Below are 144,179 nucleotides of genomic sequence, written 5' to 3'. Positions count from 1 at the left end.
TAGCCCCCCCCCCTGCCAGACAGAAGACGCCATCCAAGCAGTCTTGATATATAGTTGTCAGGCATTTGTTTAGAAACATTAAATGAAGGAAATCTTTCAATGTTGATGTGAAACTCAAGATCCTTGACATCTGTTGAACATAAAAATGTAAGATTAAACATTTGTTTTAGAAGGCAATAGGGCAAGAAGGGCAAGAGGTGAGCTGGTAATTAAGATTCCATGTAAGATATATTATTACTTATATGTCATATATATAGCTCTTTGTCTCCCTTATAAGGGCAAGGAAATGGGTGTATCTTTTGTGGGTGTATCTTTTGTGATTGGTTCTACCAAACAGCCAATAGGAATTTCAACCAGGCTGATTGGACAGAGGCAGCCACAGGAGGAGCAAAGGGGGCTGGATTAAGGGAATATAAGTGCTGGCCAGAATGGCAGGAGGCCAGGCCAGAGCTTGGTAACCATGTACCACTGTGCCTCTTATTTATTTGTCTGACAAATAAATTACTATTTTAATTTCTCTATTGCTGCGTTGAATATTTCATTCCAGCTAAGCGTTAACCACAAGCAGGGTGCTACATTTTATGGTGCCCTGTGACTCGGATAAGTGGTCTGCTGGAACGCAGCCCCTTCGCCCTACTGGGCAGGGTACAAGAGAGAGGACAACTGCTTACCCAAAGCGCGCACTGGTAAATTTTTCCAGGGGAACGCAGAAGACTCGTCTGTCTGATACCCTGCTCACTGGCGGCGACGGACCGGGGGAAACAGGGAACCAACCAAGGGTAAGTGCAGAAAGGGATTTTTGGCCCTCCAATTAATTAGGAGGAAGAGAAGTCTTGATCAAACTTCTGCGTCTCAGTAAGGGGAAACTGAGTACGCTAGGTGGTTGGGTACATCAGATGGTGGTCTGGTGGAGGAAAAGGGAAGGATTGGGAGGTAGAGTGTGGTGAAGTATCCAGCGCATTGTATGTGTGAGAAAGTACAGAGCAATCTGTAGCTGACCTGAGTGTGGAGTGGGCAGTACTTCGGTTCCTAGTAAGGCGACTTCACTAGGCAAGGAAACCCACGAAGCGCGTCTGTGAGTGACTGAGTGGATACTTCACAGGGCCATACAATGGGAGTTGGGGGTTCAAAGGGGGAAAATACACCTCTTGAGTGTATGTTAAATAATTTTAAGAAAGCCTTCTCAGGGGCATATGGAGTCAAAATGACGCCAGAGCGCTTGAGAACGTTATGTGAACTAGAATGGCCAAAACAAAATACTGGATGGCCATCTCAGGGAACTTTTGATATAAATTTAGTGAGCAAACTTTGGACTGATATCGCCAAAGAAACTGGAGGGTGCCCAGAACAATTTCCATATATAGATTCCTGGCTGAGCACATTAAATAAAAATCCTCCATGGATAAGGGAATGCAAAGTCAAACGATGCAAATTATTGGCTGTAAAAGCCGAAGCTAGGAAAGGAATCTTGCCAAATAAACTCAAACCCATTTTTGAGGGGCCAGAGGAAGAGGTGCTTCCACCTCCACCCTATGCTCCACATCGAAGGGAGCTTAATCCAAACACTCCACCAGTTGTAACCCCAAGGCAAGAAACTGGAATGAATAATGGGAGTGGAGTCACAGAGTTTGATTCCTTGATAGATTATGATAAATATCTTCAGGAGGCATTGGAGTCCTATAATAAAGCCCAAGCAGAAGTGGTTATTCCACCTGTGACTCCTAATAGACCTCCATCTACAGTCTCCTTTAGTGGAACAACTGATTGCCCACCCCAAACCCCTGTACATCCAAGTCCCAGAGAAATATTACAGAAGTTACAGGGAGACCTTGCTCGGTCAGCAAGCAATACAGCCAGGCGTATAAAGCTGCTAAAAGAACGCCTTGCGACAGATACCATCCCCTATGATTTGAGGCCCCTAGAGCAAAGTGAAGAGAAAGGTCACGTAGTAGCCCCTCTTAGAAGAGTATTTGATGCACTTGAGGAGCCTGCGCTGGTTAATGGGCAACCCGGACCACGGCCACCTCGAACTTCGACCCTGCAATATATTCCATTCACAACTACAGATCTGATGAATTGGAAAACACACACCCCATCTTTTGCAGAAAAACCTCAGGCTATGATGGACTTGGTGACTTCAATAGTAAATACTCATAGTCCTACTTGGACAGATTGCCGCCAGCTCCTGAATACTCTGTTCACCACTGAGGAAAGGAGAGACATAATTGAAAAGGCACAGATATATTTGCGTGAGCAGGCCAGAGTGGGAAATATTTATAATATTGACCGTCATCTCCAAGATAACTTTCCCTTGGAAGATCCTAATTGGGATCCAAACAATGCAATTCACCTGGCCAGACTTACCACCTACCGCCAGACACTTGTGCAAGGTATCCGCAGGGCATGCCAGAAGCCCACTAATATGTCTAAAGTCTCAGAAGTAGAACAGAAACCAAATGAGAGTCCGGGAGACTTTTTAGAGAGGCTGCAAGAAGCCTATCGTATATGGACTACTTTTGACCCTGAAGCCCCTGAAAACAGTAGAATGATTACTGCTACATTTGTGGCCCAGTGCGCTTCTGACATTCGTAAGAAAATTCAGAAATCAGAAGGATGGGAAGGGATGCTGATGAGCCAAATTATGGCCATTGCACGCCGAGTTTATCGGAATAGGGATGAGGCTGAGAAGCAAGAGAAGAAGAAGTGGCAGAAGGAAAAGATGGTAATGCTAGCCACAGCAGTGAAGCAAGACCACCGCCCCTTAAATGGAGGGCGAGGGCGAGGAAGGAATCCACCACTGGGAAGGAATCAATGTGCAAATTGCAAGAAGGAGGGTCACTGGAAGCGGGAGTGTCCTGAACCCCTGAGGTTGGAAGAAGTACGCCCAGGCCCAGGCCCAGGCTCCGGCCCAAGAAACCAGGGACGGGGACGGGGAATGATCCGAGATGGAAGATATCAGAGACCAGGACAGGGACGGAGTAGAGACAATTTCATTGGACTGGCAGAAGAGGATTTTACTCAAGACTAGGAACGACCGGACTCCATAAAGTTAGGCTTCCAGGAGCCCACGGTCACGATTCAATTAGGGAGCCATTTAATAGACTTTATGATTGATACTGGGGCTGAATACTCAGTACTCCCAGAACTATTGCAGAAAAAGGCATCCAAAAGTGTAATCATTAAAAGTGCCACTGGACAGTCAGCTAAGAGGTCTTTCCTCCAACCTTTGGAATGCCAGATTGGGGGACATCGTTTAACCCATCAGTTTTTGTATATACCTGAGTGTCCAATACCTCTCTTAGGCAGAGATATGCTGTCCAAATTGCAGGCCCAAATCACTTTCACTCCTCGAGGTCCAGAAATGAAACTGCCATCAAAAGCAGCAGGAATAATTACCCTCTCAGTACCTAAGGAACAATCATGGCGCCTAATGTCAGCCTTGCAAGTCCAACCCACATTGGATACAGAATTAAACAAGCTCCTCCGAACTCTACAGGTGCCACCAGGAGTATGGGCCGAAAATAGCCCACCAGGAATGGCTAAGAATATAGCTCCAATTGTAGTAACCCTAAAACCTATGGCTACCCCTGTATCTGTAAAGCAATATCCCTTACCCCGGCGAGCAGCGGAGGGCATCCAGAAACATTTGGACCGCCTATTAAAATATGGTCTGCTTAAACCTTGCCAATCAGAATGGAACACACCCCTTTTGCCTGTTCGAAAACCTGGGACAGATGAATACAGGCCAGTGCAGGACTTGAGGCTCGTAAACCAGGCTATCGAGACCTTGCACCCAAATGTACCAAACCCATATACCTTGCTGAGTTTGATCCCACCAGAAGCAACATTTTTTACTGTATTGGACTTGAAAGATGCATTCTTCTGTTGCCGGCTGGCACCACAGAGCCAACCTATATTTGCCTTCCAGTGGGAAGACCCTTTGACAGGAACAAAAGGCCAGCTAACCTGGACAAGATTGCCCCAAGGATTCAAAAATTCCCCAACTTTATTTGGCACTGCCTTGGCGAGGGATCTAACAAGTTACCCCTCAATACTGGGAGAAAAGGTGGTTCTGCAATATGTGGATGATCTTATACTAGCTGCAAAGGATTTTGATACCTGTAAAGAAGGGACAGAGGAACTGCTCCACTTGCTCTGGGAAGCTGGCTACCGAGTTTCCCAGAAAAAGGCACAGTTATGTTTAGAAAAGGTCAAATATTTGGGCTTTGACATCTCACACCAACAACGAGCATTGAGACCAGAGAGGAAAGAAGCTATTTGCCTTATCAAGGAACCTACCACAAGAAAACAACTTAGGGGATTCCTGGGAACAGCAGGGTTTTGTAGACTATGGATACCTGATTTCAGTAGTCTGGCCAAGCCCTTACATGAAAGCACTCGAGGTGCAGAAAAGGACCCATTCGTATGGGGACCTGAGCAGAAACAAGCCTTTTTAGTTATCAAACAACGACTTATGGAGGCACCAGCCCTTGGATTGCCTAATTCGGAAAAACCCTTTCAGCTGTATGTACATGAACAGAATGGGATTGCAGCGGCAGTCCTGACCCAGAGATTAGGAAGTTGGAACCGTCCAGTAGCTTATTTGTCTAAACAATTGGACTCAGTAGCAAAAGGATGGCCTCCATGCCTAAGGGCAGTAGCAGCCACTGCGAGCCTTGTCAAAGAAGCTGATAAATTTACCTTCGGCCAGACGATGTATGTGAATGTACCTCATGCTGTTCTGACACTCATGGAATATAAGGGTAGTTATTGGCTAACGAACCCAAGGATGGCTAGATACCAAGGCCTATTGTGTGAAAATCCCAGGATTCATCTACGAGTAGTGAATATGCTCAATCCAGCGACTTTGCTGCCCCTACCAGAGGTAGATGATGAAGAATCACATGATTGTCTCCAAGTAATGGATGAAGTTTATTCCAGTAGACCTGATCTGAAAGATGAGCCATTGAAAAATCCAGATGTTGTATATTATACGGATGGTAGCAGTTACCTGCATGAAGGTGCCAGACGAGCAGGATATGCTGTGGTCACCAATGAGGAAGTTGTGGAAGCTGAGGCTTTGCCTGCTGGCACCTCAGCACAAAAGGCTGAACTTATAGGTTTAACTAGAGCTCTGCAATTGGCAGCCGGATGTAAGGCAAACATCTATACTGATTCAAAATATGCCTTCTTAACCCTGCATGCACATGGAGCTCTATGGAAAGAAAGAGGTCTAATCGGAGCCCACGGGAAGGCTTTGAAATATGGACCTGAAGTAGAAATCCTGTTAGAAGCAGTATGGGCTCCAGAACAGATTGCTGTAATGCACTGCAAAGGTCATGGACGAGGAAGGGATCCAATAACCAGAGGAAATCATGCTGCTGACAAAGCAGCCCGAGAGGCAGCCCAAAAGCCTGTGGGAGGATTTATAGCAGCCCTCATACCAGAGGTAGTTCCAGAAGATGTTAAACCTCACTATACCCCAGAAGAGAGGAAGTGGGCTGAACAGGAAGGAGCAGTTGTGAAGGACGGTTGGATGATCCTGCCGGACAATAGGATTTATGTACCTCATCATCTAGCAGGCACAATTGTAAGAAATTATCATGAATCTACTCACCTTGGCGGTACTGCAACTAGAGAGAGTCTCAGTCGGAAGTTGTATATTATTAATCTATCACAATTAGCAACTTGCATTTCACAGAAATGTGTTCTTTGTGCTAAAAACAATCCCAGGCAGGGACCGGTACAACCTCCTAGAATTCAGCATGTGGGATACGTCCCCATGGAAAGCCTAATTGTGGACTTCACAGAGCTGGTCCCTTCTAAGGGATTCAAGTATCTCCTTGTGTTTGTAGATACTCTTACCGGATGGGTTGAAGCTTTTCCCACCCGAACTGAAAAGGCACGAGAGGTAACTAAAAGACTCCTCACTGAATTGATCCCAAGGTTTGGATTACCTAGATGCATTGGAAGTGATAATGGGCCAGCGTTCATTGATCAAGTAGTACAAGAAGTATGTCGAGTCCTACAAGTAAAATGGAGACTGCATACAGCATATAGGCCTCAGAGTTCAGGGAAAACTGAAAGAATGAATCGGACTCTGAAAACCCAATTGGCAAAATTAACCCAGGAAACGGGATTGGGATGGGTAGATGTGTTACCCATAACACTGTTTCGTGTTCGGTGTGCACCCACAAAAAGACTTAAGTTGTCACCTTTTGAGCTCCTGTATGGGAGACCGCCCTCCTTTGTTCAGGATATTCCAGCTGACCTTAAACAAATAGGAGATCATGTGACACAGGGACAAGTGCAATCTCTCTCCCGTGTTTTTGTTTCTCTTAACAGGTGGGCCCTCGAGCGCACGCCGTGCAGCATTGCCGAGCCGATTCATCAGTTCCAGGCTGGCGATAGCGTATGGGTGAAAGAGTGGAAACGTGATCCACTTGCACCTAAGTGGCGTGGACCTTACACCGTCTTGCTCTCTACTCCAACAGCGGTGAAGGTAGCTGAGGTGACCCCCTGGATTCATCACTCTCGTTTGAAGAAGTCCGAAGGCAGTTGGACGTGCAAAGGTGACCCCTCTAATCCTTTAAAACTAACTCTCTCCAAAAACCCCTGTATCTAGCCCTACCGGGAACGGGCTAGGTCACGGGCAACATTTGACGACCGGCCTGCTGCAGCCACAACCTGGAAGCTGGCTGACCTGCGCACGCCTGAAGCTTGAGGAGCGTCTGAACCAGCGACTGTGAACGGAAAGATTCTCTAATACAATTGATTGACTGCCCCCCTTGTGGAACAATTATCAGAGATATTACTCATTGGGGATCCTCGGGATATATGTTTTGGTCTTGGTGGTTCCCCATTTCTGTCACTGGGGGAATTATATTGGGGCTAATAATTATTTGCTATCACAATAAGGTAATCTTTTGTGGAAGGAATGCATATACTAGACATCAACATGATTTTATTATTAATCCTGATCCCTTGGGAAGGGGAAGGGTCCTTGAATCTGACCAAATTGGCTAAATATGGATTCAGCCATGACCACAATATGTGGGTAGGTTTAGCTGAAATGGTAGCTAATGTTGCAAATAGGACCAATTGCCTTGTTTGCTCTCTTGGGCCAGATGATTCAGAGGGAGGTATGCCCTTATTACCGATACCATTAGATGCTATTGGTATGGTAAGCGAAATGCCACACCAAACTGAAATACAGAATTTCCCCGGATGGAACTCAACTAAACCATTACGAGTTATACCTGTACAAGGGGAATTCTGTGTACATAAATCATCAGATGCAGCTGATTCTCCCATGATAGGCTCTTCTCATTGTCACTATACTTGGGATTATAAGAAGAATAGTCATACCTGGGCACACGGTACTACCTATCGAACTCGGAATACCTTGCCCTGTGCACCTCCTTTTATTCACGCATGGAAAGTGGTGTGGAACATAACTGTGACAGAAAAGGGCAATCTAACATACTGCACTGTGAACTCTCTACCCCTTTTGGTATTTCGCCTTCTGTATTCCCCGTACCAAAAACCTCAGACCCGATGGTTGTGGTGGATATGTGGAGAATGGGCGTACAAGAAACTCCCTTCCAAATGGAGTGGGACTTGTTTCTTGGGTTGGGTATTACCACCAATGTGGATTATGCCCACTAGTTCGGCCAGGCGAACACGAAGGAATGCTGATATTTCTCATATAGCAGGAGGAAGTACCCAAAGTTGGAGCGGTACTGATGATTGGCCGCCAGAGCGCATTATAGCCTATTATGATCCTGCCTCCTGGAATCCTGGTGAGCTCATACAAGGGGCACGGGATCCTATTTATAATCTAAACAGAATAATTCGATTGCAAGCAGTAGTGGAACTTGTAACCAATGCAACGGCCCAGAGTTTGAGACTTATTGCACAACAGTTGGATGAAAGTAGAGCCGCCATTTTGCAGCTGAAAATGGGAATGGATTATGTACTTGCCAGGCAAGGAGGCCTATGTGGAGTCTTGAACTTGACAGGGAATGCCTGTTGCTTTAACATTTCTGATAATGGTGAGGCAATCCGTGTGTTGGCCACAAAGATGGAGAATATAGCACATGTCCCAGTACAAACATGGGAAGGATGGGATATGGGATGGCTCACCAATTGGTTACCTAATGTCACAGGACTCAAAGGGATACTATTGTCTTGCTTGTTTTTCTTGACAGTAGTAGTATTGGTTTTATGTATGATGCCATGTATCATTTCATGTTTTAGAAGTACAATTAGCAAGATGGTTTCAAATGAAACTCTACCTCATATCATGGCCCTATACAGAGCTTTACCTCAGGAATATGATGAAGGTCAAGCTATCAAGGACACTTGGGATGAAGGTCCTTGAGCTTGAAAGGGGGGAATGAGGCACCTAACCATAAGCCTGCATTTTTATCAAAGCTTCTATATATTTCAATCAAGGCTTGTATTTAAAAATGAGCTTAAAAAAAGGATTTTCAAATGTTTCATGCCAGGCAGAGAAAACCTTGGCCATTCTCCTAAGACAAGAGGGCCCCATTGATTTATAGTAGAAAAACAATTCTCAAAGTCATAAAAAGGGAGAATTACATATGCTGCCCCAAGGCTGAAAAAACACTGGGTAAGATAATACTAATGTGCCTCCCAGTAAAATGAGCCAGATCTTCTTTCTAAGGTTGAAAGGCCAGGAGCAAATGGAAAGAAAAACATTTAGCTAGAAGAAAGAGAGCATTTTTGGGGAAGTCTTTTTCTAAAGCCATTCTTTCTTAAACTGAAGAGGCTTCTTTTAAAAGCTGTTTTACTGAGTTTCTTCCTTTTTACTTTGAAAAGCTTTATTCTTTTAAGAGGCTACCTATGATAAATGTATGAAATATATTAGCTTAAATATATTGGCTTAAATGTAATTATGCAAAGGATTTAAGGAATGCTAGATTCTTATTTCATAGAGTCATATTGCAATAGGAGACCAGAGGGGCAAATGAGCCTAGCCCCCCCCCCCTGCCAGACAGAAGACGCCATCCAAGCAGTCTTGATATATAGTTGTCAGGCATTTGTTTAGAAACATTAAATGAAGGAAATCTTTCAATGTTGATGTGAAACTCAAGATCCTTGACATCTGTTGAACATAAAAATGTAAGATTAAACATTTGTTTTAGAAGGCAATAGGGCAAGAAGGGCAAGAGGTGAGCTGGTAATTAAGATTCCATGTAAGATATATTATTACTTATATGTCATATATATAGCTCTTTGTCTCCCTTATAAGGGCAAGGAAATGGGTGTATCTTTTGTGGGTGTATCTTTTGTGATTGGTTCTACCAAACAGCCAATAGGAATTTCAACCAGGCTGATTGGACAGAGGCAGCCACAGGAGGAGCAAAGGGGGCTGGATTAAGGGAATATAAGTGCTGGCCAGAATGGCAGGAGGCCAGGCCAGAGCTTGGTAACCATGTACCACTGTGCCTCTTATTTATTTGTCTGACAAATAAATTACTATTTTAATTTCTCTATTGCTGCGTTGAATATTTCATTCCAGCTAAGCGTTAACCACAAGCAGGGTGCTACAGTATGAGCCTCAAAGTGTTTCATGAGGGAAAGTTGGGGGAGGAGCAGGCAGGGATGGAGATGATGAGGAAATGGATGGCACACACAGAAACACCATGTTTACATTGCACACAGAGGCATAAATGGATTAGGAGCAGCACTCTTGTGATGGCCTGGGACTCGGGCTCGGACTCGGAACCAGAGCAGACTCAGTCTGCAGCTGATCCTTTGCCTCAGGCATCACCTAAACCAAGTCTGGGGCCTGATCCTGAAGAGTCCCAGTCTGCACAGGTTCCCCTGCAACAAACACCAGCTGGGCCGAGTCAGGGGCCTGAGCTTGCCCGGGCTCCAGATGCGGGGATTACCTTGTTGCCTCCAGCTGGGCCATCGCTTACAGCTGCTCCACTACCGGTTGGGTCAGGGGAGGCTGAGGAGGCCCCTGGGTCTGGTAACCCACCGACGTCTCCTGAGCTGCAGAGACTGAGGTCTGAGAGAAGGAGAGACCTGAGTACTCGCAGGAGGAGTGCTCACCTTTGGGCGAAACTGGGAGGTGAGTCGCCGGGGGATCAGGACCAGCCGCTACCCCAACAAAGATAAAAGGCTGTCGGACCCCACGCCAGGTTGCGGGAGCAACATTGCCGTAGGGTAGATCCTGCCTGAGATCCTGTACCAGTCCTTGCCTGGTTTCCTGCCTTGGTCCTGTCGGACTGACTCCCAGCGGAACCTGCAGATTCTGGACCAGTCCTGGACCGCGTTTCATGGGTTACCCCTGGGCCCAGCACAACTCTGTGCATTACTACTGCTTGGAAAAAGTAATAAAGGCTCTTTATTACTGAGAGCCAGTGTGGTGTAGTGGTTAAGAGCGGTAGTCTCGTAATCTGGGGAACCGGGTTCGCGTCTCCGCTCCTCCACCTGCAGCTGCTGGGTGACCTTGGGCCAGTCACACTGCTCTGAAGTCTCTCAGCCCCACTCACCTCACAGAGTGTTTGTTGTGGGGGAGGAAGGGAAAGGAGAATGTTAGCCGCTTTGAGACTCCTTAAAGGGAGTGAAAGGCGGGATATCAAATCCAAACTCTTCTTCTTCTTCTTTCCCACTGAGCCAATAAGGACACTCCAAGTGTCCTTATTTTCCAGGGACAGTTCACACAAATTCACCACTAAAGACAGCCATACAATACGTTAAATGTTTGTACTGTCCTTGCCTCGGCCCAGTATACCTGAAGGAGCGTCTCCACCCCCATCGTTCTGCCCGGACGCTGAGGTCCAGCGCCGAGGGTCTTCTGGCGGTTCCCTCATTACGAGAAGCAAAGCTACAGGGAACCAGGCAGAGGGCCTTCTCGGTAGTGGCACCCGCCCTGTGGAACGCCCTTCCAGCAGATGTCAAAGCGATAAATAACTACCTGACATTTAGAAGACATCTTAAGGCAGCCCTGTTCAGGGAAGTTTTTAATCTGTGGTATTTTAGTGTATTTCAGGTTTTTATGGAAGCCGCCCAGAGTGGCTGGGGAAACCCAGCCAGATGGGCGGGGTACAAATAATAAATTATTATTTATTATTATTATTAAAAGAATGTCTACTACTGGCTTATTGTTTTTATGGATTTATCATGGAGTCTGTCTGTCGCACGTCCATCTGTATATATATGGGCAAGTGTCTTGCATCTTTTCAGATTTCAAAATTAAGCAATTCACCATTTGTCAGGGAGCCAGCCGTATTACTCATTCGTGCAAGATGTCGGTACAGAAATATATCCCAAATTTTGGTTTATGTAAGTGAAGCAAATGTGAGGGTTTTATTTCTACATAACATTTCTAACCACATCTTCCATCTGCTGTTTTGAAGTCTGATCCCACCCTTCAACGCAAGGATGCAATTTGAAGGCAGAGTGTACAAAAATAATTGTACATCTTCTCCTTTGGGAGGGGGCGGCAAACAAATCCATATCAGATAATAACCTGCTCCCCTGCCACCCGCCAATAAAATAGTCATGTCCTATTTAAAAAGTGCTCGTTTGCACTCACTTGAAGGTGATATTTAATGCTGCACAGCTAGAGTGGTATCAATCTGCTTTCTGAACCAATTTATTCTGCCCTTGCTGTATATTCAGCTACCATAAACAGCTCCTTTGTAGTTGCAACAAAGTTAAAAACAAGCTATTCAAGGGCTGGAAAGCTGGTACAAGATTATTCTGAAGGGGAAAGAAAAGGATATTGTCCAGTGGTGCCAATTTAAAGGAGGGTCGCAAGATGAAAACTTAAAGTTAAGATTTCAAAGGATGTTCTAATAATGAGATCATCTGAAACATGTACTGTGCTATTGTGCTATTATAGAATTCAAGACATTGCCTTAAAATAATAATGCCCCTTTAAAAAAACAACCAGAATTTGCTTTTGGGATTAAACTCAGCAGGGTGACATAAAAGTAACGAAAAGCCTTGGAAAACTTAGAAAGACAATTAGTGTGAAATGTATCGTTTGGGTTTCAGTCCTATGAAAATGTAAACGGTAATGAATTCTATGTTACTTCTGAGCGAACATTTGGTAGATTATGTGGTTAAGATGCATGTTCAACACTTAATGCCTCCCAACGTCCAATTATTATTTGCACATGTAAAAGAGCCATCAGGGATCTTACAACAGTACAGGGATTTCTCTATCACCTTAAGCAGTTTTCAGTGATAAATGTGGTAAACCCATTTAGCTGTGAGTCTTCAAGTGGCGAGAGATCGTGACGTCTACACACAATGGCAGTAGCCCTACTTTTGATATTACTATTGTACATTTACGAACATGGGTTCTTTTCGTATCATTTGGCATGACACCCAGGATGGGCAATATTCCCTGTTCCAAACTGATTGTACTGTTAGGAAAGCTACACACTTTTATTGTCTATTTATATTTTCTTTTTTAAAAATTATTTTAAATTCATTTTTAAATTTAACAGTTAGCATCACAAATAAGTCATGTTCCTATGCATGTAGGATTCTCTGAATCCCTGGACTTCCCTCCGTGGTTTCCACAGTTATTCTTTTCCAACTGCATCAAATAATATTCTCCATATTTTCTTAAAACTCAATTCTCATCATAGTTTTCGTTACATTGCAAGTGTTTTTTTAAAACCCTGCTAGTGTTTTTAATTGTTTACAGTGTTCTTTTAAGTAACTCATAATCCCCCCCCCCATCTTTATTAAATTTAATGTCCTCGATCTCTGATCTTCCCAGTCATTTTTGCCATTTCGGCATAGTCCATCATCTTTATCAGCCATTCTTCTCTTGTAGGTATTTTATCTTCCTTCCATCTTTGGGCTAATAACATCCTCACGGCAGTCATAATGTACATAGACAGTCTTTTCTGCTCCTTTGGTATTTCTGGACCTGGAATTCCTAATAGAAAGAGCACTCGCACCTTACATTGTGGGTGCCCTTTGCGGGATGTCATATGGTGCTACAGTTCCCAGGGAGCTTACTGGCAAACGGGCTGGCCTGCCTCTCAGTGTTAATTTTTGGAGACTCACGGCCAGCCTCAGTAATCAAGTTTCTTGCTGGGAGGTGGGGCCAGCCCCATTTATAAATACAGTGGTACCTCGGGTTAAGTACTTAATTCGTTCCGGAGGTCCGTTCTTAACCTGAAACTGTTCTTAACCCGAAGCACCACTTTAGCTAATGGGGCCTCCTGCTGCCACCGCGCTGCCAGAGCACGATTTCTGTTCTCATCCTGAAGCAAAGTTCTTAACCCAAGGTACTATTTCTGGGTTAGCGGAGGCTGTAACCTGAAGCGTATGTAACCTGAAGCATATGTAACCCGAAGTACCACTGTAGAGGGTGGAGCCGACAATAGCCAGGCAGTTGGCTCTGGAGATTCACCCTCCCTACCCTCCCTTTGTTTAATGTTTCTTGTTTGTGTTTCTTGCTGGTAGGGAGATGGGGGCATTTGGCAGGCCCCCATCTGGCTCCAGCCACTGGCTGGCAGCTCTGTGATCTCCACTCCCCGGAAACAGCATCAATCAGCGACACGAGCCTCAGATACGTTTAGAAGCTGTGCACGCTCTTATCAGCAGAGTGGATAAATCCTCACAACGGAAGTGGCGGACAGAGACACGTGTAAGCATTATTTACAAGCATTTATTCAGCATTGTTGAGGAAGAAAGGAAAAACATGTCTGCTTCCCTTCGTGTCCAGCAAAACAGCAATAGCAAAAGCAATATACAAAACGGAAGTTCCCAGCAGACTTGTGCTGGAAGTAAACAGGCATGTGACACACAACAGTCATGCCTGTCCCTTTTAAGGTGGAACGGAACTATATCCTAACAGTTTGCAGGTTAACTTTTTCTTCCTGTTTAGCGGGCACTGCTACGGTCTTTGACTGGTTGCTGTTGAAGGACCAGGAAGAAATTTTCCTGCATTGGCAGGTTTTGTCTTCCCTGTAGCAATTCATCACAACTTTGGCGGTTATGGCCTTGGGTGGAATCCTTTAGTCTTTTCTTCCCTATGTGGTGTGTGGGTGTGTGGGTGTGTGGGTGTGTGTGTGTGTGAAGTGGTGACTCACCCCCCTGCGGCAGCAATTCCAGGCTCCCCCTCTTAAAGGGGTTATATATATATGGGTGACACTGGCCATACACTGAAAGGTCATCAGTGAACTACTCTACCTGCTACACTTACGTCTCGCAGAGCACCCCCATATTCCATTTACCCTGATGAGCCTCCATTTCCCCTGGCTGGGGGGCTGGGAGGGATACACGCCCAAGGCCTAAGCCGAGGTTTTCCTACATTCGGAAGTTTAATAAAGTTGTGGCCGAATTTTAATTCCATAGTACGTTGTCAGAGTCTTTATTCCTTCCTTATTCCTTCCTGGGAGCTGGGGCTGTCGCCACCTGGTCACGCAAAAGCTTCTGGTCTATTTATGTTTCCGCTCACCTGTCTTGAGTAGACAACCCTGGAGATGGTGAGCATTGTTACTACCCTTCCAGCGCATTCTCAGCTTGGAAGGAGGTCTGCAGAAAAAGCCAGGGCTATGGAAAGGGGCCATAGCTCTGGGTTAGATCACATGCTTTATGTGCAGAAGATCCCAGGTTCACACCTTGGCACCTGGACTTAAAAAAACTCCGGCAGGGGGTGATATGAAATACCTCTCGCTAAGAACCTGGAGAAGTCCAATTGCCAGTCAGAGTAGATGATATTGACCTTCAAGGACAAAGCGTGTTCTCCTTAATAGAGACCACGTGTCATGGGGGGGTCTAGCAGGCCACCCCACTATTGCTGGGCAGATCCGTTTGGATGGCCGCAGGCTGTGATTGGGCAGTTGAGTTTCTGGGGAGATTTTGATGTTGCCAATTTGTGGGTTGGGCCCAAGGTCTTAAATACTGGACACGCAGCTTCAAGCGGCCTCTTTGCTACGTCCACCGGATCACCCGCCCACCCTCCCTGAATTGGGGATTTGCGTTTGACCTTGCTATGCCTGTCATGGGGTTGTCGGCTTTTGGGGCAGGGGCCTGGTAGGAATTTTGTCCATTTGGCTGATTGGCTGGTGCCGTTTGGTTTTTGCCTACTGCGTAGCAAATCGTCACAACTTGTAAGGTTGTGGTTAGGCATTGGTTAAAAATTTGGTTGGTGGAGGGGTAAGTGCCTACCCCTCCAATGCTGCTGCTGCAAGGGAATTCTGTTAAAGGAATCCAGGGGCTTGCCATGCTTTTGTCCAAATCCCTGGCATGGGGCTTGGGCAAGCCCCAGGGAGCATGCGGGGAGAGGTGAGGGTCTGGTGCCCAGTTTCATTTCTCCCCGATATTGTTTTCCCTTACTGGCTTCCGCTGGAATCCGGAAGTCGGTTCTGTCCCTGAGCAAGGGCAGATCGTCGTAACCAATGCCTAAGCAACCACTCACATTTATGTATTTAAATAAAGTTGTGGCCAAAATTATGCCAAAAACCTTAAACAAAAAATTTCGGGTGAACTGTGAGTAATTTTGGGGTGGCTTGGGGACCTCGACATGCAAAGAGTTTAGCCTGGTTTAACTCAACTTCATAAGTCTCTGTCCCCTCTTAGCTACCTCATTCATTGACTCCTACTAACCTTGAGTTTCCATTATATTTCCAGGTTGTTCCAACCGTTGCCTGAGCAAACATGTTTCTCAAAGTTTGTTGCTCTTATTCCTTACTTCCATAAATACACTCTGCTGCTTCTTGCCTCTTCACTGCATCTATTCTGACCACTTCCTTCTTGTTATCCTGGTTTCCATCCCAGTCTTGCCCCCTGCATTGGGTCCAGATGCATTTCTTGGCTCTAACCTTGGCTCCTCTTCCATTGCATCTGTGAACAGCTTTTTGGCACGGTTTTTCTCAGCTTCCCACCTCTGCCATAGCCTCTGTTCAGGCTCCAGGGCAGCGAATCCTTTGGAAGGATTTTCTCTATCCAAACCTGGAATGGAGCAGCTGGAGTTGCCTGCCCTTGCAATGCATAATTAAGAAATCAAGATTTCTTTGATTAGCAATGTTAATGTTATTACTACTTCTGAACGAGCCACAGGGAAAATGAAGAAAGTCACAGCAAAAAAGGGTCCCAGAATTGTGTGTTAAAACACTCTCTCCATCTAATTTATCAGCACAATCCAATATTTAAAACAAAGAATATGAATTATGGAAGAGAACAAAGGACGCCTGTTAATTTTCCAGTGATGTACAGTAAAATGAAAGCTTTCTTCTAAGAATATGGTGTTCTCGAGGCTCTGTCTGGGGATCTACAGACAAATAGAAATGTCCTTACAGCTTTTCTTTTCCTCCTTCTTTATACCGTGCCCTAGCCAGCTTTTCAAAATTATATAATATATAATCTGCCTGTGGTTTGACTGAATCGAAGACTGTGATTTAAGGCACGGCTCTGCCTTAGGTTAGCAGAGCACACTCCCTTTTCAAGCAAAAATCATGCAAGGATACAGCTGCAATACATACGGTAAATTTAGTTTAATTCTTGTTGGCTTCATGTGTCAAGACCATGCAAGGAAGGGCCATGAGCCATTCTGCAGTAATGCAGAGGCTATGGGTCTCCAACCATTTGCATTTTGCTGTAAGTGGCATAGACAATGGACGTTTGTGGCACTTCTGCAAAGGGAGCAGGGTGGTAAGGAGCCAGGTCTGTGTTCCAGCTTAGGAATGGAGGAAGATGACTTATCCTGAGATAGATCTTTGGTCCACCTACCTCAGTACTGCACATCATTTACACAGTGGCATAACGTGGGTTGCCAGCGTTCAGGGCCACACGGAGGGGGTGGGTGGGAGGGAAACAGATGGAGCACATTCAACTGCCTAGTATCACCCGGGAGATCTTGCCTGTTTTTTCCGAGAACACAACCACCAAAGACACAGCTTGACATGTTTCTGGAGGAGCAGAAAGCCTCTCCAGGAGCGAAACAATGGAGGAACACAGGCCAGGAAAAATATAGAGGAGGAGGAGATGCAACATTTAGAAAGAGTCGCATATTCTTGGGTATGTCAACTACTTCTAATATAAAGTATGGATAGACCTGTTAACCTGTTCAGGTCATTGAATAGTTCCCACCTGGAAATTCTGATTATCATAAATGTATCCCCCCCCCTTTTTTTTTAAGGCTTCCAGACATGGGCTTACTGTAGTCTGAACAAGGTGAACTATACAAAAGAGAGAAAAGCTCAAAAGAAATGCTGGTGGAAATCTGTCATAAATCACCTGAGGCTGGAAGAAAATTAGGTTTGGTCACCTGAGCCTGCCTGAGGCTATTATCCTATTCACTTTGTATGCTGACAAGATATTTATTTGCCTTAACATGTTCCATATAAAGTAAGCATGCTGCATCATTTTAGGACATCACAAGAAAATAGGAAGCAAGTCCGGCATTCTTGGGCAGCTGCCAGGGTCCCACGGCCTCTGCCTGCCCCCAAAATTCAACAATGTTTGGGGTGTCCTGGTTTTTACTTTTTGAAATATGGCAACTCTAGTGGCATGGATGCGAAAGTGAGAGAGATAGAAGTGTATAGCACAGTTCACTATCTAAACAATCCTGCAAACTACCCATTTTTGGGTCCACCACTCTGCCCCCTGACAGATTACTCCTGAAATAATGTGTCCTTCAACTGAAACCTTTAACAAGAAAGACAACAACAATTTATTTATACCCCGCTCATCAGGCTGAGTTTCCCCAGCCACTCTGGGCGGCTTCCAACAAAAGATTAAAATACAATAATTCATCAAATATTAAAAACTTCCCTAAACAGCTGCTGCCTTCAGATGTCTTCTAAAAGTCAGATAGTTGTTTATTTCTTTGGCATCCCACTAAAGCACGGGTGTCAAACACAAGGCCCGCGGGCTGAATCCGGCCCGCCAGACCTCGTCATGTGGCCCGTGTAGCCACCGCCAGCCGCCAGCCTTCACCTTTTATTCTCGCTTTTTTTTTTTGACACAAGAAAGCCGCCTCTTCAGCGCATGCGCGGCAGCCTACAAGCCAGAGAATGTCTGCCCTCTAGCAGCGCCGGCCGTTCTACACAGGAAACCTCCACTTTACATGCATTCAGGAAACCTCCACTTGTTTTTATATTGAGCGCATGCCATCCTGTGATGTGACAGATCCAACGGCCTGAACAACCGGCCCTTTGAGGGTGACCAAACTGCTGATGCGGCCCCCCGATGAATTTGAGTTTGACACCCCTGCACTAAAGCATCAAATCTGAGAGCCTTAGAGCAACACACCCTCCAACAGGGAAATAGGGACGTCCCATTCCATAATGATAATTTTACTATTTATACTCCACACATCTGACTGGTTTGCCCCAGCCACTCTGGGCAGCTTCCAACATATAAAAAAACATTAAAAAATTAAGCATTAAAAACCCTTCTCTATACAGGATTGCCTTCAGACGGCTCAGGAGTCGGATAACTCCATATTCTCCAACATTTCTCTGATGAAAATAGGGACGTCTTGAGGAAAAGGGGGACAGTTACTTATCTCCTTGGCTCGGTGGCCGCATACCTCCATACTCTCCAAAATTCATCTGATGAAAATAGGGATGTCCTAAGAAAAAGGGATAAAATCAGAAACGGGGACGGCTTCTCTAAATTAGGGACGACCCTGAAAAATAGGGACACTTGGAGGGTCTGTAGCAACCATCACTGGGAAACACAAAGATAACAGCAGCGGCCATAAGGAAAGAGCTTCTCCCTTTCCTCCAACCATATCTTTGATGGGACTTTCAGGTAATATTTTATAAGCAGGTGTGCACTTGTGCATGCAATTTCCTTTGCCTTTGTTCACAGTAGGGGACACACACTGGGACTGACCATCATCGAGTGCTTCCATATGTTGGCAAGCCTAACACACAAGCTTTCATGTTCAAAGGGGTTGGGAAGTTTGAAGGTTGAGAGGCCGTCGCAGAATGTTGAGGGACTCGTCTTTGATCTTCCTACTCCTCAGTTCTTACAGGCAAAGCCAAGCTAATTGCTGTTTTTTTATAAAAAAAACCCCCCTATTTTAATTTAACACCCTTCCATATTCTGTTTGCTATCTCGCCATTGCTTTTTATCGCACCCAGTAGGGAAAATAGTAGCAAAGTGGATAAAAAATGGACCCACATAGCTGTTTAAAATGACCATTGAACTCAATGGAGCTTACTTTTGTCTCTACGTGTACAGTGGTACCTCGGGTTACAGACACTTCAGGTTACAGACTCCACTAACCCAAAAATAGTACCTCAGGTTAAGAACGCTGCTTCAGGATGAGAATAGAAATTGTGCAGTGGCGGCGCGGCGGCAGTGGGAGGCCCCATTAGCTAAAGTGGTACCTCAGGTTAAGAACAGTTTCAGGTTAAGAACAGGCCTCCAGAACAAATTAAGTTCTTAACCTGAGGTACCACTGTATTGGATTGTGCTGTTAGGCTGAGGCCACTGTGTGGGGGTTAAAAAACAAGAGACATCCCTTGAAGCTTGGGAACAGGTGGCTATAGCTTTTTAAATGGTTCTGTTGAGTGCAACTAATGTATATGCAACATGTTAAAGGGGAAATAATCTGCAGTTTGGATTACGTCTGCCAACTAATTATTTAGTGTAATCAGCAGACTTTTAATTGCTCAATTAAATTTAAATCAATGTGCATATTACCAAACCTCAGTAAATGGTGGGGTTGTTTTTTAAAAATATATATACTGAGGGAAAGGCACAGTTTTGTCCAGAGAAGTTGAAATTTAATAAAAAGCCACTCCAGATTGTTGCAGAAAGAAGCTCTCTGAAGTAGTTAGCGGGCTAAACTAGATGAGACGCTAAATGTGTCTTTGTATTTAATGTGCACTTCTTTTAAAAATGCATATAGTGTTGTAAATAAAGGCCTCAGGATAAAATGTCTGTGTCTTTAAGAATCCAGTGCAGCTAGCACAATTGCCATGACCCATGTATCTCACTTTACAGAGGGCGGTCCTCTATTTGAAGTTGGGTTGGCTCTGGGGGCAGGGGTAGACTTTAGTAATCTTTCGTAAAATGTCGCCCTGCACAGGCCCAAAATTTGGTCTTCTCTATTATGGATCTTCTCGGTTCAGAGCCCCGACGGTTCAGTGCCATGTATAGAGCAACAGTCTGCCACACCCTAAATCTTGCGCTGCTGGGAGACCTCCATTCCTCCCAGAGAGCTACCATTCACAGAATCACAGAATTTTAGAGTTGGAAGGGTCCATCAAGTCCAGTCACTTGCAATTCAGGAATATGTAGCTGATTGAATCTTTAACCTTGTTCTTATCCGCACCATGCTCTAGCCGACTGAACTATCCATTCTCAGAGTTCTTTGGGAAGTGGGATCGGTTGTTAAACTGCTCTGGGGACGGTAGATCTGTGAGGGGAATAGGGGTCCCCCAAAAACATTATAGAATCAGAAAAATCCATATGGTTGATCTTTTGCTTGCTACAGACCAATGCCAAAGCCTAGTGCTTAGGATATTATGCCAGTCATTCACATTGAGTGAGCAACGTCATCTGATTATTATTTTTTTAGCAGAGTCAAGTCATGTTACTTGGGTCTGATGTCTTCGTAAATGTGGTTAGGATTGACACATTCCTCTATGCTCTTTTTTTATGTGATGGCTTGACAGCGAAGTAAGTTAAGGCTGAAGTTCACGATAGAAGTTCATGTCAGTTCTAATTGCTACTGATGTTATTGTTATGTCCCCCCAGAGTTACATTTGGCTCGCTGAGTTCACTCTGGTGATGTAATGGGACCTTCATGTAAATGTCAATGAGCTACTTTAGTCTCTCCCTATGATCTGTAACATCAGAATAAACCTCCACTGCAACCTTTGGACTTGCGGTTCTTCCCCTCCTCAAGGGGGGAAATAATTTAAACTGAAGGGAGTAGTGCAGAAATTTCAGCTGACTATTTTTGGTGTCACTACAGTCGTACCTTGGTTTATGAACAGCTTAGTTCACAAATAACTTGGAACTCGTCGCAAACCTAGAAATAGGTGTTCCGGTTTGCAAACTTCGCCTCAGGAACCGAATGACCGGTGCGACTTCCGCAGCTTCCGATTGGGTGCAGTACACTCCTGCAGCCAATTGGAAGCCGCGCCTTGGTTTCCGAACGCTCCGGAAGTCGAATGGACTTCCGGAACGCATTTTGTTTGAAAACCAAGGTACGGCTGTATTTTTTTTTATTAAAAAAGTCACTGTGAATCAGTGATGAAATAAGGTTGTGCAAACCATATTTTGGAATTAGTTCTGAAGACAAGTAATATTGCTAAGGATGCAATCCAGCTGATTCTTACTAGTAACTTTTGTAAACCCTTTGCAGAGGATATTGACCATTATATTACTGAGTATGGATTTTATAAAGATTCCCATGAAAAAGAAATTACCAGAGTTTAGTTGTGCAAGAATTTGGTGACACACCTAGTGAGTCTGTATGCTTTTTGCTGTTTGATAAGGAAAACTAAGTGACGTGGGGTTTTTTTTATATTTACACTGGCAACCGGGGAATTAAGAGCTACATTTGTGGCTCAATTCTGAGTGTTCTTTCTGTTTGGTTACGGCTTATAGCTAAACAAATAAAAGCATTTGCTAGTCATCACTGAGTAAGTCCACCTGAACTCAATGCACTTACTCTCTTTTTTTTTTTTTTTTTTTTAAATAATTTTTATTGATTTTACAACATAAACAAAAAACAAATAAACATAACACGACTTCCCCAAACCTCCCCTTCCCTGCATCCAAATTTTAAAAATTTTTAGCAATTCTTCATCCCATTTTTATATTAAATTCTTCTTTAAAAAAAATTCTATTTTATAAATTTCAATTTATAGCTGTAATTCTTTGTATCCAATCCCTTGACATCTTAACATTCCGAAATTTTACAACAATTTTTAAGATAGATTTTAAATTTTTTCCAGTCCTCCTCCACTGTCTCTTTCTTCTGGTCACGAATTCTGCCGGTCATCTCTGCCAATCCCATAAATTCAGTCTCAATGCACTTACTCTCAAGGACACAAACAGCACCAGTCTTCAGGTGTTTCTTAGTCAGAAATATTTTACGAGGGGTTTTGTCCTAGTTTTTGTGGATTTGGTGTGCAGGAATAGATTGATAGAGATGGATTCAGGCAATTTTCACTCAGCAAAGGATCTTCCTTGCCATTAAAGGGAGGAAGTTTCTCTGTTTCCAACCCATAAAATCAACATTAGAACCTACATTTCTCTTGTTGGAGCAATTATGGGAAACGGAACCTTTTGACAAAATATGCTTTGTATTCTTGAAAACTTGTGATCCATGTGTTTGCATATGTGAAGAAAAATGGGACAGGCTGAATAAGGCAACAGATTTTGAAACTTGTTGAAAATCTGCCAAGATATGCTCATCACTTTCTGCTGTAGCAACACTGTTTTGCCCTTTTCCTACCATTGTGTATATGTAAGTGCCATGTGTTTGGGGTCATGTTCCAAGAAGGTTGCCATGTATGTTGTTCTGGGACATGGGGGGGGGGGCAAAGTTCTCCAAGTCCAAGAGAACAGGATGATTGTATGATGAAAAAGGATAAGTTGTCTAGAGAGTGGTGCTTCTTAAGCATCCCCGGTGATAGAGCACAGATTTAGTCATGGAGATTGAAATGAAACCCACAAATTCTTTCAACTTGTGTCCTAATACCTTTGTAAAGGTAAAGGGACCCCTGACCATTAGGTCCAGTCGTGCCTGACTCTGGGGTTGCGGCGCTCATCTCGCTTTATTGGCCAAGGGAACTGGCATACAGCTTCTGGGTCATGTGGCCAGCATGACTAAGTCGCTTCTGGTGAACCAGAGCAGCACACTGAAACACTGTTTACCTTCCCTCCGGAGCGGTACCTATTTATCTACTTGCTCTTTGAGTGCTTTCGAACTGCTAGGTTGGCAGGAGCAGGGACCGAGCAATGGGAGCTCACCCCGTTGCGGGGATTCGAACCGCCGACCTTCTGATCGGCAAGTCCTAGGCTCTGTGGTTTAACCCACAGCGCCACCCGCATCCCTTTGTATCTGTGCTAAATCCTCCCTGTCATTCTACGATGCCCTTTTTTGTGTGAGATTGCTTTGGAGCCATTATTATTTCCTTCAGATTTAACAATCCCGACCTGATTTGGTGTCTTCTGCAAATATGCATCCTGCCAAGAAATGGTTTCATCTCCAGTTCACAAATAATTTAAATATTCTCACGAAATGGATCGTTGGGGGTTTTGTACTCATTACGAAAACTGCAAATTTATTTCCACCTTCACAGGGTCTCTCCCCCCCACCCCACTTTTAACCAGTTACCCATTTGTAAGAAGACTAAGCTTTGCTTTCCAAGACTGATAGGTTTATTTAGGAGCCTTGGAGTTTGCTGAAAGCTTTTAGAAAATCTAAAGTATGCCATGTCTACACAGTAGACCTTCATGTGTGCCCATTCTGCCATTCTAGATTGGTTGGTGTCTCTTTGTTTTTCTCGTCATTCGTTCAGCTGTTGAGAACTGATGAATGGTGTCAAGAGATTTAGTGCTCAGTTGAAAATTTCAGAACTAAGCTGCTAGGTGAAGCAGTTGCATTTAAAATGCAAATCCACATGCTCTGACACAGTGAGGAGCTTGTCTCCATAAGACATTGGATAAGTACCAATCAGCCTTCCCCCACCCATTCTGAAGTTGATATACCCTCCCAGGTCCTTAAATTATTACTTGCAAACAGCTACGCTTTCAAGCATGGCTAGACCCTACTTGACAGATTCTCAAGCCGCAATCGGTTAACGTGAAGACAGTAGCAAGTCATCTTTGGTGTAGCGCAATGACCCATGTGTTGACAAAGGCTGAACTTGAGTAAGAAATTTCAGCATACCGTTTTATTTATTTATTGTTGAATTCATATTCCTCCCTATACCCCGGGGTCTCAGGGCAGAAGCAGGAGACCCTGAGCTTTCTGTAACATCCCATGCCACCCTAAGATCATAAGCAATAAAAATATACAAAAGTTCTATACCTTCCATATCAAGGTCTCCAAAGGGATTCAGCTCTGTTACATCAGGATCTACAAATGGATTTGATCTGGAATTGTTCCTCTTCATCCAAAAAATTAAGCTTGTTGATAAGCACTGTAATTTTTGCAGCCTTTTCTTCCTGGTTCACTCTGTTTTCTTCATCGTCTTCATTATCTTCTTCAAAATCATCTAAATTTCCAGTATCTGCTTGCTTCATACTCATCAGACTTGCCAGGCTTTGCATGTCTTCATCAGTTGCTTTCCCTTCTCTCAGGAAAATACATGATAACGAGAATTGAAAGGTAGCAGATATCACTTTTCTTAGACAGAGGCTTGAATTTTAATTTGACATCACCCTGTGTAGGCATTGGACTTGCATATTGTTTCATGTTAATATTGCTGGTAGCCAAAGCTTTCCGGCGTCCAGAAGGAGATTCATTTTCCATGACAAATGTCCACTCTTTGTCCTCAAATTCCTCAGCATGGAGATCCTTCCAAGCCCATGACAACAAAAGTGGGTCACTCTGAAATATTGTACAAATAAGCAACAGCACAGCTTTCAGTTTCTGAGGGTGGAATTATGGGTTATGAGGAACACAGAGCTGCATGAGATCTTTAGGCCAGTCAAGCCCATTGCTCATCTCTACACAGCAGCCAAATGTATTAGGAGAGTCCTGACTACATCTCCAAAGCTTAAAAGGGGAAGTTTGGTAGAGACCCACACTGGAGCAGAAGGAAAAGACAGAGAAACCTCGAGTAATATTTTCCAGCAAGTATAGAATGAGGAAAACAAAGCAAAATGGCAATAATACTGCACCCATATTATATTTTAAAAATTACTGACATTTAACAAATTTGCACTCAGAAGCAAGTTCCACTGTGGTCCTAGGAAAGTGTTCCCAGAATGTTAACCAAGAAAAAAAGCATTGTACTGTAATATTGTCTCAGCATTGGCCGCATACCTGAGACACAGGTAAGGAAGTCTATACAGTCGTACCTTGGTCTTTGAACAGCTTAGTTCTTGAACGTTTTGGCTTCTGAATGCTGCAAACCTGGAAGTGACTGTTCTGGTTTGCAAACTATTTTTGGAAGCTGAAAGTCCGGCTGGGTTTCTGTGGCTTCCAACCACACTTTGGTTTCTGAATGTTTTGGAAGTCGAACGGACTTCCAGAAAGGATTCTGTTCAACTTCCAAGGTATGACTGTACTGGCAGCTTAGAGTAAGTTAGAGAATGATCTCAGGTATCAGCTCCCTGCTACGCCCTTGATGGAAACACATATCTGTCCCCATAGTTGAAAGTCACTTCCAGCTCTCAAGACTATTGGGTACAAACCAGCTCCACTGATATCAGCAGGAATCAATGGTGCCCAAACTAACTTTGATAGGGCTATTATTATTTTAAAAATTAATCCTGTCTTTCCACACAAGGTGAGTCTGAGGCAGCTGGCAACACTAACAAAAATGCAGCAACACTAAATAAGATACAACCTAATAAAAACAAGTATAAAGAAACCTATAAAGATGATCAGATAAAAAACAAGAGGAAGTCAAAAGTGAAAGATAAAAGCAGCAGCAAAAACAGAAGCATATGTCAGTGGAAGGAAAAGCAACCAACCCAACAGGCCATAATCTTGCACAACTTTACAAAGTCTTTATCCCTGGAGAAGCCTGTCTAGAAAGATATTCCTAAAGAGGAATTCCCAGAGAGATTCCTCAAGCCTGGGTGCAGCCGCTGAGAAGGCCACTTCAAGCATCCATAGAGATGGGCCTCTCCCAAATATCTAAATACCAGGGCTGCTTTATATTGAAGAAGGATGTGGACTGCAGCCTTATTGTGTTTACTGTTTCATGGTAATTAACACCATAAAACAAACATGTCCAATGAAGAATGGTGACATGGTCAAAGCCATCTAGCTATTTTCATGGCTGATCATGGGTTTAATCTGGTTTTCCCCGCTCTATCCAGTAAAAAAAGGTAAAAGGTAAAGGACCCCTGGATGGTTAAGACCAGTCAAAGGCGACTATGGGGTTGTGGCACTCATCTCGCTTTCAGGCCGAGGGAGCCGGCGTTTGTGCACAGACAGCTTTCCAGGTCATGTGGCCAGCGTGACTAAACCACTTCTAATGCAACGGGACACCGTGACAGAAGCCAGAGCACACAGAAACGCCATTTACCTTCCCACCGCAGGGGTACCTATTTATCTACTTGCACTGGCGTGCTTTCAAACTGCTAGGTTGGCAGGAGCTGGGACAGAGTAACAGGAGCTCACCCCGTTGCGCCAATTCGAACTGCTGACCTTCTGATTAGCAAGCCCAAGATGCTCAGTGGTTTAAACCACAGTGCCACCCACACCCCTTCTGTCCAGTATGCCAGACTGGCTACCATGAAGCAATTGATTCAATAGAGCTGTGGTAGGACTCTTATGACTAATAGCTGCACTCCGATGAAAATTGCTACAGGATCATGAGTGCCTGGTGCCTTGGCCTAATAACTCACCTGAAAGGTTCTCTCTGTAAGATATCTTACAGTGATGAGGATAATATAATGTCCAGTTAGACGGACAGAAGCATGGGGCCTCAGCACCATGCTAAGGTGTTCCTTCAGTACTAACTCAGAGGAAATAATGTCACCCACACTGTCACCAACTTGACTTCCCAGAACACCTTCCTTTCCTTAGAAGTTTCTACTTAAAGGTTTAGCCTGACCAGGCCTGACCTTGCTCAGCCTGTGAGATATAACAAGTTCAGTGCCTGAGGTGAGGAATGACACAAGAATGGAGGTCACCATCTCAAAGCAAATCCCTTCATCATCTTCTTGTGGCTTAATACTTGAGTTTCCTTGGCTTCTGCATGTGATTAATCACAGGAACTGGCGCACCATGTTTGTGGAATACCATTATGAAAATCGGTCCCATTGACTATGAGAGCGCATCCACTTTACCTATTTGTGCATATAGAGAGCATCCATTATTTCCTCTCCTCGCCTCTCAGTAGCGTAACAATAACAGCTTTTTGGCTCAGTAGACTTTTAGAGCCTATAGATGGGCAGTCAGATCAACAGCAGCATTCTGAATAATGAGGACCAAGTACCAAACGGATAATGCAGAGCAAATGATACATGCATTTAAAGAATATGAACAGCAAAATGTTCACACTACATCTAGTATAAGGACAGGTCAGTTCATTTTAAGGTGGAGAAAATTCCATTTCACTTGCCATACAAAGCAATTGTTATACCCACTATCACAATTTATTTATATAGTGTTATAAATGGCTCCCCTCCCCAGAATAGCATAAGCAAAAAAGGCAAGCCACTGGCCCCCAAAGTTTACAATTTAGATGTTGATAGATGAGAGGTGGGGACTTAGGCTGCATTTTGTTCCTGATGAGGATGACTACGTGAACTGGCATAAAACCACAGCATCAGCCACAGATGTTATCGCTTTAGGATGTTATTGCCATAGAATTTACAGGAATTATAGCATGTAAAGAATCATAATACACGACACGTCCTACTCATATTTTTATGAAAGCCAGAAACGCATCGTGCTTTCTTCTGCCACAATACATAATCAGCTCTGGAAATGGACACCATGGTGCAGGAGGTACAAAGGGAAATAATGAGGCATCTAAATGCAAATATAATTTTCTCTTGAGTAATTTCTATTTTTAAAAAATCAATGCATATTTAAGGAGGGCCACTCCGCCGCATGTTAGATTCAGATCCTGCTTGACTTTGGGCCTTCCCAAATGACAAGTTCTTAAGAACATAAGCAGAGCCCTGACCGATCAGACCAAAGGCTCATCCTGTTCTGAGATTCATCAGGTGCTTTTGGGAAGCCTATAAACAAGACATGAGAACAACAGCAATCTCCCCACTTGTGTTTCCCAGCTGTGAATCCCCCATAGGTCTGTAAACTGCTGTCATGGGCTGGTTGAAGGCAGAGGAATGGTGGGAGAAAGCAGCTGGGGAACCACCAAGGGAAGAAGGATCAGAGCCCGGGGCCTGGTGGTGGGATGACGGTGAGTGGTAAGAACGAGACTGGAAAGAGGAGGTGTCGGAAGCTGACCTTAGTGAGTGGGGTGAGTCTGTGGAAGAAAGAAGTCCAGAAACAGAGGCAGGAGCTGACGCAGGAGAGTGGGAGGAGGGAGGCCAAGAGACAGAGATGGGTCAGGCAGGGGAAGAGTGATGGTGTAGAAAAGCCATTCTTTGCTCCCTCCATAATCCTATAGTGCACAAGTATGGGCAGAAGGTAGATCATCACCTACTGATGGACCTTTTGGTGATTTCAAGGATTTATGACTACCAATCGTTTCCCAATGGCAACAACAAAACAACTCTCCACCTTCTCTAAATTATAATGGAGAAAGCTGCATGGTTTGCATGCAAAAGGCAGCAGGTCTCATCTTGGGCATCTAAACAGACCCTGGTCTGAACTTTGGAGAGCAGCTGTCAATCAGTGTAGACATGGACAATGTAGAGCTGCAGTAACCAATGGTCTGACTTGCAGTTCCCTATATCTTGATACACTAGCTTGAGTCCTCTCCCTTTGCCCCTCTTCAAATATGGACTATTTGAATTGCTCAGGTAGCCTTGTTTGTAGTAGATTAAGTCATAGATTAAACCAGGCATAGGCAAACTCCAGCCCTCCAGATGTTTGGGACTACAATTCCCACCACCCCTGACCACTGGTTCTGTTAGCTAGGGATGATGGAAATTGTAGTCCCAAACATCTGGAGGGCCGGAGTTTGCCTATGCCTGAATTAAACCCCAGGAACTCACAATGCCAATGTTGCTTTGCTAACCCCAAGCAGCAATTTTACCCTGTACTGTTCTTCTTCTTTTTTTAATGTGACAAACTGGGATAGATTGTCTCATTTGAGTAGATGGATTTCATTTACAGCAGATGTGAACCAATATATTTTTAAGGCACCTGGGAGTAAGTTCCCAGAGGTGATTATTTAAAAAAGCATACAGCTATCATTCCACTTTGTCTAATCACTAGATCATCCACGAAGACATATGCAGAAAGCTAGCATTACTTTAATGGCTGACTAGAAACTTTGCAACTGCTACCAGATCCCTTCCAAGGCCTGTAACTTGGTGCTGTGATGTTCCTTTCACTATAAAAGAGACAACGATGTCATAAACCAGTTCTTGCAATAAACATAATGCGCATGGAAAAGCAGTGGTGGAGGAAGAGATGTTCAGTGTTAGCATCTTTGGAAGAACACAATCATTTCAAAGTCTATAGCATTTCTTGAGCTCTGTTCCCACACTGATGGGCCCTGTTCTATAGCAAGTTATTTAGATCAGTCATTATATTGTGGTGATTTCTCTCTCCCACCCTAAAAATGATAGATACAGAATTCAGGGTGGTGGTGTTTTTTTAAAATGCCTTTAAGGTACACCTTAAGGTACACCTTAGTCATGTTACTCCACTGCGGTCCCTAAGTTATGAGTAAACATAAAATGACTGCAGCAGTGCCAAAATCTGTTTAATGCATCATTTTTAATCTACTCTTACAGCAGTTGTGAAAACAGAAATTGTATCAGGAAGCCACAGGGGGGTATGATGAATGGTTCCCGTTTCCTTTTGGGTTTAGTTCGTGAAAAAATTCCTGTGATTAAAGTTAATTGCCACTGGGAAGACAGGTACAAACAAATCATTACTACTTAATAACCACAACCTCATTCATAATTTGACTTCACCCCCAAAGGCACACTCCTCCATTGTCTCCTGAGATGGACAGATGCCAACAACGACCACTGTTCAGCTGATTGGTCCAACCATTCAAGGTTACAGTCAGAGAAAGTGGTCTTCAAATAACTATGGTCAATGGTATACAGCTGGACCCATTAACTTGGTACCAGCATGATATATTGTGCTTCCTCCTAAAGCAGTGATGGTCAAACTTGGCCCTCCAGCTGTTTTGGGACTACAACTCCCATCATCTATAGCTAACAGGACCAGTGGTCAGGGATGATGGGAATTGTAGTCCCAAAGCAGTTGGAGGGCCAAGTTTGACCATCACTGTCCTAAAGGAATCGAGGGGGCTTCAACAATCGTTCCTGCAACAATCTTCCTGTTGTTTGTTTGGCAAGGTGTTTTTCTTTTCTTTTTTGAAAAGGAAAGATTATGATAGGATGGCTAGCTGCAAAGGAATTAATGCTCCAGCAGTAGAAAGAGTATTCCTTGGCTCTTCATGGCAACTCCAGCTGCCCAAACTTCCCTTTGTAGGTTGTAGTTAAAGGTCCTTAAAAATTAGAACACTGATCTACAGCCTATTGAGGATAATGAACTTTACAATTTTGTCTGTCTTCCATCATGTAAAAATAAATAAATCTGGAATTCATCCGACAGAAACCACCAGGGTAAATATGCACTGAACTTCTTCTAAGACAACAGCATCCCATCTTCATATCTAACTTTTCTTAAGAGAAGAAACGAGCACTAATTAGGAAGTATGTTTAGTTATTAAATGCACCACTGGGTCCTTTAAATATCACTCAGTGGATCATAAATTTTGATTAACCTAGATATTCAATCTGCAAGAGATGAATGCGGTAAAATGATGTGTCTTTACACAAACGCCACCCTTTAAATCTGGCTTTTTATTCACATAAAGCAAGAAGATGTTTCTTTGATCCTCAGTTTTAATTCCAGCCCTGTGTTGTATTAAACAAAAGGTAAGATTCTCCTGCCTATTTAGAGCTCCCTCCCATTGTTCATTTTGACTTGCATAGTTTTTGTTTTGACTCCTACGCAAGTAGTAGCCTGTCATCCAGACAGCAGCTCTTGGTTGGATGCTGTTGTATAATCCAGTTAAGATTCCTTCATTGCAGGGGGTTAGACTCTGGCGGTTCCCTCATTGCGAGAAGCAAAGCTACAGGGAACCAGGCAGAGGGCCTTCTCGGTAGTGGTGCCCGCCCTGTGGAACGCCCTCCCACCAGATGTCAAAGCGATAAACAACTACCTGACATTCAGAAGACATCTTAAGGCAGCCCTGTTCAGGGAAGTTTTTAATGTGTGACATTTTAGTGTATTTTTGGTCTCTGTGGAAGCCGCCCAGAGTGGCTGGGGAAACCCAGCCAGATGGGCGGGGTACAAATAATATATTATTATTATTATTATTATTATTATTATTATTATTATTATTATTGTTATTCTCTATGAATCTACGATAAGTGCTAGAAGGGGAAGTAACTTTCCCCTGGGAACTAGATGGGGGAGATTCCTGAGTGACACATTTTAACAAGAGTTTTTAACCACAGACTAGTCAATAACTATTAATTAGGGATCGCCAAGTCGTTCCATTCAATAATTAAAATCCAAACTTGTTTTAGAGCTTAATAAAGTTTTTAAAGAAGTTTGCAGTGCAGCTTGTTTAAAACCAAAGCTAATTAAAGCACATAACGAAAATCATGCATAAGCAAGGTAATTCATTCATTACCCAAACTGCAGTAATTGATTTGTTGCAAACAGGCCCTGCAGTGGAAAATATCCCAATGTTCCTCATTAATGGATTTTTTTTAAAAATCCATGGATGCATTGATAGCAAAATGGCTTGCTCTTTGCAGTCTTCAGACTTCTAAATAGCTATTTCTGTTTCGACCTTTTAGTCATCGTTTCAGCTAGTTAAGTATAGTATGCATATATGCATGTATTGATCTACCTTCATATCATCTTTCCTCCAAGGAATTCAAGGGAGCTTCTACTTCTTCCTGTAAATCCGGGACTGTCCCTGGAAAATAGGGACACTTGGATTACCAAAGGTTGTGCCTACATGGCCAATCTGTGGTTCCCAGGACCTCTTTGAATGCCACTGGTCCCTTTCAGAAACAGCCCACTCCATGGCTCTGCTTGTAGATCCTGGTGCAAGATGACTTTTTTCTAAGTGAAAACTCAGATCAATCACAGTAGGTATCTATGCCAGTTCAAGGTCGCCTTGGTCTACAAGCAAGCAGAGGCCACCTAGACTGAGAAGCTGGTCAGTAGATAAATGGAGGCAGTCAGCGCTAATACCATCCGCAGCAGAAGTCATCATGAACGCCCAATAAACAGAATATCTGAAGGGGTCCATATTGCATTACTGTCTAGAATTTGCGGCTTCCTATTTCTTAACTGCACATTTCTTAACTCTTTAAATTTCTTCTTCTTTGGCGATCACTTGTAGGCGAGTAAGATTGTCTTTCATAAACATGGTTTTAAAAGTGAGTCCGTAAGTGACTGTGGAGGCCAATTCTGGATCCACACTTCCTTCCACAGTGGGGACATAGGTTTCCTGGTGGAAGTTGATCATGGTGAGGGTTAGCCAAGCGTGCTTTCCTCTTAGCACATTTCTCCCTTTCTCCCTTTCGTCCTGAGTTTGAGCGTCTTCAAAGCCCATGACACCTTTGGTAAAGGCTGCTCTCCAACTGGAGCGCTTGCAGGCCAGTGATTCCCAGTTGTCAGCGTTTATACTACATTTTTAAGATTTGCCTTGGGAGAGTCTTTAAACCTCTTTTGTTGACCACCGGCGTTGCGTTTTCCATTTTTCAGCTTGGAATTGGTTGCTTTGGGAGACGATAATCAGGCATCTGCACACAAAATGACTAGTCCAATGAAGTTGATGTTGAAGAATCATTGCTGGTGATCTTTTTATTTATTTATACCCTGCCCATCTGGTTAGGTTGCCCCAGCCACTCCGGGCAGCTTCCAACACACATAAAAATAAAAATAAAACATCAAACTTTAATAGTAAAAAGCAGATCCTATATAAAAAGTCGCAATAACTTTAAAATAAACAACTCGTATCAAATAAATACGTATCAAATAAATATTCAGTAATCCATTAGAATCCAATAGTAAACCAATATCCAATAGTTTAGTATAAAAAAAATCCTCCACGAAATCACATGCTCTAGAGATTTTATGCATTTGTAACGTGACACAAGCAGACCTTTTTTTAAGGTGGGCAAGGGGTAAATGATCATGAATATAGCATTCTGGAAAACAGAAATACGGACCCTAGCTCAGATCTCATTTTCTTACAAGCCACAATTTTCTGAGCAGCTTGTTACTTGTGCCCGTCCAGCCTTGATGTGTGGTTTTAGGTTGCGAAACTCTCCTGTAATGCTTTGCCCAACAGTATTCATTTGAGACCATTATATTTATATGCAAGATTATATCCGTATAGGCAAGCAGGATCAAACAGGAAGTGTGTGTGTGTGTGTGGTTGGGAGCCAAATCTCACTCCCAAGCACTCCAGAAAGCCTGCAAAGAGGAGTCACGAGTGAATTACTTTTGCATTGTTCACATGAGTGGGGCAAGAACAACAATGAAGGGGTGTGGTGCACATTTTACAATGAGAGAACGAAAAAGTCTTCAAAGCTCAACTGAATGGATCAAAGCACTCACATTCCAGCTTTATATAGAAGTTTCATTGGTAGTTAATTCCCACAGAACACCCAATAAAAAGACAAACAATAATGCCCTGGAAGATCAAAAGAGGGATATTCACAATGTGGATTTTTCCGTTTAAAGACAATGCTTATCCATTAAGAAGCATTCTCTTTCATTGCTGATGTCCTCAATCTTAGAGCCAATCCACGGGATGAGAGATGCTGCGATTTATTTTTTTCATGTCTTGATTATAACTTGTGCCCTTGAGGATTGAACAGCCAGGTGCTGTTTTTAGATAATGTTCTGACACCCAGATACTCAGGTAACGTGCTACTTGAGCTTTGCAGCACCATGCCAAATTGTAAGGCGAGTTGGTGACTCAGATGACTCGGACCAGCCTATTCCTATTCCCATCAGCCCTGGCCAGCATGACCAATGGTCAGAGTTGAAGGGAGCTGTAATCCAATCACATCTGGAGGGTACCAGACTGGGCAAGGCTGGCTCAGACAAATCTTCCAAATTGTATCCATTTTCCAAAACACAGCAGCCAGGTTGGTGCTGGGCTGTAAGTGTGGGTTTGTGGTTGCTAGAGCCCTTGTTAAGCATTTGTTCTGCCCAGTGCTAAAATGTAAATATGTTCACAGCCTGTCAGTGGCGTAGCATGGGTTGTCAGCACCCGGGGCAAGGCAAGTAATTTACGCCCCCTAACCCGTGGATTTGTGTTCCCTAACCCGTGGATTTGCGCCCCCTAACCCTAACCCCCAGATGTTGCACCTGGTGCGGCCGCCCCCCCTGCACCCTCCACGCTACGCCACTGCAGCCTGTAGGTACAGTTCACATACTGTATTGATTGCTTACCACTAACACAGCGATGGAATCGTCTAACTCCCCTGTCAACATGAGAAGGAGCTGTGTCATGCCAGACAGATGTGTAGAAAACTGGTCACGGCTCAATTCGGGATGTTTATGTGGCTTGTGGCAACCAAGTGTCCAATTCTGGACACCACAATTAAAGAAGGATGTTGACAAGCTGGAACATGTGCAAAGGAAGGCAACCAAGATGATCTAGGGTCTGGAAACAAAGCCTTATGAGGAAAGGTTGAAGAAACTGGGTATGTTTAGCCTGGAAAAGAGGAGACTGAAAGGAGATATGATAGCCATCTTCAAATATCTTAATATTCTTATTATCAAATCAGTGGCTTCAAGTTACAAGAAAGGAGATTCCGACTAAACGTCAGGAAAAACTTCCCGACAGTAAGAGCTGTTTGACAGTGGAACAGACTCCCTCCAGAGGTTGTGGACTACCCAGTCCTGGGAGGTTTTTAAGCGGTTCCCTCACTGCAAGAAGTGAGGTTACAGGGAACCAGGCAGAGGGCCTTCTCGGTAGTGGCGCCCTCCCTGTGGAACACTCTCCCACCAGATGTCAAAGAAATAAACAACTAAGTGACATTTAGAAGACATCTGAAGGCAGCCCTGTTTAGGGAAGTTTTTAATGACTGATGTTTTAATGTATTTTAAATCTTTTGTTGGAAGCCGCCCAGAGTGGCTGGGGAAACGCAGCCAGATGGGCAGGGCAGAAACAATTAATAATAATAATAATAATAATAATAATAATAATAATAATGGCCATCTGTCATGGATGCCTTAGCTGAGATTCCTGCATTGCAGGGGGTCTCCTCCAATTCTACAATTCTATGATTCCAAGTGCATCAAATCTCCCCAAAAAGCCTTATGCAGTCTTCTCAGTTTCAGGTCTTGTGGAACTGTGATAATTCTATTCAGTGAAATCATTTTAATATGCAACAACAATATCGTCTTCTGACATGGGTTTAATATTGCATGCCTTCCATAAATATAGAGCCCCCAGCGATATAAAGCTAACAGTTGCCTTCCTTTTCTGAATACAGTGGTACCTCGGGTTAAGAACTTAATTCATTCCAGAGGTCTGTTCTTAACCTGAAACTGTTCTTAACCTGAGGTACCACTTTAGCTAATGGGGCCTCCCGCTGCTGCCATGCCACTGCTGCACGATTTCTGTTCTCATCCTGAAGCAAAGTTCTTAACCCGAGGTACTATTTCTGGGTTAGCAGAGTCTGTAACCTGAAGCGTCTGTAACCCGAGGTACCACTGTAGTCTTTGAATCTTCAAAAGTGGTCAGAGCACATTCATTTGATTAGCCTAGAGATCAGGCGTGACCATTGCAATGGACTGGACTCAGGAAGGACAATATTGGCGGCCTTCAAACTCTGGGAAAGTATGAGTTTCTGACAAGCCTCGATTCCATTTCTATAATGCCAACCAGCCTGAGATTCCAGGCGCTGGAGGCAAGTTCCATGGAATGGTTTTCATATTAACATTCAACCAGTCTGCATGACAAAAACCCCTTTTGTTCCCATGCGCCATATCAAAGGAGCTTCTGTGTTCAGAGACAGGGATTGCAAAACGTTGTGTGCCCTGAAGTCGCTCGGCTCCATTCACTCCTTGTGCCCTTTTGCGTTCTCTCTCTGCCAAAACATCGAGGCTTCCTATTCCCAAAATAGTTGTCAGTAGCGAGAAATGTTGCTGAGTTCTCAGCCTGAGATATAACAGAGCCCGCTATTGAGCTGAATCACCAAGAGTGGGATTGTGTGTGCCTGAGTGTTGCTGATGGTGATAAAAGCGAAGCAGATAGGAAGAGAATGAGAGAGAGAGAGAGAGAGAGAGAGAGAGAGAGAGAGAGAGAGAGAGAGAGGAGCAAGCATATTTAGAAGCATGAGAAAGACTGGTCTCCTGTGAGTCATCCGTGGCTATTCATACGCTTGCTATACACTGAGATTCGGTTATCAGCAGGAGCTTTTTGTCACATCTGTGGAACAGGGGATGGAGAGGAGGGAATAGAAGCATGGACCAGGGGAGGAGACATTGCTACACCCTTAAAAGATGCAGGGCATGGACTCATGACAAAAATATCAATATCTGAGCAAATTAAGAGGGTGAGCAATGGCACCGCAGCATGAAAGCCCTGGAAGCATGCAGACCCCGCAAGTGTGCCTATTTTCCAGGGACAGTCCTGGTTTCTGATTTGATCCTCTTTAGGTTCCTCTTCCCTAAAGGCCCATCTCTTCCTCTATCCACCAGTGTGAACTAACAATAGGATAATTTTCTGAGAAAACTGCAGGCCCGCTAAGGGTCTCTATTTTCCAGGGACAGTCCCAGATTACAGAAGCTGTCCCAGTTTCTGATTTGATCCTGAAATGGCCTGCTTTTCCTTAGGACGTCCCTATTTTCATCAGAGAAATATTGGAGGGTATGGTTATGCGACCCCAAGGAGATAAGTAAATGATACAACCTTTAGAAGACACCGGAAGGCAGCCCTGTCAAGGGAGGTTTTTAATGTTTAATGTTTTATTATGGTTTTATATGTGTTGGAAGCTGCCCAGAGTGGCTGGGGCAGCCCAGTCAGATGGGTGGGGCATAAATAATAAGAGTGTTGTTGTTGTCGTCATGGAATAAAGGTAAAGGTAAAGGTACCCCTGCCCGTACGGGCCAGTCGTGTCCGACTCTAGGGTTGTGCGCCCATCTCACTTAAGAGGCCGGGGGCCAGCGCTGTCCGGAGACACTTCCGGTTCACGTGGCCAGCGTGACGAAGCTGCTCTGGCGAGCCAGCACCAGCGCAGCACATGGAAATGCCGTTTACCTTCCCGCTATAAAGCGGTACCTATTTATCTATTTGCACTTAGGAGTGCTTTCGAACTGCTAGGTGGGCAGGAGCTGGGACCGAAAGACGGGAGCTCACCCTGCCGCGGGGATTCGAACCGGCGACCATGCGATCGGCAAGTCCTAGGCACTGAGGTTTTACCCACAGCGCCACCCGCGTCCCATGGAATAGGACGCCCCTATTTTGTTGGAAATGTTGGAGGCAGTTCAAAAGCACGAAGTGCAAGTAGATAAATAGGTACCACTCTGGAGGGAAGGTAAACGGCATTTCCGTGTGCTGCTCTGGTTCACCAGAAGCGGCTTAGTCATGCTGGCCACATGACCCGGAAGCTGTACCCCAGCTCCCTTGGCCAATAAAGCGAGATGAGTGCCGCAACCCCAGAGTCGTCCACGACTGGACCTAATGGTCAGGGGTCCCTTTACCTTTACTATTGTTCCATTTGGGTATTATTGGGGAGAGATGACAGTACAGTACAGGTATAGCAGACTGTAAATTTAGCCCTGTTCCTTGTGGGGATGTTGTGGGTAACAGGAGCGGATATATTGATTAATATCATCCTTCCTAACTCACACTAGCAAGTTTCTTCACTTAGCAGAGTGCATTCCCCTGTTACAAAGCAGGAAGCTAATTGCAGATTTGTTTGAATCTCTTAGGTTCTGTTAGTCCTGGTAAGACCCCTTTTATCCCTCCTAAAAGAATAAAGACACAACAGTCTTATTCATAAGTAACGAAAATATGTTTACTCACGATCAGGCAGAGCACAGTGTGATCCCTGAAGGCAGGCTTAAGACTTGGAGTTACAGTGGTGCCTCGCAAGACGAAATTAATTTGTTCCGCAAGTTTTTTCTTCTTGCGAGTTTTTCGTCTTGCGAAGCACGGTTTCCCATAGGAATGCATTGAAAATCAATCAATGCGTTCCTATGGAGACCGTCCGGGGACAGAGGGGAAGGCGCGCGCCTTCCCCTCTGTCCCCTCTTTTGAAGCAAGGGGCGGCAACGGGGAGAAGATCGCTTCTCCCCGTTGCCTCCCCTTGCTTCAAAAGAGGTCCGGGGACAGCGGGGAAGACGCGCTGCGCTTCCCCGCTATCCCCGGAGCTTGCGGGGCAAGCTTCGTTTTGCGAAGCAAGCCCATAGGGAGATGCGTCTTGCGAAGCGGCTAAGAAAACGAAAAACTCCTTCGTCTAGCGAGTTTTCCGTCTTCCGAGGTGTTCGTCTTGCGGGGCACCACTGTACAAATATGTACAAATAGGTTTACCCCATATGGGAGATAACCTAGGGACTGCTGGCTGACAGCTGAAGCTGGAAGCAGGAAGGAAGAAAAAAGAAGAAAGGTCTGGAAAGCTCACGCCTACCTACTGGTCACATGCAAAGGAAGGATGCTCCAACCAGGTGTAACAGGAAGTTTGACTGGCTGGACCAACATTCCCCATGCATGTCCACTCTGGCAAAACAGGTAATGTTGTACTTGACTGCTCCAGTGGATTACATCCCACATTCCTGAGCTCAAACAACTTTCCTCTTGTGATGAGAGTGAAATACCACAGCCTTCTGTATCTGCGGATGCTCCTCCTCAAGCAAATTAAAATTTTCAGTGGAATCATATGCTGTATCTTAATGACTCTATCTTCTGAATCAAGCTCATCAGTTTTCAAAAGAAGGCATTTAGAATCCAAGATCTGAAGAACTGTGATATGGCCATAATTTGGAGCATTTACGTGACTGTTTTTTAAGGCATCAAAATTCACTTGAAGAGGCTATTTGTGCTAGATACCTTTTCTTTTTTTTAGCAGATAACACTTTCACTTTACAATTTCCCTTGCAACCAGGAGGACTAGAAACCTGCTCCAAAAAGTAAAAACAGAGATTGTCCGCTATCTGATGATGCACTGGACACGTACAAAAATTAGAGCTCTTGCTTATATAGTCTGTTTATATGCAACTCAGGAATGTTTGGAAACCCTGAAAAGCAAGCAGAAACCCATTGGTTGGTCTCATGCTGAGAAGCAACAGCCGTTGCGTTGTAGTGAAGATGCACCAATAGTTTTATTGCAGGAGGACTTGTTTTGTAGCTGAATGCTGAAAAATGAGGAGTCTGCCAAGCTCATTGTAAAAAGCCTGTCGGTTTTCTGTCTGGCTCTGCTAGTGCCCCCAGGTTGATCTATCTAATATTAATGAGGCATTTATTCTCAACCAAGGAACTCTCCAAGAATGTGCATTTACTCCTAATGGATTGCACCTTTCAATGAATTAATACCATTTAATCTTTATAATTTGGGTGGATGGTGTATGACGCCCCCCTTTTCCCACCTCGCCCTTTCACGTGAATAATAATAATAATAATAATAATAATAATAATAATAATAATAATAATTTATACATACATACCCACCCATCTGGCTGGGTTTCCCCAGCCACTCTGGGTGGCTCCCAACAGAATTAAAAGCAGAATAGAACATCAAAACAGTGTCAGACCAATTGTTTGTGCTGCCCATGAGTCTGATAATTATTCAGGGCATGGTTTAAAAAAAGAAAAGAAAAGGAGCAGGAAACATAAAACTGCCCCTAGGTGAGCATGTGCCATGGGGCATGAGATGTAGCTGTGAGAATTCCATGAAATTAATGGCTGGCATCTTTGGTACTAATAAAAGGAGAGGCAGTTTTGCCCAGCCTACAGAATTCTCTCCCCTAGACCCATCATCATTCAGTCAAAGCGTTCTAGCTGAGGGGTTTTCATGACCATTAGTAATTCTGGAAGCTATTATGCTAATAAACGTTAGTCAAGAATCATATTTCCAGCTTTAATTGCCAACTTTTCCCACGGCAAGGTAACGGCTGCAAAATCACGTACCTGGAGAAGCAGAGCTGCTGACTCATGCTGAAAGGAAGAGGGGGGGTCTTGTTATTGGTGACAGTGCAGGCTCGTGGCAGATCCAAGGGGTGAACAGTGGATTTTACGCTGCATGGTGGGGTATCTGGTATTCCTTGGAAGTATATATTAGGAGTTCCTCAAAAAGATGATCAGCAGCAGCAGACAATCTTTGTTTGAAGATATATAGTGCGCCCACCAGTAGGTAAAAAAGGTAAAGGTAAAGGACCCCTGGATGGTTAAGTCCAGTCAAAGGCAACTATGGGGTGCGGCGCTCATCTTGCTTCAGGCCAAGAGAGCTGGCATTTCTCCAGCTTTCTGGGTCATGTGGCCAGCATGACTAAACTGCTACTGGCGCAACAGAACACCATGACGGAAGCCAGAGCACACGGAAACACTGTTTACCTTCCCGCCGTAGCAGTACCTACTTATCTACTTGCACTGGTATGCTTTTGAACTTCTAGGTTGGCAGAAGCTGGGACAAAGCAATGGGAGTTCACCATAGCAGCCACAGGGTAATGTGGAACACATTATGGCGGGGTTGGCAACCTTTTTTTCTGCCTCAGGCCAATGAGGATGCTGAGGCAGGGACACATCACTCTTGCCAGAGGTCTGAACTGATGGCTTGCGGAGGACTTTTGACATTCGGCCAAAGGGACACATCTGTTGAAGCCTAGCGTGTGCTGTCAGTTCACACAAAGCAATGGTGAGGTCCAACAGAACTGACCAGAGGTGACAGGAACAGCAGGTCATTGACGAGTCAGAGAGAGAGATGTGAGGTTAGTTTCAGTTAGTTTCTTTATTAAGGAAAGGAAGAAATACAATGAGTCTCATAAAAGCCCTCCAGATGTTTCTGAAGCCCCACTCTCATCATCTATGATGACTGGTGGTGCTAACTTGGACTGACAAGAGATGGAATCCTACAAAACCTGGAGGGTGACAGTTTCTCCATCCCTGGCTAAGTGTCATGTCAAATCCAGGCTTGTGGTTTGTCTCTCTCTGCACCAACCATGAGCTGTAACCAGCTCACCACTCATGGTTTGTTTTTTTTGGGGAAGGATATGAACAAACCAGAACCCTGAATTCAAATATAATGCTAAGCCAAACCATGAGTTGGCTCCAACAGCATGGCAGCAACAGTAGTGGGAGAGAAGGAAATATCTTCAATTTTTGCCCTGAACCTTCACCTTTAAAGCACAGTTAGGCGTAAAGAATTGTTAAGCCAACTATATGAGGTAGCACACAGATCTGCCATGTTTTGCATAGAACCATGTAGCAGGTCACACATTTCCTTCCTTTAATATCAAGATAGTTGGAAGTGCCATTGCAATTCCCAGTTGTTGTTGTTTAGTCATTTAGTTGTTTCTGACTCTTCGTGACCCCATGGACCAGAGCACGCCAGGCACTCCTGTCTTCCACTGCCTCCCGCAGTTTGGTCAAACTTATGCTGGTAGCTTCGAGAACACTGTCCAACCATCTCGTCCTCTGTTGTCTCCTTCTCCTTGTGCCCTCCATCTTTCCCAACATCAGCGTCTTTTCCAGGGAGTCTTCTCTTCTCTTGAGGTGGCCAAAGTATTGGAGTCTCAGCTTCAGGATCTGTCCTTCCAGTGAGCGCTCAGGGCTGATTTCCTTCAGAATGGATAGGTTTGATCTTCTTGCAGTCCACGGGACTCTCAAGAGTCTCCTCCAGCACCATAATTCAATTCTTCAGCGATCAGCCTTCTGTCTGTCCATGGAGTTTTCTTGGCAGGGATACTGGAGTGGCCTGCCGGTTCCAGCTCCAGGTGGATCACGTTTGGTCAAAACTCTCCACTATGACCTGTCCATCTTGGGTGGCACTGCATGGCATAGCTCATAGCTTCTTTGAGTTATTCAAGCCCCTTCACCACGGCAAGGCAGTGATCCATGAAGGGGGCAATTCCCAGTGTCCCCAGTTAAAAGGATCAGCTGGTGATGGGTGATGCCAGAGAAGATGGCTATTGGGCTGGGGGGACACATCCTCTGACCTGGTATAATAAGCCAGTTTCCTATGGGAACATTGGGTGCTGCCTAGATCATTGGTCCATCCAGCTCAGAAAAGTCTACACTGACGGGCCATGGCTCTCCAGGTCTCTCCTAGCCCTACCCAGAGAAGCTGGGGGTGAAACCTTCTGCAATAAAAAGTAGATGCTTTGCCACCAAGCTACAGCCTCTTCTCATATGACCATTGGGATTGTATGCAACCAAATAAACACGGCCTTCCATTTCTCACACCCCCAAATACACGGGCAAGGGACAAGCCCACGACTGAATCCCCTACACAGAAATGGCATTGCCATCTGTGTAAGCCACACTTAGCTCTCATAAATCCCTCTTTATAAGGTGAGCCCTGTAACCTGCTTTTTATGGCTCAGTAGGAGCCTGACTTTCAATCAGCGACAATCAGTAGCAGCAGTATACGGGAGAAGCTCCTTGCGCAGAATATTGGCCCCTCTGTAATTTTGGTGGCTGCTGCAGAGAGAATACTTCAGCAGAATGACAATAGGGCACTCCTGAGTGTGACTGTCAGACGAGGTACATTATACAGTGCCGGAAGGCAGGAAAAGCTGACTCATTTTTCCTCCTTTTTTTTTTTTTGGTGTTTTTTTTAAAAAAACCAAGTAATTTACTATGAAAATGGATGTTTAGAAAGCTAAAAAGTCTGCAGAGTCAAAAGACCAGAACAAGTGAAACACACACAGAGGATTCTACAATTCTGTGATTCTGTGATTTTATACAAGCTGTACCCAAAGAGCACTATTCTGCTCCTAGCTTGGGGGAGAAAAACACTGGGTCTACCAGTAGCCATAGCCAGCAGCTTTCTACTAGTAATTAAACAACAGCAGACAAGAAATTCATACCAATAACCCCCCCTCCTCTCCCACCCCTTATTCAAGCATGACAAGTGACAAGTAACGGGCATGTCAATATGAGTGATCATTATGAGCCATTGAACCACCTTCCTGAGAGGCTTGGAACCAAGCTACTGAGTGCTGCACTATCCAACTTGACCTCTGACCTCCCTGCCAGCCTGCCCCTTCCCCAATCTCTTGATGTCATTGGCTGATTTACTCTGATATTACACAAAGGTTAGGCAGCCTGGGGCAGGCAGCTGAGTGCTTGGGGGCAGGGATCATTGGCGATTCATGCATTTGCTGTGAATGATGTTTGCTTTCAAACTTTGCAGTTATATTCCGCACGCTGCTTTTGGAAAGGTATTTCCGCTTTGAAGTATATGAAAGAGAAACGAAATTAAAAAGAAATACATTTGCACTCTAAGTAAAACACAGTAATACGAAAACTGTTCGAAAGAATCGTACCTATAGATTTTGTGTTTTTTTAAAAATAATATTTATTAAAATTTTAAAGGTTACAAAAAAAAAGTAAAAACACCACATTGAACAAAAACAAAACAACACATCACAATAAGGTAGAAAAGGAAAAAAACACACAACAAAACAGCTAATCTTCCCATAACTTATCTTTCATTTGCTTGTTTCCTTGACCTCCTCACACCTCCCTTTTTTGTATTCTAGTTCGGTTAACTATTTCAGCAAATCCTTTCCATCTTTTCCAATTTTTGTTCTGTAATTTATCTTAATATAATGTAACTTTACTTTCCCTCCTTTCACCAATTAACAGTCTATTTTTTCCTAAACCCTTATAACATTTCCGTACCTATAGATTTTGGAATGGCCCATTGTTGGTGGAGATCAATCTCTTTTGACCATGAGGCTAGCAGATTCAGTTTTACAGAGCTAACTGCCTGGCGCTGGTTTGGATTCCCCCTGAAACGTGTAGGAAAAGCATCCCTTATTCCAACTGGACTTAACATGGACACTGGTACCAGAGCCTGCAATAAACCCAGATGCCAGCTTTGCTTCCACATGCACCCAGACAACACCATCACTGGACCCAACAACACCAAACATACCATCTCAGGCCTATTTAATTGCTCATCTTCTAACACTGCGTATGCCATCAAATGCCAGCTGTGCCCTTCAGCTCTCTATATTGGACAAACAGGCCAAACCCTACACCAGAGGATAAGTGGACATAAATCTGATATCAGGAATCACAAGACAGAGAAGCCAGGAGAAGAACACTTCCATCTCCCAGGACATTCAATACAGGATCTCAAAGCAGATGTCTTATTACCAAAGAATTTCAGAAATAGACTTGAAAGAGAAGTTGCTGAATTGCAACTTATTACTAAACCGAAAACTATGGAGAGACCTGGTCTGAATAGAAATACAGTGGTGCCCCGCAAGACGAATGCCTCGCAAGACGGAAAACCTGCTAGACGAAAGGGTTTTCCGTTTTGGAGGCGCTTCGCAAAACGAATTTCCCTATGGGCTTGCTTCGCAAGACGAAATGTCTTGCGAGTTCCTGCGGGTTTTCCCCCCCTTTCCCCCCCTTTTCCTAAGCCGCTAAGCCGCTTATCAGCTGTTCCGCTGATAAGCCGCTTAACAGCTGATCGCTAAAAGCCGCTAAACCGCTAATAGCGCTAATCCGCTAAGCTGTCAATGGGCTTGCTTCACAAGACGAAGAAACCGCTATACGAAGAGCCTCACGGGAACGGATTAATTTCGTCTTGCGAGGCACCACTGTATTGGATTCTTGTCTCATTACATATGCTAAAAGCTATTTTTGGTCATCTGCATACTATCCCTTGCTTTTTCCTGTAGGACTAATTACAGTTGTTAAGAGTTGTCAACAGGTTTACCATACCCATTGAGTCCATCACCCATCTCCCCCTACCCTTCTGAGAAAAACCCCACCCACCCACTATATATAAGGGTCTGGTGACTTCTGTTTCAATGTATCTGAAGAAGTGTGTATGCACACGAAAGCTTATACCCAGAACAAGCTTAGTTGGTCTCTAAGCTGCTAGGTCCAGTCGTGACCGACTCTGGGGTGCGGCGCTCATCTCGCTTTATTGGCTGAGGGAGCCGGTGTACAGCTTCCAGGTCATGTGGCCAGCATGACTAAGCCACTTCTGGCGAACCAGAGCAGCGCACAGAAACACCATTTACCTTCCCGCCGGAGCGGTACCTATTTATCTACTTGCACTTTGACGTGCTTTCGAACTGCTAGGTTGGCAGGAGCAGGGACTGAGCAACGGGAGCTCACCCCGTCGCGGGGATTCGAACCGCCAACCTTCTGATCGGCAAGCCCTAGACTCTGTGGTTTAACCCACAGTGCCACCCGCGTCCCTACCGCAGCCACCTACCTGAACCTTATTCCAAGTTCATGATGTGCGTCATCATCACCATTTTGCCACCTTTTTAAGCTCACTGTTGCGTTCCCCTCGGGAAATGCCTGCCAGCCGTTAATCTTCATTCTTCCAGAGGGCAATTGCCATTTGACACAACAGAGTTGCCAATTTCTGCTTCCAGCCCACCTCTTCAGTATACAGAGCCATTGCAGCTTTCTTATATACCATATATTTCCTATGTTCTTCCAGACAGAAGAAATAGTACACAGGGCATAAAACATACGCAGTCACCCTGAATATGACAAACAATTTCACAGGATTCTACACTTTTCAGAGCCAAGGTGGACTCTTTTATAGCATTCTTGACTCTGAGTTACAATGGAACTTTCAGGGCCATGAGAGTAACTTAAATTTTGCTTCCGCAGGTAATATTGACATGAGAAGAGAAAACCATATAGCCCCCTCAATTTCAGTGATACTTTCTCCCAAGTATGAGTACAGAGTTGTGCTGGACCGCCGATTTCTCAAAAGCCTCCTTTCCTTCTGTTATCCTTCCTCATCTACAGGGCATTTTGGAATTTCTTTATCATTTTGGTACCTGCAGAGCTGAGCTTACCTTACGGTTGGAAGATGGCCAAGGGTTGTGTAGGCATTTATATTTCCATCGAACTTTTAACCAGTCTCTGTAGCCTTTCTGGTTGTCCCCTCTTTCTGAACTGAAAAAAAAAGATCCATGGGAATAGTTATCGCTTGACATCTTCTCCCAGTCTGACCTGAACGCCCACTGGAGGTTGTGCAGTTGGCAGGGCCTTCTTGGTGGTAGCTCCCCATCTGTGGAATGCCTTCCTTTATGAACTGCACGTGTCTCTCTCATTATTAACTTTTAGGAAGAATTTTAAAAATAATTCCCATTTACCCAAGCTTTTGTTGGCTGCAAGAAATCTTCCTGGCAACCCAGAAATTATTACCTGTGAGAGTATGGGTTTTTAGAAGAAGAAGAGGAAGAGGAAGAGGAAGAGGAAGAGGAAGAGGAAGAGGAAGAGGAAGAGGAAGAAGAAGAAGAAGAAGAAGAAGAAGAAGAAGAAGAAGAAGAAGAAGTTTTATTTATACCCTGCCCTCTCCAGCCAAGACCTCAGGGCGGCTAACACCAGGTATAAAAACAATTAATTAAAATACAACTTAAAAACAAGATTAAAATACAACATTAAAATGCAGCCCCATTTCAGTAGAAACTCAAATCAAAAACTTTTTGGGGATGAAAACGTCAAATCTTCACCAAGGCCAACTGTCCAGACTGGTCCTACGTGGGCCAGAAAAAAGCCAGGGAAGTCCCCAAATAGGAGTTCCAACACAGAAGGAGAAAGGGAAAAGGAAAGAGGGGAAAGGGATCAAGTTTTTTGTTTAGTTTTATAGTTGTTTTTTACTGTTCTTAGAAGTTTGAATTGTATTATTCTTATTCATTAGGTCTACATACAATATAAAACACAAAAATATAAACCATGGTCACAAGCAATTATTGATGTGTTTGACAACCTGGGCTTCCTAAGGTGGAAAGGCTGAATATAAATTTAATAAATAAAAAGTAAGTTGGGCAGGCTGGCAACCAAGTGCCTGAGACTGAAGCACTCAACGATTTTCATTTTAGCTTAGCTTAAAAACAAAATCTTTCCATGCTGATTTCTTCAGAGGCAATATATTTTTTAAAAAACAGCAGCAAACAGCTGTTGGTCCCAAGGCAAGTAGCTTCACCATCTTTCTGGGCATTTGAATAAAGCCCAGACAAGGATGTCATGCTGTTGTCTGGAAATGCCATCCCTGTTTCTGATTTGATCCTGGAATGTCCCGCTTTTCCTTAGGACATCTCTATTTTCATCGGAGTAATGTTGGAAGGTATGGAGTTATGCAACCCCCAAGCCAGGAGTGCCAACTTGACCTGAGGCTGTGGGTGCCTTGCAGCATGCCCTGAGCCAAGGAAATAATAATAATAATAATAATAATAATAATAATAATAATTTATTATTTGTACCCTTCCCATCTGACTGGGTTTCTCCAGTCACTCTGGGCGGCTTCCAACAAAGATTAAAAATACATTAAAATGTCACACATTAAAAACTTCCCTGAACAGGGCTGCCTTAAGATATCTTCTGAATATCAGGTAGTTGTTTATCGCTTTGACATCTGATGGGAGGGCGTTCCACAGGGCGGGTGCCACTACTGAGAAGGCCCTCTGCCTGGTTCCCTGTAGCTTTGCTTCTTCCAGTGAGGGAACCACCAGAAGGCCCTCGACGCTGGACCTCAGCGTCCGGGCAGAATGATGGGGGTGGAGACATTCCTTCAGGTATACCAATAAGCAACTATACAACCTTTAGAAGACATCTGGGTCATCTCTGTATAGGGAAGTTTTTTTAAAATGTTTGTTTTATTATGTTTTTATATATGTTGCAAGCTGCCCAGAGTGGCTGGGGCAACCCATTTGGATGGGCGGGGTATTATTATTATTATTATTATTATTATTATTATTATTATTATTATCCGAGGCCACATTGTTCTTTCTTTTATCAGATCGAAATGATCAGACAACAGCAAAGGTTGCTAGGTTTATCGAGGGTGCAATGAGATTAAGGGCCACTATCTGAACGATAATCTTGGTCATTTGATTGCCTTTTTACCCATTGCTGTCTATTTATTTGTATATTTTGCTTGTTTTATGTTGCCATGGCCATTGGCTAATGCGAATAAAGTTTTATCTATTGCTATATTATTATTAAGGGACGCGGGTGGCGCTGTGGGTTAAACCACAGAGCCTAGGACTTGCCGATCAGAAGGTCGGCGGTTCGAATCCCCGCGACGGGGTGAGCTCCCGTTGCTCGGTCCCTGCTCCTGCCAACCTAGCAGTTCAAAAGCACAAAGTGCAAGTAGATAAATAGGTACCGCTCTGGCGGGAAGGTAAATGGCGTTTCCGTGCGCTGCTCTGGTTCCCCAGAAGCGGCTTAAGTCATGCTGGCCAAATGACCCGGAAGCTGTATGCCAGCTCCCTCGGCCAATAAAGCGAGATGAGCGCCGCAACCCCAGAGTCGGCCACGACCGGACCTAATGGTCAGGGGTCCCTTTACCTTTACTTTATATTATTATTATTATTCCCTATTTTCATCGGAGAAATGTTGGAAGGTATGTAGGCATGGTAAAATTGACAGCCATGTTCTGAAAAGGTGCCTGTCAGAGCCGCCCCTTGGTCCCAGCTCACAAAGGACCAACGCCCGGCTGTAGTTATGTACAAAAGTCTTTATTGAAGTTCAGTTTCCATTTCAAAGCCGCAGCGTGCCGCTCTACGTCTTAAAGTCTAGACCGGCGAAGTCCCGTCTGAGTCTCCGCCCCCCTGACACCAGTTTAAGACTCTAGCCTTGCTCCACCTCTTCCGTAGCTCCTTCCTCCTCTGGGCCCTCCTGCCCGCTGGGGTTTCATCCTTTCTGGACTCTTCTGACGCTGACCCCCCTGATTCTTGCCCCTCCTTCTGGCGGGCTTTGGGACCTGGTTCCCTATCCGGGCTGCCTGCTGTGCCGTTCGCCTATACATTTGAACTTGGCGCACGCGCCCAGCCGGTGACCTTCCTCTCGACCGTTCCCTCGCTCTCCGATGGAGGCGTGGTCAACCCTGACTCATCTCCTCTCGCTGGTGGTGAATACGTTGGCCCTGATACCTTGGACTCCTCCCCCCCACTACGCCCTGGTGGGGAAGCTGGTCCTGATTTCCAACTGCTGCTCTGGGAGTCCCCGCTGGCCCCTTGCTTCTGGGGTGTCCCCCTTGGGGCCCCCCTTGCCCTGGCCATCGGCGCCCCCTTCTGTGAATCTTCCGATTCGCTGGAGAGGCTCATGGAATCTCTCGGGCTACTGTCCTCTTCTCCTACGCTGCCCTCGGATTGCTCCCCCTCGCTCTCCATCTCCTCCTCTCCCTGCGCTCCCGCTGCGTCCCTGGTAAAATTGACAGCCATGTTCTGAAAAGGTGCCATTCTAAAATCAAAAGGATGAATTAAAAAAAATGCATCTTAAGAACTTAAATGTCAGAGTTAGCTTCCGAGGGAACTGGGGAACATTTGCAAGGCCACCTGAAAATCGATTCTTTTATCGCCGACTCTCCCTGAATCGCACAATTGTTTGCAGTTGTGTGGGCATGGTGCGCTTGACTTTTAGATCCTTGATTCTCCCGGCGCACGCACAGGTAATTCTTTCCGTATGCAATTTGCCATTCCCAGGAGTCTCTCCCAAACAAATGAAGTCTTCAGCCACAGCCATACCTTCCCATTAGATCTCCCAGCCGGGAGAGTCAAGGCAGCTTGATTATCTCTCTTTCCCCCATTTCACCTAATGATCATTCATGGGATTTGAGATGAGTCACGGAGGGGCCTTTGATCATGCCTCAGTCCTGCAAACAATCTTGCTGGGTATGATGGGATGTGCACGAGGCCTATGAAAAGTATTCCAATTGCTGGTGAAAGTCTTACTCGTTCAGCTGTAATTATGTCTGTAGCCGTTGCCAGGGGCAACAGGGACAGGTGTTGCGGCTTGGAAGGCTTTTAGGTGTGTGATAATGGAGAAATGTTCCTGGATGTTCAATGTGCTCCGGCTGTTTTGATGTCAGCTAAATGTATCTCCCCTTGGTTTAATTGGTTAACTGCATACCTCAGCTGCAGAGCTAACACGTACAGGAAGCTGTGCATCTAAATGGAAATGGAGCGGGAAGGGGAAAAAATCCAGACTTTGCTCCCTAATGAAAATGGCCATAGCCTCAGCAGGCTCAGAAGGCCTTAGGTCTAGTTTGGAATGGAAGTTTCCAGAACTTCAGTATGAAAACAAGAACACGAAAAGTCACATCTAGATCTGTCTCTTTAGGGGATAGGAGGGAGAAATTCAATTAAGCCAGGGGTCAGCAAACTTTTTCAACAGGGGGCCGGTCCACTGTCCCTCAGACCTTGTGAGGGCCGACTATATTTTTGGGGGGGGGATGAACAAATTCCTATGCCCCACAAATAACCCAGAGATGCATTTTAAATAAAAGCACACATTCTACTCATGTAAAAACACGCTGATTCCAGGACTTGTCCGCCGGCCAGATTTAGAAGGTGATTGGGCCGGATCCAGCCCCTGGGCCTTAGTTTGGGAAACACAGATCTAGATGTATGAGTGCTTGATTCACAATCACGCTGCATCATGGATACTATGAAGTTTACACTCAACATGTCACAGAACAATGGTTCAAAAGTGCATCATCATCATAATATTCTGCCACTCTGGGCAGCTCCCAACAGAATATTAAAAACACGATGAAACATCAAGCATTAAAAACTTCCCTAAACAGGGTTGCCTTCAGATGTCTTCTAAAAGTCAGGTTGTTGTTGATTTCCTTGACATCTGATGGGAGGGCATTCCTTAGGGTGGGCGCCACTACCAGAAAGCCCTCTGCCTGGTTCCCTGTAACCTCACAGTGAGGGAACCGCCAGAAGACCCTCGGAGCTGGACCTCAGTGTCTAGGCTGAACGATGGGGATGGAGACACTCCTTCAGGTATACTGGGCCGAGGCCATTTAGGGCTTGAAAGGTCAGCACCAACACTTTGAATTGTGCTCAGAAACGTACGGGGAGCCAATGTAGATCTTTCAGCCTTTGCCAGCAGTATAGACTGGACCCATAGGTGCCGGCTCCCTAGGGCTGTGGGTGCCCAAGCACCCACAAAATTCCCCATGAAGGGGCTGGGCACCCACAAATTTCGGTGCCAGGGCCATGTATACTGCATGACACCCCTAGCCCCAGGCACCCATGGTTGTGGGGCCAAGCTGGCACTCCTGACTTGATCCTTTCCTACACTACCTAGAAGGTTTGGTCACACACCAAGAGGTTCTGGAACACACCATGAACACCTCCCTTGTTCCCTTAGAACGGCAATGGCGCCCACCTGAGAAATGTTGGAATCTACCTGAGAGGTGCCGGAACTGCACCTCTGTCCAACCACAGAAAGAGTATCCATGCCTCTCTTCAAGAACATTGGCTGTTCTTCTATAGTTCTCCACAACAAACGGTTGTGAACAGAGATTTTCAACTCTACAGTCATACCTTGGGTTATGAACGCTACGGGTTGCACATTTTTGGATTGAGGACCATGCCGAACCCGGAAGTACCGGAATGGATTACTTCCGGGTTTGGGGGCTCGCGCATACGCAGAAGCACAAAATGATGTCACGCACGTGCGCAGATGCGGCGCTGCGGGTTGCGAATGCTGCGGGTTGCGAACGTGCCTCCCGCACGGATCACGTTCGCACCCCGAGGTATGACTGTATATGAAAGAAAAAGGTTTCTTTGTGTCGATGAGGAGGTGAGAGTTTGTCTCAAATTAGAACAAGCTCACACCTCTCTTTGACTTTGTATTCATACTTAAGGCACATATGTAAGAGGTTCGTTTATATTTTGGGAATGATTCATGTTCTTATATAGCTGCATTGTTTTATACCTCCTGGATGTCCCACAATCATATTATGAAGTAGTTGTTTTCTATGTTATGAATCAAGCACTGCTAGGAGTTGTTCCTTTTTGTTTTCCGACATATTTCTTATCAATAAAAAATATGGTGTGGCGCGAGAAGACTTTTATTCTGAAAGTATGGCCCAGAGAAAGAAGTTTGAGAACCACTATTGAAAGCAAATGTACTTTGTTCTGTGTTGCCTCATAGAATCATAGAATCATAGAGTTGGAAGAGACCACAAGGGCCATCGAGTCCAACCCCCTGCCAAGCAGGAAACACCATCAGAGCACTCCTGACATATGGTTGTCAAGCCTCTGCTTAAAGACCTCCAAAGAAGGAGACTCCACCACACTCCTTGACAGCAAATTCCACTGTCGAACAGCTCTTACTGTCAGGAAGTTCTTCCTAATGTTTAGGTGGAAGCTTCTTTCTTGTAGTTTGGAACCATTGCTCCGTGTCCGCTTCTCTGGAGCAGCAGAAAACAGCCTTTCTCCCTCCTCTATGTGACATCCTTTTATATATTTGAACATGGCTATCATATCACCCCTTAACCTCCTCTTCTCCAGGCTAAACATGCCCAGCTCCCTTAGCCGTTCCTCATAAGGCATCGTTTCCAGGCCTTTGACCATTTTGGTTGCCCTCCTCTGGACACGTTCCAGTTTGTCAGTGTCCTTCTTGAACATGTTCGTGTCCACTTCAGAAGTCTTTTTTAGAATCTCTGTTCCTTGAACTAAATGTGGTATAAAAATTCCCAAATAACTGGGCATTCCTAGAAACCGCCTCAAGAAATATCCTGAGGTTCACTAAAAGCAGAATTTGCTCATGATGTCTAACAAATTTGGTCCACTGTTTTCCAAATTCACATTTTTCACCCTTATTTTTTCTTACTTTCAGCCAGGTTGTTTCTGCTTTGCCTCTTCCGTTTTCCTCTCTCCCTGCTCCAAACTCTCTCCTTCTTGTCTTTAAATTTTTTCCCATTCACTCACCATTCTTGTAGCCTTGTTTGCCCTTATTGCTCTCAGTACAAGGAGGAAAGGCAGAACGGTTAGACCATTTCAGAGTAGAAATATAAACTCTCCCTTGCCCTGCCAAATCAGGAAGAATCAGAGCCCTAATTATTCCACATCCTTGTTTCAAAAACTTTAAAATACCCATATCCGGGCATCTTGCCAAAGCAAAAATGGAGCATTTTTTTCCCCAACTGGAAAATATGGTACAAGATTGTCCAGAGAGGAGTGTACAAGAAAATATCACATCCTCCTTCCTGTACTTCATGCTAATGGGTATATTATGGGTTTGAAATCCTTTAAAAGCTTTACATATTATCAAGCAAGGATTCTAGAATTTAATTTGCAAGAGAAACTTGGTGAAAGAGAGGGTCTTTTATAGCTCTTTCTCACAACTCTTTGGAGGTGTATTTTCTGTTACAAAACTACTGTATAAGATATTTGGCCATTTACTGTTTATAGTTCTTGCCAAGCAAGTGGAGGTAAGTATTATTATTACAGTGGTACCTTGGTTCTCAAACTTAATCTGTTCCGGAAGTCCCTTCCAAAACCAAACAATTCCAAAACCAAGGTGCGCTTTCCCATAGAAAGTGCGGTAATGCAAAACAGATTAATCTGTTCCAGATTTTTAAAAATAACCCCTAAAACAGTAATTTAACATGAATTTTACCATCTAACTGATGCATAAAATCAAAGCAATAATCAATGTACTGTAATATAAAATAAATAAAACTGTGTTGAGGGTGATATATATATATATATATATATATATATATATATATATATATATAAAAATAAAATATTACCTGCACTGATGATAGTAATTGTTTGGATGGGGGGCTTTTATCCATTTCTACAGTCACACAAATCAGTCAGTAGCTGAACTGGGTTCCACACAGTCACAAAAACAAATTAACCGAAAAAGCCTCAAAAACAAAAAACGCAAAATGAATAGCAAAAACAAAAGCACCAAATATAAGCTCCAATTATCACCTCAGAACACTGCAATCAAAAACGGAAGACTTCAATTACAATGGGGGGACGCAAATTAGCAGCGCAACAGTAAAAACAGAAGTTCAGGACTCAAAATGGAGCACGTTCAGCTTTCGAAGCAAAGTTCACAAACTGGAACACTGACTTCCGGGTTTGCTGCGTTCGAGTTCCAAGTTGTTTTGGGAACTAAGCTGTTCAAAAACCGAGGTACCACTGTATTATTATTATTATTATTATTATTATTATTATTATTATTATTTATATACCACCCTTCATCTCAGGATCACAGGGCGGTTTACAATATAAAAACACCAAAATACATTATTTGTAGTAATAAACAAAAACAATAATTCCCCACCCCCAAGTTTAAAAGGCCTTGGAGAAAAGGGATGTTTTTGCCTGGCACCTGAAGATATGTAATAAAGGCTCAACAGGGAGCCACCTCAGAAAAGACCCATTCTCGTGTTGCCACCCTCTGGACCTCTGATGGAGGAGACACATGAAGAAGGGCCTCAAATGATGATTGCAAGGTCTGGGTCGGTTGATATGCATGTTTAGGAAAAGTGGATAAGGAGTAGTTTTTCTCACTCCCTTATAACACTAGAACCTGGGACCACCCAATGAAGCTGAATATGGAAGATTCAAGACAGAAAGCACTTCTTCATGAGGTGCATAGTTAAACTGTAGAACTTGTGGGATAGCCAGCCTCAGATAGCAGGCATGCTGAAGTCTAATTAATGCATGAAGGGGTTAATACCACAGAGTAAGCTGTCCTGCCAGGCTTAGCCATGTCCACCTCCCCTCATTTTGGGAGGAACTAAGTAACCAAGCCTTTGTCATCCCCATTTTTATCGGAGAAATATTGGACGGTACGGAGTTATGCGACCCCCGAGCCAATAAGATGCAACCTTTAGAAGACATCCGAAGGCAGGCCTGTGTAAGGAAGTTTCTAAATATTTAATGTATTGTTATGTTTTTATATATGTTGGAAGCTGCCCAGAGTGGCTGGGGCAACTCAGCCAAATGAGTGGGGTAACAACAACAACAACAACAACAACAACAACAACAACAACAACAACAACAACAGAATAGGACAACACTGTTTTCATTGGGGGAAGTTGTTGTTAATGTAATAGGGCATCCCTATTTTATTGGGGAAATATTGGAGGGTATGCTGTGCTTTCATTGTTCATTAGGGAAGTTTTTAATATTTAATGCTGTATTGTTTTTAACACTCGATTGGGAGCCACCCAGAGTGGCTGGGGAAACTCAGCCAAATGGGTGGGGTATAAATAATTATTATTATATTATATTATATTATATTATATTATATTATATTATATTATATTATATTATATTCTTTCTTTCTTTCTTGGTTGTACCTCAATTCCTCCAGCTTAATTTTTTTTTAGAATTGATGGGACACAGAACCCTATTGCTGCCCCATAACTCCCTTGCTGCTTATATTGGCACAGTGAAAAACAGTGTACAGACACCTTTCATGGCATGCCCTGAAGACCATCTCTGCTGGGGTACATGGCACACATTCTCTCCTGCAGAACCACACACAGACTCCTGACCCGAGAGGCCCGCCAGGATTCATGACTGCGGTCCACCTCTTTGCAGAAAAACAGTTTCCTTGTATGGGTGTTTGTGAGGTCACATAGGGAGCTGAAGGGAGACAACCAACCCCTGATTTATGCACATGTAGTCTGCTCTAAAGAGCTCCTGCAAATTCCCCGCCCGGCTGTCTTTTTTGTCGAAATGCTGCGGGGAGAACTTGAGCTGGAACCAACCGCGTTCCTAAAGAAAAGCATCGCCTAAATATCAGCTTTGTTGCGCTTAAACCGAAGTGATGGATCCACAGGAGGAAAGGGCTGTGCTGTGAAAGAGATGACCACATTGTACAGTTAACCTGCCTATAAAACAGACGGGACATTTTGTGGTGTGTTTGATTATTAAAGGTGACATACATACCTATATTTTAGCTCAGGCAGCCCTGCTTCGTTCAGAAGACTGTAACACTTTGTCCATTGATACATATATATTTCTACAAAAGATTTACAACCAGAGTAGTGTTCAAGGCAGCAAAGGCACTTTTGTCCGGTGTATAAACAAGCGTTGCTTGCGACGGCTTTTTTCGGCAATGGGGGTTGGCTTGTTTTTCCTCCTTCAGATGCAGTTTCTGTCTCTTTTATACCGCTCCTGAAAGGTGGTAGTTGAAACTGGAATTGAATCTCAGGTATGTGCCAAGTCCAACATGCTTCTGAGACAAACGCCGCTCTGTCCGCGAGAGGCCCCTGGCTTGCCAAGGCTAGGCAAAGCACAGGTCAGCTGTCGAACAGTCGAGCAAGGAAGGTTGACTTGGCACAGGGCACAAGACGCAGCTCACTCTTGTACTGGAGACGTAAACTTTCCACAGCTATGAAGGAGGAGAGCAGGGCGGCACAAAATGTAAAAGGCAGGCCTGGGTTTTTCTAAAGAAAAAGGTTTATATTCAGCACTTTGAAGCTGTAGGTCAGATACTGATTCAGAGACACATTCAGGTGATTTACTACAAAATTGAGGAGAATTTTTCTGGTGTAAATTTGGCATTTTATTTTCAAAAAGGAAGAATTGTAATTTTTTTTTAAAGGAACATAATTTAAAATATAAACACAAAAGGTGGAATGCATCCAGTGAACCCATACAAATTAAATCTGAAGTTAATTTCTACAGAACTGACCTTTGCTTTTTAAAAAATTGTTTTTGGGAAGGATGGGAATCTTCTTTTAAAAAAACGTATGAAGTATCTATTAAAGGCTCAGAAGCCAAAACAGAAGCCTTTGGACCTGCATTTTCCCTACACAGTTGTACCTTGGTTTTCGAACAGCCTAGTTCTCGAACATTTTGGCTCCCGAACGATCAAAACCCGGAAGTGACTGTTCTGGTTTTCAAATGTTCTTTTGGAAGCTGAATGTCCGACAGGGCTTCTGCGGCTTCCAATTGGCTGCAGGAACTTCCTGCAGCCAATCAGAACCCACGCTTTGGTTTCTGAACGTTTTGGAAGTCGAACAGACTTCCAGAACGGATTCCGTTCGACTTCCCCGGTACGACTGTATTATTTAATCACGCCAGGCTCCTCCCTCTCCCGCTCTCCTGTAGCACTCCTGCTCATTTCACCCTGTGAAATTTGCCGTTGAGGTTTATCAGATATTGCCTAAAGCCCTTTGTAGTCGCATTGTAGTTGAAAGATTTTCTAACCCACAGGTGTGGGTGAAATAAACGACTGTGTTAACCTATAATGCCCGTGTGTGGTGTTTGTTCTTCATTTCTTCCCTAAGTATTTTGTATCTGTTGTTCTCATGGCCACTGGGGTGCTCTTTGTAAGCGATCAGTATGTGAGTGCGCCCCCTTTGCCCAAGTCTGGTTGAAGAAAAGCACCCGCAGGAGGGAGAGACAAACTCTGACCATGCTATCCTCTCTTCTGTCAATTCAAGAAAAGTACGGTGTGCTGTGTTTTTAAATCCAGCAAATGAGAATACTGTACAGAACTGCTATTGAAGCCACAGTAATCCTGGCAAGGACCTTAATGGCATCATAATAGAGTCTCCCATTAGTAGCTTGTTTTGTCGCTGTAGTTTTAATGACCCCAATTTAGTATACTTTGCATCACATATTCACACTTAACAATCTGCATCCAATCTAAGCCTACTGGATGAATATAATTTCCAGGCAGAAGCTCCCTGGTGTCAGCTGGAGTTACATCAGGGGTGAACTCAGCTCTTATATATTCTTCCTTCTTGAAGGAATAGTGTTGAAAAGGAGATAATCAGTTACTCACATCTGTGCTCTCAAAAGCATGCACTTTGATCAATAAGCCGCAATAATGGATTCCATCAGGAAGGAAGGCATATGCAGCAGCTCAGGTGCTATTAATAGATCAGCATTTTCAGATTCTCGGCTTTCCCTTTGAGTATTTTTCCATGGGAATTGTTCTGTGGTTTGGACACCTCGGACACTGTGCAGCTTCATCCCAGTGAGATGTGTTTGGAGGCAGCAATTCTGTATCTGTTCACCCGGAAGTAAGCCCCACAGAACTGAGTGAGACCTGCTTCTGAGTAGACAGGCATTGGCTTGCAGTGTCAGGTATGCCACAGAGAACATTGCTTTCAACTGAGCTGGAAGGAAGCTTGTAAGTGCCATCTCGCGACGAAGATTGTGGGTGCCGGCAATGTAGCACGGACTTGCACCATTGCATGTGCGTGCCTGCATGGAGTGCGTGTGACGTCCCATGCATCGGCCGGAGGCGGAAGCTCCTCTTCCTCTGTGTCCCTCATGGGCCAGGAAGAGGCGGAAGAGGAAAAGTAAACAGAGCCAGACACTGCAGCTCCTCCTCTCTCATGTGAAGAGAAGGGGACAGCAGGGAATGGTTTCAACTCTACCCATTGTCAGGGACGTGGTTGGATTGAACGCCTGGGATGAGTCTGACTCCGGAGATGAAGGAATGCCAATACAGAGGGAGCCAGAGTCTGACTCTGGAAACGAGGGATTGCAGCCAAAGACAGAGCAGGAGTGGGTTAGTTTGGGTCCCGCTTCATCAAGAGTTCCCAGACTCAGATAGAGCAGCAGACTCGGAAAGCCCGCAGGCAGAGGGAGGGGAGGAGATAGATGGCTTTGAGGGGGTTGCTATGCAACCAGGAGGGAGGCAGCGTTTAGCGGGCTCTTCGTGTGAGAGTGGGGGAGGGGAGTCCACCCACCTTCTCCCCGAACCAGAAGATCTGAAAGGGTTAAAATGCAACAGAAGTACAAGAGAGGAAGGGCTGGACTTTGGTGCCCTTTGTGCTGTGAAAGGTGCAGAGACTCAGAGTGACCAACTCATAGCTGAGAGTGGCAGGCTCGGAGCCGCTCTCTGGATGATAATTGTAAATAAATGTAGCCTAAAACTGCCAGAAATTCATTAATTCTTATCGGAGCTTGCTTGCCTGCCTGAGATTGTTACACCCATTGGCTGGGGGGGGGGGGGCCTGGTGCCCACAAATATATTATTGTGGTTGCTGAAGCACACACGGCCCCATGAAGTTGATACCAGTGCTTATGACCTTTACAACTAATGCAACATTCACAACCATACAAACTTAAGCACACCATGCTTTTCATTCTTAGCCAGGGCTGGATTTAGGTTTGATGAGGCCCTAAGCTATAGAATAATAATAATAATAATAATAATAATAATAATAATAATAATAATAATTTATTTGTACCCCGCCCATCTGGCTGGACTGCCCCAGCCACTCTGGGCGGCTTCCAACAAAGATTAAAAATACATTTAAATGTTACACATTAAAAACTTCCCTGAAGATGTCTTCTAAATGTCAGGTAGTTGTTTATCTCTTTGACATCTGATGGGCGTTCCACAGGGCAGGCACCACTACTGAGAAGGCCCTCTGCCTGGTAATGGGGCCCTTTATATGTCCAGCTGTCCTTTGTCAACAACAAATTGTCGCTGTTTTTGTGTTGAACGTGATATATAGTAATTTATGGACCTAATAGGTATTTAAGCCATTTGCACATAACAAAATACGTATTTTATCAAAGTAATTTTTGAACTGAAATACGATCATAGAGCCTACACAACACAAAACACTGTTGCTGTATGTAGGTTTTATTTTATTTGTTTTTTATCTTATATGTTGGAAATATACATCCAGGGTTTTTTTCTCCTTTCAATTTTGTTTGAGGCCCCCAAGAGAGTGGGGCCCTAAGCTATAGCTTGTTTAGCTTATATGTAAATCCAGCACTGTTCTTAACGAACACACTCACATGCCACGCCTCCTACCATGTACCCCTGTGTATCTATTCCAAACAAGTCTAAAGAACAAATTAAAACCCAAATATGTTTGAGGCCATTGCATTTCAGAGCTGCTGCTTGCAAATTTCCTCCAGCTCCTAAAAATGACATTTTGCAAAATAGGTGATAAAATTCAGTTTCTCATAGTAGTTGCAGTCAGATTTGGCAAACCCATCTTGAGACAGGAAAAATAAATCATAACTCAGCAGCAGATCCATTAACCATTCAGATCCATATATTTCAGTGAATGGGACACCATTCACTGACCAGGAAGTTGTCAGGTATTTGGATTTTGAATTTCTGCCTCGTCCCTGTGTGTCGGAGAAGAACACAGCATAAACTTCATTATTATCATTAACTTATTAAGCACCTTCTACAGAATCATCTCAAGGCGATGCAAAATTAAAACAGCAAAAAATGTTTGTTTGTTTGTTTGTTTGTTTTTGTTTGTTTTAAAAACAGCCAATACAATTAAAACTAAACTAAAACATTATGAAATAGATGCTCATGGCAATCTCATTATTAAATCAGAGGGCAAGAAGGATTGTTTCAGTTTGATTCATTCTTCTGTTATAACAATTCTAAGGTCTCAACTATAAATTAAATGTTCCTAAATGTACAAGGCAAACACATACATAAGTATGTAAACCACGTGTCTGAAATAGTACAGGAGAGCAATCCTGAAGCCATTTTGACTCTCCCAAATTGACCTCAAATATTTCTCTGCAAGGAGGAAGGAAAGAGGAAAGCCTCCCCATTGCCTCCCCATTGCTTACAAATCCTGTCTTAAGGGCATATTCGTGTATGAATAGGGTGAGCCTGTGACTTGGATTCAGGAACTAAAGTATTAACCATCACAAAAGAATGGCCAGGCTGCCCAGGTAAGGCAATCAGTGACCATTATCAGGTTTCCTGGCAAACAGGATTTCTGCTGTAGACCACCTCCTTCTGTGATGTATGTATGATGTTTTGGGGGTGGTCTTGAGGTACAGGGTGGGCAATTTCAAAAGTCTATATAAGGGCTGGCACACCATTGTTGTGGGTTCCTCCTCCCTTCTGCATGTGGTGAGTGAGGGCCCTGTTGCAACAGTTGAATAAAGATCAGGCTTACTAGCTGCTTTGCTTCTCACTATTCTCTGGTTTGCGTCTGTCATTTTCTCCTACTGATAGGGAACCCACTTAAGGACTCTACACAGGCTCTTGGATACCCCATAAGGGAAAAGGTGCAGTTTTTTGCGTGGACAGGCGGAGTCCCCAGATCCCGAGTGGTCACCCCCCGTCATGTGGAATAACGACTCTAGACAACGTGCTATGGGATTAAATTGGCCACAACTTTATTAAATTTCAAATGTGGGTAGACCTTGGCTCAGGCATTGGACGTTCTCCCTCCCCAGTCCCCAGCCGGGGACCTAGGGAGCTTCAGAGTTATCCAGTGTGTGTGTGGGGGGAAGGGCTGGCTCTGGAGAACATATGTTCAAGCAGAGATAGCCGCCCCCGTTACGCCTCCGCCGCCGCAGGGGAGAGCAATGACGACCTTTCGGCGTACGGTCAAAGCCTCCCTTCAGAAACCCCTTTAACGGGGAACCCTGGTATCGCCGCCGCAAAGAGGAAGATGGACTAAAGGATTCCGCCCAAGGCCTGATACCACCAAAGTTGTGACGTTTTGCTACGGGAAAGGCGAAACCTGCCAATGCAGGGAAATTCCTTTCCGGCCCTTTAACAGCGACCTTAACGTAGCAGCGCCCGCATACCTGTGAAGAAAGGTTAACCTGCAAAACCTATGAAGAAAAGTTAACCTGCAAAAGAAGACATTAACTGAGGGTGGGTAGGGTGGGAGAAGCTCTGGAGCCAAGTGAGGATTACCAGGTAAGATCCACCCTCTATTGTGTGGGCAGGTAATCCCTCCCCTACCTGGCCTGGTTTCCCTGGCAACGCTTCCCCCAGGTGGGATTGGACAACTCACTGGGGTAGGCGGGGACCTCCAGGTATCCCACCTGAGGGAAGGCAAAGCCTATGCTGATGGGGCCACTCCAGATCCAGGGCTGCACGCGTCCACGCAAAGGGCGCCCCCCGTTTTAAGCGGGGAGCGGTCATTCTTATAACACTTCTAAGCAGTGCCTATTGAGAAGTTTAAAAGCTGGGACTGGTAGACAAACGAGGTCTGAGGAAAATACAAGGGAAAGTAAAAATAGTCAAAGAAAAAAATGGAATTCTGTGTGAAATGATATGGGAGGACCTGACTGATAAAGATGGTACCTCGTGTGAAATGATTTGGGAGGCTTTGAATGTGCCAGAGGGGAAAAAAGTAGGGAGGGCAAAAGGTTTACAAGGCTACCTTATGTGGTGGCCATGCAAAATTATCAAAAAGGCTTGGGGAAAGTGTTATGTACTGAGTTGAATAGGATCCAAAATGCAGCAGTCTGATTGGTCCTAGAACAATAGGATTCAGAATGCAGCAGTCTGATTGGTCCTAGAACAATACAGCAGTATGATTGGTCCGCAGGAGCCACCCAATCCAGCTCCAGGCGGAAGTGAATCCGCAACCTGATTGGCCCACAGGAGAATTCTGGGATTAGTCAGTCACGTGCGGCCCATTGTGTAAATAATGTATATAAAGCAGATATTGTGAGGGAACTTCCATTCCTCCTCACCACTATGAGCTGAATAAAGAGCATGAAATCCACTCTCGACTCCGAGTATATTTCAGAAAGACTTCTAAAGATCTGAGGAAAGTGTAGGAAATGATTGTTGTTAAAAAAAAAATGAAGTTATGATATTGAGATTTATAGGACTTAATGGATTCTTTGAGTGAAATACTTTGCGAGATTGGATTCCAGGCCAAGACCAGCAAGCCCTATGGAACGAAGAAGCCTCAGCCAAAGAAGATAAAAAAGAAGATAAAGAAGAAGATTGGCAAAATAAATTACTGAACTATGCAGGACAAATTATTACAAAAAAGGGCAACTGTTTAATGCATTTTGGTTTAAGCTTTGTGTATGTTGTCGTTTAGTCGTTTAGTCGTGTCCAACTCTTCATGACCCCATGGACCAGAGCACGCTTTGTGTATAGATTCTTACATTAGTATAACTTTTAAAAGTCACTTGTAATAAGATGAAGAAGATTTTATGGACGTGCATGAACAAGTATATTATAATGGAACCAAGAGAGGGAGTGGAGGAAAGTCGACCAAAAATTTTATGGTTTAATTTGGTTATGATTTTTTCCCCTTTCTCCCCCCCCCCCATTTTGTTATATTTGGAAAATCAATAAAATGATATCCAGAGAGAGAGAGAGGGAGACGTTTAAAGCCAAAAAATTAAACAATATTGTTGAGCCAAATTCACAGACCAAATCGTTCTGGGATAGATACTAAGAACACACTAGCAGACCAGAGTACAGCTGAAAAGACTACATCAGCCTAAGGAGGAATAGGGATATATCTCTGTGTTTTCTCCCAATTCTGTTGGTACACGCAGAAAGCTGAGAGTTGGGTTAGTTTCTCTTCTGCATGCTTTCAAGTCTTTTGAGAATGTGGAGTCATCCTCAGTCGCAGCGGCACCTGCAAGGTGAGTCAGCTCAGTCTTGAACTCATGTTTGGGCATGTTTAGCCTGGAGAAGAGGAGGTTAAGGGGTGATATGATAGCCATGTTCAAATATATAAAAGGATGTCACATAGAGGAGGGAGAAAGGTTGTTTTCTGCTGCTCCAGAGAAGCGGACACGGAGCAATGGATCCAAACTACAAGAAAGAAGCTTCCACCTAAACATTAGGAAGAACTTCCTGACAGTAAGAGCTGTTCGACAGTGGAATTTGTTGCCAAGGAGTGTGGTGGAGTCTCCTTCTTTAAGCAGAGGCTTGACAACCATATGTCAGGAGTGCTCTGATGGTGTTTCCTGCTTGGCAGGGGGTTGGACTCGATGGCCCTTGTGGTCTCTTCCAACTCTATGATTCTATGATTCATTAAAAAATAACACTAGGGGGGGGGAACAAATTACAGTTCAATGTTAATGACCAACCTGGCTTTCTCCTTTCTGAAACCTCTCCCAGGCGTTTAATTCAAATGTAAACCCACCCTTCGATGCCTCAGACAATCTTCGTATTATTTGAACAGTAACAGAACTCCCTGCTTTTATGAACCCAGCCCAAGGTCTTGAGGCTTGTGACAATATTCAACACAAAAACCCAACAAAGATTGTTAAGTTGTGGGTGAACATATCAGACGACACAGCGATTCTTCAGACAGCTCTTGTTTATTCACAGGCCAGAAGAGAACTGAACTGAAGGGCTCAGCCAGCCTGCTTATATAGAGCTCAACTACAAAGCAACAGTAACAACTTTCTGTAACTATCCAATCACTGAACATCACTTTCAATTCCTTATTTGCATATGTGGACCTGAGTGAAAACTATCAACAGTATCCCCCTGCTGGCCCAGGGTGAGAACTTCAGTACATAACAAAGATGATACCTCGTTCAGCACCTTACGGATTTAGTACTATCATATCAGTTTTAATCTGGTTGCTGAAAAGCAATCAAAAGCTTGACGTTTTTGTACAAGCTTTCAGCCTGTAGCCACAAAGCAAACAATCAACATGGTCCCAGGAGAAGTAATAATAATAATAATAATAATAATAATAATAATAATAATAATACAGCCGTAATAATAATACAACCGTACCTTGGATCCTGAACACCTTGGTACTCAGATGTTTTGGCTCCCAAACGCCGCAAACCCAGAAGTGAGTGTTCCAGTTTGCGAACATTCTTTGGAACCCGAACGTCCGACGGGGCTTCAGCAGCCAATCGGAAGCCGTGCTTTGGTTTCCGAACGCTTTGGAAGTCGAACCGACTTCTGGAATGGATTCCATTCAACTTCCAAGGTACGACTTTACAGTGGTACCTCGGGTTAAGAACTTAATTCGTTCTGGAGGTCCGTTCTTAACCTGAAACTGTTCTTAACCTGAAGCACCACTTTAGCTAATGGGGCCTCCCACTGCCGCTGCGCCGCTACTGCGCAATTTCTGTTCTCATCCTGAAGCAAAGTTCTTAACCTGAGGTACTATTTCTGGGTTAGCGGAGTCTGTAACCTGAAGTGTATGTAACCTGAAATGCATGTAACCCGAGGTACCACTGTAATGTCAATTAACTCTGTTCTGAATAGAGCTAGCATTGGATACAAGTTGGACAGAAGTTCTTATCCCCTATATTTCTAATGCCCCACTTATGTGTGTTGTTCTTTATAGAACCAAAAGCAACAGCACCCATGCAAGTACACAAGTACGAAAAGGTATTTTGGAACAGCCCATGATGTGTGTGTGGTGAGGGGGGTTCCATCCCCAGAAAACCTCATGAGGACTGAGAGCATATGCAGTGGCCATAAAATGCAGACTGATAGTTTGGGGGGCACAGAAAAGTACCGTATTGGCCCGACTATAAGGCGCACCCACAAATAAGCCACACCTTTAAAATTCAAGGCTTATTTGAGGAAGCGGCCCGCCTCCCGGCACTACCACGGGGGACGGGGGGTGTCCGGCGACGGCATTCGGCGCCCCGTTCCCCAAGCCAGTTTCAGCGCCCCACTCTGAATATAAGCCGCATTTTAACTTTTCACAGTCAAAATTTGGATGGGGGGGGGAGTGCAGCTTATATTCAGGTCCATACAGTAGGAAGGCATTGGGATGGAATGGTGTGGTTGGAATCTTTGAACAGTGAGCATTCCACTCTGCAACACTTTGTTTGTTTGTTTTTTATAGGATATTTATTGAAATTTTCAAGAATAATACAATGTAAAACAAAAAAAAAACCAACAACAAAAATACAAAAATACAAAAAAAAACAACTAAAAACACATAGAATTTCCAATTACTTATTTTCTTTTAACTTGTTTTCCAGACCTCCTCATACCTCCCTTTCTTATATTCCAATTCAAATTGTTAGTTCAGCAAATCCTCACCATTAATTTTTACATATTTCAAAACCTTATTTTCCATGTCTCTTAAGCATTACAGCTGGAAACCACTTAATTTCTGTCCAACATCATTCTAACATTCATTAATTTTACAGTATTTCTGCAAATAGTCTTTAAACTTCTTCCAATCTTCTTCCGCCGACTCTTTTCCCTGGTCTCGGATTCTGCCGGTCATTTCTGCCAGTCCCATATAGTCCATCATCTTCATCTGCCATTCTTCCAGAGTGGGTAGATCTTGTGTCTTCCAATATTTTGCGATAAGTATTCTTGCTGCTGTTGTCGCATACATAAAAAAGTTCTGTCCTTCTTTGGCACCAATTGGCCAACCATGCCCAGGAGAAAGGCCTCTGACTTCTTCAAGAAGGTATATTTAAATACCTTTTTCATTTCATTATAAATCATCTCCCAGAAAGCCTTAATCCTTGGGCACGTCCACCAAAGGCGAAAGAATGTACCTTCAGTTTCTTTACATTTCCAACATTTATTATCGGGCAAATGATAGATTTTTGCAAGCTTAACTGGGGTCATGTACCACCTGTATATCATTTTCATAATATTCTCTCTTAAGGCATTACATGCCGTAAATTTAACCCCAGGGGCCACTCTGCAACACTTTGTTGCAGATCCCATTTGTCAACTGCGGCTCGAGAGAGAGATTTAGTCAGCACAAACAAAATGTTTTTGAGCCGCATCTGGCACAGCACAATGCCCATATGGATGTGTGTATCTATATATTGACATTCAGGCTCTCCTTTGGAAGCAATATTTCACGGAACCACTTTAGCTATTTCATCTCGCATGAGAGAATCCCTCTGGATTGTCAGACTCATTATTGGCATGAATATTATCTACAACAGTGGTGGTGAATTATTTCGGCGTGCTTGACGTACACTGCTGTAAGACACAGCGAACGAAAGAAAACCCAAAGTCATTTGGCCTGTCTTTGAAAAGAGATGGAGGGAAAAGGTCAAGTCTTCTATGAGATTGAGGGCAGAGCAGTTTTTAAATCAGGAGAGGAATAACAATAATCCTAAATGGTGACAATCATGGCTTCCTGTGAACTTGATGGGACAAATCTAGTGAAATTAGTCATCTTTAGTTCAGCACTCTCCTTGGTGCAAGGATATAATGTTCGCCTTTCTCTGACTCAGGATTAAAATGCACACTGCGGTTTTTCAAGAAAGGGTGTGCTTTATTGGTGAAATATCCCTTTATTTTTATTTTATTTTATTTTATTTAAAAACCCTATTACATAATTTACATTAGCAACTGGTTAAATTGTGTGAAAAAGTGACAACCTTCTTAAAAGATCGGACACCACATCACGATACTGGCTTCTTTTTGTGAGCAAACCACAGTTAGGTAACTGTACTGGATTGAAATGTAACACTGAGCCACAGTTTATTAACTGCCAAAATAAAGGCTGCATTCACACAGAAGTTTATTCTGTTTATTCCGTTTCCCTGATGTTCCTGCGTTGTATCTGAACTTTCACATGATGGAAAAGTCATGTACAGGAGTGTAGCACAAGTTGAGCATTTATGTCCATGTTACTTGCTTCCAGAAAAAAAATATGTTTCTAAATAAAACAGTTTCCTATTAAAGCACCATACCCCCCCCCCACATTCCTCAGATGAAAATAGGGACATTTCTCTCACACACCCCATTGACCCTCCCATTATTGCGCGCGCGCGCTCTCTCTCTCTCTCTCTCTCTCTCTCTCACACACACACACACACACCCCCCATTTCCTGTCAGAAGAAGGGTAAATGCCACTACCACTTCAACAATGAAACACAGCACACATGCTCTCCACCAACCTGAGAAAACCCCTTACTCCTTATTCTATTCTATTCTATTCTATTCTATTCTATTCTATTCTATTCTATTCTATTCTATTCTATTCTATTCTATTCTTTGGTAGATTTACAAAAAGAAAAGCACAGGCCAGTAAATAAATTTTAGAAAGGGGCAAGAGGGTACACAAAGCATTTTTTAAAAAAATACATACTCCTTGTGTCTTGCTCTGCTCCCCCCTTCCTTTCCATCCCTGCCCTCTGCCTGGGTTCAGACAACAAAACAAGCCAGATTTCGGCTTGTTTCACATGCAACACAGAAACAGCAGGAATTGGGAAATGCTGCCCAGGGAACTTTTGTATGGTGTGTAAAAAAAAAAAGAAGAAAAGGTAAAGGACCCCTGGACAGTTACGTCCAGTCAAAGGCAACTATGGGGTTGTGGTGCTCATCTCACTTTCAGGCTGAGGGGGCAGGCGTTTGTCCACAGACAGCTTTCCAGGTCATGTGGTCAGCATGACTAAACCGCTTCTGGCGCAACGGGACACCATGATGGAAGCCAGAGTGCACAGAAACGCAATTTGCCTTCCCGCCACAGCGGTACCTATTTATCTACTTGCACTGGTGTGCCTTCAAACTGCTAGGTTGGCAGGAGCTGGGACACAGCAACAGGAGCTCACCCCTTCGCACAGATTCGAACCGCTGACCTTCCAATCGGCAATCCCAAGTGGCTCAGTGGTTTAGACCACGGCGCCACCCGCATGCTGCTCATTCACATTAAACCATGGGTTGTTTTAAACTATGGTTTAAACTATGGCCCAGCATACGTACACAGAATATTTTTCTCTATGGCCTGATAGATGCATGCAGAGAATCACAGGGCTGGCTGTTCATAACACATTCTTATTGGGCAGAGCTGTACATGTCATTTGAGCTTGCAGCTTCCCTTGGATATGGGGTAGATTTTAAACAAAGCAAGGTAAATAGTCTCTTTCATTTATGGTTAAAATTCTCTCATGCTGTTTCGTCATGCACAGCCACCCCTGTGAGATGAAGCAGGTACAAATCAGACGTAGCACTAGATTTCAAACTCTTGTTCCCACATTATACCAGGTGTTCAGGTTGCTCCTTCAGCATCCTGATCATATCCCAAAATCAAAATATTTTCCCATTCATTATTAGTTTCAGATACTGCTTATGTAAGGTTAAACACAGCACTGAACCATTAAGGCCCGATTGTGCCTAATTAACGAATGCCATCAGTCTAACAATGGACTCTTTGGAGTTCTGGAAACACATCACCACAAGGTATGTGGGAAAACTCGGGATTTATAAGTAGCTGCAGACTAACAACATTTACTTGGCACCACTGAACATAAGGGTAGTCATGGAAACTTGTCTCTCAAAGCCCTCACACTGCCTATAACAGCCGCAAGTGATACTATTTGTGTCCAACAAGAAAAACTTGAGTGGAAAAGGTCAGCTGTGATGGCAATCTGTGAACTGCCTGCAGGTGAGAGAAAGAGGAGTGAGATGTGGTGAAGGAGAAGTTATTCTGCAGAAAGGGAGGTGGACCTAAAATTGACTATCCGGAAAAACCAAGGAGTCACTGTGGTTCAGAAAACGAGGCTCGATAGTGGGGTAGGTTCAGAAAATCAAGCAACAGTCCCTACCCAGATTATTTTTGCAAAATCAAGTACCATAAGTTGTTTACTTCTTCTTCTTTTTTCTGCGTTGGGGAAAACATACATAATAGCTATCTCCTGGTGTTCACCCAGGATTCATGCTTCCTTTTGGAAATGAGGCACAGTGGAGACCGTGGTGTCTTTATGGTATATGGTTTTATAAGGGAACAAAACCCTGCTCCTTTTCCCTTGTGGGGTATTCCAGAGCCCGTACAGAGTCCTTAAGTGCGTTCCCTGTTGGTAGGAGAAAATAACAGAGACCAAACCAGAATATATTGAGAAGCAAAGCGATTAGTAAGCCTGGTCTTTATTAAAGGAAAATAAACGGTTGCAACATGGTATCCACTCACTACACGCAGGAGGCAGGAGAACCCTGATCAAAGGTGCACAAGCCCTTGTATGGATGTTTGAAATTGCCCACCCTGTTGCCCAAGACCCCCCCCAAAAAAAATCATACATGCATCACAGAAGGAGGCGGTCTCCAGCAGAAATTTGGGGATGTTGCTTCTCTCCTGTCTGCCAGGATACCTGATAATGCCTTACTTGATTGCATTTTTTGGGTAGCCTGGTCATTCCTTTGAGATGGTAAATACAGTGGTGCCCTGCAAGACGAACGCCTCGCAAGACGGAAAACTCGCTAGACGAAAGAGTTTTCCGTTTTTTGAGGTGCTTCGCAAGACGAATTTCCCTATGGGCTTCCTTCGCAAGACGAAAACGTCTTGCAAGTTTGTTTCCTTTGTCTTAAAACCGTTAAAACCAAGGGTGCATTGCTTGAAGAGGTGCAGTTGCGACTTGACTTCGAGGAGCAACTCATAGCACGCGGTTTGGTAGCCCTTTTTTCAGGTTTTTGAGGACTTTGGTGATTTTTGAAGCTTTCCCAAAACTTCTTTTGCATCCGTTTGGTAAGTTAAACTTTTAAAACTTTTTTTGTGGTTTTTGGATTTTGGGTTGGGGTGTTTGGAATTCAAGGACTTGGTGTTGGGGGGGTTTGCAAGAATCTGGGAGCTTGTGTGGTGTTGTTGTTGTTTTTTTTGAATTTCTATGATTTTCTGTGACCATTGGGCCATGTTTTTTTTTTAAAAAAAATTTCTGGGTTTGAATTTCTGTGTGGTGGGTGGCTGGGGGAACAGTTGGGGAGGGGTTTGCAAGAATCTGGGAGCTTGTGTGGGGTTTTTTTTTTTTTGAATTTTTATGATTTTCTGTGACCATTGGGCCATGTTGTGTTTTTTTAAAAAAAATTCTGGGTTTGAATTTCTGTGTGGTGGGTGGCTGGGGGAACAGTTGGGGAGGGGTTTGCAAGAATCTGGGAGTTTGTGTGGGGTTTTTTTTGAATTTTTTTGATTTTCTGTGACCATTGGGCCATGTTGGTTTTTTTTAAAAAAAAAAATCTGGGTTTGAATTTCTGTGCGGTGGGTGGCTGGGGGAACAGCTGGGGAGGGGTTTGCAAGAATCTGGGAGCTTGTGTGGTTTTTTTTTTTTTTTGAATTTTTGGACTTTTTTTGACCATAGGAACGCATTAATTGATTTTCAATGCATTCCTATGGGATTTCGTGCTTCGCAAGACGAAAAATTCGCTAGACGAAAAAACTCGCAGAACGAATTAATTTCGTCTTGCGAGGCACCATTGTACTTAGTTCCTGAATCTCTTATGCATATTGATAGTGTGCTCAGCGCAACAGACACTTGCCAGACTGCATTTGAAAGGGGAGGTGTAAGCCCATACAGTCCAAAGACAATTGGAAAGCCTCTGCCCTCTCCCTGCAGAGAAACATTTGAGGTCAACCTGGGAGTCAAAATGGCTTCAGGATGGTTCTCCTGTACTATTTCAGGCATGTGGTTTATATACTTATATGTGTGTTTGCCTTGCACATTTATGAATATTTATTTTATTTTTGAGACAAAAAAGAATTAGAATTCTTATAACAATGGTTTATTTACACACACATATATAATCTGAGCCTATGATGGTGGGGTTCACAACATGAACACCCCAAAAAGGTCTCGTTTCTCCCATAGCCACAGTTTGGGATTCAAGCAGAAATCCTCCATGGCTCTTACTCTACTGTTACAGCCTGCAACTTTTTCAAAGAATCATAGAATTGTAGAGTTAGAACAGTTCTCACTGTCAAAAGTTGAAGAAAGTTCTTCCATCACAATCTCCTTTCACACCACAGCAAACTCTGCCATCCAAATCAGCCTTTGTCCTTCTAACTATCTGACAGATGACATTCTTGACAAGAGTTAATTATTTCAGTGCAAAGCTTGTTTTAAAAGTGTTAGACTCGCTCACAAAACCAAGTGTCTGATTACCATGTTTTTAGAAATTTTCAATGTGCATCCTGTATATTTTCTTGTTTACCCCCCACCTTTCTAATATTCAAGATAGCTTCCATTAATCCAAATACTGCAACTAATTCTGTTCTTAACGAGTGTTCAAATTCACATAAAACACAACAGTCATCAATCAGTTAAAAATCACCAATATTTCAAAGAGTACAAATTACTGATGAACTGAAGTGCTATGCTTAGATTTGGGGGGACTGGGGCAAAAACATCTTTTGAAGGTTGAACGAATTGCTGGCAAGGAAGGAAATTAAACTGAAGAACATTCCAGTGGGGTAGTCCACAAAGATGAAATGCCCCAATTTTCTCTTTCATGTGAAAGTATAACTGTTGGCAGAACTGGAGCCTTATGTTTTCTTTCCTTCAGCATATAGACAAGACAAAACAAAACATGGGATCCATATTGCTAATAGATTCCTTTCTAATAAACGCTTCAGCAGCTCTTCATGAAAAAAATGGGTGGTTTTTTGGCTTCTTTTTTTTTTTACTTCCTGCAAATATATTTGCAGAAAACTATGCTTTGGTTTTGAAAATCCACTTTTTCAACTAGTGATTATGGCAGCAGCTACCTTCTACCAATTCATCTGTGTGGCTGGAGGAACTAATGACAGTCATGAATTTTTCCAACACAATTTCTTCTTCTTCTTCTTCTGTGCCTGGGTGATTTCTGAAGCAGCAAGAAGCAGCACAGGTGGAAGTGCTGTTGCAGTCCATAATGAATCCATCCCTCTTATAGATAGTCACCGTTATCAAAAAGCAAACATAGCCAATGAGGTTCCATCCAAATTTTTAGACATGGTGGCTGAGGCTGATAGGAACTGGGGACCTGCCTTAAGGTGACCTGACCTAACAAAAACAACAACAACAATTTTATTATTTATACCCCGCCCATCTGGCTGGGTTTCTCCAGCCACTTTGGGCAGCTTCGAGCAAAATATAAAAACATAATAAAATGTCAAACATTAAAAACTTCCCAATACAGGGCTGCCTTCAGATGTCTTCTAAAAGTTGTGTACAGTGGTACCTTGGTTCCCAAATGCCAAAAATCCGGAAGTAAGTGTTGCTGTTTTTGAACATTTTCCGGAAGCCGAACGTCTGATGCGCTTGTCGGCTATTGTTTCCGGGGAGCCTGCACCAATCAGAAGCTGCGCCTTGATTTTCGAACATTTCAGGAGTCAAACGGACTTCCAGAACAGATTAAGTTTTGCGCTTCTGTCTTTGCTATTTATGTCGCGTTTTTGTTTTTGAGGCTTTTTCAGTTCATTTGTTTTTGTGAATGTGTGGAACCCAGTTGAGCTGCTGATTGATGGATTGTGTGACTGTGGAAATGAATAAAAGCCCCCCCCCCATCCAAACAATGACTATCATCAATTCAATTCAATGCTGTGAGAGTGCTGCAACTCCAGGCGCAAGGCCAAAAATCATACTACATACCCCGTGCCTTCAATACTGTTAATGTGAACTGATTTTGTCCAACGGAGCCGAGCCCTCAGTAGCTGATATAGGGCTTTCCTAATGTGGTTGTGTTGTAAATGCCCTGTGGTGCTGAGGAAAGTAATAACACAAGGATGAAATATCCCCAATAGAGCATGATATGGGCAAGGGAAGAGGAGTGACTGTCAGATGTTGCACCTAATAATGTACTTATTAAATGGAAGAATATGATCTGCATGTGGAAGGGAAAGAAGAACCAAAAGCTGAGAAAAATCCTTCTCCACCCCAGCAGAGAGATATCACAGTAGCATAACAAAAAGGAGCTTGATGGTGAGGGGAAAGCATGGAAGGACGATGGACTCTGTAAATTTTGGTTTCTCCCAGTTTCTCATTTTTCCATTTTTAAGTTCAGTTCTTCATGTTACAAAGTGCTTTCCCCCCCCCGGGGGGGGGGGGTACGCAAGGGTACGCATACCCCTAAACATTTTGTGAATCTAACGGCAGAAGAAACTAAAAAAAAAATAATTGTAGTTTCTTCTCTAGCAAGGTGAATCGTCAGTTCCGTTGCTACCCCTGATGGCGCCTTCATTTCCTGTCACGGTGTTTCCTGAGTCTCAGATGGAAGCGGGCGTTTAATGTGTGAAGTAGGAGTTGGAATCTAGCACGGTGATTGGTCAGTTTCGTTCTTACCACCTCCAATGGTGGCTTCATTTCCTTTCCCAGTGTTTCCTGAGTCTCAGACGGAAGCGGGCGTTTAATGTGTGAAGCAGTGTGGAATGTGTGGAATCGGGAAGGTGTTAGTGCACACTGTTACTATAAAGAAGCAATGCGGAAGCAAGAAGCAGCTAAGCCAGCTGCTGCTGGCTGGAAAGGCAGACAGGATGTTTGTGACTGTTGCCATGGCAAGAAAGGGGCAGTCCATTCTCCGTACTGAGCACAGGATGTGAGCTCAGTGTGTGTGTCATATGATCTGTACAGGATGTACATGGGTGGAGTTTGAGTTTCTCTCTGTTGTTCAAAGAGTGCAGACATCTTTAACTGTATGGCTGCTAAAGACAGGAATAAAAGCATGTAGATACATTTCTATCTGAGTCTGATTCCCCTCCCTGGGGATATGCAGGGAGGAGGGAGAAGCAGTGGTGTGTTTTTCTCACAGTCTGGGAAAAATCGCCGATACGGACCTCATCTGTTTCTCCTGCCGGGAGTCGCAGGGGGAGGTCAAAAGGAATTCAGCCGGTGCCTGGACAGATAGGCACATCCCTCTGACCATGGCAGAATTCCAATGTGGAAGTTACTGGGAGCTGCCAGCTGCCCAGAGTGGCTGGGGCAACCCAGTCAGGTGGGCAGGGTATAAATAATAAAATTATTGTTATTATGGAATAGGACGTTCCTATTTTCACTGGGGAAATTTTGGAAGGTATGTCCCCGATATGGGGAGGTGGGCACTAGCTGATGTAGGAAAGCTAGAGCATTATGTCAGTGTCACATTTTGACAAGATTTAACCCTTGTATTGCTTCAGAATTGTAGCAGCAAGAAGGAAGTCAGCTGAAATTTGCCACCCAGTGTATTCCTAGAAATGGGTTGAATCAAAAGCTACATGTTCTACTCATTAGTTAATTCTCGTTTGAAGACGAAATGTGCTAACTGCTGGCCTTCCCTCATCTTTAGTGCAAAACTTGAGGTGCCATCTTGAGGCCATGTGTGCCAAATCATGACCATAACTCCATAGGTTCTGTTTGAGGCATGTTAATGATCTGTAGAGGCCAAGAGCGTTTCTGGTTTCAGAGCTGTATTATAGAGCACAATGCACGCATGTTGAAAATATAACTTGAGACATGGTGGCCACATGGTGAGAAGTTTCACTGAGTGAAAATGGATTCCCAGAATTCACCATGCCCTTTGTGCCTGGTGAAACAAGGCAAGGGATTTATTTGAAAAAGTGTGTGTGGGGGGGTGCGTCCTATAGAGCGAAAAATACGATATATATATATACTGTATACATATGTAAACCAGACAATATCCATATTTATTCACAAGTGATTTCTTCACAATACAGTGGTACCTCAGGTTAAGTGCCTAATTCGTTCCGGAGGTCCGTACTTAACCTGAAACTGTTCTTAACCTGAAGCACCACTTTAGCTAATGGGGCCTCCTGCTGCCGCCGCGCTGCTGGAGCACAATTTCTGTTCTCATCCTGAAGCAAAGTTCTTAACCTGAGGTATCGTATTTTTCGCTCTATAGGACGCACTTTTCCCCCTCCAAAAATTAAGGGGAAATGTGTGCGTCTTATGGAGCGAATGCAGGCTCCTTGGCTTCAGTGATAGCAACGCGAAGCCTCCGAAGCGCAGGTGGAGCGCTCCCTCCGCGCTCTGGAGGCTTCGCGTTGCTTTCGCTGAAGCCTGGAGAGTGAGAGGGGTCGGTGCGCACTGACCCCTCTCGCTCTCCAGGCTTCAGGGATAGCCGCCTGAAGCCTTTGGAGCGCAGCGGGAACTCGCGCTGCGCTCCAAAGGCTTTGGGTTCCTTTTGCTGAAGCCGGGAGAGCAAGACTCTCCTGGCTTCAGCAGAGAGGGAGAGATGCACAGCACCCCTTCAGTGAAGCGGGAGGAGAAATGGAAGGGGCTCTGTTTCTCCTGCTGCTTCGCTGAAGGGGCGCTGAGCAGAGAGGGGGAATTTTTTTTTGCCCTGTTCTCCCCCTCCTATGGTCCAGTGCATTCTATGCTCCAGTGCGTCTTATAGAGCGAAAAATATGGTGTATATATATATATATATGTATGTGTGTGTGTGTGTGTGTGTGTGAATTGGAATATGTACATGAATAACCAATGAACAATTTAATAAAAAGCATTTTAAAAAAAGAAAGAAAAAGAGGTTTTTTTTAAAATGTCAAAAACTTCTTTTCTGAAAAATTTCGGCAGAGCCCTACTAATAATTACTGTGTTACATTATTATTCATCTATTTATATACCACTTTTCACATGGCTTAGCAAAATAGTTTACAGTAATAATTTAAACAATATCATAAGCTTCATTATGCCACATCAAAATATACAAAGCATAAATCACAGGATAAACACAGTAAACAGAGGGCAAATGAGGCAGCAGTCAACAAGCCGCAATTGCCTGGGTGAACAGAAATGTTTTTAATTGCCAGCTGAAATGCATCGCTGAAGGTGCTTGCCTGACATACATGAGCATATTCTCCCATGTTAAATAAACTTCAGTTTATGAGGCTTTTGGCTCTCTCTTTGTCATTGTCAACATTACACAGCCACAATTTAGGGGGATTGGTTAGATGGGTAAATAGTTGTTTTTTTTTAATTGTTTCTATTTATATGCTTGCCCTCTAACAAAAGTTGTCAAGGTGCTTTGCAGAATTTTTTAAAAAAGCCAACGGTGATAAAAAAAAGAAGTAAGACAACAAAATGTGAAGCAGCTTGAAGACTTAACTCCAAATTACAATCAAAAAGTAGAGAAGAAATTGTAAGAGCAGCTCACAGGATCATGTAGTTGTGGAATGTGATCCATTGGAACAGTCAAGTACAACATTCCTTATTTCCCTAGAGTGGGCACAGGCAAGGGGACATCCAGTCAGTGCAACTTCCTGTTCCACCAGTCTGGAGCTTCCTCTCCCTGCATGTGATCTGGGCGATGGACATGGCCCTGACTGACTCTATTAAAAACTCGAGTCATGCAGCCTTTTTCTCTCTCTTGATCTCTCTCTTGCTTGCTGCTCTCTTGGTGCCATGCTGCTCTCCTGCAGCCATTTTCTTCTCTTAATGTAAATTTGCTGTCTGCTGGCTCTCAGCCAGCAGCACATGAGCTCAATCTCCATGTGAGATGAACTCACAGATTGTTATGTAACTACTAAGCAAAGCCTGCCTTTCAGGGATCAAATCGTGAACTGAAATGTGAGTAAACTTCTTGTTACTTTTAAGGAAAGACTCTTGTTTCTTTATTCTCTTAAGAGGGATAAAAGGGGACACCAAGAATAATCCATCTGGGCAAGCCAGATTGGATTACTTAACTAAAGAGATTCAAACGAATCTGCAATCTAGCTTCCTGCTATATTGAGGGGAATCTGATCTGCTCTGCTACATCACTTACTAGCATGAGTGAAGGAAGGATAATACTTATTCAGTAAAGTGGTACCTCGGGTTAAGAACTTAATTCATTCTGGAGGTCCGTTCTTAACCTGAAACTGTTCTTTTTTTATGATATTTATTAAGTTTTACAAAAGGTAAAAAGACAACAAACAACAAACATCAAAAATACAAACAACACCAAAAATCATAAAGAGAAAAAAAGAAAACATAAAAAAGATTCAACCTAGTAATAAAAAATTAAAAAGAAAACTCTGGTTCATTTTAATAGTCTTCAAAACCTTATTTTCCTTACTTCCTCCCACCTTCCCTTCTTGTATTCCACTTTAAAAGTTTTTTCAGCAAGCTCATTCATATTCATTTTCATCCTTTATCTTTCCCTTTGTACTCTTACTTATCTTAATCGCTAGAACCCCATCATTTCATTTACACTGCCCTTAGCACTCATAGATTTTACAATAATTTTGTAGATAAACTTTAAACTTCTTCCAATCTTCTTCCACCAACTCTTCTCCTTGGTCTCGGATTCTGCCGGTCATTTCTGCCAGTTCCATATAGTCTATTACTTGTATCTGCCATTCTTCCTGGGTGGGTAGATCTTGTGTCTTCCAGTGTTTTGCGATGAGTATTCTTGCTGCTGCTGTAGCATACATAAAAAAAGTTCTATCCTTCTTTGACACCAATTGGCCAACCATACCCAGAAGAAAGGCCTCTGGTTTCTTTAGAAAAGTATATTTAAATACTTTTTTCAGTTCATTATATATCATTTCCCAGAAAGCTTTCCAGGCTTTCTGAAACTGTTCTTAACCTGAGGTAACACTTTAGCTAATGGGGCCTCCCGCTGCCACTGCACCGTCGCTGCACGATTTCTGTTCTCATCCTGAGGTAAAGTTCTTAACCTGAGGTACTATTTCTGGGTGAGCAGAGTCTATAACCTGAAGCATCTGTAACCCGATGTACCACTGTATATCCTTTCCTACTATCCTTAACCTTCCCACAGTAGTAATTAAGATTTTGGTCAGATTCAGCAGGGCTCTTCTTCCTTGTTACAAAGCCGCCTGTTTCGTTGGCGTCTTGAGAGACAGCGGAGTGCGCTTCCAGGGGTGAAGTCAAATCGCTGGAGAATCACAGTGGCTGTAGAGACTGGCAACTCGTAACTGCTGCCCCTCGCGTTGCTTTTGCTGTGTTTGCGGCACCAAAGTGACCTTCCTGGGACGCAAGCCTGGACAGTGTGTCTGGAGGTCCTGAGCTGCCCAGACAGCAAGACCACCCCCCCCCCGCGCCTCACTGATGTGCTCCAGAGGAAAGCAGGTCAATACATTTGACACCACTTGGCTGCAGGAGTTGCTGGAAGAAGCGTACAAGACTCCATCCAACCATTTTGGGACTCTGCGTTGGATTTGTGTTGCCTTTTCTTCTTCCAAAGATATCCTGCAGGGCAGCGGGTATGGGTTTTTCCTAGTGCCTTACTGAAATATACTCGGAGTCGAGAGAGGATTTCATGCTCTTTATTCAGCTCATAGTGGTGAGGAGGAATGGAAGTTCCCCCAGAATGTCTGCTTTATATACATTATTTACACAATGGGCCCCATGTGATTGGCTAATTCCGGGATTGTCCTGTAGGCCAATCAGGTTGCGGATTCACTTCCACCTGGAGCTGGATTGGGTGGCTCCTGTGGACCAATCGGACTGCTGCATTCTGGATTCTATTGTTCTAGGACCAATCAGACTGCTGCATTCTGAATCCTAGTGTTCTAGGACCAATCAGACTGCTGCATTCTGAATCCTAGTGTTCTAGGTCCAATCAGACTGCTACATTCTGAATCCTAGTGTTCTAGGTCCAATCAGACTGCTGCATTTTGGCTCCTATTCAACTCAGTACATAACACTTACAACATTGGTAGACCCTCAAAGTGGTGGCTAATACTTGGGGAACCTCTGAGATTTCATTCCCCACAAGGATACAGTATTGATAATATCGTTGAATGGGTGGGTTAAACTCCTTCTAGGAATGTGTCCTGTGCATGAGGCGTACAACATTTCTACTTTCCCACAATGCTACCATCTCTGAAGAGTACGAAAAATAAATTACTGCTTTTCTGAGAACAAGTGTTATTTCCCAACAGGGTTTCACGATCTGTGCTCAGCAGATTTTCTGCAATGCCTGAAAGGATTGTTTATTTATTTTGCTTTATTTCATTTTTCGTAGCATTTAAGAGATTATAGGCGTGTGAGTGTTTCAGCTCCCCTTGACCCCATGTGACTCCAATTCTGAAGCTTGTAGCGAGGTGATGTTCGGTCTCCGCCCTGCCTGAGAAACAGATGCTATGAATAACTCACCCTGTATCCCTGCTCACCTCTTTCTTAGGCACAATGCAACATCGTGCAGGCTTTTTCCCCTTTCTTTTTTTAAATGGCATCCTTCATGCAAACGGCATCTCTGTATCCTCTCTGGAGCAAAATAGCCCAGAAAGGTAGACAATATACATCGTCAATCCCTGAGAGTAGCGATCTTGCAGGCCCTTGCATGGGGAATAAATTAAAGCAATCACTCATATGAAATCAACAAGAGAGAGGAAAAGAACTTTTTTTAAAGGGAGAGAGAGAGAGGCAGAGGCAGAAGAGAAGAACCATGAGATTTCAAGAGATGGGAAATCAACGAGGCACATTATATACAATTCCCTCACCCCCCATTCCACAAAAGGTCTGTGCTAGCACACTGATAAGAGCACTATAAAGTCTAGTAAACTGCAGATATACATGATGGGATGTTATGCTCCATGGGAGCACAGGATGAGACATTTTGCAATGGACAGAAGCACAAACCATTTCTTCTTCACAAGTCAAATGAACACCGGCTACCTGGGAGGAACAAATGCACAAGAAGTTTCACATCCTTTTTTTAAGCTGCTCATAGAGTTGTAAGGTAGTTTTCCCCCCCCCAAAAAAAACCCCACCCTCACTGCCTAAAATTACCCCTGTGTAGTAGTATGATCAGTAGAGAACTGGCACTCAGATTTATGTCTCCTTGTTGTTGTTGTTTAGTCGTTTAGTCGTGTCCGACTCTTCCTGACCCCATGGACCAGAGCACGCCAGGCACTCCTGTCTTCCACTGCCTCCCGCAGTTTGGTCAAACTCATGCTGGTAGCTTCGAGAACACTATCCAACCATCTCGTCCTCTGTCGTCCCCTTCTCCTTGTGCCCTCCATTTTTCCCAACATCAGGGCCTTTTCCCGGGAGTCTTCTCTTCTCATGAGGTGGCCAAAGTATTGGAGTCTCAGCTTCAGGATCTGTCCTTCCAGTGAGCACTCAGGGCTGATTTCCTTCAGAATGGATCTTCTTCCAGTCCATGGGACTCTCAAGAGTCTCCTCCAGCACCATAATTCAAAAGCATTAATACTTTGGCGATCAGCCTTCTTTATGGTCCAGCTCTCACTTCCATACATCTAGGGGGGAGAAATACTGTTAAAAAACATAGGTGTGAAATATCACCAGTCGCGCCTGAGATTGTAATGGAGGCGGACCAGGGAAGATGGTGAGGCCCAATCTAAAACCGAGCCCTATTGCCCCGGAACAGCTCAAGTGAGTGAAAGCAAGGAGGCTCTTTCAAGATGTGATAGCTCAGCAACTGAAGTCGTGCCTGGGCAAAAGACATCTGGAAAAGGCAACCAGCAGCTGCGCATTTATTGTGCAATAAAACGAACCTCTGTAAAGGCTTTTGGTGGAAAAAAAACAATGTTAGTTTTATGTGGAGTAATACTTTTTCTTTCTTCTTTTTCTGATATGTGGGGGTGCAAATGGGCACCCCCTCGCAAGGAGGGGGCTGCCGGTCGTAAAATGCATTGCGAACCACCATTGCCCCAAACTGTTATCCCACAACTCAGGCGTGGTCTTCATCACTCTCTTGAGAATGCCATTTCTCCCACATCAACACAAAGCAGGGCTAAACTATGCCAGACCTGTCTGCATCAATAGGGTTTTTTCCAAATGGATTTTTTCTTTGTTAGATTTTCAAACATCGTTGCTTAATTGCATTTTTTTTTAAAAAAAAAAAAACTTAAGACTTACCATTCTTAGAATCACAGAATCATAGAATTGTAGAGTTGGAAGGACCTCGAACGTTATCTAGTCCAGCCTCCTGCAATGTAGGAATCTCAGCTAAAGCATCCATGACAGATGGCCATCCAATCTCTGCTTTAAAAGCTCCAAGGAAGAAGAGTCCACAACCTCCTGAGGGAGAATGTTCCATGGTCAAACAGCTCTTACTGTCAGAAAGTCTTTTCCTGATGTTTAGCTGGAATCTTCCTTCTTGTAACTTGAAGCCATTGGTTCGAGTCCTACCCTCCAGAGCAGGAGAAAACAAGCTTGTTCTCTCTTCCATGTGACAGCCCTTGAGATATTTGAAGATGTCTATCATATCTCCTCTCAGTCTCCTCTTTTCCAGGCTGGAGAAAACAAGCTTGTTCTCGCTTCCATGTGACAACCCCAGAGATATTTGAAGATGTCTATCATATCTCCTCTCAGTCTCCTCTTTTCCAGGCTAAACATACCCAGCTCCTTCAACCGTTCCTCATAAAGGCTTGGTTTCCAGACCCTTGATCATCTTGGTTGCCCTCCTCTGCACCTGGTCCAGCTTGTCAGCATCCTTCTTAAATTGTGGCGCCCAGAATTGGACACAGTACTGCAGGTGGGGTATGACCAAGGCAGAAGAGGAGAGTTTTGTGATCTAGATGAAACTTTTTTAGGGAAGATAAGAAGCTTCCTTAAACCACATCAGACGATTAGTCTATCTAGCTCAGTATGGGCCACACCAGGGGCTGGGACCTCGTCTCTGCATGTTGTTGGAGGCCAACTCCCCATCATCATTGGTCAGGTCCAGCTGATGGGAGTTGGAACCCAACAACATATGGGGGGGGGCAACAGGTTCTCCTTCCTTGGTTTACATCAGCTGGCAATGGCTTTCCAGGGTTTCAGAGAGGAGCCTTGTCAGGGATTGAACCTGGGATCATTTACATGGAATGCACGCAGTAAATCACATAGCTTCAGCCGTTTCCAAGAGTTTCCAACTCCAATAATAATAATAATAATAATAATACCCCGCCCATCTGGCTGGGCCTCCCAATCTGGGCAGCTCCCAACAGAATATTAAAAACACAATAAAACACCAGACACTAAAAACGTCCCTAAACGGGGCTGCCTTCAGATGTCTTCTAAAAGTCAGGTAGTTGTTTATTTCCTTGACATCTGACGGGAGGGCATTCCACAGGGCAGGTGCCACTACCAAGAAGGCCCTCTGCCTGGTTCCATGTAACCTCACTTCTCACAGTGAGGGAACTGCTGGAAGGCCCTCGGAGTTGGACCTCAGTGTCCGGGCTGAACAATGGGGGTGGAGATGCTCCTTCAGGTAGTTTCCTTATACTGAGTCAAACCAAAGACCCATCTACTTAGTATTGTCTACCACAACTAGCAGTGGGTCTTTGGAGTTTCAGAGAGGAGTTTTTCCCAGCCCCTATTTGGGGCAGTGGTAGATGGAGCTGGGGCCCATCACAAGCAACCCACTGAGAGCTCCCAGATGGTTTCTGTTTATTTATTTCAACATTTCTATACCACACTCCCTGTCACCTCAACAGCCCTGAGCAAGTCCCATTGAAAGTTGTTGTTTTTAATGGTTACTCCCTCCTTCCTTGTCACCCACAAAGTGAGAAAGAAAAGCACTTGTGCCACACAATACCCGTTTAACTGCTTCGAAAGGGTCTTTCCAGATGGTTCTCTCCACCCACAGTAAATGCACAGATGTTAACTTAGTTGCTGCAAGAGAGCCAGATCTCTTTTCTCGAGGTTTCTTTTATCCGTTCTGGGGAGAAGAGGCCACATGTTACCAGTACTCAAATTGCAGTGCCGGTACTTTGGGCAATGCTAGATGGGACAGGACCACTCTTCATTCCCATGGTGACCGTCCCATCCAGATATGGAGCAGGGCTATGAGAAAGTTATTACTCAGAGTGTAAAAGGAGAAGACAGGAGAGAGTACAGAAACTTCTGTCCCTGTAGCTTTCCGGATTTCCATCTAGGATCAGAACGGGAAACAGAAAAGTGGCTGGGATTAGGGGAAGTAAGGAAGGAGAGGGATTGCGGGATTCTCATAGGCTTCCTGTGGACCACCACTAGATGGGCTTTTCTTATCTTCTCTTTTTACTGCTCCTACACACTTGGTAAAAGGTAACGGTAAAGGACCCCTGGACAGTTAAGTCCAGTCAAAGGCGACTCTAGGGTTGCGGTGCTAATCTCGCTTTCAGGCTGAGGGAGCCGGCATTTGTCCATTAACAGCTTTCCGGGTCATGCGGCCAGCATGACTAAACTGCTTCTGGCACAACGGGACACCGTAATGGAAACCAGAGCACATGGAAATGCCATTTACCTTCCTGCCAGAGTGGTACCTATTTATCTGCCTGCACTGGTGTGCTTTCGAACTGCTAGGTTGGCAGGAGCAGGGACAGAGCAACAGGAGCTCACTTCATTACTGGGATTCGAACTGCCGACATTCTGATCAGCAAGCCCAAGAGGCTCAGTGGTTTAGACCACAGTGCCACCCATGCCTCTGTCATTTTGTGAGCTAGTTTTTGAGGGTTTAACACTCCGCCTCCCTGCCATTTGTTGAGCTGTAGGCAAGCAGGCACGCGGGTGGCACTGTGGTATAAACCACAGAGTTAGGACTTGCCAATCAGAAGGTCGGTGGTTCGAATCCCCGCGACGGGGTGAGCTCCCGTTGCTCGGTCCCAGCTCCTGCCAGCCTAGCAGTTCAAAAGCACGTCAAAGTGCAAGTACATAAATAGGTACCACTCTGGTGGGAAGGTAAACAGCGTTTCTGTGCACTGCTCTGGTTCGCCAGAAGTGGCTTAGTTATGCTGGCCACATGACCCGGAAGCTGTACGCCTGCTCCCTTGGCCAATAAAGCGAGATGAGCGCTACAACCCCAGAGTCGGCCACGACTGGACCTAATGGTCAGGGGTCCCTTTACCTTTACCTAGGCAAGCAGGAGCATCTTCCCAGGTTACTGTAACTTTGAACTCTCACCTTCTTCTTAGCTCAGTAATGTTAGCCATGGGGCCGTCTTCCTGCCAAGGAGGGCAAATTTGAATGGGCCAATCAGAGGCCCCACTTGGAGGGTGGCGCCTCGCTGTCTGGCTGGGCATTGGCTGTTGTCCTACCCGGCTCGGCAGCAAGACTAAAAAGGCCAGCAGGACCATCAGCCTCAGACAAATGTCAGATTCTTCAAATCTATGGATTCTAAGATCCCTGCGAATTACGTATTCAATTCTCAAAATTTTCAAGGCTTATCCAGCAATTATTACATTGGTCAGTCAATAAGTTTGAGTCTGCAAAGATTACAGTGAGTATTTAGGGGGGGGAGAGACCCTCTCTTTGCTTAATTATTCGTGACAGGATGGAATAAGTAAAACACATGTATTTCTTCAACTATTGAAGCAGCCATCATTTCCCAAGGATATGAAGTCTGACTCATTTTATTCATTTGCATGTGGATCTGAGCCATGTGAAATCTTTCCCACCTGCTACATGTGCAGGGCTGAATCTGAACCAGATGTAAAGCAATAACAAAGGGCGATGCACATTTGCACATGAGCAAAGTGCTTTTCGTTCGTCATCACGTAACCACAGCCAAGCACAAACATCTGGAATTGAAGGAAGGCTCTTCAGGACAGAGGTCGTGTCCCTGCTGCCCAGAACATTGTAGGAACTTGCTGTGTATATACACTAAATGTTGCTGATTAAAAATCTGAAGTGAAAAGAAGCTAGTTATATGTATTCTGCTTTAAAGGTAAAGGGACCCCTGACCATTAGGTCCAGTCGTGGCCGACTCTGGGGTCGCGGTGCTCATCTCGCTTTATTGGCCAAGTGAGCCAACGTACAGCTTCCGGGTCATGTGGCCAACATGACTAAGCCGCTTCTGGCGAACCAGAGCAGCGCACAGAAACGCCGTTTACCTTCCTGCCGGAGCGGTACCTATTTATCTACTTGCACTTTGACGTGCTTTCAGACTGCTTGGTAGGCAGGAGCAAAGACTGAGTAATGGGAGGTCACCCTGTCGTGGGGATTCGAACTGCTGACCTTCTGATCAGCAAGTCCTAGGCTCAGTGGTTTAACCCTCAGCGCCACCTGCATCCCATGCTTTAATGTAAATAAATACAGTGATACCTTGCTTCTCAAACTTAATCCATTCCAGAAGTCCGTTCCAAAACCAAAGTGTTCCAAAACCAAGGCGCATTTTCCCATAGAAAGTAATGCAAAATGGATTAATCCTTTCCAGACTTTTAAAAACAACCCCTAAAACAGCAATTTAACATGAATTTTACTATCTAACAGGACCATGGATCCATAAGATGAAAGCAATAAACAATGTACCGCAGTCACACAATCAATCCATCAATCGGTAGCTGAACTAGATTCCACACAGTCACAAAAACAAAACAAAAAGAGCCGCAAAAACAAAAACGCAAAATAAATAGCAAAAACAGACCTCAGCGTAACACTCAAAATGGAAGTGTGACACTCAAAATGGAAGCGTAACACTCAAAACGGAAGTGTAACACTCAAAACAGAGCACATTTGGCTTCTGAAAGAGTTCACAAACCAGAACACTTACTTCTGGGTTTACAGTGTGTGGGTTCCAAGTTGTTTGAGTACCAAGGCATTTGAGAACCAAGGTACCACTGTATATGTTTATAATGGCCCCATCTGCACTACAGATTTAAAGAAATGTCATACCACTTTAAACAGACATGGCTTCCCCCAAGAAAACTGTCATTTGTTAAGGATACAGTCAATTCTTCTTCATAGGGAACTCTGTGAGGGGAATGTTATGTACTGAAGTTCTCACCCTGGGCCAGCATGGGGATACTGTAGATAGTTATGCAAATGAAGGATCGAAAGTGACGTTCAGTGATTGGATAGTTTTAGAAAGTTGCTACAGTAACGTTGTACTGGAGCTCTATATAAGCAGGCTGACTGAGCTCTTCAGTTCAGTTCTGTGCTGGCCTCTGAATAAACAAGAGCTGTTGAAGAATAACTGTGTCGTCTGATATGTTCACCCACAACTTAACAGGGAATAAGGGTCTCAGCCCCCTTAACAAATGACAATTCCCAGGATTCTCTGGGGGGGAGCTATGACTGTTTACAGTGGTATGATCCTGCCTTAAATTTATAGTGCAGATGGGGCCATCGTGTTCTATTATATTACTATAAGGTGGATGTTACTTTAGCTAGATAGCCCAAATATTGCTCACATCATTTTTTATTGCTCTCAGATTGCTAAATAATGTTCAGAATACTTTTATTAAAAAAAATTAGTAGATCAGAACAATAATATCTGGGCAAGGAGAACCTGGGCAGTATTGTGTGAAATAACCCAGCAACATTCATAGCTTGGAAGGTGCAGAGAGCTCCAGGCTATCTCTTAAAACTGTGTCCATCAGTTCTCATTACAGTAACAGGTTAGATTCCTGTAAGATAGTCTTTGGAGCAGAGGAGAAGTTCTCTTGGAAATACAAATGGCAAGATTCTCTCACGAATACACGTATTAATATATCAGATATCTCCACCTCAAGAGACTTTTCAAATTACGACCAGGAGGGACATGGAAAGAATTAGGCAGCGAATAAAAGGAGCCGGTTAATTTGCACAGGGAGTAAATTATCATACAATTAAAGCGTTGCATTCTGTATAACCCACGAGAATCGATCAGATCTGCCCAATGGTGAATGAGGCCAAATTAATATCTTTTTTTCAGAAACCATTTCACCTTACTGTTTTCTTCAGCACTGATATTGGCATTGAGGGGTGGGTGTGTGGATTACACAGAGCAAAAGGCAGCAAATAGCTGTGAAATGGGTGACACAGGGAATCTTGGGTCCTGAGAGTTAAAATGGCAGGTGGCTAAAACCTCAGCTCCTCCCCCCCCCCAGTAATTTAAACACTACAAAACTTTCCCAACAATTTAAACACTATAAAAAGAAGAACAATACAATACAATACAATACAATACAATACAATACAATACAATACAATACAATACAATACAAAAACACTACACAACACCAACACATTAAACTAACAAAACAAAACAAAAACAATTTAAAACACATCAAATAAATTCAGTATCTTATCTTTCATTCACTTATTTCTGCGACCTCTTCACACCTCCCTTTTTGTATTCCACTTCTGTTAATTGTTTCAGCAATTCCTTTCCATCTTCCTCTGTTTTCTATCCTATAATTATCTTAGCACATTCTAACCTTATTTTTTTCTTTAATACTCTATTAATCTATTAATACTTAATTCCTTATAACATTTCTACTAAAGCCATATAACTTCATTCCAACATTTTTCTAGCATTCATTAATTTTACAGTATTTCCGTAAATAATCTTTAAACTTTTTCCAGTCTTCTTCCACCGACTCTTCTCCCTGGTCTCGGATTCTGCCAGTCATTTCCGCCAGTTCCATATAGTCCATCAACTTCATCTGCCATTCTTCCCGGGTGGGTAAATCTTGTGTCTTCCATTACTTGTGTCTTCCAATAAAACCTCAGCTCCTAATGCGCTCATTCATGTGCTGTTCTCACTTACTGCTATGGAACCACCGCAACACCTTTGGGGTCATTTGGCGGTCCCTGGGCACCATACCCACCAACATTTCCCCCATAAAACTAGAGACATAATCATCACCATCATATTTTATTATTCACACCCCGCTCATCACACTGGGCTGCCCCATCCACTCTGGGCAGCTTCCAGCATATATTGCACTTCTTGGGCTTGCCGATTAGAAGGTCGGCAGTTCGAATCCCCGCAACGGGGTGAGCTCCTGTTGCTCTGTTCCAGCTCCTGCCAACCTAGCAGTTCAAAAGCATGCCAGTGTGAGTAAATGAATAGGTACCATTGTGGTGGGAAGGTAAATGGCATTTCCATGCGTTCTGGCACTCATCATGGTCTCTGTGCACCAGAAGCGGTTTAGTCATGCTGACCACATGATCCAGAAAGCTGTCTGTGGACAAACGCCGGCTCCCTCGGCCTGAAAGTGAGATGAGCACCACACCCCAAAGTTGAATTCAACTGGACTTAACCGTCCAGGGGTCCTTTACCTTTTATAAAAACATAAGAAAACATTAAACTTTTTTTAAAACTTACACTGCTGCCTTCAGATGTCTTCTAAAGGTTGTATAGTTACTTATCTCCTTGGCTCGGGGGGAGTCACATAACTGCTTACCCTCCACCATGTTTCCAATGAAAATACAGACATCCTAAGGGAAAATGGGACATTCCTTTTTTTAAAAAAATATTATTTATGCTTTTCAGGTTTATACCACTAATTTTACAATCATTTTAACATTTCAAAACTTGACTTCCTCACCCCTCTTTCTGCGGTTCCTTAAATTGATTTTTAATATCTTCTGCATACCCAAATTAACTTAATTTGTTCATTTATTCATCTACTTTAAATATATACTCTTATAAAACTGCAAGTTATTACGATAATCCTGCCAATGTTTTTATCTGTTTGCAATTTATCTGTAAATATTCAATAAACCATTTCCATTCTTTAATTTAAAAGTTTATTATCTTGATTTCTTATTTTTCCAGTAAGTTTTGCCATTTCTGCATATTCCATAACTTTTTATATCCATTCTTCCTTTGCTGGGTCTTCTGCTTCTTTCTGTTTTGGGGCTGCTGTAGTATCATACAGGATTAAGTTTCTATACAGTTTAGGCTGTGCTTTTTTCTGGGGGTACGCACACTCCTAAACATTTTGTGAATCTTTGTACTTTTGTCCATTTACCGTATTTATTTTTCCCGATTTAAACTATAAAATGGAGTACCCCTAAACAATTTTTTTAGAAGAAGAAAAAAGCACTGAGTTTAGATAGTTCTGTCCCTATAATTCCCAAAAGAAAAGCTTCTGGGTTTGTTTGTTTTTAACAAATGTTATTTTAAACATCCTTTTCAATTCATTATATACCATTTCCCAGTAAGCTTTAACCTTACTACACCCTCCACCGTTTCCCCAATGAAAATACAGACGTCCTAAGGAAAAACGGGACATTCTGGGATCAAATGAGAAACCGGGACAACTTCTGTGAATCCGGGACTCTCTCTGGAAAATAGTGCCTGAAGTCAACAAATAGATTGAGGTAAGTGTTGGGACGCGGGTGGCGCTGTGCGTTAAACCACAGAGCCTAGGACTTGCCGATCGGAAGGTCAGTGGTTTGAATCCCCGCGACGGGGTGAGCTCCCGTTGTTCAGTCTCTGCTCCTGCCAACCTAGCAGTTCGAAAGCACGTCAAAGTGCAAGTAGATAAATAGGTACTGCTCCGGTGGGAAGGTAAACGGCGTTTCCGTGTGCTGCTGAAGCCACGGAAGTGGCTTAGTCATGCTCGCCACATGACCGGGAAGCTGTATGCTGCCTCCCTCGGCCAATAAAGCGAGATGAGCGCTGCCACCCCAGAGTCGGTCACGACTGGACATAATGGTCAGGGGTCCTTTAAGTGTTGGGAAATGCGTTGGGGTTATAATATCTATGCTGCCATTTCTTCCTTGCTCCTAACTGGCCAAAGTGACTGGGGAGTCTGATGGCACTATGTTACCATTCCCTCCAATCTCCTGTGTCCGGCTGGCCGACATGGGCCCTATCCCCTGGCAGCCTGCGGGATCTTGGAAAGTTAGACTAAAATAAGGAGACATAAATCTGAGTGCCGGTTCTCTACTGATGATCTGGCGTCCCATGCTGCCTCAGAATTTCTCCCAGTGGCTTTATATATCTGTCGAACAATAGTAGCACAAGACAGGACTGCGTGGAATGACGTATGACAGGCACAGAAAGAAAGAAAATCACCTGCTATAGATTGTTGGCCAGAATTGAGAAGAAACACATCTGAGTGGTGTTTGCGTCGTAGGAGAGGTCAAAGTGGGGAGAATGTAGGTTGGGATAGGGGGTGAAGGAATCTCATCAATGACAGCAGACTGAAGCACGTAACACTACCCGAGCGAAAACCTATTCAGCAAACAATAGTCATACGCACATTTGTCTTATATGCCTGAGAGTGATATACTTTCCAAATGAATAAGAGCCCTCCATGAATATTTACAACGCGTATTGTGTCCCGGCAATGATAAACAAGAAGGAATGCATTTGCGAGGCGAATTCATTTGCTGTTTCTCCGTCAGTGTCAAGGCAATGTATTCTAAGGGGTGTAGATCATGTTAGTGAATTGTTATGAAAGCGAGGCCTTTGTGTACTCCTTGTTTGGCTGCCAAAGATTAATTTGAAGCAGGGAGGGACCTGAAGTACCAAACCCCAGAAGTGCGCGCGAGGGAAGGCAGAACTATACATTCATAAAGCCTTGCTTAATATCATCCGAGTGTCCTTTCACGAAGAATTCATCCATTTAGAAGGCAAAGGAAGTGTTTGGTAGACTTACTCCAAAGAGGAATTTAAGTGGTGTGCATTTTATCTGACAAACGAATAAATGGATTATCAATCTATTCTAAAAGAACATTTGTGCGGACTGGGGTGAAAACATTCTACAGCACTTCCCCTGGAAGCTATCTTCCTCGTAGCATCTCTATTCATTGCAATGCCATTTTCTCTCTTTGTATTCGAGGCCCTCCTTTCTTTCTTTGTTTTCCTCTCTTTCCATTTTATCTCTTGGGAACATTCCTTTGGGCTGCATCTTCAGCTTGATTCATGTCTTCATGCCATCCTCCCCAGTCCTAGCTGCAGTTTTCCTCTCTCAAACTCTATTCTTTGATGCCCAGGTTTCTCCCCTTGAAAGCTTGGGCCTTCCTGTTAATTTAAATCTGCATCAAGGCATCGCCTGGTAAACCAGCGACTCTCCTTTCGTCGCTCCCATGCCTTTGGGAGAGATTTTGTTGATGCCTTTAGTAAAATGTCAATGTGTGCGCAACACATGTGCTGAATCTTCGGGATTCAACCCTCAAGTCTAGGAAGCTGCCATCTCTTGGGTCAGAGTATTGGTCCAGTCTCGCTCAGTGCGGCCGACATTAACTGGCAATGGCTCTTCATGGTTTTGGAGAGAAAGTTTCCCCTAACCCTACCTGGAAAGGTCAGAGGTTAATCCTGGAAAGTTCTGTGTGCGAAAGATGTGTTCTGCAACTGAATTGTTGAAACTCTAGAGCAGGAATGTGTAACCTGTGGTCCTCTAGATACCATAACCTCCATACCCTCCAACATTTCTCTGATGAAAATAGGGACATCCTGTTGTTGTTGTTGTTGTTGTTGTTGTTGTTGTTGTTACCCTGCCCATTTGACTGTCAGGCTTTGAGGAATCAGATCCCTCCCCCAGTGGCAGCAATTAAGCAGATCAAACAAAAGGAGCGTTCTTACCAGATAAGTTCTTTAATAATCACAGCGAGAGACAAAGCAAGGCATAGCAAGCTAAAAAAATGGCGTTGCTCCCAGTAAAGGTTCACCCCCTTCGTCCCCATTAATCTACATCACACCTACGCTGGGTAATCTGAGCTTGTTGCCATTGTGCTTTCTGTTCCATCACTTTCCAAGCCCTAGTCTTAGGGAAAAGGGGGGCGGGCTTCAGGAATGCTGTCCAAGGACACTGAATCTGCCAGCTGTCTCTCTCCTGGTGTTTCCTCTTCTAACTGTTCCTCATTCAGTATTTCCCAGCTTTTCCCCTCTGGACTATGCCCTTCTGCAAACCACTGTTCTAAATCAATACTGTCCTCCTGTCATTGGGAAGGGTCAGAAAAGGGAGGGGGGCTCCCACCATTCCTCCCCAGTCCAATCCCTGACTGGGTTGCCCTAGCCACTCTGGGAAGAAGAAGAGTTTGGATTTGATATCCCGCTTTATCACTACCCAAAGGAGTCTCAAAGCAGCTAACATTCTCCTTTCCCTTCCTCCCCCACAACAAACACTCTGTGAGGTGAGTGAGGCTGAGAGACTTCAGAGAAGTGTGACTAGCCCAAGGTCACCCAGCAGCTGCATGTGGAGGAGCAGAGACACGAACCCGGTTCCCCAGATTACAAATCCAGCACTCTTAACCACTACACCACACTGGCTCTCAGCTGCCAACATATATAAAAACACAATAAAACAGTAAACATTGACAAAACCTTCCACCTACTAGACCCAAAACATTTAAGCAATGTTGACTAAAGTTGCTTTTGGGGCCCTTCCAGGATTTGGGCCCTGAAACTTAAGCATCATTGGTTTCATAGTAGATCTACCCCTGGTCCCAGGACCTGCTGGTGGAGGACAGGTAATAAGAAGCAGAAAGGAGGAGGAGGAGGAAGAAAAGGAGGAAATAGTAGTATATAGTTCTACTTGACTCCTAAAGGAGACAAAGGACTCAGCTACATTAGTAAAAAAAGAAGAAGCTTTTAAAATGTGTCTCAACTAGGGCCAGGGCCTTTTCAGTACTGGCCCCGACTTGGTGGAACGCTCTGTCACAAGAGACTAGGGCCCTGCGGGACTTGACATCTTTCCGCAGGGCCTGCAAGACAGAGCTGTTCCACCTGGCCTTTGGTTTGACCTCAGTCTGACTCTTATGTTTCCCTCCCCTTATGGTCTTGATTTATCGGCTACTTTTAAAATGAGGCTGCATTTTAACCTGTATTTTAAATTGGTTTCCCACCCCCCGCCCCCAAATTATGTTTTTACTGTGATTTTATTGGTGTTAGCCACCCTGGGCCTGGCTCTGGCCGGGGCGGGCAGGGTATAAATATATTATTATTATTATTATTATTATTATTATTATTATTATTATTATTATTATTTATTACACTGTGACACTAGATAGCATTGTAGAGTTTGATCCTTCAGCAACGTGATTTCCCATTAAGAGCTTCACAACACATTTTCCCGAAACGTATTTTTTGATGTGTCTAGATCCAGCCAAAGAGGTAAACAGTTGAACCTCCCATGGGAGGAGTTTCTGTAGCTCTGGGTCCAGCACAGAAAAGGCTGCTCCTACCTGATGGCCAACAGATAGATATAGATATATATATAGATGATATAGATGTTATAGAAGATATAGATCTATAATTAATAATAATGTTTTGGGGGTCCAGATCAAGGCTGCCCCACATAGAACACATTACAATAATCTAACATAGAAATTGTCAAGTTTTGAATAACACTAGCTAGCCTCTAATAGCGCACTTGTTTATTCCGTAATACACATGCAAATGTGCATGGAGTGCTCTGTCGCTCCATTTAAACCACAGCCTGAGCATTTTTGAAAGCCACTTAAGTAACACAAACAACAGCCTATGAATATCTGAGGACAGGAAACAATTACTCTACAATAGTCCATATGTATTATTCAACCTCCTTAAGCAGCGCGAGCAACAAAAGAACAAACGCTTCCTAATAAAATTAATTTCAATCGAAGCACCAAAGAGTCATGAGAACCCTTCCCTTTATCCTAGAAGACAGGGATACAATTGGCTTCCTGATCTCCTTCAATCCAAAGATGTGAGCCTTACTTTCATTGTTGCTGTTTTTTTTTTTTGTTGTTGTTCTGTTGCATCACACCTGTTGTTTATAGGAAGGTGGATTTTTGGATGCAATTATAGAAGACCACCAGAACAACCATGAACTAGCCCACTCTTTCCTTATGTCAGCGTTCCTCAGCAAAGAGCTATTTTCAGCTTGTACACTTGGTCAGAGAGGGAGCCAAACTATGAGTTTGAGGAGTTGGGCTTCATGCATACAGCTCTATGGGTGAATCTACACATAAGGGGGAAAACACTGTAAATAAGTCATAGATTAAATCATTATGGAAAAAAACCGCTATGGAAAATTGCATAGAAATTACTTTTACTCTCTAGCGCCATCTGGTGTTTCAGGTTTATAACGCATTCAAAATGCAGTTTCTTTACTAATGTAGCTGAGTCCCAAGCTGACCCAGAGTCAGTATAGCACATAATTTCTTCCACTTTAACCTGACCAAACCTTCCTAACAAGGACTTCCGTCCTATAAAGCTTTTGACCTGGTTTACTTGGGGGAGCACTTCCGCAGTGTGGGGAAATGTGAATACGCTGTCTGTTTTTTCCTTTTGAAAATATTTTGGTGATCTCAGTTGTTCCAGGTCTTCCACTGTTTCTGTGTTGCAGGCCTGTTTAGAAGTGGCTGTTTGGTGACAGGTTTCAAAATGAGGGAAGAGAGAGAATCGCTTTGAGTACAGTGGTACCTTGGTTCTCGGATGGCTTAGTTGATGAACAAATCGGCTCCCAAACACTGAAAACCTGGAAACGAGTGTTCTGGTTTTCGAACGTTTTTCAGAAGCTGAACATCCAATGTGGCTTCCGCTTGAGTCCAGGAAGCTCCTGCAGCCAATCAGAAGCTGTGCCTTGGTTTCTGAACGGTTTCGGGAGTCGAACGGACTCCCGGAATGAATTAAGTTCGAGAACCAAGGTTCCACTGTATTTATAAATAGGGACTGAGTCAGGGAAATTCAATTTGATTGGCTGGAGGTTCCAGCCCATGAAGAAAGCAGAAATTAACTCTCAATGGGGAGCTAACCATCAGTTGGGGATTTTTTTTTTCATGATGGGGAGTAAAATATGGAAAGGATGGAGCAGGGTAATATCTCACAAAAACATGAAGAGAAGGGTGTCTTAACATTTTGACTCAACTAGGGCCAGGGCTTTTTCATTCAGTAAAGCACAAGAGTCTTAATCTGAGGGTTGTGGGTTCAAGCCCCATGTTGGACAAAGGATTCTTGCACTGCAAATATTATCCAGATACATAGCTGTCAACTTACAGATTTAAAAATAAGGGACCAGCAGCCTCCAAAATAAGGGATCAGCAGCCAAAATAAGGGATTTTCAGAGCACAGGCATGTTCAACTTCTGAGCCCCTCCGAGCCAAAGGCAGAAAACCCAGCCAGCAGCCAAATGAAGCCTCAAGCGGTGGTTCCCACAACGCAGCAACCCAGCAAAGGGGATGCAGCAAGGAAAACCACCATCACCTCTCCGCTGGGAAGTGCTGAGCAAAGGTGAGTCCCCAGGCAATGCGGCCAATTTGATCGGCACAAGGCATGCAAGCTCCACCCCCCAGTTGTTCTTAGACTCCTTATTGGGTGAGCAACGCACCCAAGCAACACAGCTGGAGCCTCCCTCCTCCCTGGCCGGCAGGGAGGGAGGGAGGGAGAGGAGCTGCTTCCTTTGAAACCCGGGAAATTTAAGGGACATCATCAATAAGGGACAGCAGCAGGACGCGACGCTGGGATAAGGGACTTTCTCGCCAAATAAGGGACGGTTGACAGCTATGTCCAGATATGTGTTCTTTGGTCCTCTAATTTGATGATGCATTTCCTATTTTTTGACAATGCGTTATGTGGCCACCACAACTTAACAAATATTGAGCTCCAAAATGCTAATAGTTGAAAATAATAAAATAGATCGTGTGCTAGCCAAATGACTTTATTTTTTTGCTTGTTTGTCCAGGCTACACTTACAAGGTTTTACTTCTTTAAAGACCTTGATACACAGTCTTGAAGTAGTATGAACAGAACTAAAGAGCAGTGTGAAAAATCATTCTCCCCCCCCCCCCAAAAAAAAATCCACTCTGCTTCGTTCTGATTTACTGAAATTTCCGTTTCATCTTGTAAAAAGTAAAGTTTTGTTTACAAAGTTTCTTCTTCAAAGGGAAAGAATTCCAAATGCCTTCAAAGAGATTGTCACAGCAATCTTTTGGCATCTGCCGCTAGAACAGTGGCGAATAGCAACAAGCTCGTATCAATATCCTCATTCTATTACAATCTTGGAACACCTCCAGGAACTAATCTTCCATATTTTGTGATTTCTGTTCTGCTGGCTTGTCAAATACTCTTTATCACACAGCGCATGGTTTGACTTCACAAACAGAACGAGCTCTTATGCCACCACCGCTCAGTTGCAGGGCGGGTGTTGCCAAAGCACAACTGCCATGCAGCAAAAACCTTATTCCTGCAGCACCGCTTATTATACACAAGTAGTTATTGCTGTAATCTCCTGTTTGAAACAAGCGTGTTGTTCTTATTGTGGCTTCCCTGCTAGCTATGATCCTATATATCCCACTTTTCCAAATTTGCTCTCAAAGTTAACAACAGCAGCACATAAAAGCCATCTCAGCTGCTAGAGAAGAAAGAAGACTTGTAATCTCCAATATAGGGATACTTAGCAGTGCTAGATTCAGGGCATGTTGCATTGTTGGAGAGCTGTTGGGTGGGGTCCCAGCACCGTTGTTCAGTAGTAGAACATCTGCAGGTCCCAGGTTCAATCTTGTCTATGCTCTGGTAACCTCACGGTTAGATTACTGCAATGCGTTATACGTAGGGCAGCCTCTGAAGGCGGTTCGGAAACTTCAGCTAGTGCAGAATTCAGTGGCCAGGTTGCTCACCGGAGCAAGACGGTTTGAGCATATTACACCGATCTTCAGCCGACTGCACCGGTTATCAATTAGTTTCCACGCCCATCAATACCTCAAGGACCGCCTCTTTCCATATGAACCTGCCCAGACCCTGAGATCATCTTTTGAGGCCCTTCTTTGTGTGCCTCCTCCTCAAGAGGTCCAGAGGCTGGCAACACGAGAACGGGGCCTTCTCTGCAGTGGCTCCCCATCTATGGAATGCTCTCCCCAGGGAAGTTCGCCTGGTGCCTTCATTATGCACCTTTAGGCACCAGGCAAAAACATTCTTTTTTAACCAGGCCTTTGGTTGATCCGATTTTCTGGGATCTTCTAAGGTTTATTTGTTTTTGGTTTTTTAAATCACCCTACTTGTCATATGTCCAGGTGTCCCCAGACATTTTGCCGTTTCAGCAAAAATCTGCCCAGACACCATTTTCAAGCCCGATTCCCAGATGTGTCTGGGGAAACCCAGGCATATGGCAGCCCTAACTTTGACGGCTACTGGACAACATGGGTGTTTCAGCTGATACAGCAGAAAGACAGTTTTTGTGCACATATATATAGTGGTACCTCGGGTTACATACGCTTCAGGTTACAGACTCTGCTAACCCAGAAATAGTGCTTCAGGTTAAGAACTTTGCTTCAGGATGAGAACAGAAATCGTGCTCCGACGGCGCGGCGGCAGCAGGATGACCCATTAGCTAAAGTGGTGCTTCGGGTTAAGAACAGTTTCAGGTTAAGTACGGACCTCCGGAACGAATTAAGTACTTAACCCGAGGTACCACTGTAGATACAAACACAAACACCAACCTGTTGTCCACAGGGATGTCATCTCATTTGGTTAGAGTGTGTTGCTGATAATGCCAACACTACAATTCTATGATCTAAGGTGTGTACCTCTTATGTTTTACCTTCCTACATATTAATGAAACACTGAGGAGTGCTGGCAATTCTAGAAGGCTGTATGTTATTTATGGACTTCCTGCTATTAAAAAATACTAAAGACATTGAAAAATGTGTCCAGACTCAAAGCTCCCAGGTGCCTGAAACTGATGAGTCATGGTAGAATCAAGACCAGACTTGTAGAGTTCAATGGTGAATTTTGGAGATGTAAAAGCTTTGGATTAGTATAAAAGATGCAAGAGGAAATGACTAATAATAGGACCCACAAAGGGGAGGAGAGAAGTCCAGGAGATTCTTTGGAATCTTGTTTTTATGCTATATGTTGGATATGTGATTGTAAAATTGTAATTTGAAAATAAATATATTTTTCAAAAAGAAAGTCATGTTAGAATCAAGGCCAGATGATTAGCCATTGGGCAATTCTAGGTCCCTGTGAGCAAAAGTATCAACAGAGTCCTCTCTTGTTGTCCTAGAACCAGAGTCTAATACTTGGTCATGGTTAATCTAGCATAATAATAATAATAATAATAATAATAATAATAATAATGTGATACCTTAGTTTACGAACTTAATCTGTTCCAGAAGTCTGTTCTTAAACCAAGGCGTGCTTTACTCAATTTACAGATGGAACACACTCAACAGGAAGCAAAACATGTTCTTAATCCAAGGCAGTGTTCACAAACCAAAACACCTACATCCAGGTTTGCAGCATTCTTAACCCAAGTTGTTCATAAACTAAGCTGTTCTTAAACCAAGGTACCACTGTAAGAAGAAGAAGAAGAATAGTAAAAATAGTAATAATAATTTTATTATTTATATACCCCACCCATCTGGCTGGGTTTCCCCAGCCACTCTGAGCAACTTCCAACAAATACAAAACATAGTAAAACCTCAAACATTAAAAAACCTCCCAATACAGGGCTGCCTTCAGATGTCTTCTAAAAGTTGTGTAGTTCTTTATCTCGTTGACATCTGAGTAGAGAAGGTCGTAGGATATTTGTGGTGAGTACATGGCCCCAGGATCTACCACCTTGTTTGAACACATGTGTTTCTGGAGTCCAACCACCAACTGAGCCAAGCAGTGACAGACCAAACAAATTAAAATCATTTCCAAGTTTTTTGTTTCAAATCTACCACTACCACTCAAAAAGGAATGAGACCATATACTACTACTACTAATAATAATAATAATAATAACAACAATAACAATTTATTGTTTATACCCCGCCGATCTGGCTGGGTCTCCCAAGCCACTCTGGGCGGCTTCCAACAGAATATTAAAAATACAATAAAACATCAAACATTAAAAACTTCCCTAAACAGGGCTGCCTTCAGATGTCTTCTAAAAGTCAAGTACAGTGGTACCTCTGGTTGAAAACGGGATCCATTCCAGAGGCCCATTTGCAGCCTGAAAAAAACGCAACCCGCATCTGTGCGCGTGTGGGTCACAATTCTCTGCTTCTGTGCATGCGTGTGGCATCATTTTGCACGTCTGCGCATGCGCGAATGGTGAAACCCGGAAGCAACCTGAAAATGCACAACCTGAAGCAAACATAACATGAGGTATGACTGTAGTTGTTTATTTCCTTGACATCTGATGGGAGGGCGTTCCACAGGGCAGGCGCCACTACCGAGAAGGCCCTCTGCCTGGTTCCCTGTAACTTCACATCTCACAGGGAGGGAACCGCCAAAAGGCCCTCAACGCTGGACCTGTGTCTGGACTGAACAATTGGGGTGGAGACACTCCTTCAGGTATACTGGGCCGAGGGCTTTAAAGGCCACCACCAACACTTTGAACTGTGCTCAGAAACATACTGGGAGCCAATGTAGGTCTCTCAGGACCGGTGTTATGTGATCTTGACGACCACCATATACAATGATACATCTTGTATCTAGCCTGCTAGTGCAGATCACCACTAAATTGAGGCTGAATAGCTCAGTCGGTCGAGTCTTCATCTCTGGGTTGTGGGTTGGTTCAAGCCCCATGTTGGGTGAAAGATTCCTGCATTGCAGGGGGTTGGACTAGATGATCCTTGTGGTATCTTCCAACTCTACGATTCTATGAAGTGGGCTTCACGGAGCATACACACCCTTTACCTAAGCAGTTTGGCTCCCTTGCAGCATTATCCCTGCACAAGGCCTTCAGCAAGTGATGTTTCAGAAGTTGTTGCATTACAACTCCCATCAATTTTGGACATTGGTCTTGATGGCTAGAGCTGATGATGATGGGAACAAGACTCCGACAACCTCTGCAGGACCCCAGGCTTCTCATCGCTGTCATGGACTGATGAAAGTACCAGCCAGATAGAAAACACGGTCGGTTTTCAGGCTGTGCGAATCAACCCTCAGCCCTTATTTATCTTCTCACCAGACTGGAAAAATAGTTTTCTATCTCAGCTTTGCCTTCACTTCTTTCCCAGTAACACAATCAGCTCTGTGCAATAGATAATTCTGCAGGAACGCGAGGGGGATTTGGCCCTTTTGCCCCCAGGTTATGAAGAGTAGTGTTGTATTAAACATTTTAACAACTAGGGACGATAAAGTTTGAAATTGATGGCAATGTATGGTGAAGTATCTTAAATAATATAAAATGCCCCTTTGGCTGAAAGGAGCCTGCAGTTGATAAGTTGTTAAATTACTGCCTATGGTCGACTGACTGGCTTTGGAATGTACGGGATGATAAGGGGCAGAAATGATTATTACTACATGGAGTGGAACCATTTCCAGAGAAGCTGATTTTATAAATGAGGAGTTATTCATCATGATTTAAAAGATTGCATTTGTACTTCTGCACATCTGGCAAGCCTGTTTTGAAAAGCATTATACCCTGATTTTAAAGGCTGGATAATTGTTGAAAATGACAAATCTGTCTCCTCCTGCGGAGAAAATGGAGTATAATTTTATTTTAATTTTTCAAATCTGCGCCAGGTCTGAAGTATCTATGCTACCTTTTCCACCAATCACCTTATCTAGGGCCTCTCCTGCACTCTGATATCCAAACACAGCACGTGGATACTTCCTATTCATTTCGATGGAAAGAATAGGAAAATGCATAGGGGATTTTCTCCTTCTTATATGTGGATGAAAGAGGAGAGCGCAAAATACGGTCTGAAGCTCAACATCAAAAAAACTAAGATCATCACCACTGATCCCATCACCTCCTGGCAAATAGAAGGGGAAGAAATGGAGGCAGGGAGAGATTTTACTTTCTTGGGCTCCATGATCACTGCAGATGGTGACAGCAGCCATGAAATTAAAAGACGCCTGCTTCTTGGGAGAAAAGCAATGACAAACCTAGACAGCATCTTAAAAAGCAGAGACATCACCTTGCCAACAAAGGTCCATATAGTTAAAGCTATGGTTTTCCCAGTAGAGATGTATGGAAGTGAGAGCTGGACCATAAAGAAGGCTGCTCGCCAAATAGTTGATGCTTTTGAATTATGTTACTGGAGGAGACTCTTGAGAGTCCCATGGACAGCAAGAAGATCAAACCTATCCATTCCGAAGGAAATCAGCCCTGAGTGCTCACTGGAAGGACAAATCCTGAAGCTGAGGCTCCAATACTTTGGCCACCTCATGAGAAGAGAAGACTCCCTGGAAAAGACCCTGATGTTGGGAAAGATGGAGGGCACAAGGAGAAGGGGACGACAGAGGACGAGATGGTTGGACAGTGTTCTCGAAGCTACAAACATGAGTCTGACCAAACTGCGGGAGGCAGTGGAAGACAGGAGTGCCTGGCGTGCTCTGGTCCATGGGGTCACGAAGAGTCGGACACGACTAAACAACTAAACAACAACAACATATGTAGATAGGGAAAGCCTGGCGGCAGCAGCAAAATAACTCTATGTGCATGTCACAGCCCCTCCACAAATAAGGGACTGCTGGACAGAGGAAATGTGATATTCATGTTGAACAAAAACTGAAAGCTGTTGGCTTACAATAGCCAATTCTTATACCCCCCAAAAGAAGTGTCTACCCTAATTCATTGAACTCTGTTCCTTCTGCCTCTTTGTCTAACAGTTTTATTGTTTAGTGACCCAAGGCTATGTAATTGATCCCCCATCTTTCATCAGATGAGTTAATCCATATGCACTTGCCGTATTTTAAGTATCTGGAGCTGTGAAAAGAGTAGGGCTATTATGCATTGATTGTTGGCGATGGTCCGGGCTTTTTTCCAGCCGGAATTCGCCCTCTCAGGTGGGCACCATTGCCATTCTAAGAGAACGAGGAAGGTGTTCTGACGTGCGGAGGAAAAACTTAAACACGATGCAGGATTCCCCCAAAACAGACCAGAGGCAATTGTACTTCATCCAGCAGAGCTTTACTGCTACTGAAGGCAAATGAGCATCATGGTCACAAATCCAATACATTCAGGATTGGCACAGTCCATAAAACTCCAGTTGCAGCAGACTTAAATTAAACTTATAATAACTTACAATAAGACTAAACCTTAACGCTCTAGCATACAGAACACCACACCAGAACAAAGAGATAGAAAGAGAAAGTGTGAACCCCAGGCTCCTTCTGGCCTGACTATTATAGTCAGCATGTCTTTGACAGAAGAGACAACAGAACCAGTTTAAACCATCTGTACTCAGATTCTCAGAAGATATAACCCAAACACCATGTCCTTCTGCTTGTTTCTTTCACACAGAAAGAAACCTTCCAGAACCCTCTTGAATTAAGTAGAATAGGAAAGATCTCTACATATCAGATCAATACTCTCTGCACTAAGAAATGCAGACTGACATGTTCATGATGAATTCCGACACCTTTTCTTCTAGAAAAGTAGCACTGGCGATGGTTGTTGTTGTTGTTGTTGTTGTTGTTGTTGTTGTTGTTGTTGTTTTCCAAAACCGAAAAAAGAAAAATTACAAACATCAAATTCAACATCCATATTGATTTTCTAACATAAACCTATTACATAATTAACTAAATTAAAATCTACCTAATTAAACTTCTCTTTGCTGTATACAAATACAACACAGTTATAAATTTTATATTAAAGCTTTTATATTATAAATAATATTTCAAATTCCCCTATGCCCCCTTTCCCCTTCACCCATGTATGATCTCATTTTCTTTTTACTTCTTCCATCTTGTTTTGTTGTTATAATTTAGTCATTGTTCAGCTGATCCTTTTATTATTTCCTTGCTTACCTCTGCACATTTCCAGTTCCAGAACCATATTTTTTCATATATTCTTTCACTCCCTCCCACTCTTACTTATTCTCTGATTTGAATGGCCTCTAATAGTTGCACCGGCGATGGTTCTTTGGCCTCACATGCATGTGGCAGCCTCTGAAAACCTCTTCCTCTATAACACTGTCATGTGATCCTTCAGCACCCAAAGACCCAGTGAGCCCCATAATGCTCCTCATGTGGCATGAATAAGCTTTTGAATTATGGTGCTGGAGGAGACTCTTGAGAGTCCCATGGATTGCAAGAAGATCAAACCTCTCCATTCTGAAGGAAATCAGCCCTGAGTGCTGACTGGAAGGACAGATCCTGAAGCTGAGGCTCCAGTACTTTGGCCACCTCATGAGAAGAGAAGACTCCTTGGAAAAGGCCCTGATGTTGGGAAAGATGGAGGGCACAAGGAGAAGGGGACAACAGAGGACGAGATGGTTGGACAGTGTTCTTGAAGCTACCAGCATGAGTTTGACCAAACTGCGGGAGGCAGTGGAAGACAGGAGTGCCTGGTGTGCTCTGGTCCATGGGGTCACGAAGAGTTGGACACGACTAAACGACTAAACAACAACAACAGCCTCCTCTGGGCACCATCTCAAGCACAGTTGATCTAAGCCACATGTTCACTCCACGCAGATTTCTGTCAACTTGGCCTTTACTCGTTGGGAGAACCACAGGAGTGCCACACCCAGACCTAGATCCCTTTCGGGGTGGTGAGATAAAACAGAATTAGCATGCGCAACACCCCAAAGATTGACCAGGCTTAAGCCAGTTACTTATCCTTAGCAATACTTCAAGCCTGTTGTAGAGAATCAAAGAAATCACCAAGTTTAAGGTAAGAGGATGTGGAACAAATATTTTTCAAAGAAATGAAGATGCAACTGCGGAAGGTACATTTCCTGGCACACTAACCTAGCGGCGGTGAATAATCTGCAGCCCCAGAACCCCTTGGCAACCTATTTCAGAAGCTTGCTGCAAGGGGTCGCTTCAGAAGAGTGATCTGTACAGACCCTCCACGAACCCCCATTTTCCAGGTACAGCCCTGGATTTACAGAAGCCATCCCAGTTTCTGATTTATCCTGGAATATCCCACTTTTCCTTAAGACATCCCTGATTTAATTGGAGAAATGTTGGAGGATATGGAGTTAGGTGACCCGGAGATTACAACCTTTAGAAGACATCTGAAGGCAGCCCTGGATAGGGAAGTTTTTTTATTTATGTTTTATTATGTTTTTATATATGTTGGAAGCTGCCCAGAGTGGCTGGGGCAAACCAGTCAGATGGGTGGGATATAAATAATGGTTGTTGTTGTTGTTAAAATAGGAGTCCCTATTTTCATTGAAGAAATGTTGGAGGGTATGTCTGTCCCTTCTCTGAGAGTCAGAAAGAAAAGGGATGGTCCCAGTCACGGTTGGCAGAGCCAAATGACTAAGCTTAGTCTCAGCTGCAGTCTGCATGCAGCCCCCAGCTAATAACTTCTGAGGAAATGGTCCCTCAGCAACATCCCAGAGGTCTGACTTAGTTCTGTGGGAAAGGAAATTTCCATTGCCAGACTAACTGTAAGTTTGCCTTTCGGCTTTTGGCAAGGGAAGCATGATCCAGGCCCATCCGTCAGGTGTGGTTTCGAAAAAATGGCTGAACTTTGATCTTTTCATATGCAGACAGCGAGTTTGTCTGGAAATAATTCCTGGTCCTGTTAGTGTGTCTGGCGAGGAGGCCTGAGGGATCTGAGACATACAGGTGCTATAGTAACATATAGGAGATGAGCGAGCGCCCTTGCCGTTCCTCACATCACATTGTTCCTGGCCAGCAGATGGATGGGCGTTGCTGGTATGGGAAATAAAAATGTGATTAAGGCCAGTGCTTTAAAAAAAAAATAATGTTTAGGGGTACTCTCGTTTTGACGGAAGAAAAACCATCATTTTATACTTCAAACTGGGAAAAATAAATACAGTAAATGGTACAAAAAGTACAAAGATTCACAAAATGTTTAGGGGTATGAGTACCCCTGCGTACCCCCATAAAAAAAAAAGCTCTGATTAAGTCAACCTCAGGTAATCTGACCTCCCAAACATGACCAGGGCCGTAGCTAGGGGGTGGCAAGGTGGCCCCCACCAGGGGCGCAGGCGAGGGGGGCACAAAATTGCTTGCCAAGACCCTCTGCCGGGCGCCCTGCCCGCAGCCAAGCAGGGCAGGGAAGAGGGCGCAAAATTGACTGCTGAGACCCTCCGCCAGGAACCCTGCCCAGACAGCGCTCCCTGCCCAAAGTCCAGGCAGGGCGGGGAAGAGGGTGAGCTGGGCAGCAGCTGCTCCCGGCTGCCCCCCTAGCTCATTGGCCCTCCTGGCAACCTGGCAGGGGAGCCTGCATGTGCCCCAGCACCCCATTCTGTTTGTCCAGGAAGGTGCACCAGTCTTGGCCCCTGACACTGTCTAGCCCACCTCACTGTCTCTCCAGGCACCGGGGAGAGTCGCCAACTTCATAGCCTGCCTAATCCAGTGCCACTCCTCTCTTCGTAATGTACTTGTCAGGGAACTGTCATTGGAGCCAGAGGGAGAGGGAGGGCTCCAGAGGGATTACGGAGAGCGTCCCAGGAGGGAGAGAAGCAGCCCATCTTTTGGGGAGGGAAATCAGCGTAGCACCAGTGGGGAAGGGGGGCAGATGGGGGAATCGGCGAGGTGGCTCCATGACTCCTCGCCGGAGACCAGCGGGGAGAGCACGGGTCCTCCGCTGCCCACACCCTCCCTGCGCAGAAGGCTTCCGCGCAGGGAGAGTAGGCGGAGACTAGGCGTCAAAGAGCTTCTTTGCTGGAAGAAGTTCAAGAAACGCCCACTGACGGATTCTGCCAGCGACTGAGACAGCCACAGGTGAGTGGCTGTCCGGACAGAATAGGGTTCACCCAGGTAACTCAGCCAAGCGTGGCGACGACTTACGCACGAGCAACCCCTAGAACCATTACAGTACTTTGCCGTACCGTCCATCCAACACCGCTGAGGGCATCAATTGGAATCGTAGTTCTGTAAAAGTGATTCTTAGTACAGCAAATGGGAGCTTTGTCAGGTATCTGGCTCAAGCATGGCGGAGCTAGCTGCTCCAGCGCTTAGAACGGCACACATGCTGTGCACCCGGGGGCAGGGCTAGCCGCCTGCGGGGGCAGCACTCACGGCAAGCACCCCAGGGGGTGCCACGGTGATGTCACCACCCAGGGATGACACCCGGGGCGGACAACACCCACCGCATCCCCCTTCCTCTGCCAGGGAGCGCACACACACTATTTGAATGGCAATGCCCATTAACTGGGGGCTGGCAAAGGTGTTAGTATTCCTGCTCCACAACTGCAGTCATGGGATTTTCGTCTTTCACATGATGGTGTATGTTTTGACTCCACAGACTGAGAAGTGACGTAGACAGGATGTTTGTGTTACTGTGTTCCATGAAGTGGGACTATTGTCCTTTGTTCTTTCTCTCTTTGCTGTCTGATGCTAGAGAGAGAGGGAGCCATGTTGCAGTGTTCTGTGTGTGTTTATATGTAAATAAATTGGATTAGCCAAAATGCTGAGTTGCTGAGGTCTGTCACGCAATGCTGCAAAGACTCTGAGGATCCCTAAGTGTGCCAGTGTCGGTTGGCATCGGTCACTGTGATGTTTGGGCAGAAGAAAGCTTATGAAGCTCCCGAACGATCAACCAGGAGGGAGGAAACATGCCAGTCGGGCCTGTGTCTCTGCCAGGGTCCTACTCGAGTGTAGGCTGAACTCCTGACAGAAGGAATCTTGGCCCCAAGGAGTTGGCTCCCATGCCCCCCTCCCTATTAAAGTGGGGTACTCCCCACTTTATGCGACTTCACTTATGCACGCAGGGGACCAGAACATCACCCATGCGTAAGTGGGGAGACGCCTATATACCATCATCTAGGTCAGCCTTCCCCATCTTGGTGTCCTCTCTCTGTTTTGGCCTCATTCAATCAGAATTCATTACAAAAAAAGAATTCATTACAAGGTGAAGTGCGTGAGGAATTAAATGGGTGCGGGGGGTGGTTGGAGAAGAGGCAGAAAGAAGAGCCAATTTGTCCCTGGCTAGGGGGCGTCCAGGGACATGGGTGGCTCTGTGGGTTAAACCACAGAGCCTAGGACGTGCCGATCAGAAGGTTGGCGATTCGAAACCCCACAACGGGGTGAGCTCCCATTGCTCGGTCCCTGCTCCTGTCCACCTAGCAGTTCAAAAGCACGTCAAAGTGCAAGTAGATAAATAGGTACCGCTCCAGCAGGAAGGTAAACAGCGTTTCCGTGCGCTGCTCTGGTTCGCCAGAAGCGGCTTAGTCCTGCTGGCCACATGACCCGGAAGCTGTACGCCAGCTCCCTCGGCCAGTAAAGTGAGATGAGCGCCAGTGTCGGCCACGACTGGACCTAATGGTCAGGGGCCCCTTTACCTTTTTAGGGGGTGCAATCTGGATGGTTCTGCCACCGGCACAAGATCACTTAGCTATGGCTCTGAACATGACCAAGGTGACATGGAGCTGGACATCAGATACCGGTTGTGTTTTCTTGGGGTCACATCAGTCGCAGGTATATGGCTCTCCCCCTTTCATCTGGCAACACCTTTTTAAATATCTGGGACCTGTCAATGTGACTCCTTTTAATCTTCTCTCTAGCATAAGCCATTGCCATCTGACATTCCTCCTCTGACTTGCCTTTTGCACCTTTTATCATCTTTGCAGTTTGCCTCCGAATGATTGTCAGCATCCATCTGAAATTGTGGCACCCCAAAATGAGCACAGGACACCAAATGAGGCATTGCAGTTGCTGGGTAGGCGTGTCCTATGGACCCATCTCAAGATCTGCCTTAATTTCAAATAAGAGTGTAATTTATATTGATGGATAACACAAAGTCATATGCATTAAGTTTTCATGTTGCATTTTATGCTGGGCAATATTTATATGCTTTCTTTTCACCACCTGTAAATTATGTCCTGAAACAACCGTAAGACTTAATCATAAAATGATATTGAGATGTTTCCCAGCCATAAAGAAAATCTGCAGCCTACCTCACCCCCGAGTTTGTTGTCGACATTAACACATGCTCAAAATGTTGCTGACTTTCTTATTTGATGCACATCATCTAATTATAATAATAACATTTTAAAATATGTATAATCAATCACTGTTAGAGGGGAACATGCCCAGAGAAGTGTCAGAAGAAGAGAAGCCAAGAAAATAGTGAAGCCGGCACAATCAAAATACAGAACAGCTCTTTCATAAAAATAAAGGAGTCAAAATCTGTCAGAGAAGTCAGCTATACAAATTAAATTCCTCTCCGGGCAGATGTGCCAATAAATGGCTGGCACACGTGTGGCAGGCAGGCTCAAATTTTCACTGATCAAAACCATATAACAAGGGTAATAGTTTCAGTGCTCATGGACAGAAAAGAAGAAGACGACGAAATCCTGCGTTCCATTTATGTCTTAATTCCCCTCAGTCTCTCACACAGTAACCTGGGGCAGTGATGTGATAGAAAGGTGCATCTTGTTCAATATCTATGCCGGTTTTATATGATTTCTTTTGCAGCCTCCAGTGTAATAGAGTGATTATTGGGGAGCATTCTGGAATCATGAATCTGGCCAGCTATGGGCTGATGAAGTGAAGGAGATACTGTATATCTAAGTAAAGCAAATCCAACAGAAGAATGTCAGTGAAATGCAAACTCAAGTCCTGAACATATAAATATTTTGGATGGTTTGGAGGAGAACAACTGGCTGCATTCAGATGTGGGGAATAATGCATTAGTTTTCCTGGTTATGCATAGTACCCAAGACTGATAGATATTTTTGTACCTGGGGCACAAAATCCCAGAAGTACCTCTCTGTTTCTCGCCCTGATGGTAAAAATACCATAGTTATACATCAAACAAACAACTAGCTGCCTTTTCACGGTTTCCAAAATCAGCTCCCTGAGGCAGCTCCCTCACTTCACCTAGTGCAAAGGCGGGGAAACTCAGAAACCATTGTCGGCCTCCAGCTACCTCGGCCTGGCCCTTGAAGCTCTCCCCAAACCACAGCCTTCACCAGCCCTGCTCCTCAGGTGCTTTTGCCTAGGTGGTGCCTCTTGCTTGGCTGAATGAAAGATGAGAAGGTGTTCGTGTGGGAACCTGTGGGTTTCACATTGCTGGAATGTAGCCTACTGTGCAGAGTCAATAGCCACCTCCATTCTCCATCTGCTCTCAACCCCTGGTCTTATTCATCCCTGGAAGGTTGCGCTTGAGGGAATGAGGACTACAAGCTGAAATAAGTTCCTCAGCCATGGCTGTGGGGCCAGCCGAGTTGAGGCCATGCGGTCCTTCTCGCAGTGTGCAATGTAATCCTTCAGGGGTTGCTGTTGTTTAATTGTTTAGTCAGGTCCAACTCTTTGTGACCCCCTGGACCAGAGCACGCCAGGCACTCCTGTCTTCCACTGCCTCCCGCAGTTTGGTCAAACTCATGTTAGTCACTTCGAGAACACTGTCCAATCATCTCGTCCTCCGTTGTCCCCTTCTCCTTGTGTCCTCCATCTTTCCCAACATCAGGGTCTTTTCCAGGGAGTCTTCTCTTCTCATGAGACGGCCAAAGTATTGGAGCATCAGCTTCAGGATCTGTCCTTCCAGTGAGCACTCAGGGCTGATTTCCTTCAGAATGGATAGGTTTGATCTTCTTCCAGTCCATGGGACTCTCAAGAGTCTCCTCCAGCACCATAATTCAAAAGCATCAACTATTCAGCGATCAGCCTTCTTGATGGTCCAGCTCTCACTTCCATACATCACTATTGGGAAAACCATAGTTTTAAATATACGGAGCTTTGTCGGCAAGGGGATGTCTCTGCTTTTTAAGATGCTGTCTAGGTTTGTCATCACTTTTATCCCAAGAAGCAGGCATCTTTTAATTTTGTGACTGCTGTCACCATCTGCAGTGATCATGGAGCCCAAGAAAGTAAAATCTCTCACTGCCTCCATTTCTTCCCCTTCTATTTGCCAGGAGGTGATGGGACCAGTGGCCATGATCTTAGGTTTTTTTTATGTTGAGCTTCAGACCATATTTAGTGTTTATTATTTTAGAAATATTTGTTGATGTGATCAGAGTCTCATGTGTGCTGCCTGAAGAGAAAAGCCACATAAGATCACCACCACCTACACAAAGGATTACTACACATGCTCCTAGAGCCTAGTTAGGCCTGAGCCTTGGCCATGCTAGCTGAGGCTGATGGGAACTGGAGTCAAACAGCATCTGGAGGCCACAGGTTCCCCATCCCTGGACTGGACCAACATGCCAGAGCGATGCAAGAAGAATCCAGGGTAGCTACTATGTTTTGTTTATAGGGCTTTCTCATTGTTATTCTTTCCTTTGCGGCTGTTACGCTGGTCCTTCTGAAACATTTGCACAGAGTGAGGGCTAGAAATATTAGCTAGATTTCAGGTTTTCTGTCTAGTGCTTGAGGAGCATGGCATCTGACCTGGCTTCCAAGCATCGTTTTGATAGTGGCATTTTCCAGTCTTCGCAGTTGTGTAGAAAACATGGGGAATGAGTAGGAAGCCTGGTATTCAGCGAACCAACAGTGCCACTCCCTTCGCCCTCTCTCAGGGCTTTGATCTCAAATGAAGAAAAGAGTAAAAATAAGGAGTGGTGTCACTTGGCATTGTCAAGTAACACAATAAGCAGCCTGCCTTTATCTACCTGGCCCAATCAGTATACAAAAGCTTGGTTGGGGAAGCAGGGAACTGGGAAGCACATTTTTCCTCTGTGCTGAAGAACCACAAGTCTACCTTAGACTATGGTTTCTACTCTCCTACAAGGGTTTTCTCAAAATGGTCATTTTATAGAGCTGAGGAGGGTCTTTGGATGAGGACACTTGAAATCTGAACAACTTGCCCAGGTCAGTGTAGCATCCCAAGTCCTGGCTGTGGTACGGCACCTTTGGAGCAAGACCTACTGGTAACTTAAACTGGGACATGAATCTAGTCTCCTTTGCTGCCATGGCATCCCTGCGAGTCCCCCACTTCCCAAAGTCTAAAGAAGACCTCACCTTGAGCAACAATGGGGAATGGCAACAGAAGGGCTTTCATTGACCTAGGAGGCTCCGATGGCACATGTTGCACAGGGGGAAATCCCTGTGAGTGATTCCTATCTGTGTTTCTTCTTGTTTTAGAAGAAGAGAAAATGTGTTCTCCCTGAAAAAATGGTCAACAACCTTGGTTGCGTCCCCTTTGGGTGGGTGCTCAGCAAGTTCCATCACCTCTTTTTCTAGGAAAAAAAGCCCTGCTTTGGACCATTCTAATTTTCAGTGGCCTACACCTCACTTTATTCAGTGCCAACCCTGATATAAATCGAGTTTCCAAAACAACAAACAAAATCAAACCATTTAAAACCGTTTTTCAGATTCCAGATCTTCAAACAACATAATTTCACAGCTGATTTAGAGTTGGCTTGGCTGTTCTTCATGTTGAGGTTGTTTGTTTCTCGTTTCATTTCGTTGTTGTTGTTTTTAATTATTATTTTGTTTTGCCGGACACCGAACAAAACAAAGAGCTTAATTAAAATGAAATTAAAACCAACCTCGGGGCTCTTTCCCCACAAAACCACACTCACGTGACCGCAATGCTCTAGTTTTATTGACCTCATGCAGAATCAGTCTCTAAAATGTAGCCAGCAGTACGAATTGTTAAAGTGGACCATCCATCTTTGTGTGACAAGCTGTGATAATTGGATTGTCTGGGAAGGGGGGGGTAACAATTGGAGGCAAACCTCAGCATGGAATTAAAAGCGAGTCAGTCTCCTGGTTAATAGTGTTATATAAAAATGCAAAGTGGCTAATGATAAGAAAAGGAAGTTCCATTAAGCCATGCGCCTGATGCAGAAAAGTATTATTGACCCACAGAAAGATATTCAGCAGCAATAGTCAAGCAGCAAAACAGGTGCAAAGCTGTTACGGGCCAGAGCCTCTCCATCTTTCGGTTTAATGAATTTGGGTGTTAGATAGCCAGGGATAGCGGCTGTGGTTTGTTTGTTTTGTAAAGGTCACACAAACACGCAAACACCGAGATTGGGAACAGATCAACAACTAACTAGACTGCTTTGGGCAGGCCATTATTTTGTATGGCCGATACTTCGCCGCATTTCCACCTTCAAAAGTTTACTTGGAGGAGATGGGTAGCGATTAATGATGGCCCTATTAAACGAGACGGGAAAGGGTTGGTGAGCAGAGGAGCTGGGAGGGCGGTGGACCGGGGCCACTCCTCCATTTGATAACGAGACATCATCATTATAAGATTAGCTGGCAGGAGGAACAACACCCTCCCAATAATGCGCACGTCGCTATGACAACCGCAGAACCCGACACCCCAGAACAACTTTATTGTGACGTATGCAAAATGTGACACCGGTAGCGGCGACAACACCTTCGAGGCAGCGCCGGCGGATTAGAGCTGGCTGGGCTCCCTTCTAAGTCGGGGAAGCGGAATTGGCCGAAAGTCCAGGGCTCCAACTTATGGGGTTTGTGGCTTTGGGGTGCATCTTGCAGGCTTCGTTCGGCTGTCACCCACCATCCACCCCCAGCTTTTCTCCCCCTCCTTGTTTACATGGCAAGCTTGGCTAGAGGGTTAATGTGTCTCTCCCCAGATTGCTAAATTGCTGTCAAGTATTAGTGTTGGAGCACGCTGACATAATTATCCCACTGTACCCTATATAATTAGCAGAGCTAAGCCCAGGCCGCATTAATACCCTGATTAATTATGGCGGGAGGCATAAACAAGGGTATTAATGCTCCGAAAGTACCGGGATAGCTCTTTGACAGCCCATATGCTTGTCTGCAGGACCGCTAGGGATTGTGGCGAACCGGGGGGAGCTGCGCGGTGCCCTGACTGTAATGAGAAATGAGGAAAGTGCTGAAAAATTGATGCCGCCTGCAGATTGCACAATCCGCTGAACAGCAGGGGGTCGGCTTCTTACATCTCCTGCTCTCAGTACAATATGCTAATTTCCCCATGCAGACCGAGTGTTAAAAAAGGGAAAGAAGAAAAGATTTCACACACAAAAAAAAGAGGGGGGGGGGAGGAATGCAAATGACAACACAAAGATCACTGCAGAGAAATCCATGAGCTTTATATGGATTAACTGTGTTGGAGCGGCTGCTCTCGCTGGCATTTAACGCTTTCGGTCCCAGCTCCTGCCAGAGTTTCTCCGTTTATTCTGGAGGCGAAGGGAGAAGAGTCAAGGCTTCAGTCCAAAGCTGCAGGAATGGAGTGGAAGCTCATCCGGACCGTTCTGTTCTCTCTCTAAAGCCACGGCCACGTCCACACAATAGACTTAAAGCACTGTGATACCACTGTGGCAATCACACAGGGTCCCCGGACGTTTCACCGTCTATTGATCCCTGTGCCACCACTTTATTTCTCGCTGCCACCACCCAGGCCCTACCTGGTACAATACTGAGTCCAGTCAGGGTTCAATTGGAACATAAACTTCTGTTTATTTATTGCAGTTTAGCAAGCGTGTGGTTTCATAAACGGTATCGGTCAATGACAATCATGGGGTGCCTATCCAGACCTATAACTTCCGCTACCTGCTCTCTCTCACTAAACCACGTCTCAGATATTTACTTGTCTTCCTAGCCCCTAACTGTTCCTGACTTAGCTTATTTCACTACACTAACTCAACCCTGCTTTTGAATTATGGTGCTAGAGGAGACTCTTGAGAGTCCCATGGATTGCAAGAAGATCAAACCTCTCCATTCTTAAGGAAATCAGCCCCGAGTGCTCACTGGAAGGACAGATCGTGAAGCTGAGACTCCAATACTTTGGCCACCTCATGAGAAGAGAAGACTCCCTGGAAAATACCCTGATGTTGGGAAAGATGTTGGCATGGGCAACCTCGGCCCTCCAGATGTTTTGGGACTACAATTCCTATCATCTCTGACCACTGGTCCTGTTAGCTAGGGATCATGGGAGTTGTAGTCCCAAAACATCTGGAGGGCCGAGGTTGCCTATGCCTGGAAATAAACAACTCTCCGACTTTTAGAAGACATCTGAAGGCAACCCCTGTTTAGGGAAGTTTTTAATGTTTGATCTTTTATCGTGCTTTTAATATTCTGTTGGGAGCCGCCCAGAGTGGTTGGGGAAACCCAGCCAGATGGGCGGGGTATAAATAATAAATTATTGTTAATATTATTATTAGAATTGTTCCCCTTACAGAGCCACAATTCCAAAGGGATTGATGCGGTGGTGTGTGTTCAGTGGACTGGGGGGACTAGGCTAATCTCCTAAATATTCCCTGGGCGCCTCCTTCCCAAAGCCCAGGAAGCTTCTGCCCATTTTAGGCAGTTATTTGCAATGCTCACATGCACAATGTCAGAACGCTGTGACATCACACACATCAGTCCCCGTTCCCGTCCCCATCCCATCACCCCAGCAAGCTGACACCTCTGTCCCTAACTCTTCCCTACAAAAAAATTCACCTCATGCCACTGGACTGATTGTTATGCAACTCTGGGAATGGCAGCTTTCGAAGGGAATAGGGATCTCTGGACAATTCTCAGCATCCTTAACAAACCACCGTTCCTGGGATTCTTTGGAAGAAGCCATGACTGTTTACAGCAGCACCATTGTGCTTGAAAGGTATGGTGTGACTCTGGCCTACGTGTGACAATCCCCTCTGTGGCTGCGTCACGGACACAAATCATGTCATGCAAACAACACAGTAGAGAGGGCCAATCGGTCTACTGGCAGCCTATGTCATTTCCCCATGCGTTCAATTATTATTAGCAGGGGGAGAAAATTGATTCAGTAACATACAAACCAAACTTACCTGTCAGGGGCTCAGGAGCAGAGGCACAGGAGAGGGAGGAAATGGAGAGCGAGGGGGAGGAATCCGAGGGAAGCACAGGAGATGAAAGTGGTCCGAGGGATTCCATGAGCCTCTCCAGCGAATCGGAAGATTCACAGAAGGGAGCGCCGATGGCCAGGGCAAGGGGGGTGCCAAGGGGGAAACCCCAGAAGGAAGGGGCCAGCGGGGACTCCCAGAGCAGCAGTTGGAAATCAGGACCAGCTTCCCCACCAGAGCGCAGTGGGGGGGAGGAGTCCCAGGCATCGGGACCAGTGTTCTGACCACCAGCGAGAGGAGATGAGTCAGGATTGACCACGCCTCCATCGGAGAGCGGGGAAACGGTCAAGAGGAAAGTTACCGGCTGGGCGCGCGCGCCAAGTTCAAATGTACAGGCGAGCGGCACAGCAGGCAGCCCGGATAGGGAGCCAGGTCCTAAAGCCCGCCGGAAAGAGGGGCAAGACTCAGGGGGGTCAGCGTCAGAAGAGTCCAGAAAGGAGGAAACCCCAGGGGGCAGAAGGACCCAGAGGAGGAAAGAACAACGGAAGAGGTGGAGTAAAGCTAGAGTCTTAAACTGGTGTCTAGGAGGCGGAGACTCAGATGGAGCTTCGCCGGTCTAGCTTCTAAGACGTAGAGTTGCACGCTGCGGTTTGGAAATGGAAACTAACCTTCAATAAAGACTTTTATACGTTATTACTGGCTAGCGTTGGTCCTCTGTGAGCTGGGACCTAGAGGCAGCTCTGACATTACCTAACTCGCGGTTGCAGAAACAATACAGTTGTACCTTGGATCTTGAATGCCTTGGCTCCTGAACAAATCAGCTCCCGAACGATTGAAACCTGGAAGTGAGTGTTCTGGTTTTCGAATGATTTTTGGAAGCCGAACATCCGACAGGGCTTCCACAGCTTCCGATTGGCTGCAGGAGCTTCCTGCAGCCAATCAGAAGCCATGCCTCGGTTTTCGAACGTTTTGGAAGTCAAACAGACTTCTGGAACGGATTCCATTCAACTTCCAAGGTACAACTGTACATGAACCGAAACAGACAGCTTTTGAAATTTGCACTTCTCCAAAGATGGATATGTGAGGGGTATAAATAAATATTTTTGTGAAAATGACCTTTAAATGGCATTCTATTGAGGGAAATAGCTTTGCGGAAATTATTATAGTGTAGGAAATTTCATACAAGAATGTCTATATTAGGAGAAATTCACACATAAATGCTGATGAATTTTCATGAGGACTTAAAAAAACAACTGTGGGGAACTAAACTTATGGTTGGATAAATAAGAAACTAAGGGAAACTGAAATTGACATATTTGCCAACCCCTAGCTATAAGTATCACATTAATCTGTTATTTTTTAAAAAAAAAATCCAAAATTTGCTTTTTAATTGCATTTTAAATTATTTTCTCTCAAACTATGCTCATTATTTCAAAATATGGATTTCTAAAAATTATATTTAAAATGCATTTTAAAATGTGTGTGTATATAACTGCAGATATAGCTATAGATACAGTGACACATTTCAGAATCGCAAAAGCCACTAAATAACTCAGCTCCAATTCACACATCCATCCAGGAGTTACAGATCATGTCCACATGCATCATATTTCAAACCCGTGAGTCAGACACAATGCTAAACCATGACTGGCTACAAACAATTTCCAAAGAGCTAGCGGCGTTCATATTGCAACAGAAACAACAAATACTAAAAAAAAAAAATCTACTATGGCATAAACTTTTGTATTCTGAAGATTTATCCTGATTTCTAGGTACGTATAAGCATGGCTGGGGGGTGTGTGTAAACAGTGAGATCATAAAGAAATTAAATATGGGGAGAAAGTACTGGTGGCGATGATTATCTGATTAACGGTGACCATTTGAAGAAGAAAAAAGTGTTGATAACACAGACATCCTAGCATTGGTGTGCCAGTTTACACAATTGCTCGTTTTCAATGGGAGAGAGTTTTTTTATGTGAACATTTCAAGTCTCCATCATCTCATTTAATATTGCAAGTGCATTAGCTCTGCAAATGCATGGTTGTATGTGAGTTTCCTAAATTGCATTACAACTCCACACAGTTCAAATTAATTTGTCTTGAGAAATGCTGCCAATCTCCTTGTCCTCCAGGCTGCCAGATGTCTTCTGTTTGATATGTTTTACCTTCCTTTCAATGCTCATCCTACAGTTTAAAATATGACAGCTCTGTGGAATATAATTGATGGTCCTTGTTTCAGACACAATGGGCTCCAGACTGCTCCTTGCTTTGAAATGCGAGTATGGCCATCCCATTGCGAGCAGAAAGAAACCGCTTTGCATATTGACATGACTGGTGTCGAGGCTAAATTAAAAACAAAACATCGAGACCCTTCGCTTCAGAGAGAGTTTGCTCCTCCTGCCCCATGCCACACACATATATAGAAGAGACGGTGGCAAGGACCACCCGGGAAATAGACCTCTTCGGAGATTGAGGGAATCTAGGATTTGCTCAAGTTGTTGTTGTTTAGTTGTTTAGTCGTGTCCGACTCTTCCTGACCCCATGGACCAGAGCACGCCAGGCACTTCTGTCTTCCACTGCCTCCCGCAGCTTGGTCAAACTCACGCTGGTAGCTTTGAGAACACTGTCCAACCATCTCGTCCTCTGTCGTCCCCTTCTCCTTGTGCCCTCCATCTTTCCCAACATCAGGGTCTTTTCCAGGGAGTCTTCTCTTCTCATGAGGTGGCCAAAGTATTGGAGCCTCAGCTTCAGGATCTGTCCTTCCAGTGAGCACTCAGGGCTGATTTCCTTCAGAATGGAGAGGTTTGATCTTCTAGCAGTCCATGGGACTCTCAAGAGTCTCCTCCAGCACCATAATTCAAAAGCATCAATTCTTCGGCGATCAGCCTCCTTTATGGTCCAGCTCTCACTTCCATACATCACTACTGGGAAAACCATGGCTTTTACAATACGGACCTTTGTTGGCAAGCTGATGTATCTGCTTTTTAAGATGTTGTCTAGGTTTGCCATCGCCTTTCTCCCAAGGAGCAGGCGTCTTTTAATTTCGTGGCTGCTGTCACCATCTGCAGTGATCATGGAGCCCAAGAAAGTAAAATCTCTCACTGCCTCCATTTCTTCCCCTTCTATTTGCCAGGAGGCTCAAGTAGAAAGCAGCAAATGTTCCTTCCATCTTTACTCTGAAAAAAGACTTTCCATTTATCTCAGCCACTTTAGTTTACTTGGTGTACAGACCATAAACTTCCATTTATCTGTATTACTATGATATATCAAACCCTTCATTCTTGTCTAGTGAACTCAAGAGATTAGTGGCTCCCTTCCTAGGAGAGGCTGTGGCAACTGGGGTGACATTTAGACCTCTCATTGGCTAATTGTGGCTTCTCCGCGCAGGCTATCGCGTCTAAATAGGAATGCAATCCTTAGGAACGATTCTGTCCTTCTCAGAAGATTCTGTTTTGAGTGCCTGGCAAAAGCAGTAGCTGCACAAACTGTTGATTAATATGGGAGGCCATCGCGCCGGCTCAAACCAAGCAGAAATCATCGAAAGAAGGCGAGGACCTTAGGAAACTGCACTCGAAGCACCAATCTCTGCCTGTGTTTCTGCAACGGCTGTTATATCTGACCTTTGTTACCTGGGCAGACATAGTGACCTTAGAGGAGATTAACTTAACTATATAGAAATCATAAAACAGCCTCATAGCCTGAGCTGAAGCATATTTACTCAGAAGTCCCCCCACTGAGTTCGGTGGGACTGGTTCTCTGGTAATCAGTGTGCATAGGATTTCAGCCTTGGTGTTGCTGGATGCATATAATTTAGAATGAGTCCGAGCTCATAAACATGCTCCATCAGATATTTTTAACCAATTCTTTACTTCTTTCTAAGCATATTACAGCTGTCACAGACACACAGGCATGCATGAAATATTGGTTTAAGTCAAAGCGAGCTGCCTCGGTGCCCTTTTCTCTTAGACTTCTGGAGTGGAAATTTCCTTACAATATATTGGTTTTCCCCACCCTTTCTTTACTACGGCTAAATTACAAGTTGTGGAGGCGGTCAACAGAACTGACTCAAGTGTGGATCATTAACAAAGTAATTGGCTGGGCACCTAGAATCAAAACACAGGGCTTTGCACACAGGATAGAGCCCCCAACACTCTCAGAATTAAGCAGCAATATAGCATGGAATATATGTTACGAAACCCTTTTGCATATCCCATTTACTCTGCTTTAATGCTCTTGCCACCCCCTCTACTCCTCTAGCAATGAACAGATTACAAACTCTTAAGTTTAAGAGCTTTACTTACTAACGCCAAAGGTCTAATTCATGCATTGTTTCATGCTGCAGCAAGGAGAACACAGGTAGAATGCTCTTGGGTGTAAAATGCAGAATATACCGTATTTTTCGAACCATAGGGCGCACCGGACCATAGGGCGCACCCAGTTTTTAGGGGGGAAATCAAGAAAAATATATTTTCCCCCCCCCCAGCCCCAAAGAGCAGCGTACAGGCTGCACACAACCTCTCCCTGCCAGAGGGGTTGCGCGCAGCTATGGAAGAAGGCAAGGCAGCGAGTGGGATGGATCCCGCTCACTGCTTTGGCTTCCCCTTTAGCCCCATGCAGCCTTTCCCTCCCAGGAGAGGCTGCGTGGGGCTAAAGAATCCATAGCCCCGTGCAGCCTCTCCTTGCGGAGGGGTTGCGCGCAGCTATGGAAGAAGGTAAGGCAGTGAGTGGAATGGATCCCGCTCGCTGTTTTGGCTTCCCCGTTTAGCCCCGTGCAGCCCCTCCTTGCCGGGAGACGCTGCGCAGGGCTAAAGAAGCCATAGCCCCGTGCAGCCTCTCCCTGCCGGAGGGGTTGCATGCGGCTATGTCACAAGCCTGCATTCGCTCCATAGGACGCACACACATTTCCCCTCAATTTTTGGAGGGGAAAAACTGTGTCCAATAGAGCGAAAAATACGGTAGTTTCAAACATGCGGTCTGAACTTGGAGCAAGAGGAATGGACAAAATGCAAAGGTGTGAGGTCTTTCAAAGGTCCTTGTGGCAGAGGCAATTTGAGGGTAGTATGACTGGTTCAGCCGTAAGATGGAATTTTAGCATTGCACAGGGCGCCACTGAAATTTGAGCGCCCCAAGTCTACCACTGCTTGTAGACTTCTTGGCAGAACATTTTTGATACTGAAACCTTACCATTCTTAAACCTCGCAGGGTGAGGGACCTGCACTGACACTGTGTGGTTACTGGAAATCTGTGTGGCTTTCTAAGCATGAACAAATTCAATCGCTATGTGCTGGTCTCTGTGCGACATGACCTTAAAAGCAATTAGAAGTTCCCATGCCCAACTTGCATTCACCCCATTTGTTTTGTTTTTTTCCTCAATCCGGGCTCGCTGGCGCCTACCCAGCCACAAACACCAGCTGATCACAAGGAGAGTGCCATGTCGCAGCCATTGATCCAGCAACATCTGCCAACTCATCAGGTCTCACTCTTATTCCCTGCCTCCAGGGGTTCTTCCATTCACACTTCCCTCCAGGCGATTCTTTGAAAGAGAAGTCCTTTGACCAGCATGATGCGATCTGTCAATTACCAGGGTCTCCAAGCTCAGTCCCCGCAAGTGATCATGGCATATGCTGACCGCAGTAGCAGGATTTCGAGGCTGACCCTGGTGGCGAGCTAAACTAGGTGGAGACATGGGTCCTCATTTCCGATGGAAGGGAAACTGTCCCCACATCAGTTCAGGAAAGAATCTGCTGTGTTCAGCATGGTTCTTTCAGGTGCACCATGTAACATACAAAAGTACTTTTTCTGGTGCAAATGTAACCTACTTTTGTGCACACCAAAGGATTCATTCGTAAATTTAAAAGTATTTGCACATGCCAAAGGTCGGCTTATTCGTGATTCAGCATGTTGCCCTCCTCAGAACTAAACACCTGATAAGCCTAAAAAACCAAACCCAGGCTTTCAGATCTGTGTTTATGGGAAAGCTCAAAGAATACCAGACCCAGTCATATGATTGACTTTATTATGGCTCCCACCATTAAAGGCTCACCAAAACAATGTTGTTGTTCGTTTATCGCCAATCTCTGTGCTAACTCTGTGGTACAATCCCAGTGATTTATTCACACCACAGACTTCTGTCATGTAAGTCCGCTCAATCTTCATTGGTGGGCAGTGTTGTGGCCAGACCATGACACACGCCAGTGATCTGGCGAATGGCTGGGTCTGATAGCCCACCTGCTGATGACCAACCAATCAGTCAGTTGGGAGTTCCCCATGGGGGCAGACCCAGATGACCAATGGGCACTAGGGGCATAAATTGCCTAGGGGCATAAATTGCAACTTGCCCTGGCTCTGTTCCTTAGCCTTTTTCGACGTACAGTTGTACGTTGCTTTTTGAACAGAATGCGTTCTGGAAGTCCCTTCGACTTCCAAACGTTTGAAAACCAAGGCATGGCTTCCGATTGGCTCCCGATTGCGCAGGTTCTCTGGAAACAATAGCAGAATCCGCATCAGACGTTTGGCTTTCAAAAGAACGTTCGAAAACCGGAACACTCACTTCTGGGTTTTGATCATTCGGGAGCCAAAACATATGAGTACCAAGGCTTTTGACAACCAAGGTACAACTGTATTATATTTTTCCTTGTTTGTTTTATATGTACAGTGGTACCTCAGGTTTCATACACTTCAGGTTACATACGCTTCAGGTTACAGACTCTGCTAACCCAGAAATAGTACCTCGGGTTAAGAACTTTGCTTCAGGATGAGAACAGAAATCGTGCTCTGGCGGCGCGGCAGCAGCAGGAGGCCCCATTAGCTAAAGTGGTGCTTCCGGTTAAGAACAGTTTCAGGTTAAGAAAAGACCTCCAGAACGAATTAAGTTCTTAACCCGAAGTACCACTGTACATATATATATAAGGGACGTGGTTGGCGCTGTGGTCTAAACCACTGAGCCTCTTGGGCCTGCCGATCAGAAGGTCGGCAGTTCAAATCCCTGTGATGGGGTGAGCTCCCATTGCTCGGTCCCTGCTCCTGCCAACCTCAAGTAGATAAATAGGTACCACTCCAGCAGGAAGGTAAACAGCATTTCCGTGCACTGCTCTGGTTCGCCAGAAGCAGCTTAGTCATGCTGGCCACATGACCCGGAAGCTGTACGTCGGCTCCCTTGGCCAATAAAGCCAGATGAACGCCGCAAACCCAGAGTCATCCGCGACTGGACCTAACGGTCAGGGGTCCCTTTACCTTTACCTTTATATGTTATAGATAGATAGATAGATGATAGATAGATAGATAGATAGATAGATAGATAGATAGATAGATAGATGATAGATAGATAGATAGATACCGTAGATAGATAGATAGATAGATAGATAGATAGATAGATAGATGATAGATAGATAGATAGATAGATAGATAGATAGATAGATAGATAGATAGATGATAGATAGATGATAGATAGATAGATAGATAGATAGATAGATAGATAGATATAGATAGATAGATAGATAGATAGATAGATAGATAGATAGATAGATGATAGATAGATAGATGATAGATGATAGATAGATGGATGTAGGGAACATACAGCATCTGCTGCAAAGCATTGTGATCCAGATCCAGTGAAAGTTTGTTGCCTGTAAGACCACTGAAATCAATGGGATTTAAACTGGTCACACCCACAACTTACTTGCCGCATTGATTTCAATGGGATTTAAATGCCATGATCTGTCGATGGGGCTCACTGTGATAAACTCTCATTGATTCTGTCCCTCTTGCATGCAGCCAGGATGCTGTACATTTGCATTGACTTAAGAACAGATCTATCAGGAATATACTAATACGCTTCCCCATAAACACAGGAATATGAAAACACAACACAATTATCTCCTAAGAATACGTGGCATTCTTGGTGGAATGGTCTTAGGGCATTATGCAACAATGCCTGTAATGCTGTAGGAGTGTGTGGAAGAATAAATCTGTTCAATGTGTGTAATTGCAAAGAAAAACAAAACAAAACAGGAAGCTCACTAAAATTCGATAAAATTAATCATATTATATATAAAAAAAAAATATTTAGGTGTTCTGCTCGTCGGAGGGAGAGAGTGTTGAGACAGATTCATTTAACTGCAAAAGGCTATTCCATTACGAAACAACTCAAATGGCCTTCTTGCAAAGCATGAATGAACTCCAAATCAAAGAGCATCTGTTGAACTACGGGAGATTAGTTGCATAGTAATGGGGATGGAGCTGGCGGGCTGTCAGTCCATTTTGCCATGCACGTTCAGTATCCAGTCGTCTGCTTGCAAACAAAAAGGCCCGGTGGAATCAATGGGACTTTCAGTGTATTTAATTTCTTTTGAATGGCATCCAATATATTTAATCACTTTGGAAGCTCTTTTTTTCCAGACACATCTCCGTTATCTTATAAAACTCTGTCATTTCCCTCCCGCCCTGCAGATGGGATGTAGAACAGATCACAGCTCTGTTCAGGTGTCCTGCATTTCCTATCACATGATAGGAGACAGCCAGTGGCGGATTTACGTATAAGTTAAACAAGCTATAGTTTAGGGGCCCACTCTCTTGGGGTCCCCCAAAAAAATTTGAAGGGGAAAAAACCTGGATGTACATTTCCAAAATATAAGATAAAAAACAAATAAAATAAAACCTACATCCAGCAACAGTGTTTTGTGTTGTGTAGGCTCCTATGATGTAAGTCATCTGCTAGCCTGCTCCCTAAAATATCACTGGTTTGCTCATTTCTATGTATAGGGTGCCTAAATTCTGCACGGTCGCATGGCAACATGTAGCAGAAGACCGCAGTGCAGCACAGTTGAATGTAGGTCAAGCTGTAAGATAAAGGTAAAGGTAAAGGGAGCCCTGACCATTAGGTCCAGTCGTGGGCGACTCAGGGGTTGCGGCGCTCATCTCGCTTTATTGGCTGAGGGAGCCGGCATACAGCTTCCAGGTCATGTGGCCAGCATGGCTAAGCCGCTTCTGGCGAACCAGAGCAGCACACGGAAACGCTATTTACCTTCCCGCCAGAGCGGTACCTATTTATCTACTTGCACTTGACGTGCTTTCGAACTGCTAGGTTGGCAGGAGCAGGGACCGAGCAATGGGAGCTCACCCCGTCGCAGGGATTCGAACCGCCGACCTTCTGATCGGCAAGTCCTAGGCTCTGTGGTTTAACCCACAGCGCCACCTGCGTCCCTTCAAGCTGTTGTACCTGTTATCTAATATTAAAGAGTGGTTGTAGACTGATGATCGGGCAGCATAGACTAAGGGCATGAGTCTTATGCCTACTGATTGATTTCATGTAATACATAATTTATTTATTTGATCCCATTATAAAATTACTTTAGAAAAATATTCATCCTTATTATTTAGTAGGCCTATATTATTATTTACTAGTACAGTTCCCTATTACCCCCCACTTGCTACTATAATGCTATATATAAATGTTATAATTATATTAAATATTTTACTTACTTACTTATAAAAGGCCCCATTACCTTCAGTAGCTTAGGGCCTCATCAAACCTAAATCCGGCCCTAGAGACAGCACTTTGCCAGCCTTGCCTCCTTTTTATTTTTTTCAAAAATGTTTTATTGCTTTTCCAAATTTATAACAAACAAGTAAAAAAGCACACATTACAATATAAAAACAGAAAAGACAAACAAAGAAACAAACATTTATCCTCACTGTTAAAATCCCAATTTTGTTATCATTGTTAAATGACTTCCTCGAATTCCCCTAGCTGAGTTTCCATATAGGTCATGGTAGCAGTTTTCCAATACTACTTTCAAATAAAATTAACTTAATCAATTAACATCTGTCTTTCTTTTCATATTGTCTTCTATCCACAATATTATACAATTTAGCATATAGAAGCCAAAGGTGAGAACTGAGTGCAGAGTGGGGACCAAAGGTAGGCAAACTACCGTATTTTTTGCCCCATAGGACGCACCGGCCCATAGGACGCACCAAGTTTTTTGGGGGGGAAATAAAGGGGGAAAAAATTATTTCCCCCCCCAGGCGCTTGCGGGGCTGGCGGCGGGGAGAAGAGCTCTTCTCCCCGCCGCCCGCCTGCAGACCAGGTCCGGGGACAGCGGGAAGACGCGCTGCGCCTCCCCGCTGTCCCCGGAGCTTGCGGGGCTGGCGGCCGGGAGAAGCACGCGTCTCCCCGCCGCCCGCCTCCAAACCACATCGGGAGACAGCGGGATGGCGGCGTTCCGCCTCCCCGTTGTCCCCCGACCTTGTGGGACTGGCGCTGCGGCTCTCCTGAAGCCTGGAGAGCGAGAGGGGTCGGTGCGCACCGACCCCTCTCGCTCTCCAGGCTTCAGCGAAAGCCTGCATTCGCCCCATAGGACGCACACGTCATTTTTGGAGGGGAAAAAGTGTGTCCTATAGGGCGAAAAATACGGTAATCCCCAAAGGAGGAAAACGTGTCCCCAATCAGAGATACTACCCCTCTCCATCACCCCATAAACTGTCGACATGAAGAGGGCCGGGAGGCCAGCTGGCTGGTCCCCGCTCAGCCTCCCCTTCCAGTCGTCCCGCTGCAAAAGCCATCGGCCTCTGCCCAAAGTAAATCAGCGACCCGGGCTTCAAAGCCAGGGCACACTATCAGCAGAGTGAACTGCTCACACAGAATAGGCGTGAGGCTTGTGGAAGCATACTACAACTACAGATTTATTAATCATAAATCAGGACAAAGAAACATGTCGTCTCTCTCTCTCTCATCTTCTCAGAGAGAACGGGAAAAGGAAAAGCTATACACAACAGAAGTTCCCAGCAAGCTGTGCTGGAATGTAAACAGACATGTGACACGTAACAGTTCCACACGTCTGCTCCTTCAGGTGGAATGGAAATCTCAACATAAACAGGGGAGTGGTGCAATGTTCTGAATTGGTTGGAGGGAGCACAATGCCGGACTCACTCCTCTACTGCTGGGCTCACGCAATTTCTGCGTCACGCAGGGGCCGTTATGGCCTCTGCCCACTCCCATGCCTGGCGCACCACGCCCACAGGTAAGCGCCCAACCGGGCGGCTTGGAGGGGGCGTGGTTTGCAGTTTAACTTACTGCTGCGCCAGCCATTCTGCCTCATTTTCCGCCTTCCCGTCGCGAGTCACCCACCCTCCACTCCCTTAGAGTTTAGGGCTTAGTTTTTCTCTTGGCCTTGCTATGGACCTTAGGTTGGTCTCCCAGGTTGTCCTGGGGGCCTGGTAGGAATTTTTCCATCTGGCATTAGGCCTTGTGGTTTTTTCGCCTACCTTGTAGCAATCGTCACAACTTTTTTGGTATTGGTGGGTAGGTTAAGCATTGGAATGTGTTCGTGGTGTGTGGAAGGGCTAGGTGTGGCCATCGCCTACCCCTTCAATTTTGGGTATTCCGTTAAAGGAATCTGGCAGTCGTGGATCCTATCCGATGCCTGTGTGGTGGGGGGCCATGGCACGACCCAGTTCTGGTCCAGTTCTGGGCACCACAGTTCAAGAAGGACACTGACAAACTGGAACGTGTCCAGAGGAGGGCAACCAAAATGGTCAAAGGCCTGGAAACGATGCCTTATGAGGAACGGCTAAGGGAGCTGGGCATGTTTAGCCTGGAGAAGAGGAGGTTAAGGGGTGATATGATAGCCATGTTCAAATATATAAAAGGATGTCACATAGAGGAGGGAGAAAGGTTGTTTTCTGCTGCTCCAGAGAAGCGGACATGGTTCCAAACTACAAGAAAGAAGATTCCACCTAAACATTAGGAAGAACTTCCTGACAGTAAGAGCTGTTCAACAGTGGAATTTGCTGCCAAGGAGTGTGGTGGAGTCTCCTTCTTTGGAGGTCTTTAAGCAGAGGCTTGACAACCATATGTCAGGAGTGCTCTGATGGTGTTTCCTGCTTGGCAGGGGGTTGGACTCGATGGCCCTTGTGGTCTCTTCCAACTCTATGATTCTATGATTCTATGACCCTTGGTGACATCAGGGGAGAGTTTATAGTTGTATTAGCATCAAAAGGCTCCACCTTCTGGTGAATAAACCCCCTTCGGGCTCACCCCTCTCTGAGTGGGTGGAGTCAATCTGTCGTGGTCCAATGCCTAAGCCAATAACTTTTCACTTGCTGTAATCAATAAAGTTGTGGCCTTTTCTTGCCCATTAACCTTATATTCCGTGTCCGTGTGTCTTCATTCCACAAAGCGGGGATCGGGTCCTCAAACCACAATTTATTATTTATTCTCCGCCCATCCGGCCGGGTTTCCCCAGCCACTCTGGGTGGCTTCCAACAAAACACTAAAATGCAATAACCTATTAACATTAAAAGCTTCCCTAAACAAGGCTGCTTTCAGATGTCTTCTAAAAGTTTGGCAGTTATTTTTCTCTTTGACATCTGCTGGGAGGGCGTTCCACAGGGCGGGTGCCACTACTGAGAAGGCCCTCTGCCTGGTTCCCTGTAACTTGGCTTTTCACAGTGAGGGAACCACCAGAAGGCCCTCGGAGCTGGACCTCAGTGTCCGGGCTGAACGATGGAGGTGGAGATGCTCCTTCAGGTATACTGGGCTGAGGCCATTTAGAGGTGACCAGCCATGATAGCAGCTCCAAGCATAACCAGGCATACCGGTGACGTCTCATTGAATTACTCACAGTGCCCGTGATGGAGCTCTGCTTTGGAAATTTAAATGGCAGCCAGAACCATCCACTCAGGACTTTCTGAAGTGCCAGGCCCTGCTGAGGCTCTCAGACATTGACAGCTGCCCAGGATTAACAGTTGCTGAGGCCACTCCTGAGCGAAATAAAAATAAAACTTGGGTCATTTTGCTGCCTAAATACTCTGGACTTTTTAAAATAAGGACAGTTGGTACTATTTTTCCAGAAAAAGAGGTGCCGGAACTCACCATGAACACCTCCCTTGTTCTCTTAGAATGGCAACGGCACCCACCTGAGAGGTGCCAGAACTGAGGTCCGGTGAGCTCCGGCTGGGAAAAAAAAGCCCTAAAGATCGTTTTATTCCCATTCCCCAGACATAGCTTTCCAAGTAGCAAAAGATTCAGGAGATCCTATCCCAAACTGGCATATTTCACTGGTGAATCAAGGTGTACTTGCTTAAAAAGAATATCAGCAGGGTAAATTTAAAACTAGTAGTTACCCTAAGCAATTTATAATTGGAATTAGAAAGGAGATGCAGTATGAAAATTATAACATAAGGAACCACAAAATGGGGGGGGGGGTCCAAAGGAGGTACAGCGGTACCTTGGTTTACAAAGTTAATCCGTTCCAGAAGTCCGTTCTTAAACCAAGGCGTGCTTTCCCATAGCAGCGAGGGATTCAATTTACAAATGGAACAAGCTCAACAGGAAGTGAACCATGTTCTTAATCCAAAGCAAAGTTCACAAACCAAAACACCTACTTCCGGGTTTGCAGCGTTCTTAATCCAAGTTGTTCATAAACTAAGCTGTTCTTAAACCAAGGTACCACTGTATTTGGTTTTTTTTAAAAAAAATTATTGGATGTGTGTGTGTGTGTGTGTGTGTGTGTGTGTGTGTATACACACAGTGCTTTTTTCTGGGGGGGATGCAGGGGTATGCATACCCCTAAACATTTTGTGAATCTTTGTGCTTTTGTCCATTTACTGTATTTATTTGCCTCAATTTGAACTATAAGATGGTGGTTTTCTTGAGTCAAAATGAGGGTACCCCTAAACAATTTTTAAGGGAAAAAAGCACTATGTGTGTGTGTGAGTGAGCATACACATATATATATATACACCTACCTACCTACCCAAACATAAACTTGAATGTGAGCAGCCCCGAGCCAGCCTGGGACTATCTTACGAGGGATGCACGGTAACTCTTGTTCAGTGCCATTTCTCCCATAGAAAATCAACCTCTGGCTTTCGTTGCCAAAGTTGGTATTTGCAGATATCCCCCCACCCCCACCCCAACACTAAGTAATCACCACTAGCCCTGCATGTCTGGGATGAATGGGAAGACAGAGCCTCCAAGTTTCCCAATTTTCCAGGGATAGTCCCGGATTTATAGCAGCCGTCCCAGTTTCTGATTTTATTCCAGAACGTCCTGCTTTTCCTTAGAACATCCCTATTTTCATCGGAGAAAAGTTGGAGAGTATGGAGCTATGCAACCCTTAAGCCAAGGAGATAAGTAACTTTACAACCATTAGAAGACATCTGAGGGCAGCTCTGTATAGGGAAGGTTTTTAATGGTTAATGTTTTATTATGTTATTATATATGTTGGAAGCTGCCCAGAGCGGCTGGGGCAACCCAGTCAGATTGCGGAGTATAAATAGCAAAACAACAACAACAACAACAACAACCACCACCGACGTCATTACAGTAGTGCCCCGCAAGACGAATGCCTCGCAAGACAAAAAACTCGCTAGACGAAAGGTTTTTTCGCCCGCGATTTGCCTCGCAAGACGAATTCCCCTATGGGCTTGCTTCGCAAAACGAAAACGTCTCGCGACTTTGTTTCCTTTGTGTAAAAACCGTTAAAACCAAGGGTGCTTAGCTTGAGCAGCTGCAGTTGCGACTTGACTTCGAGGAGCAACTGTTAGCACGTGGTTTGGTAGCCTTTTCTCAGACTTTGCTCACTTTTGAAGATTTTCCAAAACTTTTCCAGAACTTTTCCAGAACTTCTCTTTCATCCATTTGGTAAGTTAAACTTTTAAAACTTTTTTGGGGGGTTTTGGATTTTGGGTTGGGGTGTTTGGGATTCAAGGACTTGGTGTTGGGAAGGGGTTTGCGATAATCTGGGGGCTTGTGGGCCTTTTTGGGGAATTTTTATGATTTTCTGTGACCACTGGGCCAGGTTGATTTTTTTTGAAAAATTTTCTGAGTTTGAATTTCTGAGTGCTGGCCATGTTGTTATTTTTTGAATTTTTTTTTTGTCTGGGTGGGGAAGCAGTTGGGGAGGGGTTTGCAGCAGTTGGGGAGGGGCTGGGGGAGCAGTTGGGGAGGGGCTTGCAATTTCTGTGTTGTGGGTGGGTTGGTGCGTGTCTGTGGGAGCAGTTGAGGTTTTTGAAGACATTGGTGATTTTTGAAGCTTTTCCTAAACTTATTTTGCAGCCATTTGAGGTTTCTGAGGACGTCGGTGGTTGATTGTTGAAGCTTTTCCAGAACTTCTCTTTCATCCATTTGGTAAGCTAAACTTTTAAAACTTTTTTGGGGGTTTTTGGATTTTGGATTTGGGGTTGGGGTGCTTGGGATTCAAGGCCTTTGTTCTGGGTTTTAATTTCTGTGTGGTGGGTGGCTGGCTGCTTTTGTATTTTTTGGGTTTGAAGCACATCACTGATTTTTTTTTCTGTTTCTGAGTTTACGAAGGTAGGAGCTGTGCTGCCATGGGACCCAAGAAGACTGCTGCTGCGGTGGCCGGCGAGAGGAAGAAGGAGAAGGTGACGCTGGAAATGAAGAAGGAGATCATCTGGAAGCACGACGGCGGAATGCGTGTGACGGACATCGCCAGGGAGTACGGCAGGAACCCATCGACCATCGGGACCATCCTGAAGATGAGGGAGAAGATCCTGGCGACTGATGCAGCCAAGGGAGTCACCAGGATCGTGAAGAACCGCCCAGCTGTCCTGGAGGAGGTCGAGAAGTTGCTGCTCATCTGGATAGAAGAGAAGCAGCGTGCAGGGGACACAGTGTCTGAGGCCGTCATTTGTGAGAAGGCCAAGGCCTTGCACGCTGACCTCATCCGGGAACAGCCAGGAACCTCAGCCGAGCCAGAAGTCTTCAAGGCTAGCAGAGGTTGGTTTGACCGGTTCAAGACAAGATCTGGCATCCACAGTGTGGTCAGGCATGGAGAGGCTGCCAGTTCTGATGTTCCTGCGGCTGAAGACTTTGCAGCGGAGTTCCTGGAGGTTGTGACGACGGAGGGCTACGTTCTGCAGGCAGAGGCTGCGCAGGAGCAGGCCTCACTGGAAGAGGAGGAAGCAACTGAGGAACGGCTGTCCTCCGAAAGACTGAGGGACATTTGCCAGAAGTGGAAGGAGGTGCAGACTTTTGCAGATCTACACCACCATGAGAAGCACGTGGCACATGACGCTGGGAACTTTTATGATACGAGGGTCATGTCGTCTTTCAGGGAGCTGCTGAAAAGGCGGATAAAGCAGCAGACTATGGACAGGTTCTTGACCAAGAAGCAAAGAGTGGAAGAGGAGCCTTCTTCGAGTGGTCCCCCAGAGTCTTAGAAAATGTACTGTACACTTTGTTGATTTTTAAATGTTTTTCTGTCATGTTTATAAAGTTAATTTATTTTCCCTTCAATTTTTGAACTGCTCTTTACAGTATGTGTGACTTTAAAGAGCAGTTAATAAACTGTTGTTGTACCAAATTTGGCTTTGTTTGGACTTTTTTTGACCATAGGAACGCATTAATTGATTTTCAATGCATTCCTATGGGATTTCGTGCTTCGCAAGACGAAAAATTCGCTAGACGACAAAAATTGCGGAACGAATTAATTTCGTCTTGTGGGGCACCACTGTATTTTCCAAAGTTTTCCAAAGTTTTATTACGGCAAAAGCCAGCGACACAGAACACCACAAGGTCAAACAAAAGGAAATCAACAACAACATCAAAAAAAAAATTACACAAGGGAACTTCGCCATTCAACATTGTGCCATTTCTCATTATTTTCATAGGAGAAATGCTTCAGAAAGTGAAGACAATCAAATTTTTCTGTCCCATCCCTAAAGAGGCAGAGTTAGACATGAATTTTTATGTTATTGTTTTTAAACTAAAGTTCAGGAAATGCTTCTTTTCAAACTAGGCCTAAGGCCTTTTGAGCATGCTGAGGCTATTGGCAGTTTTCATTAGGAAACATCATCATCATCATCATCATCATTGAATAGGACATTCCTATTTTCATCGGAGAAATGTTATGGGTATGGGAAGGCCAGAAATGTTGGAGGCATGGGAAGCAAATACTCGAGTGTACAAAATGTGAATAATGTGTGAAGCCTTTGAGGGGCAAAAGAGAAACTGCAGGTCAACTGCGTGTTAAATCTCCTTCAGTGCCGCCCTGTCAAGGCGAAATAAGTCCCGAGCGGTCACTGATTCACTTCTCTCACGCTGCGTTTCACTTCTCTCTCTCTCTCTCTCTCTCTCTCTCTCTCTCTCTCTCTCTCTCTCCCCCGTGCCTCATTGTGGAACCGGACAATGAGCTGTGAAAAAGTGTTCCCATTTGCAGACAGATGCCTTTTGGGTTACGTCAAGGCTGTCGGGTTATGCCAGTAGCATCTGCTATAGCATAAGTGGCCTGTCTGGATGAAACGCAAGCTTGAAATTTCACAGGGTGCTCTCGATAAAATGGCACCGTTGACGTTTCCTTTCAACACAAACTGCAGCAGAGGGTGACTAAAGTGCAGCCAACAGGCCACATGCAGCTCTCCAGTGATATTGATACAGCCCAGCACAGATCTCTGTCAAAACCTGTCACATGCGCAGCCCCGGCCAGGCCAAAGGACGACAGTCAAATGTGCCGTCACCTGCTTCCTGTCGCCGCAACCTCACAGGCTGAGGAAAGCAGCGTCAAACAGGAGCTTTTCTCACAGCTTTGGAAAAGAACAGCAAAGCTGGGGCAAGGAGAAGGCCACAGGGCTAAAGCAACACAGCGATGGAAGCTGTCTTGCAGAACAGGATTCCAGAGTAAACAAGCCCCATCTGTTTGATGGTATCCCCTGCCCAAACACAATAGCCTCTTTATTACATGTATCAAAAAACATAGCAAGGGTCACCGATTCTCCAAACTGCTATGTAAATCATCCTCGTTGCGCAGCTCAGGAAGAAATAGCTTGCCCGAGACTGCCGGCGAAAGTCCGACCAGCGCGTTCAGAAAGAAATATTTTGTTTCTACCTGGAGGTATTTGGAAATGAAGACAAAGCAGCAAAGTGGAGCATCTGAAAGCCATTGGGACCTCCGATTCATCTAGAGTTCGTTCTCCTCCTCCAGGGATTAAAAGGAAATCAATCTATAACCAACAGCTATAAATATGGTGCTTTTATACATTATTATTTGTCTTTAGCTTCAACAGCTCTTTCGATCCCCGTGGTCATTCTCTTTCTCAGATGGGCCATATATTTTAAATCAGATGTTGCTGACAATAAAATTCATTGGAAACATCTGGCTTCTAACAAATAAGAGTGTTACTGGAGGCAGAATGACGTCACCTTGCCGCTGCCTCTATCTGAGTCCTTTCTGTAGTGAATAACAGCAAACCCATTGCAGGGAAATGCTTGCGTCATATGAGAAACATACTTCCTGTGTGCATTTCTTTTCTCTTTTGCCTGTTGTGTTAGGTGCTGCTTACTTTGCCCAAGGTGTCCTACAAGGAGGAAAGAAAGAGGACAAGTTTTGTGGAGAGACAGCATCTTAAAAAGCAGAGACATCACCTTGCCAACAAAGGTCCGTATAGTTAAAGCTATGGTTTTCCCAGTAGTGATGTATGGAAGTGAGAGCTGGACCATAAAGAAGGCTGATCGCCGAATAGTTGATGCTTTTGAATTATGGTGCTGGAGGAGACTCTTGAGAGTCCCATGGACTGCAAGAAGATCAAACCTATCTATTCTGAAGGAAATCAGCCCTGAGTGCTCACTGGAAGAACAGATTGTGAAGCTGAGATTCCAATACTCTGGCCACCTCATGAGAAGAGAAGACTCCCTGGAAAAGACCCTGATGTTGGGAAAGATGGAGGGCACAAGGAGAAGGGGACGACAGAGGATGAGATGGTTGGACAGTGTTCTCGAAGCTACCAGCATGAGTTTGACCAAGCTGCGGGAGGCAGTGGAAGACAGGAGTGCCTGGCATGCTCTGGTCCATGGGGGCACGAAGAGTCGGACACAACTAAACAACTAAACAACAAGCATGTGTTAGTCTAAATCAGACATTTGCTAGTCATGTTTTGGAGAACTCTAGGAAGCTTTTCTGAGGTTCTTCAGTGAGAAAAACATTGATGGAGGAAATATTCTGGAAAGACAGCTTGTCCCCCCCAGTACCTGGTTTCTTCTGTGATGTGTACCAGCGGTGGGACATTGGATGTTTTCTTAGGTGCATGCAGTTTCTTGGAAAGCAAAGGTGAAACCTTGAACTTCTGGCCAGTTCCATGTCCAAAACTCTAGCATGCCCATGATTCACCTGTGATCTGCAGCACTTCCATGGCAGTCGTCAATGTGGAAAATGTCACCTAAAGGTAGAAAGTGTCATTGAAATTCTACTCAATATTGTTCCAGAACAGGTTCCAATGTATAGTTAGCAGAGTAAAAACACGTTGCAAGGTTCCCAAAAAATAGACCAGAGGCAATTGTACTTCATCCAGCAGAACTTTACTGCTACTGAAGGCAAATGAGCATAATGGTCGCAAATCCAATACATTCAGGATTGGCGCTGTCCATAAGAAAATTCAGTTGCAGCAGACTTAACTTAAACTTACAACAACTTATAATAAGTCTAAACCTTAACACTATAGCATACTATGTACAGAACACCACACCAGAAGGAAAAAGAGAGAGAAAGAGAAAGTGAAACCCAGGCTCCTTCTGGCCTTATTATTATAGTCAGCATGACCTTGACAGAAGAGATAAGAGAACCAGTTTAAGCCAGCTGTACTCGGCTTCTCTGAAGGAATAACCCAAACATCATGAACCTTCTGCTTGTTTCTTTCACACAGAGAAGCTTCCAGAACTCTCTTGAATTAAGTAGAATAGGAAAGATCAAACTGACAGAAAGTTTGAAAACTGCAAGTCTTGATACCTGGGGTCTCAGGTGAAGGCTTTATCCCCATCCTGCTACTTCACAACTTTGAAATAGAAATCAATCCCTAATCCTTGATAGGTCATAATGATTGAATATTTCCAACTTCCACATCTACTTTTGTGTCAGCAGTTTTGTTTATTCAGAACATTACATCACATACCTGTTTATGAGGTGTTGGGGGGGTAGTTCCTCTAGTGGGGGACACATCATGGGGGTAGTTTGTCCACCTTTGGTCCCCATCCTGCACTCAGCTCTCACCTGTGGCTCCTAGAAGCTGTCAGCGTGTGACAGCAACCACATCCCAGGAAACGGCTTTGACTGGCCAGTTAAACCAGGTGAGGGCGGCTGATGGGTCTCAAACCCTCGGTGAATTAGGGACTTCCCCTGAATGAAAAGACTGGCACATTGAGCAGAGGAGACCAATTGCCGGTCCAGCCAGAAGTCAACTTCTGCACGTTCTGTAGAGGGAAATGAGGGGCAGATGGGGCTTGGCAACCTGGAAAGGTAGCCCATCTGAGAGAAAGAGAACTCTCATCCTAAGCCTCCACTGCCTTGAAGGACATCTTGCAGGAGAAGGAAAGGCTGGGGAGGTAACCCTACACAAATCCAGAGTGGAATCCCAAAGATGGTTGGATGGTGTCAGGAGTGCGTGCAGGAGCCAGGCCCTGTGACCAGTAGGGCTTCGCAGGACTGGGGCCTTCCTAAGTTTGTTCTGGAGCGCAGGTGAGGCTGCTTGGTAACTCACTGCACCTGGTGGCTAGAGCCGGAAGGGATATAGGTCATTATTTCCCTTCGGCCCTTTGCCACAGCAACTCGTTTCCTCCCTTGCTGCGTTTGGCTTCTTGCTTACTGATCCTTGGACCTCGGCTTCTTGACTCCTTGCTTCTCGACCCTTGGACCCTTGACTTTGTGACTCCCTGCTTCCTGACCCTCAGACCCCTGGCTTCTGGACTCTCATTCCTGCTCCAACCCTGCCATCTTGCCCCCAGTCCCGACGTCCTCAGCCGGGACTTTGATTGCCCATAGACCGGACCGTGACAGATGGTGCCTTGTAAGGTGCCAAATGTATTGCTCTGCTTTCCTTTGGACCACATCAGTAAGGCCAGGAAGGGAGTGTCTTGTCATCTGTCAATCTCCATACAAATTGTCTAGGCTGTGCCCCAGGGAGGTGCTGCAACTGCTGTGGTTGGACTTCACCCCTGGAGGCGCACTCCATTGTCTCTCGAGGCAGATGGATGCCAACAACATTCTGATCTGTTTGCAGAGAGATTATATGACATAGCCTCAAGTGCTGTACTGCACTTTCCTGGCGCGTTCCTTATTATGAAAAGTCCAGGTCTCTTGCAGGAGTGGGAGAAGCAGGTTGCTTGTGCTCTAAATCAATTTCAGTGGCGCAGCCCAAATGTGCTGGTGTGTGATTGAATCCCACCTGAATATAGACACTCTCTGGAAATGCCTTGTGGTTGCATTTGGAGACGGAAGTATCAATGCAGCAGAGTCATTTTGTGGTTCATCTCTAAATCTGTTATTTGGAGTCTATTTTTATGGGCTTCGACATATTTTATCAAGTGTGTTGCAGGTGGTATAGGTCCACATAAATTGAAGAATGCAGGAGCACAAGTCATGCTATTGAGGTGAGTTTTTAAAAACAAAAATACAGTGGTACCTCGGGTTACATACGCTTCAGGTTACAGACTCTACTAACCCAGAAATAGTGCTTCAGGTTAAGAACTTTGCTTCAGGATGAGAACAGAAATTGTGCTCTGGCGGCGCGGCAGCAGCAGGAGGCCCCATTAGCTAAAGTGGTGCTTCAGGTTAAGAACGGACCTCTGGAACGAATTAAGTACTTAACCCGAGGTCCCACTATAGGAATAGGAAGCAACATTTTGACTACGGGAGTACAATTGCAATATATATAAATGGAGCCTTCAGCACAACTGCTATATTAAAACACTACACTAGAATGCAACGCATAACCAAATGAACAACTGCAGCTTTTTCTACCAAACGAGCCATTCAAAATCCACATTCAGTTATTGAGAAATGCAGTCAACAGGAATTCTGATTCTTCAGAGAAATCTGCATTATATACAAGCATCCAATATAGCCTTGAATCCTAGGAGGATTAGCTAGAGTCACAGCATTTTCCCTGTTGTACACCATGGAAACTCTTTTACCAAAAGAAATGGATTCAATAAAAGGTTTCCTCTTACCAATTTTGTATCTTTCCTTCGCCTCTTAAAGGCCAGCAAAGCAAGGGGGCTATCTTGACACAACAATGACATGCTAGTTCCTTAACAAAGGAACATGTAGGAATGGACACTCAGAAATCTCATGTATCCAAAGGCACATAAAATTGCTTCCGACTGAGTGTAAAGAGCTTAGGAACCAAACCAGAATAATGGGTCCAGTTTGATTTCAACAGGGCACAATATGAGTTGCAATCCCAGTCCATTAAAGTCAATGGGAGTTTTTGATATTAATGATTGAGTACCCATTTCCTCGGGAGAATGTTGTGAAAATCCTCTGCTAAAACATGGTGGAGGAACTCAAGGTGCTTGGTTAAAGCTATCGTATCCATCTATATGTCCTATTTCATTTGCACCCAGGCTCTTTAGAAACTAGTCATCTGAGCATTGCATAAAAAAATTTGTTTGCCTGCGAGACAGCATTCAACAGCAAGGGTCATGCTTTAACAGACGTTCCTTGTGATCTGCAATGATGTTGTGCAGTGTCACAAATTATGCTTGTTTACAACTTTCCTTCAATGCATCCTCACCTCCCCCCACCCCAGCACATATCCAGAAAAAGATGATGGGATGCTTGAGATGAGCAAAAATGCCTCACATCATCCAGATCCTCTATTGCCTTATGACATGTCAACAAATCACGCTGCATTCTGATGAGTAAAAGTGTCATTGAACCATCACTGGTTTCATGTGTGCAATCAGACAGGCATGCTAACTTGACCGTGGGTGCCATGCAGTGTGCATGGCCCTGGCCCCAAAATTTGTGGGTGCTCAGCCCCTTCATGGGGAATTTTGTGGGTGCTCAGGCACCTAGGGTCCCAGCGAGTTATCACCTCTGCAATCAGATAAGGCAAAGAGTTGAGGAGGAAGCCCCTCATTTTGTTTGACACATTCCCTCAAGGAATGGATTGGCAATGGGAAAACAGTAGTTAGACATGGGTGAGATACCCTTTTCCTCTCTCTTTATTATCTATAACCTACCCATCTGACTAGGTTCCATCAGCCACTCTGGGCGACTTCCAACATATATAAAAGCATAATAACATATTAAACATTTTAAAATTTCCTCCATACCCTCCAATATTTCTCCAATGAAAACAGGGACGTCCTAAGGAAAAGCGGGACATTCTGGGATCAAATCAGAAACTGAGATGGCTTTTGTAAATCTGGGACTGTCCTTGGAAAATAGGGACATTTTGAGGGTCTGATAGCCACCTCAATAGTTTCTATCAAAGTAGGGTACTCAAGAGGCAGTATTCAACTAAACAGATCTCCTAGCTCAAGGATTTCTGTTTGTGCAATGGGAGTTCACTTCCATCTCCTCTTTCCGTGCATCCCCTACATTTTCCAAAATTGCAGTGAAGGGTCAAAGGAACCCCCATAACAGATTTAGCGGGCCATGAGGGAAACATGGAGAGGGAGGAAGGGTAAGTTCTGTTGCTCAACTCAAGGTCTTTTTGTTAGTGGGTTTATTTAGTCGGGTACCACCCAAGGCATCATAAAATGTATCAAATAACAAAGCAACTCAGATTATCATTGTACGCTAAAGCCGCAAGCAAAATTTATCATAAAAGTGACCATATCCCTCATCCAGAAAGAAAATAATAAATTCCTCCATCTCTGAATTGTCCTGTACAGCTGTCAACTGCTGAACAGGAGAAGACTCCAATTAGTTTTTTTCAATGATAGGAAGGAAATCACGTACACATACCTGGTTTCTTCTCCTCCCGCCCCCCGTACACACCAGCAGCATTTAATTTACTAGTAACAGCTGCGATTGTCTGAAGCTACAGCGGGAAAAGCTTAAGAAAATCATTCTGTGCCTTGTACAGACACTGTGAATTCCAGGAATATTAGGGGATTATTTTTTAAGACGTCTCCTTGTTGTAGGTGAGGCTCAAAATGAAAATAAGAAAGCAAACTTAAGAGGATTTTCATGCAGCATATTTGTTATTCATTTTGTTGTTGCCACAGCATGTGGGATTTGCGTACATTTAAGACATCAACTTAACGGTGTACCCGTCACTTTCCCCTGCCGTTGCCTGTTGATGGTATGCCAAAGTGAAGCTGCGGAATCAAAGATGGTTTAGAGGAAAGTCTGTTTGGAATATAGGCCAGACATCCACGAGCCGAAATGAAGAGGAGAGACTGTCATATGCTGCTTTTAATGGAGGGGGTACCTTCTAACAGGAGAAATCCGCACAGAACTTGAAAATCCACCACATAGAACTACAACTCTCTGAATTGTCACTGCATACTTCTGTTAGAGATGGCCCACAGCACTGCTATTGTATGGAATGGATGCACTTTGGGGGCTGGCCATCCCAGAAGCCATCCCAGCTTCTGACTGGATCCCAGGATGTCCTGTTTTGGCTCCCGCTTCATAAGACAGCATCTTTGAGGGGCATCTATGCTGTTTGCAGTGGTCTCTGTTCACCTGGTTTTGAGTCTGGACTAGGATTTTGAAGCCTGTGTTTTGATTTGATACATGATATCCAATCACATAGCATTTTCAGGGTTAGGGCTACTGATATTGGCTCTGGGTTACGACTCGCAGCTTGGGGGTTTAGGCAGCCAATCACGTTGAGAGTGGGAGTGGCCCAGGCCTTCAGAAATATGTATAAGTAGAAACTCACATACACTTCATAATCCCTTGCCACACAACAACTTGGCAGAGTGAGCCTCTTGGGCTTGCTGATTGGAAGGTTGGCGGTTCGAATCCGCACGACGGAGTGAGCTCCCGTTGCTCTGGCCCAGTACCAGCCAAACTAGCAGTTCGAAAGTACGCCAGTGCAAGTAGATAAGTAGGTCCTGCTGTGGCAGGAAGGTAAACAGTGTTTCCATGCGCTCTGGTTTCCGTCACAGTGTCCTGTTGTGCCAAAAGAGGTTTAGTCATGCTGGTCACATGACCTGGAACGCTGTCTGTGGACAAACGCCAGCTCCCTTGGCCTGAAAGCGAGATGAGTGCCGCAACCCCATAGTCGCCTTTGACTGGACTTTACCAGGGATCCTTTACCTTTACCTTCTCCACAGCAATGCATATGAGCAAAATTGTGAGGGCTTAATGCCTGAATCCTTTCCATATTTGCCATATAATCACTACCACAAATAAAAGGCTGTCTCTTCCTTCTGGCCCTGTTTCAGCCATTACAATTGGCTGAGTGCCTCCTCTTGATGTATGTTCAGGCTGCAAGGTTGTGTCAAGGAATTCTGTTTGGATTCTTCACAGTTATTGACTTTTCCCTGGGGGAGTGACCGAACCCTGAGCGTTATCTGGAAACATTGACAAATTATCTTCTTTGAGCTGACATATAATTGGCACGATTTGGTGGGTATTATGAAGTGACCTCAATATGTTTTGGTCTACTGTAATCCTTGACTAAGGATGGCAAGGGATGGTGAAAATTGTATTTCAAAATATCTGGAGGGCACCGTGTTGGGGAAGGCTGGTATATTTTGTGTGGTTTGTTGGGGTGTGAGCATTTTCAATGGACACTTTCATGCCTCATTCAAGATGTGGCTTTTTGTTTCCATCTGAATATCACACTGAAAGCAAACATCTTTACAGCATAGGCATTCTTATTCTTATTACGTGTCAAAATGACTTGTAATCAAGCAGTGTACGAGTTCCTACCCAACGGGCTTTTGATCAAATGGCAAATAAATATTTCCATTCACCTTTCATTCACAAAATGAAAGTGGGATCAGCAACAAAATATTGCAGTGCACAGAGTACTACTGTTCAAGATTCCAGCTACATTCCATTTCCTCTTCCTGCTCCATTTTTTTCATCCCCCATCCCAGCAGTCAGTCAGTGTTATGTACTGAGTTGAATAGGATCCAAAATGCAGCAATCTGATTGGTTCTAGAACAATAGGATCCAAAATGCAGCAGTCTGATTGGTCCTAGAACAATGCAGCAGTATGATTGGTCTGCAGGAGCCACCCAATCCAGCTCCAGATGGAAGCCAATCCACAACCTGATTGGCCTACAGGAGAATTCCGGAATTAGCCAATCACGTGCAGCCCATTGTGTAAATAATGTATATAAAGCAGATACTTTGGGGAAACTTCCATTCATCCTCACCACTATGAGCTGAATAAAGAGCATGAAATCCACTCTCGACTCTTGAGTATATTTCAGTCAGCCTTCCATAGTCACTAAGTGTTCTGGGGTTACCCAGGTGCAGCATGTGTGCTTTTGTTGTGTTTGGGTCCCTCCAAGCTTGCTGAAAACTCCCTCTGGTCCATGGGTGGTGCCTATTGCGTGGTGAGGCCCTGGGCCCCGTAGTTCCCTTAGATGATAAACACATGGACATAAATGTTTAGGTTAATGAGATAAAATAGGCCACAACTTTACTGGTTACAGATGTGAGCGGTTTGGCTTAGGCATTGGGTGAAACTAGACTATCTCCTGACTCCTGCCCATCTGCAGGGAGACCCCTAAGGGTAAACCACCGGTAGGGGGAGCCCTATGATATACATCAAATCGGGGCACCCCCAGGGTCCCCGACGGGGTCGTGACATGGACAAGATCCACACCTCTGGATCCCTTTAACGGGACACCATTATCGAGGAGGGGCAGGCAGAGGCTACAGCCTCCCCTCCTATAAACAAGGCTTCCCCAATGCCTAACCTTACAAAGTTGTGACCATTGCTACAAGGTAGGCGAAAACCAAATGGCTGGTGCCAATTTGCCAAGTGGAAAAATTCCTACCTGGCCCCAACAATATGGCGGCCAACATAGTCCATAGCAAGGCCGCTGCCAAGCAACGCATAAAAAAGAGGGCAGGTGGGCTGGGAGATCTGGCGAGGAGGCGGAAGGATGTCACACACCCCGGCCGCGCCGCAGTTTAAACAGCAAATGGCCACACCCCCGGCTGTCCCGATCGGTCAGCTGGGGGTGTGACGCGGCCAGGAGTCCCTACGACGCAGGTGGCATCTCTGGGCCCGGGTGCCCTCCCACAATGCCACCCCCAAGGAAGGGGGAGTAGACTTCTTATTAGTAGCAGCTGTAGTATTGGCAAAAATTGAGTTCCTCATCTTGATGTGATTTACAGAAGCACAAAGCCCCCTTTGTATAAAACTAGTTGTTATCACCGTCCATGGAAGTTTACATTGCAATGCAGGCAGGAACAGAAGATCTCGTCTTCATTCTCCTTTCTGATACTGTTGTTGATGTTTAGTCATTTAGTCGTGTCTGAGTCTTCGTGACCCCATAGACCAGAGTACGCCAGGCACTCCTGTCTTCCACTGCCTCCCACAGTTTGGTCAAACTCACGTTGGTAGTTTCGAGAACACTATCCAGCCATCTTGTCCTCTGTCGTCCCCTTCTCCTTGTGCCCTCCATCTTTCCCAATATCAGGGTCTTTTCCAGGGAGTCTTCTCTTCTCATGAGGTGGCCAAAGTATTGCAGCCTCAGCTTCAGGATCTGTCCTTCCAGTGAGCACTCAGGGCTGATTTCCTTAGTAATGGATAGGTTTGATTTTCTTGCAGTCCATGGGACTCTCAAGAGTCTCCTCCAGCACCATAATTCAAAAGCATCAATTCTTCGGCCATCAGCCTTCTTTATGATCCAGCTTTCACTTCCATACATCACTACTGGGAAAACCATGGCTTTTACTATACGGACCTTTGTTGGCAAGGTGATGTCTCTGCTTTTTAAGATGCTGTCTAGGTTTCTGATACTAGGATTCCCCAAAGAGATTCAAGAGAAAGGAGAGGCAAAAGTACCAAACAGAACATTTCCAGCCTTTGAAAACTGCTAAGTGATAAATTGCTAAATATTTTACTTCTGCCATAGCTCCTCATCATCGAGTTGGCCCAAAAGACACGGGACGATGACTGAGGATGTTTATGGCAGCCTCAGCGTCGGAGTGGGCAATATAATAGATGGCCTCCAACTGCAGCTGAAGGGCATGTCGTGAAGTAAAGTAAAAGTGATGTGCATGCAGGATGTAATTACAGCAGTAATATAATAACATTCCGTGAAACGTTATTAAAGGGGTTGCTTTGCTCTGGACATGCACACATAGCCCCTATTAACGTTAATCGAAGTTTTGCAAGGGAATCAGCAACAGAACAGACCCCCTGAATTAATTACAACCAAACGACTCTGTCGGGTCACATGGAACGATTTGTTTCTGCGAGACACTGTTGCCTTGAGAAGGAAGCAGCCGCAGGGGAAACAGCAGAGAAAGAAAGAAGGTACCAAGTTAAAATCTCGCTCTGAGTAATTAGGTTGTGACAACTGGTTCTGCATGGGAAAATGAGGTGTGTTGGCTCACATTTTCCAGAAAAGATGGAAGTTCAGTGAGAAATGAACTAGAAAAGAATTTCGGCGTTCCGTAAAAGCAAATGACACTTTTCATGGGCGAATTCTTCATTAAGCCATTATTTAGGCTGCATGGGATCAGCAGTTGTTCATATAGCCAGCTGGTACTATTTCCGGAAAGAGAGGTGGTGAGCTCTGTACCTCATATCTTCTCTTTTCGCATCCCGTTAGCTGATGACCCGTGAAAAATGATGCAGTTGACAGATGTCTGTGTCTGTGTGTGTTTGTGCATTGTGTGTAACTGGTGTGTATTTGGTGCAAACAAAATCATACCCTGCCTCCCTCCCTGTTGTTGCTGTTGTACTTGTGCATGTACTCACATCACGTTGCTTACTTTATTGTGCTAGCAAAAGCTCAAAATCTGGCTACCACTCACAGTTCCAGAAGTTGGATACTCCACAGTTCCAGAAACTGGGTGCTTTATTATCCATTTCAATATCTTCCCAACACACACAAACATATTATTATTATTATTATTATTATTATTATTATTATTATTATTATTATTACACCACCCATCTGACTGGGTTGCCACTCTGGGCGGCTTCCAACATATATAAAAAGATAATTTAAAAAATAAACATTAAAAAACTTCCTTATATAGAGCTGCCTTCAAATGTCTTCTAAATGTTGCATAATCATTCTCCTTGGCTCAGGGGTCACATAACTCCATACCCTCTAACATTCCTCTGATGAAAATAGGGACAGCCTAAGGAAAAGTGAGAGGGATGTGGGTGGCGCTGTGGGTTAAACCACAGAGCCTAGGACTTGCCGATCAGAAGCTCGGCGGTTCGAATCCCCGCGACGGGGTGAGCTCCCGTTGCTCGGTCCCTGCTCCTGCCAACCTAGCAGTTCGAAAGCATGTCAAAGTGCAAGTAGATAAATAGGTACCGCTGTGGAAGGAAGGTAAACGGCATTTCCGTGTGCTGCTCTGGTTCGCCAGAAGTGGCTTAGTCATGCTGGCCACATGACCCGGAAGCTGTACGCTGGCTCCCTCGGCCAACCCTAGAGTCGGTCATGACTGGACCCAACGGTCAGGGGTCCCTTTACCTTTTTAAGGAAAAGTGGGACATTCTGGGATCAAACCAGGAATTTCTGTAAATCTGGGACTGTCCCTGGAAAATTGGGACATTAGGAAGGTCTGCATCTCTCACAGTATTATAAAAAAGAATTAAATATTGGGAAACGTATCTTTCCCATTCAATCTTAGGGAACAACATCTCTGGTTACCATTTTGTTATTCCAGCTACAACTCACACTCCACCACACACCCCATATTTAATGTGCAGCCAGCGAAGCAACATTCTGGAGCATGCCTGCACCCCACATTATAATCTCCATCTCACCAGTCCAGAATGGTAAAAAAATTGTCTTTCTGATGTGTCTAGCAGGTTTTACTGTAAGCATGCTAAAGTATGAAAATCAAATATCCTTTTATCAAATGCCTGGTGGTTAGCTATTTAGCTTGGTAATTTTTCAAATATTGATTAATTGATCTGAACTCCGCGGTTCTTTTTGATATATACTATACATCACATTTTATTAGACCTTTGCCTTTTGCAATACTAAGAGCACTCCTGCCAAGGCTTTAAACTCATGTTGATGTTGCTTAATGCTGATCT

General features: G+C 44.5%; 1 protein-coding gene across 1 annotated transcript; it reads left to right on the top strand.

The window, feature by feature from the left end:
• Positions 1-69,603: 69,603 nt before the first annotated feature.
• LOC309352945 (putative CENPB DNA-binding domain-containing protein 1) lies at positions 69,604-132,599 on the top strand (the record flags this gene model as incomplete). Its single annotated transcript, XM_081881769.1, has 3 exons — positions 69,604-69,972; positions 129,507-129,972; positions 132,523-132,599. Exons 2-3 carry the CDS (start codon positions 129,564-129,566, stop codon positions 132,597-132,599), a joined length of 486 nt encoding a protein of 161 aa, XP_081737895.1. The 5' UTR covers positions 69,604-69,972; positions 129,507-129,563.
• Positions 132,600-144,179: the final 11,580 nt, after the last annotated feature.

This window comes from Podarcis erhardii (genome assembly GCF_964252035.2).
Source record: "Podarcis erhardii genome assembly, chromosome: 12".
In the NCBI taxonomy this organism is placed as follows: Eukaryota; Metazoa; Chordata; class Lepidosauria; order Squamata; family Lacertidae; genus Podarcis; species Podarcis erhardii.
Note: the sequence above shows the minus strand (reverse complement) of the source record. Positions and strands in the feature narration are given on the sequence as shown.